General features: G+C 39.8%; 1 protein-coding gene across 1 annotated transcript; it reads right to left on the reverse strand.

Moving 5' to 3' along the window:
- Positions 1–10,980: 10,980 nt before the first annotated feature.
- LOC134220432 (tuberin) lies at positions 10,981–114,536 on the reverse strand. The gene is given in 8 exon segments (XM_062699490.1): positions 10,981–11,422; positions 77,974–78,141; positions 79,312–81,242; positions 81,245–81,612; positions 95,322–97,762; positions 113,172–114,079; positions 114,142–114,277; positions 114,485–114,536. Coding segments are annotated over 7 exon segments (6,138 nt in total). The 5' UTR covers positions 114,218–114,277; positions 114,485–114,536; the 3' UTR covers positions 10,981–11,176.
- Between the last annotated feature and the right edge of the window lie 8,261 nt (positions 114,537–122,797).

A 122,797-nucleotide genomic window follows, 5' to 3' on the forward strand; every position in this document is an offset into this window, starting at 1 on the left:
TCGACTAGCGGTTTGAAAACAAAATGGTGATTATGCTCAAATGTGCAATGGATAAAATGAAACCCGTGACACATTCATGGGTTGGTGTCTTAATGAGGTAGATTCCTGTTCGCTTTTAGACATCCTTCCATGCGGGTAACATAGTTATCCGGAAATATACTCTCGACTACAACAATTTCTTTTTTTTCTGTTTAACGAGATCTTACCCAACAGAGGGTGTTCGTCTCAATCGACTGCTGGATTCACTGAGTAGAAGTTTTTTTTTCAAAACTAGGAACGAGGCGCCAGTTTTATTTTGTTGTGCCTCACTTCGAATAGCAATAATAAAAAACACCACACATTATAATGATGGTATATGAACAATCTTATGACGGCTTCATTCTCGATAATTTTTACTAATAGATAGGGAATAAGCGTGATGAAACTTCACTTTGCCACCGAAAGGTGAATCCTATAGCTGACCTTGATTAGAACTTAATAGATAATCACCGTAATTAAACAACGATAAAGCTACTTGTTAGAACAGTTTAAAGTTATAGGCAACCTTGACAAAAAATGATAATAAACTAAATTCTTTAACAGTTTCCACTTTTACATAATATATCTAACATTGAGTTTGTTACTTAGGTAAGTAAAGTGATTTAACGAACGCATACCATACATCCAGAACAAACAAAATAAATTAATTTTCGATGTGGTCACTTAAAGCTAACAGACTAAATAACTTATAATTATACTTATGACTATATGACTTTTCCAACCATCAAAATAGCTGCTTCCAAGGCAAAAGAAGAAGACATTGCATTTTAAACATTGCTTTTGAAAATAGACCTGTGCGCCGCCGCGCCACGCCGCCGCCGCCGGTGGTTTTACTCGCGCCGCCGCCGCCGACGATTTTGGGTCGGCGCGCCGCCGATTCTAATTTTGCCACGCCGATGACTAATCGCAATAAAAAAAAATCAACTTAAGTCGAGTCGAGCCAACACGAGACACTGAAAACGGCCTAATAATTGAGGTCAGAATACGTATCTGTGAAGAAATACAGCGTGTTGGAGTTAATTGGAATAGTACTAAACTAGTCTTATGACAGTTCATAAATGTTGTTAAGATGGCTCTCGTCATAATTCAATGTCAAATCTTAAATTAATAGCTTGGTTGATTAGTTTGAGAGTTTGAATGAGGCTTTATCTAGTATAGCTAATAAGTAATTGTAATAATATATAAATTGTTAAATTGATCTTTGGAATGCGTTAAGCCAAGGCCTCATTCAGTCGGGCACCTAAACTTGCAGGTGACTCGCAAAATGGGTTTGATGTGATTCATAAGCTTTTGTGGGGCATGGATACATGCCCAAAGCGTTCCCATTCTTAAAGGATCTGGCATTGGTGCAGGTAAATTATTGCAGTTTAGAAATTTTAAGTTAAGTTGCACATTAGTAATTTTGACAATATTTATTTTTTTATTAATTTAACGCAACTTATTAAATAAGTTTTCTTTGTTTTTAGATTTGTGCTATAAGGATAGTTGGCTTATAAGGCAAACTGATTTAGCAAAATATTTAAATCTCAACTGTAAATGTTTTACCGAAATTATTTAATACTGTTTTGTAAAAGCCTTATTCCTGAAATTTCTGAGAATATCGTTTAAACATTCATTTATGAATTCCTTCGAAAAATACTCCAGAAATTAGTTCGGAATTAAATCAAGAAATTTATTTGATAATTCCTCCGAAAAGCTTCTTTTAAAAACCTTATAAGATTATTTAGAAATCAGGAATTTGGGTATTCCTTTGGAGATTCCTTACAAAATTTCTCCGAAAATTCCATTACGAATTTTCATTACGGATTTCTTCAGAAAATCCTTTACGCATTTCTTTCGGAAATTGCTCAAGGAATGCTTTCGAATTTTGTTCCACGAATTCTTATATCAAGACAAAATTTTCAAAACGACTTATCTGCTTTTGTATAAATATATTATAAATAATATTTTGAGGGGGCAGCAAAATAAAATTCGGACAATTTTGAGGATTTTCAAAACATTCTTTAACAAATCCGAGGAGTTTTTTGATTTTTTTCATTTTAATATTTATTTTTTTTATCCACCTCTTGACCTTTCGGAGACCAGTAGGACAAAATGTCAATTCAATATTTGTAACGGTCTTATTTCATGAATCGCTAGAAAAAATTCTTCAAAATATACATAAGGTATTCATTCAAAATTTGTCTACGAAATTTCTTCAGAACTTCTTCCAGCAATTCCTTTAAAACATTCTCCGGGAGTTCTTCCGAAACTTCCTGCAGGAATTTCTTCGAAAATGCCTTCATCTTTCCGAAAGTCTTTTAGTGTTGTTTATTTTTAGATTTTTTTTCGAAAATTCAAAAAAGTAACATCGCAAACAACTTCATTTTAAATAAATTTCAAAGCTTTTCCTGGGAGTTCTACCGAAAAAAAAGTCTGGAGAAATCTCCGAAAGAAATTTCGGAGGTTTTTCGAATAATATTTTGAAGAATTCTTTAGTCCCTGGAGGAATTTCCGAATGATATATTCCGGTATTTTTTTTGATTATTTTAGAAATAAAATTCTGGAGGAGTTCCCAAATAAATTTTTGTAGGCGTTTTTGAAGAAATTTGTTTTGGGTTTAGTGCAGGAATTTCCAAATAAATTGTTAAAGGCATTCCTAAAAGAGAACCTGAATGGATTTTCAAAAATAAATCCTAAAGGAACTTAAAATAGTTTTTGAAGGTAAAATATTTCCCTAAAGTATTCCTAAAGGAATTTCCAGATAAATCCATAAAAGTATTTTTGAAGGATTTTTCGATGGAATTTCCGAAAGAATTGTTAAAAGAAATTACGAAGAAATTCCCAATAGAATATCAGAGAAAATGCCTGGTATTTCTGATGTAATTCCTAGATTTCTTCAAGAATTCCTTTGGAATTTTTCCCAGTCATTTATTCGCAATTTCCCCCAGAGATTTCTTTGAAGATTCGTCCAGGAATTGCCTCAAAAATATCTACAAAAACTCATTCGGAAACGAATTCCAGAAAGTTCTTCGGAAATTCTTTTGGATATTCCTTAAAATTTACCTCAGGAATTACGTCAGAATTTCCTAAACGTATTCCTTTGTTTAAGAAAACCAAAGGAAATTTGTTAAGTTTCGTTCTTTTGGAAATTCCTTTAAAAATGTCGTAGGAAATTGCTTTAGGAATTTCTTCATAAAATCCTTTAGGAATTCTTTCGTAACTCCCTTAGAAATTCTTCCAAATGTACCTTCCGAAAATCATTCGCAAATTGCTTTTGAAATATCGACGGAAAATATTTTAAAATTTCTCTAAAAATTCCTTCAGAAATTCATTTACAAATTTCTTCAGAAATATGTTTAGTCTTTGAAAGTTTGCTTAGGAATTTCTTCGGAAATTAATATGGATTTAAAAAAAAAAAAAACGTTGGAAATTTTTAAGAAATTCCTCTATGGGTTCCTTACCTGGTTCCTTAGCAAGTTATTTGGCATCTTTTCCTGAAATTCCCATAGGAATTCTTTCAGAACTACCTTAAGTAATTCCTTGGGAATTTCTACGGGTAATCCTTTGAAAATTCTTCGGTAACTTAAGGAAGGTTCTTGGTCATTTCCCACAGTAATTTTGTCTCAAACCTAGTAACATTTTGTTTTTATGCAGGTTTTATAACACTCTTGAAGAGTAAATTAAGGTCTTCAAAAGCATTATAAAACTTAAAATGTTACTTGGGACATTCTCCATTTCTTTTGATTTTTTCGTGAATCTCTTCAGAAGTTCATTCAAAGAAATTTCTTCAAAAATTGCTTTTGGGAACCATTCGGAAATTCTTCTAGGAATTCCCTAGAACATTTTTTCGAAATTTACTGAAAAGATTCTTTATTATTTTTCTGCGGGAATCCCTTCGGTTCCCTAATGTAAACTATTTTTGAAGTCGGTGCTTCCGGGCAAAATTATAAAACACCTATACATATAATAAGCAAGGCCTGCGTGCCCACACCTTTGTTCCTTATGACGAATAAACGAGTCTATTTTTAGCAAGGAAACAAGCTAGTTCGGTTTTGTATTTCCTTGGTGTGATTTGTGGGAAGTCCGTCGTGGGATAAATAGTGAAGTTGGCCAAGTTCGGACGAAGTATTTTACACTAAGTTCTTTCGAAAATTCATTCAAAAATTTTGCCAGAAATGTCTTTATAAACTCTTTTCGCTATTCCTCGAGAGTCCTTTTGAACCCTTCGAAGGTTTTTTCAGCAATTTCTTCGGAAATTGTTTTAGGAATTCTTCCAGAAACTATTTCATTCCTTAATAAATTTCCGAATGAAATCCTGAAAGAAAATTCTACGGTTTTACCTGTGGTTTTACTAAAGGAATTTCCCAACGAGAGCCTTAATGGTTTTTGAAAAAAATGCCTATAGGGTCTGTTCAAATATTACGTAACGCAATAGGGGGTGGGGGGTTGTTTGATTTTTGTTACGATTTGTTACACAAAATATGGGGGGTGGGTGTCCTTCGAAATATTGTTACGTAACAAATTAATTGCATAGAGAAAAAAAAATAAAAATGTTAAAAAATGTATATTTTCTTTAAAGTAGAATAAAATATACAATACATATAATAATTTATTGTAACGTGTTTAAAATCCTACCAAAAATCTTTTTTTTTCAAAATTTATTTGTTACGCGTTACGCATAGGGGTGGGGGTAGTCCTGAAAATTGATACAGATTGTTACGAGGGGGTGGGGGGTTCTCAAAAACCGACGTTTTTTGCGTTACGTAATATTTGAACAGACCCATATGAGTTTCCGCAGAATTTCTTATAGGGTTTTACAAAGGAATTTCCAATGAAACGTCAAAAAAAATCGTAGTTTCCTCCGGAAATCTCTTCAGGAACCCACCAAGAACTTTTTTTTTTGTGTCATATTTAACCAACTTTTAAGGAAAATATTCAATTTGGTAGGTCATCGTGCCCCAGTCTTACTCAGCGAGAGCTCATTTTAGTTATGTTGATCATCTATTGAGATTTGTGCATACAAGAACGCGAGGTGTGGAGTAAACTGTCCATTGTGGTTGTCATTAGTGGATTCCATCGTGAATGTCCTTCCAGGATTCAAGGGTCACAGCAGGTGAACGAACTGCAAATTCTCTTAATATACTAGATATGCAGCCGCTCAGACGTTGCCCAATTATATATGTAACTCAAAGAATAGTAGTTAGAATTTTTCTGAAATTTAGATATATTGAGAAGTAAATCGACTGGACTTTATCAAAATCCTAAATTAGGAAAGCTTTTGGAAAAAATATTAACAAATTAGTCCTATGACACTGAAGTCTAATTCTCAATATTGCTCAAGTGTTACGAATAGTGAAGCAGAATTCGTTGTTAAATTTTGATTCATCAAAATCAAAGAATAATAAAATAGTTTCATTCTAAATAACATGTTGAGGTACTTATAAGTGTCGCTGGTAATTTACTATGGAATGTACTGTTTGATGATCGATCGAATATTACAATTTTAATCCACTGAAGTCGATTTTTATACGAGCGATTCGTACCGTGTGAATCAAAACTGCGTGAATTCAAAAATCCGCGTTAAAATCGATTTTTTAGGCATTGATTTTTCATCCACGCCGGTTCACGCCGCCGCCGCCGCCGCCGATAAAAGCAAACGGCGCGCCGCCGCCGCCGGGGCAAAAGTGACCACCACGCCGCCGCCGCCGATTATATGACCGGCGCACAGGTCTATTTGAAAACTAGAAAAACGTTTTACTAGAATTTTTGAAATTAACATTTTAACCTTTGATCATTGACTATAGTTTGCATTCAATTACATTTTGCATTAGTGTCGAGTCGATTCCAAATCCGAACCTTACTTCACACCATCCTTATCCTACCCCATGGCGTTCAAGTGGTCTGCAAGGATTCTTCTGACATTAGCCTCTCAATTATCGGCCTTGGATTGACTTGCTACATCCAGTGCTGAGTGACTCCCACTACTCCAGGCTGCTAATTACAACTACAGTGATCGTTCGCAAATGAATTATTGCCAGTGGCTGATTTTCTACCCGCCGCTGTCACATCCAGGCGCTATAGTATATGCACAAAATAGCCAGCAAGAGTTAACTGCCACACATTTGTATGGCGAAAGTCATCTAACGCGGGTTTTCTCAAAACAAGAAATTTTTCATGAAAAACTATTTGGTACCGATTATGTAGGAAGGTGTCCGCTACCATGCCTACCAAATATTTTTTTGATGAAAGTGCTTAATTTTGAGAAATCGAACCTTAGATGCCTTTCACCATACTGATTTCAGAAAGTTAACTCCTAGTGTGCCGCTGTAAGCACGCTCAAAGCAGGCGATTCATTCGCGTTGACGGAGCCGCGCTGCTGCCATCTGGTGGAAATGGACGTGTGCGTGAAATCACTGGTGAAGATAGGAAATATTTTTTAAAATGTGTTAATAGCGTTATGCTGAGAACTCTTAAATACGTAGGGTTAGATTTTTTGAAAATTACATGTTTGGCTACTGGGGGCAGCAGGGACTATGTCCAAGGGCTTGACGATCCCTCCCCAGGCCATCTGTGAGTTGTGGTGCCTGCCTAGGACGTGGTGGGGTTTGACAGTGGGTCTGTGTCAGGTGAGACGCTAAACAGCCCTGACACGACGGCCCTCCGACGAGACAGGAGGTTTGCGCAGGCCCAATAAGCCGCCTCTAAAAACAACCATTACGAACGACATAGAAGATAATACGACTCGATACAATCGGCAACGACCTAGGCGACGAATAAATGATCACGATTGGAAGCTTGGAACATGGAACTGCAAGCCGCTAGGCTTCGCAGGTTGCGACAGGATAATCTACGATGCATCCCCGCAACTTCGACGTCGTAGCGCTGCAGGAAACCTGCTGGACAGGACAGAAAGTGGGGAAAAGCGGGCATCGAGCGGCTCCCTTCTACCAAAGCTGTGGCACCACCAACGAGGTGGAAACCGGCTTCATAGTACTTGGAAAGATGCGCCAACGCGTGATTGGGTGGCAGTCAATCAGTGCAAGCTGAGGATAAAAGGCCGATTCTCCAACTGTAGCATCATCAACGTGCACAGCTCACACGAAAGGAGGCCCGACGAAGAGAAAGAATCGTTCTATGCACAGCTGCAGCAGACATACGATGGATGCCTACTGCGGGGCGTCAAAATCGTCATCGGTGACATGAACGCTTAAGTAGGAAGGGAGGAAATGTATAGACCGGTCATCGGACCGGATAGTCTGCACACCGTATCGATCGACAACGGCCGACGATGCATAAACATTGCAGTTTCCCACGGAATGGTAGTCCGAAGCACTTTCTTCCCCCGCAAGAATATCCACAAGGCCACATGGAAATCACCTAATCAAGTAATGGAAAACCAAATAGACCACGTTCTAATCGACGGTAAAATCTTCTCCGACATCACGAACGTACGCAGTTACCGCAGTGTGAATATTGAATCTGACCACTACCTCGTTGCAGTATGTCTGCGCTCAAAACTCTCGACGGTGTAAGTGGCTGGAAGTGGCTCTGCCAACAGAAAAGCAGCTAGGCGCAGCGTCTCTTGAAGATGGCTGGAGAGATATTCGATCCGTCATTGGAAGCACCGCAACCGCCGCACTAGACACGGTGGCCCCGGATCAGAGAAGCGACTGGTATGACGGCGAATGTGAGTTGAGGGGAAAAATGCAGCATGGGCGAGATTGCTGCAACACCGCACGAGAGCGAACGAGGCACGAACGGGCGCGTAACAGACAAAACTCGATTTTTCAGAGCAAAAAGCATCAGCAGGAAGATCGAGACCGTGAAGAGACGGAGCAACTGTACCGCGCTAATAACACACGACAGTTCTATGAGAAGTTAAACCGTTTACATATGTAAGTGTCATGTGCCACAGCCCGATATGTGTAAGGACATAAACGGAAACCTTCTTACAAACGAGCGTGAGGTGATCCAAAGGTGGCGACAGCACTACGAAGAGCACATGAATGGCGATGTGGCAGACAACGGTGGCGGTATGGTAATGAACCTAGGAGCACACGCCCAGGACATGCGACTTCCGGCTCCGAATCTCCAGGAAATCCAGGGGGAGATCGTGCAACTGCAGCCGACGTCCATACGTCTGTGTAGTGGACGTCCACACGTCCCAAACTAGCTCTCCAAGCTTAAGATGCTCAGGGTTCGCCATCTACCTGCTTAATGGAGATAACGATATTCAAGCTGAAGAAAGGTGGACTTTACAACACTATAATCGACCCAATTGCATGCATGTAGGGATAGCGTAATGTAACATAAAAACATTTACTAATATTTTATATTGGTTTTCATTTTAGGGAGTTCAGTTAGTAGGGAGATAGGGAATTAGTGCTGCCGTTGTTGAAGTTGGGGCCTATTGTAGGCATGCGCATGTAGGGGGACATACCTGTGGTACCCTACGGTACCGGCAACGGGGTTCGAAGAGACTCATTCCCGGCTCTGTCGATGATAAGTTGATGGGCTGAGCTCGTTGTTGGTATATCCATTTATATCCGAATCCGGTGTCGATCGGGGGTATAGCCGAAGTGAGTGTTGGCCACGGAGACGCTCGTTCGGGAACCCGTTGCTGTTTGATCCCGACTCCATCGAGGTTCGATCCCGGCACTGCTGGTGGATAGCCGGGTAGGCTGACCGCATTGTTGGACACATGGGCGTTGGTCTGAATCGGTGCGGCTTTCGATAACCGGGGAACATGACCGAGGGGGGGGGGGTTGGTTGGCCACGGAGACGGTCTTTCTAAGAAAACTGGAGAGACTTGATCCCGGTTCCTTAGGAGCTCGATTCCGAATTCGTCAGGCTTGATCCCGGCGCCGGTTAGACTGGTAACGTAGCCGACGTGGCTTTATCCCGGATTCCCTGAATGGGTAGCCGGCGTGGCTCCAGCGTTGGACACTTTAACAAGGTCTTGAATGACGAAGAACGGTGACCGAACACTGTCCACTTATCGTTATTTTTTTGTATTTCCTCGGTGGTTAACGCCGTTCCGCATGGTAACTTTCACAGCCCATTTCTTCTTCGGTGTTACGTGCACGGCTGTCTAACAACGACTCCCTTCTCCATCGATAATTTCGTCTTCGTCTCCCCAAATTCGTTGCTTCGGCTGCGGATATTACGTTGTTGTTTCGTTCGTTTCGCTCCATGGGCGAAAATCAGGAAAGGGGATAGGACGCTGAGTACACTCTTTTAAAAAACCGGCAAAATGCCTTAATATTGTTTCCTATGAACTATATGCAAGTGTGTCGATTCCTACGTTGTTACCACATACGGTAACAATCGGTCGGCTGAAAAACAATAAAGCCCCTGGAGTTGACCAACTACCAGGAGAGCTGGTGGTGAGGTACTGGCTAGACCGCTGCACTGGGTGATTAGTTATTAGTATATATCCGTCTAGTTATTTGGTTTCGCCGACGACATTGATATCATGACACGTAACTTTGAGAGGATGGAGGAAGCCTACATCAGACTGAAAAGCGAAGTTAAACGGATTGGACTAGTCATCAACACGTCGAAGACGAAGTACATGATAGGAAGAGGCTCAAGAGAGGTCAATGTAAGCCACCCATCACGAGTTTCTATCGGTGGTGACGAAATCGAGGTGGTTGAGGAATTCGTGTACTTGGGCTCACTGGTGACTGCCGACAACGATACCAGCAGAGAAGTTCGAAGACGCATCATGGCAGGAAATCGTACGTACTTTGGACTCCGCAAGACGCTCCGGTCGAATAGAGTTCGCCGCCGTATCAAACTGACAATCTACAAAACGCTCATTAGACCGGTAGTCCTCTACGGATACGAGACCTGGACGATGCTCGTGGAGGACCAACGCGTACTTGGAGTTTTCTAAAGGAAAGTGCTGCGTATCATTTATGGTGGGGTGCAGATGGCGGACGGTACGTGGCTGCTGGGAGAACCACTAAAAACGCGAAAATCGGACGACTGCGGTGGGCCGGGCACGTAGCCAGAATGTCGGACAGTAACCCGGTGAGAATGGTTCTCGACAACGATCCGACGGGCACAAGAAGGCGAGGTGCGCAGCGGGCATCGTCGATCGATTAGGTGGAAGAGGACTTGCGGACCCTCCGTAGACTGCGTGGTTGGCGACGTGTAGCCATGGACCGAGCCGAATGGAGAAGACTCTTATATACCACACAGGCCACTTCGGCATTAGTCTGAATAAATCATAATAATAAATACTGAGGGTGGCTGGGTTCGATTCCCGGTGCCGGTCTAGGCAATTTTCGGTTTGGAAATCGTCTCGACTCCCTTGGGCATAAAAGTATCATCGTGTTAGCTTTATGATATACGAATGCAAAAATGGTAACTTGGCTAAGAAATGGGATGGGATGTAATGCCAATAAGAAAAAGAAGAAGATGATCTTATAGGATTCTAGTAGCCAGGATGTCCTGAGCCGGGGTATAATTTTTTTCATACTGCGTTTCAATGATGACAGCGGGCTATGTCTATTGATGATGATGACACCACGCTTGTCACAGGCTCGAATGCAATAGAAAGTCCAGAGGTGCCAACTGTGAGAAACACAGATTGTTTCAGCAGTTGACGTCATAATTTGACGTCCACCTTCGTTTTAGATGGGCTACAGACCAACTAACGGGCGCCCAACTAAATCGTAGACAATCTAATGATAGTCTAAGGATTGAAAGTTGACTGCATTGATATTTCGCGTATTGTATTTCAGACCGCGCGGAAATGGCGCGAAAATATTTCCAAAACCCCCGCAATAATACTGGGTATCCATTAAAACATTACATTTGTATGGCGTTCTAAAACGGCCCTTACCTACCTTATCCTGTGGCCCAATTTGCTTCGTCATACCCTATGTGTTTGATAATTAGAAAATTACGTTTCTGAATAGTAAGCTTTCGGATAAATTGTTCCTAATGCACTTATTCCAATAATTTATTAACTTATGTTTATTAGGTAGAAGCATTCCTTGAACAATCTCTAATGAAAACACTTTCAAGCTGTTCAACATCAAAAGCGCCAATTTTCAGTTTTCGTAGCGTTTCGGCGATACCGATAGTTGTAGCTACTATACGAATAATGCCATACAGAGTTCAACATAATTAGTATTGACATACTCTACTGAGTATAACGTGTGAAATCATCGCCTCGGGTAGTTGAGGCCGAGCTGAGATCATGGGCTGACCCTATACTTCCTCCAGCGCTTCGTGTTCCTCCGCCACTACCGGAGTGTTCCTGCGATGGGTCTGAGTGATTCGTCACCTTAGCTCGGATGTTCTTGATTTTACGCAATCTCTCCAACCAGTTAGAAGCATATGGATTTTGGTTCTTAATTTTCAGCGATTGGTACACAAGTGATGCTAGCTGAAAGAGAAAATGTTATTTTATGATTTGTGTGGTATATGCTTAGCTTATGTTATACAACATGGCACTGAATAAAATGCGACGCAAGACAATAATACATAACACCTCTTCACACACGCAGCATGAGTTGTCCAAAAAGCTCTAAACCAGTCAACATAAAAAAGACTATTTTGTTGTATGCGGAGTAGGGAGCCAATGTATGGGGAAAACATTGTTATCGAATTTCAAAAAACTACATTGCTCACAAATTTCATTACCCCAAAATATGACCCCATACAAAATTTGAGCTCTATTGGACATGATTTAGGGGTGCCTAAAATTCATCAAAATTTTAAAATTTGTACTCATGAAAGGAAAAGTCGAAAATCGAATTTTTGTTTTTGATGCCAAATGACTTTTTTATACAATCGTTTATTTATAAGGCTCATTGGTTTAATTAAAAACTCCACGGAGCCGCAAGTCTTTTAAAATATTATTACACACAATATTCAATTGAAATCAGAAATTTAATTTTCGGCGAATTTTCCTCCTAGGACGGGAACTCGAATTGCCCCCAGAAGACGCAAACAGGGCTCTTCGTTGATTCGCTTGTGGGTTCTTCATCGTGTGGGCATCTGTCACATCGTCATATATATGCGGTGGTTGGTTCGAAATCAACACTTGTCAGCAATGTAATGGTGAAGTACTGGAATAATAGGGTATGATGGGGCAAGATGGGTCGCCTAAGGCGAACCCTGAATGTCTCAAAACAGAAACATTTTAATTCAACTTTTCAACGTGGATCTATAAAAATAGCTCATAATCTGTATGCTGGATATGAAATAACAAAAATTCCACTTTTTATTTCTTTTTGAGTCATTAAAGTAGAAGTCTATTTTTCTGTCAATCAAAAAATACCGGGGTAAGATGGGTCAAACAGCGGGGCAAGATGGGTCACCATCAAATTCTGCAATTATTATTGTTTTTATTCACAATATTAAATTACACACAGATAGATAGGTTTATTGTCAATGATTTTATTGAATAAAAAAAGATATTAAAGCTTAGGATGAAGAAATGGCTCTACATTTAAAAATGTCTGCAATTTCTTTTGAAAACAAGCCATCTATGTAACGCTTTCTTAAAGACAAAGTTTATACATTTTCAATTAACAAATTAACATCATTATGCTCAAAAGTAACCTTAAAATAATTAAATCATCAATGGAAAATGTGTTTTGAATACGAACTATGCCCTTCAGTATGTGCTGACCCATCTTGCCCCATTTGTTTTGTTTCAACGAAGTACAACATCGCCTACATTACTTATGATACTTTCACTATATTATACTAATGACACACTGGTGGTACAAGTACCATGGTACAAGAATCTTGAAATGAATACCATCAGGGTGTCGACTCAAATTTGAGAATAAAATTCCCTGACTTTCCCTGACTTTCCAGTCATTTCTCGAAAAATCCCAGGTATGATTTTTTTCAATTCCTAAGCATATGAAAATTCATGCATGCTTAAATCCTTGAAGTCCATACGAGTTCCTGAGTTATTGGAAGCCTAATCACTTGTAGAAGCAGAACATTAAGGTTTTGTAATAAATGATAGATAATTCTGGTCTTCCACAAAGATTCTAGGAAATGGGCACAGCTCCTGGCAGGTTATTATAATTCAGCATTACACACATCTCTTCAAAATTGGCTCCAAATAATGTTATAAACTTTCTGGTGCCCTCATCAACCTTCGGGAATTCTCACGGACTCCCTGGAATCGCAGTAGACCTCCACTGTTACTTTTTCAAATCGTTGAAGTTTCCATATTCTTTCTGGAAATTTATGTGAAATCTTGTACCTATCTTTTGACAAGACTTTGGAACTCTTTACAAACAATCGTGGGAACTTCTAGAAATCCTTTAAATTCCGTTAAATAATGCTTACGGACTTGCGGGTATTATCGTGAACGTCAAAAAACCTTCTCTGAAGTATAGTTACGGAATAAGAATTCTTATTCACTTTCTGTGGGGTGTATGAATTTCTGATAATCGTCTCTGTCTGCTTGCAATCTTACGGACATTCAAGAATTCAATTCCTACAAGCTCACATAAATCCATTCAGCACTTACAGTAAGTTCAGGAAAACATTATAACCACTGCGATACCTTAAATATTTTGGTTTGAATATGCTCAGGTCCTTTGGATAAGAAGTGGCATAACTAGTCTCAAATGCTAGGGGGAGCTCTATCTATTCCATTTATTTGATAGAGTTTTAGTTATTTGCCAAACTTCCAAAGTGGATCAATCGTTTTGGTATTCCATCATTGTTTTTTTACAGAAAGTTTAACTACTATTAACTCGATGTCAGACTTTTCCAACAACTACAACAAGTGATGAAACTTCATAAGAAATATATAATGGAATTTTTTGAAGAGCTCGTGGAAAAGTGTTTGAAGATTCCTTGGCATATTTTTTGTATGAATCCCTCCACAAATACAACAAATACATTTCAATTATTTTTTGAGTAAATACCATATAAGTTTTTTGAAGTAGAGTTTTTGAAAAAAAAACTACTGAATATTTTTTGTTTTTCAGGGAGAATTTTATGTACCTACCTAATTTGGAAAATTTTGAGGAAGAAATAATTATAGATATTCCAAAAGAATCTCACTGAAGTTATTTCTGGACAAAACTCTCAAGCATCAACCAGAATGTTTCCTGAGAAAATTGTTTTGTAAACATCAAAAGTAACGTTTAGTGATGAACTTATTTTATACTCTATACATACAAAATCACTCTAATAAAGCAGCGAATGTAATACTGAAACATTGTCGGTTTTTAATAATGTTTTTGGTTAAAAAAATATAAGTAGGCAATGTGTAGAGACAAACATAGCCACGGAGGTGAGCCAGCCAAGGGCTGAAAGCCTCCTTAATAAAGATATATAAAAAAAACATAGCCATCTGAAAACATGACTATAGTTTTGCTTGTAGAGTAAATATGCAAATAGTCGCAGTTTGAAAAGTTCACAACAAAAATGTCATTGTTGTAGATATAATTGACTTCTTTGTGTTCTGTTTTGAAGAATTATTTTGAAACCGTCAGATTGGTGTAACCTGCTTGATTCTGGCAATTTATTCAAAATACTTTAAATTTTTTAGGAGAGCGTCTATGATTGTGGAGTATGGAGTAACGTTTTACCATCGCCACCTACTTACATGAGGTAGACCACATTTGCTTTTATCCACTATCATTCTCTCAATATGATCAATAATTTGACCACCAAGGTACCAATGTCTTTATAAGCCCACCATCAAATGGAAGTTCATGAAATGGTTTTTGAATATTATCAACATAATCTTGTTTGGGGCAGTATTCGGCGTTTTCTAGAAATAAGGCTTAAAATATCGAGTTGTTGGTTGTAGGTTGAAATTTTTTGATGATTGTTTGTTGAACGGTTATAAACTATGGTCCATTTAGGCCTTTCGATTCAGCTTCGACTGCTTTCACTAGTTAATGTTCATACATTTGGGCGATAAATTTACATCAAAAGATAATGGGAGTCGATTAGTTGCAATATAGTCAGCAATTTAAATCCATTGTGATATATCGCATTTCCTATAATTACATTACGACTAACTCTCGCGATTCATGATTAAATATTGACTTGCACGCTACTAATGAAGAAACTGCAAAAAAAAAATTAAAGTTCTCTCCGACACAAAACCACTAAATACTATGTATTTTTTTTCCTTTATTCGGGTGATTTTTAAAATTTTAATAATAAATTATAAGGGGGAAATTTTCATACATAAAAACTAATTGTATCAGGCCTGAACAGTGACCATTTGAGTAACCTCTGTTATTGATCTAAAATTGATTAATAGAGGCAAATTATATTACCATGAGGAGCATAGAATAGGCCAACGGGTCAAACGAAAAAAATAAAATATGCTTCATTGCCTGATTTTTTTTAAATCAATATGAATTTTTATTATTGGGGTTTTGTGATTTTTTCCCTGACCACAATCAAAATTCCCTGACTTTCCCTGACATTCCAGGTCCAAATTGAAATTCCCTGACTTTCCAGGTTTTTTCAGGTAGTCGACTGCCGTCATACGCATAATTGTCCCATGTTTGCTGGGTTTCCTATGTACATGGGACAATTATGCGTATAACGGCAGTCGACACCCTGCCAATTATTGTCTTTATTAAAGATAGTCTTGGAATAATTTTCTTGTTCTCTTGTACCATGGTACAAGTACCACAGGTGTGTCCTTAGTATTACTGAAAATAATCTCCACACAATCTCCCATCTAGGCCCGTCTAACCCTACATATCGCAATATGTAATTCATCTGAATGATGCTCCCCTAGTTATAATAACGCATAAAATGTCGTAGATATCAAACATGAATGTTTCAATACCTATACGATATTGTCTAATGGTCTATATATCCAATGTGATGCTTACGTTTTATTTTTAGCCTAGTCACGGTATTAGGCACTACTGGCGAAGAAGATGGCCTAATACCGCGACAATTGTTTTGATCAATAAAAGTGTAAAAACAAGAATTTTAAATACCATTTCAGTCAGGCATTGCAACTTATCCCATCATTCGATCTTCTGAGCAAAGATACTGATGATATGCTGGGATATCTTAGTTATCTATCTGCTCAGTAAACAAAGTGCAACGTTCGCCATGGAGAAACTTTTTTTCACTTCCTTTGTTGTAGCAACGCCCTCGCAACGTGAACACACCCCGAATCGCGCTGGCTATCAGGATCATCAACAAATGCTCAAATGATAATATCTTCCCTGAGTGCTCTTTGATTAGGGATAATATCTTTGCACAGGCAAAGATAATATCCTGTGCTCAGATGATATTGCAATGCCTAATTTCAGTACCCAGCTCATATTTTATAGCTGTAAAATGGGCCCCAGGCCATCTGCGAGTTGTGGAGCTTGCCTAGGATGTGGTGGGGTTTGACAGTGGGCCCTGTTAAATTCCTATAAAAAGCTGCATGTATCCGCAAGTAGGTCCCACCAAAGCGACCGTGTGCCGCTCAAAGCGCACAAGCCCAAGTCCTGGTGTTAGGTGGAACGCTAAACAGCCCTGACTCTCAGACCGCATCGTGCTTTCGTGCTGTGCGGTTCTTTCTCTCTTTGCGGAAGGAAGTTTTTAATACTACCCGAAGCTATTTTAATTTCAACAGTTCTTCTCAGCGCAATTTGTACCCACTGATCCCGTTACGATCTTTGCAAGGACCCGTGCCTTCGTTTTACGTTGGACCCGTTTGCGGAAGTAAAATTCCGACAAGCGGTGGTAATCCTGCAGGGACACCGTTCTGGGAAAAAACCTCTTAGAAGGTCACGTCTCCACGCTCAGCAATGAGTATTAATAAAACAAGAGGAAGGGAGTCTTTGAATTCTCCACTTCCTTCTAAGAAACAAGGTTTCAAGACCGTCCTGCCAAAGCGCGGAAAAAATAGAAGGAAGCTGGAGAATTCAGATATTCCTTCAAACTCTAATGTCGGAAATAATTTTTCTCCTATCGAACTGAGCAATCAGTTCGATTTGATTAATGATGATATTGAGCAAATCGAATCTAGCCCAGGTGATTCGATTCATGCGAAAAGCAAAGGATTCCGCCGATTGTGGTATCTGTTGCCGAGTTTTCTGGCTTTAAAAATGAGATTTTGAGTAACCTTCAGGGATCATTTCAGGTTTCATTTCAGATTGCTAGGAAGGGTGACTGCCGCGTTTTGCCGGGATCCTTTGACGATCGCAAACGTCTTCTTCACTATTTAACTGAGAAGCGCCATAAATTCTTCACATACGACGACAAAACTGAGCGATGGTTCAAAGTCGTCTTGAAAGGTCTCCCCAGTGAGGACAAATCACTGGATGAGATTAAAATTGAAATTTCTCAATTACTTGGATTTTCACCAGTCCAAGTAATTAAGATGAAAAAAGAAATCCCATTCTGGTACTTCCCAGAGGGCATTTCTCAAGAATTTTATTTAGTTCATTTTAACAAAAGTGAACTAAATAATATGAAAAGTTTGGAAAAGGCTCTGTATTATGTCCCATGTCCGTGTTACATGGGAACATTTACGCAGGCCTGTGGGGAATTTCCAAACCCCCACCCAGTACCGTAAGTGCCAAAAGTGGGGACATGGAACCAAACATAGTTACATGGATGCTAAATGCATGTTATGTGGTGGAACCTCTCACGCCAAGGACGCATGTCCTGCGAGAGAAGATTCCAATAAATTTAAATGTGCTAATTGTGGGGGCAATCATAAATCCAATTTCTGGGAATGCCCTTCACGCAAAAAAATTTGAATTCCCGTGCAAAATTGATGATTCGACGGGTAGAAATTTTTCAAACGCTCAAATCTCGAAACCGGTTATCGGTCGAACAATTCATACCCACCACAATTCACAAACAAATTTTGCCGCTCGTCAACGGGTAGCAAGCACTTCAGTAAATTCCAATTTTTCCAATGTACCTACGTATGCAAACATCGCTGCTGGTAGACAAAATTTCTTCTCAAAATGAGGTTTATACCCATGTCCCAACGGAAAATAATGGTCATATTGCCGATTCAGGTAGCATGACTGCTTCCTGATTTTGATTTTTAACTGAACAATTGCATCACATGATTGATGCAATGTTCAAAGCAAATACCATTCCTGAAGCTGTTCAGGTTGGTATAAAGTACACACAAAAATTGTTATCGGACTCCGTTTCAATGGATCCAAATAATTGTGTGAAAGTTCTAAATTGGAATGCCTGCTCTCTAAAGGGTAAGGAAGATGAATTATTCAACTTCCTTTCAGTTCATAATGTGCATATTGCCATTATAACTGAAACGTATTTAAAACCAGGACTCTCCATTAAAAGAAATCCAAACTATTTTATCTACAGAAATGATCGTCTTGACAGCGCCTGTGGTGGGGTCGCCATTGTCATTAATAGACGTATCAAACATAAATTATTTTCTTCGTTTGAAACCAAAGTTTTTGAAACCTTGGGAGTTTCTGTTGAAACAAATTTTGGACAATTTTCCTTCATTGCAGCCTACTTGCCTTCTCAATGCAATGGGCAGCAAAAGAATTTGTTGAAAGCTGATCTTCAAATTCTGACTCGCAACAAATCAAAATTCTTCGTAATTGGTGACTTCAATGCCAAACACCGTTCATGGAATAATGCTCAAAGCAATTCCAATGGTAAAATTTTATTTGAAGATTGTTCTGCGGGATATTATACTATTCAACATCCCAATGGACCTACTTGTTTCCCTTCCATCCAGTCGAAATCCTTCTACATTTGTCTTAGTTTGAACGGATTCAAGTCAGCTGTGTGGCCAATTGGTAACTCATGCTGACTTTGACTTCTGATCATCTTCCTGTGACATTTGAAATCTCACAAGAAGTTATTTATAATCCAATCAGCTCTACTTTTAATTATCATAGAGCTGATTGGGATTTATATAAAACATATATCGATAGGAATTTTGATGTTAATATTGCTTTTGGATACCAAAGTGATATTGACAATGCGCTCGTATCTTTGACAAATTTAATTGTCGAAGCCAGAGGCATTGCAATTCCTAAATGTGAAATTAAATTCAACTCCATTATTATTGACGACGATCTTCAGCTACTGATCCGTCTTAAAATGTGAGAAGAAGGCAATACTAAAGAACTTCGCGATCCCGCGTTGAAAGTTATTTGGCGAGATTTGCAAATGAAATTAAAAAACGTTTCGCTATTCTGAGAAATACCAACTTTGAGAATAATGTCTCGAAGTTGGATCCCAGTTCGAAACCCTTTTGGAAATTAACAAAATTCTTAAAAACCTCAAAAGCCAATTCCAGCGCTTAAAGAGGGAAATAAAATTTATTAACAAATGGCGTAAAGGCTCAAAACTTGCTCAGCAGTTCGAGAGTGCTCATAATTTTAGTCTAGGTCTCACTTAGTCCAATTGAGGATCAGGTTACATCGAGCTTCAAAGACATTCTCAATCAAGAGAATGTTTTTTGACCTTTCGTTGGAAAACTAATTTGGATGAAGTGAGATCTATTACTAGAAATTTTAAAAATATGAAAGCCCTTAGGGATGATGGTATTTTCTACATACTTATCAATAAACTTCCTAGGAGCTCTTTATCCTTTTTTGGTTAATTTATTTAACAAATGTTTTCAATTGGCATATTTTTCAGATAAATGGAAAATCGCCAAAGTTGTTCCAATTTTGAAGCCGGACAAAATCCAGCTGAGGCTTCTAGTTATCGCTCAATCAGTTTGCTTTCTTCAATAAGCAAACTGTTTGAAAAGATTATTTTAAATAGAATGATGGTTCATATTAATGACAATTCTATTTTTGCTGATGAGCAATTTGGTTTTCGCCATGGGCATTCAACCACCCATCAGTTATTAAGAGTTACGAACTTATTCGGCCTCAACAAATCTGAAGGATATTCGACTGAGTTGCTCTTCTTGATATAGAGAAAGCATTTGACAGTGTTTGGTATGAAGGTTTGATTTGTAAAATTGGTGAATTTTAATTCTTCCTCTGTACATTATTAAACTGATCCAAAATTATTTATCAGATCGCTCACTGCAGGTTAACTAACATAATTCTAAATCTGATAGATTACCTGTAAGGGCTGGTATCCCTAAGGCAGCACATACTGGGGCCCATTTTGTATAACATTTTTACTTCTGACTTACCTGATTTACCACCAGGGTGTCAGAAATCTTTGTTTGCAGATGACACAGGTCTCTCAGCTTGAAGGGCGTAGCCTTCGTGTCATTTGTAGTAGATTGCAAAAAGTTTGGATATTTTCTCCACTTACTTGCAAAATGGAAAATTTCCCCGAATGCTTCCAAAACTCAGCTTATAATTTTTCCACATAAGTTGAGAGCTTCTTATTTGAAACCTTCTAGCAGACATATTGTCACTATGAATGGGGTTCCACTAATTGGTCTAGCGAAGCTAAATATTTAGGACTTCTGCTAGATCAAAAATTAACTTTAAAAATCACATTGAAGGCCTTCAAGCCAAATGTAACAAAATATATTAAGTGTCTATATCCATTTATTAACAGAAAATCAATTTGTCTTAAGAACAAACTTTTGATTTACAAACAAATTTTTAGACCTACCATGTTGTATGCTGTGCCAATATGGACTAGTTGCTGCAATACCAGACAGAAGGCACTCCAGAGGATTCAAATAAAATTTTGAAATGATTCTGCAGGCAGTTGCCTCTGTGGTATAGAAAATCACCAATGAACTTCAAAGAATTTCTAATATTGAGACATTGCGACAAATGTCCAACAAAATAATTTCCAATTTTAGACAAAAATCGTTGCAATCTTCTATTGCAACGATTAACTCCTTGTATCCTTAGTATAAAATAGGTTAAGTTTAGTTTAAGTTGAAAACATTGTAATTCCTACATGGTTCAATTCAACCAGAGGAAAAATTCTAACTGCCAGAGGCAATTGAAATGTGTTAAAAATAACTAAAAAGTAACATAGCAAATAAGGATGATAGTGTTAAGAAAACACGGAACACCTAGTCTAAGAGATGAATGCATGTATTAGATAATTAGCAAATAAAATTAGTTAAAAAAAACAGCCCTGACACGACGGCCCTCCGACGAGACAGGGGAGGTTTGGTGCAGGCCCAATAAGCCGCCTGGAAAACCAATAATTACGAACAATCAAGGAATGTAAAATAACAACATTGCCAATGACAACGACATTATCCTCTTTTGTAAATGTTGAGACAAACTCAACTCGCAATAAGCGTTTGTCCCAAACTGCAACAGAATAGGACAATTATCGCCTGCCACGCATTTTGAGAAGTAGTCGGTTTCGCATGATGTTTTTGGTTAAATTAGTATCAGTTATCATAGATTAGACATAAACTTAACCATCTGTTGACATGGATTTGCGTTTTACTTCTAAAATAAACAAGTTATCGCAGTTTGAAAAGTTCACAACAATTACCTCTCCATGTTTGTTGCAAATAAAATGGAACGCAACAATGTCTTTATCCTCTGCAGATGGGGACAAAGAGTTATCACTATTCTCTTTGTCGCTTGTTTTTTGCATTTTCAGCGACAATTACATTCCTTGCGAACAATATAAGAGATAATGTGACTCGATATAATCGGCAAAGAGCTAGGCGAGGAATAAATGATCACGATTGGAAGCTTGGAACATGGAACTGCAAGTCGCTAGGTTTCGTAGGTTGCGACAAGATGATTTACGATGAATTACATCCCCGCAACTTCGACTTTGTGGCGCTGCAGGAGATTTACTGGACAGGACAGAAAGTGTGGAAAAGCGGACATCGAGCGGCTACCTTCTACCAAAGCTGTGGCACTACCAACGAGCTGGGAACCGGCTTCATAGTGCTGGGTAAGATGCGCCAACGCGTGATTCGGTGGCAGCCAATCAGCGCAAGGATGTGCAAGCTGAGGATTAAAGGCCGTTTCTTCAACTATAGCATCATCGACGTGCACAGCCCACACAAAGGGAGACCCGACGACGAGAAAGAAGCGTTCTACGCACAGCTGGAGCAGACATACGATGGATGCCCACTGCGGGACGTCAAAATCGTCATCGGTGACATGAACGCTCAGGTAGGGAAGGAGGAATTTGGCAGACCGGCTATCATCGGACCGGATAGTCTGCACACCGTATCGAATGACAACGGCCAACGATGCATAAACTTCGCAGCCTCCCGCGGAATGGTAGTCCGAAGCACCTTCTTTCCCCGCAAAATATCCACAAGGCCACATTGAGATCACATAACCAAGAAACGGAGAATCAAATCGACCACGTTCTAATCGACGGTAAATTCTTCTCCGACAACACGAACGTCCGCACTTACTGCAGTGCGAATATTGAACTGACCACTACCCTCGTTGCAGTATGCCTGCGCTCAAAACGGTGTACAACACGCGTCGAAGTCGGACGCCGCAGCTTTAAGACGGTAGATTCAGCCCAAGAAAACGCGCAGCAGCTGAAAGTGGCACTCCTAACGGAAGAGCAGCTAGGCGCAGCGTCTCTTGAAGATGGCTGGAGAGATATTCGATCCGCCATTGGTAGCACCGCAACCGCTGCACTTGGCACGGTGCCCCCGGATCAGAGAGAAACGACTGGTATGACGGCGAATGTGAGCAGTTAGTAGAAGAGAAGAATGCAGCATGGGCGAGATTGCTGCAACACCGCTCGAGGGGCGAACGAGGCACGATATAAACAGGCGCGGAACAGACAAACCTCGATTTGCTGATCGAGACCATGGAAGAGACGGAGCAACTGTACCGCGCTAATAACACACGAGAAAGTTCTATGGAGAAGTTAAACCGTTCACGTAAGGGCCACGTGCCACAGCCTGATATGTATAAGGACATAAACGGGAACGTACTTACGAATGATGTGCGTAGTTCGAGTTTCAGGGGCATTCTCGAGTCCCTTCTGAAACCCACAGAGGTTTACGGCAAGGTGATGGTCTTCGTGTCTGCTATTCAACATCGCTTTGGAAGGGATAATACGAAGAGCAGGGATTAACACGAGTGGTACAATTTTCAATAAGTCCGTTCAGCTATTTAGCTTCGCCGACGACATAGATATTATGGCACGTAACTTTGAGAAGATGGAGGACGCCTACATCAGACTGAAGAGGGAAGCTAAGCGGATCGGATTAGTCATCAACACGTCGAAGACGAAGTACATGATAGGGAAGAGGTTCAAGAGAAGACATTGTGGAGCTACCCACCGCGAGTTTGCATCGGTGGTGACGAAATCGAGGTGGTAGAAGAATTTGTGTTCTTGGGCTTACTGCGACTGCCGAAAATGATACCAGCAGAGAAATTCGGAGACGCATAGTGGCTGGAAGTCGAATAGAGTTCGCCGCCGTACCAAACTGACACCCTACAAAACGCCTATTAGAACGCGTTAGTCCTCTACGGACACGAGACCTGGACGATGCTCGTGGAGGACCAACGCGCACTTGGAGGTTTAGAAAGGAAAAGTACTTCGTATCGATCATTTAGTAATTCACGTTCGATCATTTAGTAGTTTGTCAATAACTCATTCCAGAAGCTGAATTTCAAAATGAGTTGTGTGGTGGACTCTAATGCGAAGGTTTTTCTGTAACTGTGCTCTTTATGATCTGTTGTTTGTATTCCACTAGTAATCCAACAATCGAACGATCGCTAATATTTTAATTATCGACCGCACTACACAACTAAATTTTCACTCTCTGATCAATTTATTCACCTGCACAATGCAGAACAAAATTTCGGTGACCAGCCGAACGTTTTGCCACAGACAAACAGACGTAACAGCTTGAACATTTTTCTGAAAAATCCTTCGCTCAACTCATCTACCACCATCTTGCGAGCATGTTACACGAAACGATGTTTCGTATGACATCGTAACCAGATGGCGCTGGAGTGAAATGTCAAACCCAACCCTGTGGCAAGACATGCTTTTCAGCGTAGCGAACATCTTCATGAATATGTCCAGCATACATTTTGAAAAAGTACTTCTCCTGAATCGTGCGTTTACAAGCAACTACATTTTATCCAAACTATTGTTGGCTACATATTTTCAAATTATTCAAAAATAATACCAGCTATTATGGGCATGTAAATATAATCCTAAAACATCTTTTCTGCACACCATTTATTTCATTTCAATTTCTATTATTGAATGTTGTCTGAATCTGCATCCCCGGACCATTTCAACTGTGATGCTCATCACAGCATAAACAATAATAATATCTTTTGTTTGATTCGGAGCGGGAGAACAAGTTACGAAATATGATTTCGTGTAGCGTTTGATTTCACCTATCGATTCACTCCAATTCGTTAGTTTATTATATTTTATCATCAAATAAATATAATTCCCATGGTCAAAGATGGAAATCTTGCAAATTATTTCGAAAACAAATTTCAGATTTAACCAAAACAAATAGTAAACAAAACACATAATGTTTATTTTCAGTTAATAACAACGGATTTGCAATGAGCTACCGTCCGTGGACATGGTGGCTATTGTCAAACCCCTTGTGGTAGTATAGGACGCCAGGGGGGTGGTCAAACCCGAAGGATTACGACACTAACGCCTCTAGTTGTGAATTGCGTAATCAATCAAATTCAAATTGATCGTTGAAGTCATTGTCGATGGTATTTTCTCTAGTGTTACGTCTGTTTGTCTGTGGTTTTGCTTTCCGCACAAAGCAAAACTAAATTTCAACGACCGGCAGATGCTCTGCTTGCTGGAGAAACACGACTGGACAAGAAACAAATTTTTACTTTCTCTCAAATGAAAATGTCAAAGAAAAGAAAACATTATATATCATCCAGGTTTTTTTAAGCGGTTGAATTCATTAATTTATGGGCAACCTGAAGTTTCACAACTTTCAAAATACTACGCGAATTTTCTTTGATTGTTTGTGATTTTTTTCGTGGAGTTAACTCATTGCTTCATTGATGCTAAAGGTCTTAAACGACTAAAACCAAACCGTGTAAAAAAAACCTGGGTGTATGACATGACAAGCCATCATGACAAGCTTCGTAACCGATTTTTTTTAACATATCAAACAATCCGTTGAAATCGTTTAGAAGAGACTCGCTGAACTAAATAAAAAATGACCCAGTTTAAAAAATACTATGATAAAGTTGTTCTAATACATGTTATGATTGAATTCGAAAAAGTGTTGCAAGTCACCCCGCAGAAGGGGTTACTTGCAAAGCCCATCATTTTGATATTATTTTTGTTTACGGTTGTACATCTGATTATACGTCTAATTTCTAGTATGAGGACACATTATAAGTATCGTATACTAGTAGAATGAATAAATTTATAAAGATATATTACATTTTAGGATTCTGATGAGCGAAACCTGAAAAGTGTTGCAAGGCACCCCCACCCCCAGGTATATTGTCTCACGTTACGTTTTACAAGTGAACACATCTCGCTTAACTTTTGAAAAGGTCCGAAGTAACATTTTCATCATGAATTAATTTGAAGAGCGCAATCAACAGAACAATATAAAAGCTTTTGATTGCTGTACCCATTTTTTTCCCTTTATTTATTTAGGCACTCTGTGTTACTTAACCGCTACTGTGCTGAGATCTACTGAGGTATTCTGCTGTGGATATCTATTTTTAGATTTCCATTACCATTATTGTTGTCGTTGCCAGTTCATCTCATCGTCAGTCCATTGTGTCCGTTTGTACATGTCGTGCATCCAATGATCGTTGCATTGTTCGGTTGCCAGTTTATCCGGGTACGTTGGAGGAATGCCTGAGAAGAACAAGTTGTCAGTCGTCATCAGGCAGCCATGACGATAAGGCGCGTCTCCCAATACGCTACCGCATGGACTACGCATCCGGCAACTGACGAGGGTTTGGTGGAGGGGCTAGGAATCGAACCCATGACCATTCGCTTATAAGCCAAACGTGTAGCCAACTACGCTACGGGACCCCCCAGTACCCAAATTAATTCTTGAAAAAATGTTATATAGGTCCTTTTGAAAAGTTAAGCGAGAAATGTACCTATAGTTTGAAATATGGAAGAAATACTTACATTAGCATGTAGGGCCATCTGGCGTGCCAAGAGTGGCGCGCTGGAATCGGAGACGATTTTAGGTTTGCTGCACACATGGTCGGCTATTTCGTCTCGGGCGAGCACGAATATGCGGTTACTCTCCAGCTCCATAGGTTCGATGACTACACAAGCGTATGTGAATTGGGCCTGGAATTGGATGACAAATAAATAAATTTTGAATTGGGATTTACAATCATAGAAGGGCGCTAGCATTTAATAAAATTGCGTATTTAAGGGTTAAGACATATTACTTTAAAATTTGGTACTTTTCTAGTAGGGGTGATCGGGGCAATATGGGCCACCTAAGGAAATCGTTCCGAAAAGCGCTGAAAAGCTCAACAAATTTTCATTCAAATGTAGTTTACTTTAGGGAATGTTACCTTTCACATTACGTCGATGAATGACGAAAAATGCGTTTGGAAATTGTTAGAATGCACTTTTGAAAATGTATTGATTTCAATGTGCCACTTTGCCAATTTGCCACTCTTCACCGTTTGAACACCCTACATTTCTATTGATCAATGGTCATTTTTTTCTTTTCCGATCGCAGCAATGCGATGATAATATTATTGTATTTGGCAACTGAAATTTAAAACTTGTTTGCAAATTAAGGCCTGATATCTTGCTCAATTTCCAAAATGAAAATCTTGCTCCAGTGTACAGGTATGCCCATATTGCCCCATAGAGACTGGTTTTGGAAAAAAAAATTTATGATAAATTCAGATTTGTATCAGTACAAACATGTGTGCACAATATCACAATATCTTTTGATTGTGATGCATTTTTGACCTGTATCTTAATCAGTTTTGTGTCAAAACCTTATTTACAAACAACAAATCTTAAAATAATTTTGTTTATGCAGCGAAAAATTTACATTTTCAAGTGTATTTTCATGTTTGAATTGAATTTTAATACGGTTTTCACGTTGATACATAAGGAGCATTCTCTCTTGAAGATCATATAACTTTTACATGATACAACTTGTCAATAAGCTCAAAATGAGGGTGGCTCATATTGCCCCGTATGTTCATATTGCCCCTACATTGTAGAAAACGTAAAAAATAAGTATAAAAAGCCACCAATGTATCCCATTATTAACATTTGATTATAGCCATTTCAAGCATCCCCATCAAATGCAAATTATTGCGAGCAAATTGAGTGAGTATAAGTGTCAAAACGTGATATTTGCCATAACCAAATTTCCATATTCATTGTTCGATCCGGCAAACAATAGAAAACAAAGGTTGCTTGTATCAATTGAAAGGAACATAACTCGTAATATTCGAACGATTTAGATCAAATGGGAGGGGAAAATATTGCAAAATTGCTCACCTTAATGGTCTTCAAATCGTAATCTTCGCCGCTTTCGTTGTAAACAATGGTTACGAAGTCGTTTCCGATGTGCTTCTTCTTCTCGTTACAATTGGGATCCTGGTTTGTTATTTGGCATCATGTGTCGCCACGTGGAACGTAACCTGTACTAATGTCATCTTGCCAAATATAGGTAAAGTTTCCGTCTTTACCGTTGGATTCCAAATCTATGAAGGAAGTTGCTCTTTCTCCTCTCTTCGCCTCCCTTTTTTATGGCAACTAATTCAGTTCCCAACTCTACGCAGAAATTTGGCATATCGCAAACTACCGGAAGCGGTTCCTTTGAGGAATGTCCGTTTCACAACCAGCTTGTCCTGGCCCAACGTAAAGTACGCCAATCTTGTGTTTCTCGAAGGGTGCTATCAAGCTCTAGCAGATGGATTCGCTTTTTTGCTTGCTTCCTTGTCCATTATTAGAATCGGTCTCTCTCTGATGTACCGAACCCGGTCCATTATGGATAGAGCTGTAGAAAAACGAAGCTTGGGCTGATGACAGATCGAGACGCTACACCCACACCTGATTGTTCACTTCTCAATCTTGCATTTGTATGCTTATTGAGGCTGAACTTAAGGTTGTCCCTTACTTTGTAGTGTTCTCGGACGACAGAAATAGTCTTTGACCGTCCCTCTGGGTATGGGTCATTTTCTATTGGAATGCATTCCCGTGGCTGGAAGTCCGCTGCCCGTTATTGCTGGAAGGAAGGAGATGCGGTGCCAGAATTGGACAATTTACAACATTGATAGGGTTGCGAGCAAGTAGCTCGTGGAGATAGGGGAGCTGGTGATTGTGGAGGTTTGGTCGTGACCTTTCTCCATCGGAAGCTTTAAATTTAACGACGAAGTATGATAAGGTTTGAAGACAGGTATTGGTGGCATTACAGCAGAAGCGGCTATGGTTTCAGTTGATGAGTTCGTAGCGTCAGATTTTGCAGAAAAGCTTCACATCTGCCGAATGTTGTTTGCGAGGTACAACGCTGCTCGGATGTTTCTGGTCCTGTAGATTCCGGAAGTGACGCAGATGGATGTAATAGGCCCCAGTAAGCATGAAAAATCGCCTTTGTTGTTTGACGTTTCCTGATGCACGCACAGTAACGTTATCGTTTATTTCTGTGTGATTCGTGCTTCTGGGTACACTTTGGTGGAGTCGATCCTGCAATTTCTTTCTGAATCGCTTCACAGCCGATACACCTCACTTACCATAATTCTTTTCTCTTTTGCTGATTATCACTTTCGAGCAAATTGTCATGACTGGGTCAGATGATGGCATGTACCTAAAGGCCCTTCTTTGCTTATTTTTGTGGTTAAAACTGACTCTTCCCAGTTGGAACTCATATTTCAGGACTAGAATTGACTTCTGCGCACTGGGTTCCTTTGAGCGCCCCAGTCGGGGTCATCAAAAGCCACATCCGGATTATCGTCGTCGTCTCTCTAAGCTTTCAACCATAAAATGATTCGGGTCTTCGTTGTCTTCCCCTGATTTTTAGCTTTTTGCTTGCCGCGGTTAATATCGAACACCGGGCCCAGATGATGAAGCGCCCTCCTTACCGACATCAAAACCTCTTCGTCACCATCTTCGTCTCCAGCATCGCTACTTTCGCTTCCCTTTTGGATTTCAAAAAACCTCATATCAGATATGGATACTTTCGCTTGGGGAAACCACAGCAGATGGAGGAGACAGTTCTGGGATAATTCAAAGCTTTTCCTGGGAGTTCTACCGAAAAAGTCGAGAAATCTCGAAAGAAATTTCGAGGTTTTCGAATAATATTTTGAAGAATTCTTTAGTCCCTGGAGGAATTTCGAATGATATATTCCGGTATTTTTTGATTATTTTAGAAATAAAATTTGGAGGAGTTCCCAAATAAATTTTTTGAGGCGTTTTTGAAGAAATTTGTTTTGGGTTTAGTGCAGGAATTTCCAAATAAATTGTTAGGCATTCCTAAAAGAGAACCTGAATGGATTTTCAAAATAAATCCTAAAAGACTTAAAATAGTTTTGAAGGTAAAATATTTCCTAAAGTATTCCTAAAGGAATTTCAGATAAATCCATAAAGGTATTTTGAAGGATTTTCGATAATTTCGAAAGAATTGTTAAAAGAAATTACGAAGAAATTCCCAATAGAATATCAGAGAAAATGCCTACTGGTATTTCTGATGTAATTCCTAGATTTCTTCAAGAATTCCTTTGAATTTTCCGTCATTTATTCGCAATTTCCTCCAGAGATTTCTTTGAAGATTCGTCCGAGAATTCCCTAGGAAATTGCCTCAAAAATATCTACAAAAACTCCTTCGAAACGAATTCAGAAAGTTCTTCGGAAATTCTTTCGATATTCCTTAAAATTTACCTCAGGAATTACGTCAGAATTTCCTACACGTATTCCTTTTGTTTAAGAAAACAAAGGAAATTTGTTAAGTTTCGTTCTTTAGAAATTCCTTTAAAATGTCGTAGGAAGTTGCTTTAGGAATTTCTTTTTCCTTTAGAATTTCTTCCGGATACCTTCCGAAAATCATTCTAATAACTGCTTTTGAAATATCGACGGAAAATATTTTAAATTTTCTCTAAAATTCCTTCAGAAATTCATTTACAAATTTCTTCAGAAATATGTTTAGTCTTTGAAAGTTTGCTTAGGAATTTCTTGAAATTAATATGGATTTAAAAAAAAAACGTTGGAAATTTTAGAAATTCCTCTATGGGTTCTCTTACCTGGTTCCTTAGAGTTATTTGGCATCTTTTCCTGAAATTCTCTAGAATTCTTTCAGAACTACCTTAAGTAATTCCTTGGAAATTTCTACAGGTAATCCTTTGAAAATTCGGTAACTTAAAGAAGGTTCTTGGTCATTCCCTCAGTAATTTTGTCTCAAACCTAGTAACATTTTGTTTTATAGGTTTATAACACTCTTGAAGAGTAAATTAAGGTCTTCAAAAGCATTATAAAACTTAAAATGTTACTGGGACATTCTCCATTTCTTTTGATTTTTCGTGAATCTCTTCAGAAGTTCATTCAAAGAAATTTCTTCAAAATTGCTTTTGGGAACCATTCGGAAATTCTTCTAGAATTCCCTAGAACATTTTTCAAATTTACTGAAAAGATTCTTTATTATTTTCTGCGGAATCCTCTGGTTCCCTAATTTAAACTATTTTGAAGTCAGTGCTTCCGGGCAAAATTATAAAACACCTATACATATAATAAGCAAGGCCTGCGTGCCCACACCTTTGTTCCTTATGACGAATAAACGAGTCTATTTTAGCGAGAACAAGCTAGTTCGTTTATTTTCCTTGGTGTGATTTGTGAAGATCCGTCGTGGATAAATAGTGAAGTTGAAGTTCGGACGAAATTTTTTACATAAGTTCTTTCGAAAATTACTTAAAAATTTTGCCAGAAATGTCTTTATAAACTCTTTTCGCTATTCCCTCGGAGTCCTTTTGAACCCTTCGAAGATTTTTCAGCAATTTCTTCGGAAATTGTTTTAGGAATTCTTCCGGAAACTATTTCATTCCTTAATAAATTTCCGAATGAAATCCTGAAAGAAAATTCTACGTTTTACCTGTGGTTTTACTAAAGGAATTTCCCAACGAGAGCCTTAATGGTTTTTGAAAAATGCCTATGGGTCTGTTCAAATATTACGTAACGCAATAGGGGTGGGGGTTGTTTGATTTTTGTTACGATTTGTTACACAAAATATGGGGGGTGGGTGTCCTTCGAATATTGTTACGTAACAATAATTGCATAGAGAAAAAAATGTTAAAAATGATATTTTCTTTAAGTAGAATAAAATATCAATACATATAATAATTATTATAGCGTGTTTAAAATCCTACCAAAATCTTTTTTTCAAAATTTATTTGTTAGCGTTACGCATAGGGGTGGGAGTAGTGCAAGAAATTGATACAGATTGTTACGAGGGTGGGGTTCTCAAAAACCGACGTTTTTGCGTTACGTAATATTTGAACAGACCCATATAGTTTCCCAGAATTTCTTATAGGTTTTACAAAGAATTTCCAATGAAACGTCAAAAAATCGTAGTTTCCTCGGAAATCTCTTCGAACCCACCAAGAACTTTTTTTTTTGTGTCATATTTAACCAACTTTTAAGGAAAATATTCAATTTGGTAGGTCATCGTACTGATCTTACTCAGCGAGACTCATTTTGTTATGTTGATCATCTATTGAGATGTGCATACAAGACGCGAGGTGTAGTAAACTGTCCATTGTGGTTTCATTATGGATTCCATCGTGAATGTCCTTCCAGGATTCAAGGGTCACAAGGTGAACAACTGCAAATTCTCCTTATATACTAGATATGCACCACTCAGACTTTGCCCAATTATATATGTAACTCAAAGAATAGTAGTTAGAATTTTCTGAAATTTAGATATATTGAGAGTCAATCGACTGGACTTTATCAAAATCCTAAATTAGGAAAGCTTTTGAAAAAAATATTAACAAATTAGTCCTATGACACCGAAGTCTAATTCTCAATATTGCTCAAGGGTTACGAATAGTGAAGCAGAATTCGTTGTTAAATTTTGATTCATCAAAATCAAAGAATAATAAAATAGTTTCAATTATAAATAACATGTTGAGACTTATAAGTGTCGCTTTAATTTACTATGGAATGTCTGTTTGATGATCGATCGAATATTACAATTTTAATCCACTGAAGTCGATTTTTTATACGAGCGTGAATCAAAACCGCGTGAATTAAAAATCCGCGTTAAAATTGATTTTTTTAGCCAGTGATTTTTCATCCACGCCGTTCACGCCGCCGCCGCCGCCGCCGATAAAGCCAACGGCCGCCGCCGCCGGGCAAAAGTGACCACGCCGCCGCCGCCGTTATATATGACCGGCGCACAGGTCTATTGAAAACTAGAAAAACGTTGTACTAGAATTTTTAAATTAACATTTTAACCTTTGATCATTGACTATAGTTTGCATTCAATTACATTTTGCATTAGTGTCGAGTCGATTCCAAATCCGAACCTTACTTCACACCATTATCCTACCCCTGGCGTTCAAGTGGTCTGCAAGTTCTTCGCTTAGCCTCTCAATTATCGGCCTTGGTTGACTTGCTACATCCGTGCTGAGTGATTCCCTACCAGGCTGCTAATTACACTACGGTGATCGTTCGCAAATGAATTGCCAGTGGCTGATTTTCTACCGCCGCTTGTCACATCCAGGCGCTATAGTATATACAAAAAATAGCCAGCAAGAGTTAACTGCACACATTTGTATGGCGAAAGTCATCTAACGCGGGTTTTCAAACAAGAAATTTTTGAAAACTATTTGGTCCGATTATGTGGGAAGGTGTCCGCTACCATGCCTACCAAATATTTTTTAATGAGTGCTTAATTTTGAGAAATCGAACAGATGCCTTTCACCATACTGATTTCAAAGATTAACTCCCTGGCGTCCATGGCACGCTCAAACGCGATTCATTCGCGTTGACGCCGCGCTGCTGCCATCTGGTGGAAATGGATGCGTGAAATCACTGGTGAAGATAGGAAATATTTTTAAATGTGTTAATGGCTTTATGCGAGAACTCTTAAATACGTAGGGTTAGATTTTTGAAAATTACATGTTTGGCTACTGGGGCGCAGGGGACTATGTCCAAGGGACGATCCCTCCCCAGGCCATCTGTGAGTTGTGGTGCCTGCATGGACGTGGTGGGGTTTGACAGTGACTGTGTCAGGTGAGACGTAAACAGCCCTGACACGACGGCCTCCGAGAGACAGGAGGTTTGCGCAGGCCCAATAAGCCGCCTCTAAAAACAACCATTACGAACGACATAGAAGATAATACGACTCGATACAATCGGCAACGACCTGGCGACGAATAAATGATCACGATTGGAAGCTTGGCCATGGAACTGCAAGCCGCTAGGCTTCGCAGGTTGCGACAGGATAATCTACGATGCATCCCCGCAACTTCGACGTCGTAGCGCTGCAGGAAACCTGCTGGACAGGACAGAAAGTGGGGAAAAGCGGCATCGGCGGTCCCTTCTACCAAAGCTGTGGCACCACCAACGAGGGGAACCGGCTCATATACTTGGAAAGATGCGCCAACGCGTGATTGGGTGGCAGTCAATCAGTGCAAGCTGAGGATAAAAGGCCGATTCTCTGTAGCATCATCAACGTGCGCTCACGAAAGGAGGCCCGACGAAGAGAAAGAATCGTTCTATGCACAGCTGCAGCAGCATACGATGGATGCCTACTGCGGGCTCAAATCGTCATCGATGACGCTAGCAAGGAAGGAAAGTATAGACCGGTCATCGGACCGGATAGTCTGCACACCGTATCGATCGACAACGGCCGACGATGCATAAACATTGCAGTTTCCACGGAATGGTAGTCCGAACACTTTCTAAGAATATCCACAAGGCCACATGGAAATCACCTAATCAGTAATGGAAACCAAATGACCACGTTCTAATCGACGGTAAAATCTTCCACATCACGAACAGCGCAGTTACCGCAGTTAATATTGAATCACCACTACCTCGTTAGGTATGTCTGCGCTCAAAACTCGACGGTGTAAGTGGCTGAAGTGGCTCTGCCAACAGAAAGCAGCTAGGCGCAGCGTCTCTTGAAGATGGCTGGAGAGATATTCGATCCGTCATTAGCCCGACAACCGCCGCACTAAGGTGGCCCCGGATCGAGAAGCGACTGGTATGACGGCGAATGTGAGTTGAGGGAAAAATGCAGCATGGGCGAGATTGCTGCAACCACCACGAGAGCGAACGAGGCACGAACAGGGCGCGTAACAGACAAAACTCGATTTTCAGAGCAAAAGCATCAAGGAAGATCGAGACCGTGAAGAGACGACAACTGTACGCGCTAATAACCGACAGTTCTGAGAAGTTAAACCGTTTACATATTGAAGTGTCATTGCCACAGCCCGATATGTGTAGGACATAAACGGAAACCTTCTTACAAACGAGCGTGAGGTGATCCAAAGGTGGCGAAGCTCGAAGCACATGAATGGCGATGTAGCAACAGGTGGCGGTATGGTAATGAACCTGGAGCACACGCCAGGACATGCGACTTCGGCCCGAATCTCCAGGAAATCAGGGGAGATCGTGCACTGCACCGACGTCCAGCCGTCTGTGTGGACACTCCACATTAAGCTCTCAAGCTTAAGATGCTCGGGTTCGCCATCTACCTGCTTAATGGAGATAACGATATTCAAGCTGAAGAAAGGTGGACTTTACAACACTATAATCGACCAATTGCATGCATGTAGAGATGGCAATGTAACATAAACATTTACTAATATTTTATATTGGTTTTCATTTAGGGAGTTCAGTTAGTAGGAGATAGGGAATTAGTGCTGCCGTTGTAAAGTTGGCCTAGGCATGCGCATGTAGGACATACCTGTGGTACCCTACGGTACCGGCAACGGGTTCGAAGAGACTCATTCCGCTCTGTCGATGATAAGTTGATGGGCTGAGCTCGTTGTTGGTATATCCATTTATATCGAATCCGGTGTCGATCGGGTATAGCCGAAGTGAGTGTTGCACGGAGACGCTCGTTCGGGAACCCGTTGCTGTTTGATCACGACTCCATCGAGGTTTGATCCGCTCTGGTGGATAGCGGTAGGCTGACCGCATTGTTGAGCCACATGGGCGTTGGTCAGATCGGTGCGGCTTTCGATAACCGGGGAACATGACCGAGGGGGGTCGTTGCCACGGAGACGGTCTTTCTAAGAAAACTGGAGACTTGATCCGGTTCCTTAGGAGCTCGATTCCGAATTCGTCGGAGCTTGATCCCGGCGCCGTTAGACTGGTAGCCGACGTAGGCGGCTTTATCCCGGATTCTGAATGGGTAGCCGGCGAGGCTCCGCGTTGGACACTTTAACGAGTCTTGAATGACGAAGAACGGTGACCGACCTGCCCACTTATCGTTATTTTTTTGTATTTCCCGTGGTTAACGCCGTTCCAGTAACATTTCACAGCCCATTTCTTCTTCGGTGTTGTGCGGCTGTCTAACAACGACTCCTTCTCCATCGATAATCTCGTCTTCTCTCCCATATTCGTTGCTTCGGATGCGATATTACGTTGCGTTTCGTTCGTTTTCCATGGGAAAATCAGGAAAGGGGATAGGACGCTGAGTACACTCTTTAAAAACCGGCAAAATGCCTTAATATTGTTTCCTATGAACTATATGCAAGTCGCAAGTGTGTCGATTCACGTTGTTTTCCATACGGTAACAATCGGTCGGCTGAAAAACAATAAGCCCTGGAGTTGACCAACTACAGAGAGAGCTGGTGTGTGGTACTCGTGACCGCTGCACTGGGTGATTAGTTATTAGTATATATCCGTCTAGTTATTGGTTTCGCGACATTGATATCATAGACATAAACTTTGAGAGGATGGAGGAAGCCTACATCAGACTGAAAAGCGAAGTTAAACGGATTGGACTAGTCATCAACACGTCGAAGACGAGAGTACATGATAGGAAGGCAAGAGGTCAATGTAAGCCACCCATCACGAGTTTCTATCGGTGGTAGAAGTCGAGGTGATTGAGGAATTCGTGTACTTGGCTCACTGGTGACTGCCGAAACGATACCAGCAGAGAAGTTCGAAGACGCTCATGGCGGAAATCGTACGTACTTTAACGCAAGATCGAATAGAGTTCGCCGCCGTATCAAACTGACAATCTACAAAACGCTCATTAGACCGGTAGTCCTCTACGGATACGAGACCTGGACGATGCTCGTGGAGGATCAACGCGCACTTGAGTTTTCTAAGGAAAGTGCTGCGTATCATTTATTGTGGGGTGCATGGCGGACGGTGCGTGGCTGCTGGAGAACCACTAAAAACGCGAAAATCGGACGACTGCGTGGGCCGGCACGTAGCCAGAATGTCGGACAGTAACCCGGTGAGAATGGTTCTCGACAACGATCAGCGGCACAAGAAGGCGAGTGCGCAGCGGCATCGTCGATGGATTGGAAGAGGACTTGCGGACCCTCCGTAGACTGCGTGGTTGGCGACGTGTGGCCGATGGACTCAGGCACTCGGCATTATCAGCATTCGTGCTCGATCTCGCCTTTGGGCATAAAAAGTATCATCGTGTTAGCTTTATTGACGAAAAAATGGTAACTTGGCTAAGAAATGGGATGTAATGCCAATAAGAAAAGAAGAAGATGATCTTATAGATTCTAGTAGCCAGGATGTCCTGAGCCGGGGTATAATTTTTTTCATCTGCGTTTCAATGATGACAGCGGGCTATGTCTGATGATGATGACACCACGCTTGTCCAGGCTCGAATGCAATAGAAAGTCCAGAGGTGCCAACTGTGAAGCACAGATTGTTTCGGCAGTTGACGTCATATTGACGTCCACCTTCGTTTTAGATGGATACAGACCAACTACAGGGCGCCTATCTCGTAGACAATCTAATGATGAAGATGAAGAAAGTTGACTGCATTGATATTTCGCGTATTGTATTTCGACCGCGCGAAATGGCGCGAAAATATTTAAAACCCCACAATATCTTATCATTATTGTATGGCGTTCTAAAACGGCCCTTACCTACCTTATCCTGTATTGTATTTGCTTCATGTACCCTATGTGTTTGATAATTAGAAAATTACGTTTCTGAATAGTAAGCTTTCGGATAAATTGTTCCTAATGCTCTTATTCCAATAATTTATTAACTTATGTTTATTAGGTAGAAGCATTCCTTGAAAATCTCTAATGAAAACACTTTCAAGCTGTTCAACATCAAAAGCGCCAATTTTCAGTTTTCGTAGCGTTTCATACCGATAGTTGTACTACTATACATAATGCCATACAGAGTTCAACATAATAGGTATTGACTACTCTACTGAGATAACGTGTGAAATCATCGCCTCGGGTAGTTGAGGCCGAGCTGAGATCATGGGCTGACCCTATACTTCCTCCAGCGCTTCGTGTTCCTCCGCCACTACCGGAGTGTTCCTGCGATGGGTCTGAGTGATTCGTCACCTTAGCTCGGATGTTCTTGATTTTACGCAATCTCCCAACCAGTTAGAAGCATATGGATTTTGGTTCTTAATTTTCAGCGATTGGTACAAAGTGATGCTAGCTGAAAGAGAAATGTTATTTATGATTTGTGTGGTATATGCTTAGCTTATATTATACAACATGGCACTGAATAAAATGCGACGCAAGACAATAATACATAACACCTCTTCACACACGCAGCATGAGTTGTCCAAAAGCTCTAAACCAGTCAACATAAAAAGACTATTTTTTGTATGCAGTAGGGAGCCAATGTATGGGGAAAACATTGTTATCGAATTTCAAAAAACGACATTGCTTACAAGTTTCATTACCCCAAAATATGACCCCATACAAAATTTGAGCTCTATTGGACATGATTTAGGGGTGCCTAAAATTCATCAAAATTTTAAAATTTGTACTCATGAAAGGAAAAGTCGAAAATCGAATTTTTGTTTTTGATGCCAAATGACTTTTTTATACAATCGTTTATTTATAAGGCTCATTGGTTTAATTAAAAACTCCACGGAGCCGCAAGTCTTTTAAAATATTACCACAATATTCAATTGAAATCAGAAATTTAATTTTCGGCGAATTTTCCTCCTAGAGAGGAACTCAATTGCCCCCAGAAGACGCAAACAGGGCTCTTCGTTGATTCGCTTTGGGTTCTTCATCGTTTGAAGGTGGGCATCTGCACATCGTCATATGCGGTGGTTGGTTCAAATCAACACTTGTCAGCAAATGTAATGGTGAAGTACTGGAATAATAGGGTATGATGGGGCAAGATGTTCGCCTAAGGCGAACCCTGAATGTCTCAAAGAAACATTTTAATTCAACTTTTCAACGTGGATCTATAAAAATAGCTCATAATCTGTATGCTGGATATGAAATAACAAAATTCCACTTTTATTTCTTTTTGAGTCATTAAAGTAGAAGTCTATTTTCTGTCAATCAAAAATACCGGGGTAAGATGGGTCAAACAGCGTGGCAAGATGGGTCACCATCAAATTCTGCAATTATTAGTTTTTATTCACAATATTAAATTACACACAGATAGATAGGTTTGTTGTCAATGATTTTATTGAATAAAAAAGATAATAAAGCTTAGGATGAAAATGTTCTACATTTAAAAATGTCTGCAATTTCTTTTGAAACAACCATCTATGTAACGCTTTCTTAAAGACAAAGTTCATTTTCAATTAACAAATTAACATCATTATGCTCAAAAGTAACTTATATAATTTCATCAATGGAAATTGTTTTGAATACGAACTATGCCCTTCAGTATGTGCTGCTGCTTGCCCCATTTGTTGTTTCAACGAAGTACAACATCGCCTACATTACTTATGATACTTTCACTTATTATACTAATGACACACTGGTGGTACAAGTCCATGGTACAAGAATCTTAAATGAATACCATCAGGGTGTCGATTCAAATTTGAGAATAAAATTCCTGACTTTCCCTGACTTTCCAGTCATTTCTCGAAAAATCCAGGATTTTTTCAATTCCTAAGCATATGAAATCATGTATGCTTAAATCTTGAAGTCCATACGCGTTCCTGAGTTATTGAAGCTAATCACTTGTAGAAGCAGAACATTAAGGTTTTGTAATAAATGATAGATAATTCTGGTCTTCCACAAAGATTCTAGGAATGGGCACAGCTCCTGGCAGGTTATTATAATTCAGCTACACACATCTCTTCAAAATTGGCTCAAATAATGTTATAACTTTCTGGTGCCCTCATCAATCTTCGGAATTCTCACGGACTCCTGGAATCGCAGTAGACCTCCACTGTTACTTTTTCAAATCGTTGAAGTTTCATATCTTTCTGGAAATTTTGTGAAATCTTACCTATCTTTGACAAGACTTTGGAACTCTTCACAAACAATCGTGGAAACTTCTAGAAATCTTTAAATTCCGTTAAATAATGCTTACGGACCGGTATTATCGTGAACGTTAAAAAACCTTCTCTGAAGTATAGTTAGGAATAAGAATTCTTATTCACTTTCTTGTTATGAATTTCTGATAATCGTCTCTGTCTGCTTGCAATCTTACGGACATTCAAGAATTCAATTCCTAAGCTCATAAACCCATTCAGCACTTACAGTAAGTTCAGGAAAACATATCCACTGCGATACTTTAAATATTTTGGTTTGAATATGCTCAGTCCTTTGGAGAAGAATTGGCATAACTAGTCTCAAATGTAGGGAGCTCTATCTATTCCATTTATTTGATAGAGTTTTAGTTTTGCCAAACTTCAAATGATCAATCTTTTGTATTCCATCATTGTTTTTTACAGAAAGTTTAACTACTAACTCGATGCAGACTTTTCCAACAACTACAACAAGTGATGAAACTTCATAAGAAATATATAATGGAATTTTTGAAGAGCTCGTGGAAAAGTGTTTGAAGATTCCTTGGCATATTTTTTGTATGAATCCTCCACAAATACAACAAATACATTTCAATTATTTTTGAGTAAATACATATAAGTTTTTGAAGTAGAGTTTTGAAAAAAAAACTACTGAATATTTTTTTTTTTTCAGGAGAATTTTTGTACCTACCTAATTTGGAAAATTTTGAGGAAGAAATAATTATAGATATTCCAAAGAATCTCACTGAAGTTATTTCTGACAAAATTCTCAAGCATCAACCAGAATATTTCCTGAGAAAATTGTTTTGTAAACATCAAAAGTAACGTTTAGTGATGAACTTATTTTATACTTTATACATACAAAATCACTCTAATAAAGCAGCGAATGTAATACTGAAACATTGTCGGTTTTTAATAATGTTTTTGGTTTAAAAAATATAAGTAGGCAATGTGTAGAGACAAACATAGCCACGGAGGTAAGCCAGCCAAGGGCTGAAAGCCTCCTTAATAAAGATATATATAAAAAACAAACAAACAAACATAGCCATCTGTAAACATGACTACAGTAAATATGCAAATAGTCGCAGTTTGAAAAGTTCACAACAAATATGTCATTGTTGTAGATATAATTGACTTCTCTTTTGTTCTGTAGATAAACAAACATTGTTGAGAAGTTTTGAAGAATTATTTTGAAACCGTCAGATTGGTGTGATCTGCTTGATTCTGGCAATTTATTCAAAATACTTTAAATTTTCTAGGAGAGCGTCTATGATTGTGGAGTATGGAGTAACGTTTTACCATCGTCACCTACTTACATGGGTAGACCACATTTGCTTTTGTCCACTATCATTCTCTCAATATGATCAATAATTTGACCACCAAGGTACCAATGTCTTTATAAGCCCACCACCATGGAAGTTCATGAAATGGTTTTGAATTTATCAACATAATCTTGTTTGGGGTGTATTCGGCGTTTTCTAGAAATAAGGCTTAAAATATCGAGTTGTTGTTGTAGGTTGAAATTTTTGATGATTGTTTGTTGAACGTTATAAACTATGGCCCATTTGGCTTTTCGATTCAGCTTCGACTGCTTTCACTATTAATGTTTATACATTTGGGCGATAAATTTACATCAAAAGATAATGGGAGTCGATTAGTTGCAATATAGTCAGCAATTTAAATCCATTGTGATATATCGCATTTCCTATAATTACATTACGACTAACTCTCGCGATTCATGATTAAATATTGACTTGCACGCTACTAATGAAGAAACTGCAAAAAAATTAAAGTTCTCTCCGACACAACCACTAAATATGTATTTTTTTTTTTTTCCTTTATTCGGGTGATTTTTAAAATTTTAATAATAAATTATAAGGGGAACTTTACATACAAAACTAATTGTATCAGGCCTGAACAGTGACCATTTGAGTAACCTCTGTTATTGATCTAAAATTGATTAATAGAGGCAAATTATATTACCATGAGGAGCATGAAGAGGCCAACGGTCAAACGAAAAAATAAAATACTTATAGCCTGATTTTTTTAAATCAATATGAATTTTATTATTGGGGTTTTGTGATTTTTCCCTGACCACAACCAAAATTCCTGACTTTCCCTGACATTCCGGGTCCAAATTGAAATTCCCTGACTTTCCAGGTTTTTAGGTAGTCATTGCATCATCGCATAATTGTCCCATGTTTGCTGGGTTTCTATGTACATGGGTTACATATAACGCAGTCGACACCTATTGTCTTTATTAAAGATATCTTGAATAATTTTCTTGTTCTCTTGTCACATGGTACAAGTACCACAGGTGTGTCTAGTATTACTGAAAATAATCTCCACATCTAGGTCATCTAACCCTACATTCGCAATATGTAATTCATCTGAATGATGCTCCCTAGTTATAATAACGCATAAAATGTCGTAGATATCAAACATGAATGTTTCAATACCTATACGATATTGTCTAATGGTCTATATATCCAATGTGATGCTTACGTTTTATTTTTAGCCTAGTCACGGTATTAGGCACTGGCGAAGATGGCTAATACCGCGACAATTTTTTGATCAATAAAAGTGTAAAAACAAAATTTTAATACCATTTCAGTCAGGCATTGCAACTTATCCCATCATTCGATCTTCTGAGCAAAGATACTGATGATATGCTGGATATCTTAGTTATCCTGCTACTAAACAAAGTGCAACGTTCGCCATGGAGAAACTTTTTTCACTTCCTTTGTTGTAGCAACGCCCTCGCAACTGAACACACCCCGAATCGCGCTGGCTATCAGGATCATCAAATGCTCAAATGATAATATCTTCCTGAGTGCTCTTTGATTAGGGATAATATCTTTGCACAGGCAAAGATAATATCCTGTGCTCAGATGATATGCAATGCCTAATTTCAGTACCCAGCTCATATTTTATAGCTGTAAAATGGGCTCCCAGGCCATCTGCGAGTTGTGGAGCTTGCCTAGGATGTGGGGGTTTGACAGTGGGCCCTGTTAAATTCCTTAAAAGCTGCATGTATCCGCAAGTAGGTCCCACCAAAGCGACCGTGTGCCGCTCAAGCCTCACAAGCCCAGATCCTGGTGTTAGGTGGAACGCTAAACAGCCTGACTCTCAGACCGCATCGTGCTTTCGTGCTGTGCGGTTCTTTCTCTCTTTGCGGAAGGAAGTTTTAATACTACCCGAAGCTATTTTAATTTCCGTTCTTCTCAGCGCAATTTGTACCACTGATCCCGTTACGATCTTTGCAAGGACCGTGCCTTCGTTTTACGTTGGACCCGTTTGCGGAAGTAAAATTCCGACAAGCGGTGGTAATCCTCGAGGGACACCGTTCTGGAAAAACCTCTTAGAAGGTCACGTCTCCACGCTCCAAGAGTATTAATAAAAACAAGAGGAAGGGAGTCTTTGAATTCTCCACTTCCTTCTAAGAAACAAGGTTTCAAGACCGTCCTGCCAAAGCGGAAAAATAGAAGAGCTGGAGAATTCAGATATTCCTCAAACTCTAATGTCGGAAATAATTTTCTCCTATCGAACTGACAATCAGTTCGATTTGATTGATGATATTGAGCAAATCGAATCTAGCCAGGTGATTCGATTCATGCGAAAACAAGGATTCCGCCGATTGTGGTATCTGTTGCCGAGTTTTCTGGCTTTAGGAATGAGATTTTGAGTAACCTTCAGGGGATCATTTCAGGTTTCATTTCAGATTGCTAGGAAGGGTGACTGCCGCGTTTTGCCGGGATCCTTTGACGATCGCAAACGTCTTCTTCACTATTTAACTGAGAAGCGCCATAAATTCTTCCGACGACAAAGAGCGATGGTTCAAAGTCGTCTTGAAAGGTCTCCCAGTGATGACAAATCACTGGATGAGATTAAATTAAATTTCTCATCTTGGATTTTCACCAGTCCAAGTAATTAAGATGAAAAAGAAATCCCATTCTGGTACTTCCAGAGGGCATTTCTCAAAATTTTATTTAGTTCATTTTAACAGTGAACTAAATAATATGAAAATTTGGAAAAGGCCTGTATTATGTCCCATGTCCGTGTTACATGGGAACATTTACAGGCCTGGGGAAATTCAAACCCACCCAGTGCCGTAAGTGCCAAAGTGGGGTCTGGAACCAAACATTGTCACATGGATGCTAAATGCATGATTTGTGTGGAACCTCACGCCAAGGACGCATGTCCGAGAGAAGATTCAATAAATTTAAATGTGCTAATTTTGGGGCAATCATAAATCCAATTTCTGGGTCCTTCACGCAAAAAGTTTTGAATTCCGTGCAAAATTGATGACGGGAAATTCAATCGGATCCCAGATTCGACGGGTAGAAATTTTCAAACGCTCAAATTTCAAACCAGGTTATCAGATGAAACGTTTTCGCAGCCTGATTTATGATTTTTTTCAAACATAGACCAGTTATAATATTGATTTTCGAACGTTACATCTTGAATGCATTCTGTTCGAAATTGATTTATGACATTGTCAGTGATTGACAATTGTTAAGTTCTAAATTGGATATGTCTCAAAGGGTAAGAAGATGAAGTTGTTAACTGCCAGTTATAATCGCATTTCTGTATTTAAAACCAGGACTCTCAAGAAAGTTCAAATTTTTATCACAGAATGATCGTCTTGACAGCGCCTGTGGTGGGGTCGCCATTGTCATTAATGAACGTATCAATTATTTTCTTCGTTTGAAACCAAAGTTTTTGAAACCTTGGGTTTCTGTTGAAACAAATTTTGGAAATTTTCCTTCATTGCAGCCTACTTTTCTCTCAATGCAATGGGCGCAAAAGAATTTGTTGAAAGCTGATCTTCAAATTCTGACTCGCAACAAATCAAAATTCTTCTGTATGGTGACTTCAATGCAAACACCGTTCATGGAATAATGCTCAAAGCAATTCCAATGGTAAAATTTTATTTGAAGATTGTTCTGCGGGATATTATACTTTCAATATCCCAATGGACCAACTTGTTTTTCTTCCAGTCGAAATCCTTCTACAATTGATTTAGTTTTAACGGATTCAATCAGCTGTGGCCAATTGGTAACTCATGCTGACTTTGACTCTGATCATCTTCCTGTAGCATTTGAAATCTCAAGAAGATTTATAATCCAATCAGCTCTACTTTTTATCATAGAGCTGATTGGGATTTAAAACATATATCGATAGGAATTTTGATGTTAATACTTTGGATACAAAAGTGATTCAATGCGCTCGTATCTTTGACAAATTTTGTCGAAGCCAGAGGCATTACAATTCCTAAATGTGAATAAATTCAACTCCATTAATGACGACGATCTTAGCTACTGATCCGTCTTAAAAATGTGAGAAGAAGGCAATACCAAAGAACTCGCGATCCCGCGTTGAAAGTTATTTGAGATTTAAATGAAATTAAAAACGTTTCGCTATTCTGAGAAATACCAACTTTGAGAATAATGTCTCGAAGTTGGATCCCAGTTCGAAACCCTTTGAAATTAACAAAATTCTTAAAAACCTCAAAAGCCAATTCCAGCGCTTAAAGAGAATAAAATTTTATTAACAAATGGCGTAAATCAAAAACTTGCTCAGCAGTTCGAGAGTGCTCATAATTTTGGTCTGTCTCACTAGTCCAATTGAGGATCAGGTTACGAGCTTCGAAGACATTCTCAATCAAGAGAATGTTTTGACCTTTCGTTGGAACTAATTTGAGTGAAGTGAGATCTATTACTAGAAATTTTAAAAATAAAGCCCGAGGTGATGATGGTATTTTCTACATACTTATCAAAAACTTCCTAGAGCTCTTTATCCTTTTGGTTAATTTATTTAACAAATGTTTTCAATTGGCATATTTTTCAGATAAATGGAAAATCGCCAAAGTTGTTCCAATTTTGAAGCCGGACAAAAATCCAGCTAGGCTTCTGTTATCGCCCAATCAGTTTGCTTTCTTCAATAAGAAAACTGTTTGAAAAGATTATTTAAATAGAATGATGGTTCATATTAATGACAATTCTATTTTTTGCTGATGACAATTTGGTTTTCGCCATGGGCATTCACACCATCAGTTAAGAGTTACGAACTTATTCATCCACAAATCTGAAGGATATTCGACTGGGTTGCTCTTCTTGATATAGAGAAGCATTTGACGGTACATGAAGGTTTGATTGTAAAATTGGTGAATTTTAATTTTCCTCTGTACATTATTAAATGATCCAAATTATTTATCAGATCGCTCACTGCGGTTAACTATCAGAATTCTAAATCTGATGATTACCTGTAAGCTGGTATCCCCAAGGCAGCATACTGAGGGCCCATTTTGTATAACATTTTCTTCACTTACCTGATTTACCACCAGGGTGTCAGAAATCTTTGTTGCAGATGACACAGGTCTCTCAGCCAAAGGGCGTAGCCTTCGTGTCATTTTAGTAGATTACAAAAAAGTTTGGATATTTTCTCCACTTACTTGCAAAATGGAAAATTTCCCGAATGCTTCCAAAACTCGCTTATAATTTTTCCATAAGCTGAGAGCTTCTTATTTGAAACCTTCTAGCAGACATATTGTCACTATGAATGGGGTTCCAATTAATTGGTCTAGCAAGCTAAATATTTAGACTTCATAGATCAAAAATTAACTTTTAAAAATCACATTAAGGCCTTCAAGCCAAATGTAACAAATATATTAAGTGTCTATATCCACTTATAACAGAAAATCAAAACTTTGTCTTAAGAACAAACTTTTGATTTACAAACAAATTTTAGACCTACCATGTTGTATGCTGTCAATATGGACTAGTTGCTGCATCAGACAGAAGGCACTCAGAGGATTCAAAATAAAATTTTGAAAATGATTCTGCAGTTGCCTCCGTGGTATAGTACCAATGAACTTCAAAGAATTTCTAATATTGAGACATTGACAAATGTCCAACAAAATAATTTCAATTTTAGATAAAATCGTTGCAATCTTCTATTGCAACGATAACCTCTGTATCCTTAGTATAAAATGGTTAAGTTTAGTTTAAGTTGAAAACATTGTAATTCCTACATGGTTCAATTCAACCAGAGGAAAAATTCTAACTGCCAGAGGCAATTGAAATGTGTTAAAATAACTAAAAGTAACATAGCAAATAAGGATGATAGTGTTAAGAAAACACGGAACACCTAGTCTAGAGATGAATGCATGTATTAGATAATTAGCATAAAATTAGTTAAAAAAAAAAACAGCCCTGACACGACGGCCCTCCGACGAGACAGGAGGTTTGCGAGCCCAATAAGCCGCCTGAAAACCAATAATTACGAACAATCAAGGAATGTAAAATAACAACTACCAATGAAAACGATATATCCTCTTTTGTAAATGTTGGAACAAACTCAACTCAATAAGCGTTTGTCCCAAACTGCAAAGAATGGGACAATTATCGCCTGCCACGATTTTGAGAAGTAGTCGGTTTCATGATGTTTTGGTTAAATTAGTATCGTTATCATAGATTAGACATAAACTTAACCATCTGTTGACATGATTTGCGTTTTACTTCTAAAATAAACAAGTTTCGCAGTTTGAAAAGTTCACAACAATTACCTCTCCATGTTTGTTGCAATAAAATGGAACGCAACAATGTCTTTATCCTCTGCAGATGGGGACAAAGAGTTATCATATTCTCTTTGTCGCTTTGTTTTTCATTTTCAGCGACAATTACATTCCTTGCGAACAATATAAGAGATAATGTGACTCGATATAATCGGCAAGAGCTAGGCGAGGAATAAGAGTCACGATTGGAAGCTTGGAACATGGAACTGCAAGTCGCTAGGTTTCGTAGGTTGCGACAAGATGATTTACGATGAATTACATCCCGCAACTTCGACTTTGTGGCGCTGCAGATTTACTGGACAGGACAGAAAGTGTGGAAAAGCGGACATCGAGCGGCTACCTTCTCAAAGCTGTGCTCCAACGAGCTGGGAACCGGCCATAGTGCTGGTAAGATGCGCCAACGCGTGATTGGTGCAGCCAATCAGCGCAAGGATGTGCAACTGAGGATTAAAGGCCGTTTCTTCAACTATAGCATCATCAACGTGCACAGTCCACACAAAGGGAGACCCGACGACGAGAAAGAAGCGTTCTACGCACAGCTGGAACATACGATGGATGCCCTGCGGGACGTCAAATCGTCATCGGTGACATGAACGCTCAGGTAGGAAGGGAAATCAGACCGGTCATCGGACCGGATGTCTCACACCGTATCGAATGACAACGGCCAACGATGCATAAACTTCGCAGCCTCCCGGAATGGTAGTCCGAAGCACCTTCTTTCCCGCAAAAATATCCACAAGGCCACATTGAGATCACATAACCAAGAAACGGAGAATCAAATCGACCAGTTCTAATCGACGGTAAATTCTTCTCCGACAACACGCGTCCGCACTTACCAGTGCGAATATTGAATCCGACCACTACCTCGTTGCAGTATGCCTGCGCTCAAAACGGTGTACAACAGCGTCGAAGTCGACGCAGACTTTAAGACGGTAGACTAGCCCAAGAAAACGCAGCAGCTGAAAGTGGCACTCCCAACGGAAGAGCAGCTAGGCGCAGCGTCTCGAAGATGGCTGGAGAGATATTCGATCCGCCATTGGTAGCACCGCAACCGCTGCACTTGGCACGGTGCCCCGGATCAGAGAGAACGACTGGTATGACGGCGAATGTGAGCGGTAGAAGAAGAATGCAGCATGGGCGAGATTGCTGCAACACCGCTCGAGGGCGAACGAGGCACGATATAAACAGGCGCGGAACAGACAAAACTCGTTGCCGATCGAGACCATGAAGAGACGAACTGTACCGCGCCTAATAACACGAAAGTTCTATGAGAAGTTAAACCGTTCACGTAAGGGCCACGTGCACAGCCTGATATGTATAAGGACATAAACGGGAACGTACTTACGAATGATGTGCGTAGTTCGAGTTTCAGGGGCATTCTCAGTCCTCGAAACCCACAGAGGTTTACGCAAGGTGATGGTCTTTCGTGTCTGCTATTCACATCGCTTTGGAAGGGATAATACGAAGAGCAGGGATTAACACGAGTGAAATTTTCAATAAGTCCGTTCAGCTTTAGCTTCGCCGACATAGATATTATGGCACTAACTTTGAGAAGATGGAGACGCCACTACATCAGACTGAAGAGGGAAGCTAAGCGGATCGGATTAGTCATCAACACGTCGAAGACGAAGTACATGATAGGAAGAGGTTCAAGAGAAGACAATGTGAGCTACCCACCGCAGTTTGCATCGGTGGTGACGAAATCGAGGTGGTAGAAGAATTTTGTTCTTGGGCTTACTGGTGACTGCCGAAAATGATACCAGCAGAGAAATTCGGAACGCATAGTGGCTGGAAGTCGAATAGAGTTCGCCGCCGTACCAAACTGACTTCCCTACAAACGCTCATTAGAACGTTAGTCCTCTACGGACACGAGACCTGGACGATGCTCGTGGAGGACCAACGCGCACTGGAGGTTTAGAAAGGAAAGTACTTCGTATCGATCATTTAGTAATTCACGTTCGATCATTTAGTAGTTTGTCAATAACTCATTCCGAAGCTGAATTTCAAAATGAGTTGTGTGGTGGACTTCTAATGCGAAGGTTTTCTGTAACTGTGCCTTATGATTCGTTGTTTGTATTCACGTAATCCAACAATCGAACGATCGCTAATATTTTAATTATCGACCTAAATTTTCACTCTCTGATCAATTTATTCACCTGCACAATGCAGAACAAAATTTCGGTGAACAGCCGAACGTTTTGCCACAGACAAACAGACGTAACGCTGAACATTTTCTGAAAATCATCGCTCAACTCATCTACCATCATCTTCGAGCATGTTACACGAAACGATGTTTCATATGACATCGTAACCAGAAGGCGCTGGAGTGAAATGTCAACCAACCCCGTGGCAAGCATGCTTTTCAGCGTAGCGAACATCTTCATGAATATGTCCAGCACATTTTGAAAAGTCTCTTCTCCCGAATCTGCGTTTACAAGCAACTCATTTTATCCAAACTATTTTGGCTACATATTTTCAAATTATTCAAAAATAATACCAGCTATTATGGGCATAAATATAATCCTAAACATCTTTCTGCACACCATTTATTTCATTTCAATTTCATTATTGAATGTTGTTCGAATTGCATCCCGACATTTCAACTGTGATGCTCATCACAGTATAAACAATAATAATATCTTTGTTTGATTCGGGCAGGAGAACAGTTACGAAATATGATTTCGTGGCGTTTGATTTCACCTATCGATTCACTCCAATTCGTTAGTTTATTATATTTTATCATCAAATAACATAATTCCCATGTCAAAGATGGAAATCTTGCAAATTATTTCGAAAACAAATTTCAGATTTAACAAACAAATAGTAAACAAAACACATAATGTTTATTTTCGTACAATACAACCGGACGTAATGAGCTACCGTCCGTGGACATGGTGGTATTGTCAAACCCTTGTGGTAGTATAGGACGAGGGGTGGTCAAACCCGAAGGATTACGACACTAACGCCTCTAGTTGTGTGCGTAATCAATCAAATTCAAATTGATCGTTGAAGTCATTGTCGATGGTATTTTCTCTAGTGTTACGTCTTTGTCTGTGGTTTTGCTTTCCGCACAAAGCAAAAATAAATTTCAACGACCGGCAGATGCTCTGCTTGCTGGAGAAACACGACTGGACAAGAAACAAATTTTACTTTCTCTCAAATGAAAATGTCAAAGAAAAGAAACATTATATATCATCCAGGTTTTTTAAGCGGTTGGAATTCATTAATTTATCGGATTGCAATTTTCACAGCTTTTAAATACCACCTGAATTTTCTTTGATTGTTTGTGATTTTTCTAGTTAACTCATTGCTTCATTGATGCTAAAGGTCTTAAACGACTGCCCAAACCAAACCGTGTAAAAAACCTGGGTGTATGTATGACAAGCCATCATGACAAGCTTCGTAACGATTTTTTTTGAAAATATCAAACAATCCGTTAAAATCGTTTAGAAGAACTTCCTGAACTAATTAAAAAAGCAGTTTAAAAATACTATGATAAAGTTGTTCTAATACATGTTATGATTGAATTCGAAAAGTGTTGCAAGTCACCCCGCAGAAGGGTTACTTGCAAAGCCCATCATTTTGATATTATTTTGTTTACGTTTGTACATCTGATTATACGTCTAATTCTAGTATGAGGACACATTATAAGTATCATACTAGTAGAATGAATAAATTTATAAAGATATATTACATTTTAGAATTCTGGTGAGAGAAACCTGAAAAGTGTTGGCACCCCTCTTTGACGTATATTGTCTCACGTTACGTTTACAAGTGAACACATCTCGCTTAACTTTTGAAAAGGTCCAAGTAACATTTCTCATGAATTAATTTGAGAGAACAATCAGAACAATATAAAGCTTTTGATTGCTGTCATTTTTCCCTTTATTTATTTAGGCACTCTGTGTTACTAACCGCTACTGCTGAGAATCTGAGGGTATTCTGCTGTGGATCTTATTTTAGATTTCCATTACCATTATTTTGTCGTTGCCAGTTCATCATCGTCAGTCCATTGTGTCCTTTGTACATGTCGCATCCAATGATCGTTGCATTGTTCGGTTGCCGTTTATCCGGGTGCACGTGGAGGAATGCCTCGAGAAGAACAAGTTGTCAGTCGTCATCAGGCAGCATGACGATAAGGCGCGTCTCCAATACGCTACCGCATGGCTACGCATCCGAACTGACGAGGGTTTGGTGGAGGGGCTAGGAATCGAACCCATGACCATTCGCTTATAAGCCAAACGTGTAGCCAACTACGCTGGGACCCCCAATAATTCTTGAAAAATGTTATATAGGTCCTTTTGAAAGTTAAGCGAGAAATGTACCTGGTTTGAAATATGGAAGAAATACTTACATTAGCATGTAGGGCCATCTGGCGTGCCAAAGTGGCGCGCTGGAATCAGAGACGATTTTAGGTTTGCTGCACATGGTCGCTATTTCGTCTCAGGCGAGCACGAATTACGGTTACTCTCAGCTCCATAGGTTCGATGACTACACAAGCGTATGAATTGGGCCTGGAATTGGATGACAAATAAATAAATTTTGAATTGGATTTACAATCATAGAAGGGCGCTAGCATTTAATAAAATTGCGTATTTAAGGTTAAGACATATTACTTTAAAATTTGGTACTTTTCTAGTAGGGGTGATCAGGGCAATATGGCACCTAAAATCGTTCCGAAAAGCTGAAAAGCTCAACAAATTTTCTTTCAAATGTAGTTTACTTTAGGGAATGTTACCTTTCACATTACGTCGATGAATGACGAAAATGCGTTTGGAAATTGTTAGAATGCACTTTTGAAAATGTATTGATTTCAATGCTACTTTATGATGCCACTCTTCACCGTTTGAACACACATTTCTATTGATCAATGGTCATTTTTCTTTTCCGATCGCACAATGCGATGATAATTTGTGTTGTAGCTGAAATTTAAACAAAAACAAAATGGTGATTATGCTCAAATGTGCAATGGATAAAATGAAGCCGGCAACACATTCATGGGTTGGTGTCTTAATAAAGGCGGTTATATTCGCTTTTAGACATCCTTCCATGCGGGTAACATAGTTATCCGGAAATATACTCTCGACTACAACAATTTCTTTTTTTCTGTTTAGCGAGATCTTTTAACAGAGGGTGTTCAAATCTCAATCGACTGCTGAATTCACTGAGTTGATTTTTTTCGAAACTAGGAACGAGGCACCAGTTTTATTTTTGTTGTGCCTCACTTCGAATAGCAATAATAAAAACACCACACATTATAATGATGGTATATGAACAATCTTATGACGGCTTCATTCTCGATAATTTTTACTAATAGAATGAGAATAAGCGTGATGAAACTTCACTTTGCCACCGAAAGGTGAATCCTATAACTGACCCAACGATTAGAACTTAATAGATAATCACCATGTTAAACAACGATAAAGCTACTTGTTAGAACAGTTTAAAGTTATAGGCAACGCGACAAAAGCTGATAATAAACTAAATTCTTTAACAGTTTCCACTTTTACATAATATATCTGTGACTGAGGTTGTTACTTGGGTAAGTAAAGTGATTTAACAGAACGCATACCATACATCCAGAACAAACGAATAAATTAATTTTCGATGTGGTCACTTAAAGCTAACAGACTAAATAACTTATAATTATACTTATGACTATATGACTTTTCCAACCATCAAAATGGCACAGCACAAGGCAAAAAGAAGAAGACATTGCATTTTAAACATTGCTTTTGAAAATAGACCACTGTGCGCCGCCACTTTTGCACCGCCGCCGCCGGTGGTTTTTACTCGCGCCGCCGCCGCCGACGATTTTTTGGGTCAGCGCGCCGCCACGATCATAATTTTTGCCACGCCGATGACTAATCGCAATAAAAAAATCAATTAACCCAAAGTCGAGTCGAGCCAACACGAGACACTGAAAACAGCTCATCTAATAATAATTGAGGTCGGAATACACGTATCTGTGAAGAAAATATAGCGTGTTGGGTTAATTGGAATAGTACTAAACTAGTCTTATGACGGTTCATAAATGTTGTTAAAGATGGCTCTCGTCATAATTCAATGTCAAATCTTAAATTAATAGCTTGGTTGATTAGTTTGAGAGTTTGAATGAGAGCTTTATCTAAATGTATAGCTAATAAGTAAGAAAATTTAGTAATAATATATAAATTGTTAAATTGAAGTCTTTGGAATTACGTTAATGCCAAAGGCCTCATTCAGTCAGGCACCTAAACTTTGCAGGTGACTCGCATAAATGGGTTTGATGTGATTCATAAGCTTTTTTGTGGGGCATGGATACATGCCCAAAGCGTTCCCCATTCTTAAGGATCTGGCATTGGTGCAGGTAAGAAATTATTGCAGTTTAGAAATTTTTAAAGTTAAGTTGCACATTAGTAATTTTGACAATATTTATTTTTTATTGAATTTAACATAACTTATTAAATAAGTTTTCTTTGTTTTTAGATTTGTGCTATAAGGATGAGTTGTGCTTATAAAGGCAAAACTGATTTAGCAAAAATCATTTAAATCTCAACTTTGTAAATGTTTTTACCGAAATTATTTAATACTGTTTTGTAAAAGCACTTATTCCTGAAAATTTCTGAGAATATCGTTTAAACATTCATTTTATGAATTCCTTCGAAAATACTCCCGAGAATTAGTTCAGGAATTAAATCAAGAAATTTATTTGATAATTCCTCCGAAAAGCTTCTTTTAAAAAACCTTATAAGATTATTATTTAGAAATCAGGGAATTTGGGTATTCCTTTTGGAGATTCCTTACAAAATTTCTCCGAAAATTCCATTACGAATTTTCATTACCGGATTTCTTCAGAAAATCCTTTACGCATTTCTTTCGCGAAATTGCTCAAGGAATGCTTTTCGAATTTTGTTCTGAATTCTTATATCAAGACAAAATTTTCAAAACGACTTATCTGCTTTTGTATAAATATATTATAAATAATATTTTTGAGGGGCAGCAAAATAAGAAATTCGGCGGACAATTTTGAGGATTTTCAAAACATTCTTTACTTTCATTAATCCGAGGAGTTTTTTTGATTTTTTTCCATTTTTTTAATATTTATTTTTTATTATCCACCTCTTGACCTTTCCGGAACCAGTAGGACAAAATGTCAATTTCAATATTTGTAACGGTCTTATTTCATAGATATCGCTAGAAAAAATTCTTCAAAAAATAATACATAAAGGTATTCATTCAAAATTTGTCTGCGAAATTTCTTTGAACTTCTTCCAGCAATTCCTTTAAAACATTCTCCGGGAGTTCTTCGGAAACTTCCTGCAAGGAATTTTCTTCGAAAATGCGCTTCATCTTTCCGAAAGTCTTTTGAGTGTTGTTTATTTTTTAGATTTTTTTCGAAGAAGAATTCAAAAAAGTAACATCATAAACAACTTCATTTTAAATAAATTTCAAAGCTTTTCCTGGGAGTTCTACCGAAAAAAAGTCTGGAGAAATCTCCGAAAAAAGAAATTTCGGAGTTTTCGAATAATATTTACGAAGAATTCTTTTAGTCCCTGGAGAATTTCGAATGATATATTCCGGTATTTTTTTGAAGATTATTTTAGAAATAAGAATTCTGGAAGGAGTTCCCAAATAAATTTTTTGTAGGCGTTTTTGAAGAAATTTGTTTTTGGAGGTTTGAGTGCAGGAATTTCCAAATAAAATTCGTTAAAGGCATTCCTAAAAGAGAACCTGAAGGGATTTTCAAAAAAATAAATCCTAAAAGGAACTTAAAAATAGTTTTTTTTGAAGGTAAAATATTTCCCTAAAGAGTATTCCTAAAAGGAATTTCCAGATAAATCCATAAAGAAGTATTATTTTTGAAGAGATTTTTTCGATGGAATTTCAGAAAAGATTATTAAAAGAAATTACGAAGAAATTCCCAATAGAATATCAGAGAAAATGCCTACTGGTATTTTCTGATGTAATTCCTACTCTGAGATTTCTTCAAGAATTCGCTTTGGAATTTTCCCCAGTCATTTATTCGCAATTTCCTCCAGAAATTACTTAGAACATTCGTCCAGTAATTACCTCGAAAATTGCCTCAAAAATATCTACAAAAAACTCCTTCGGAAACAGATTCCAGAAAGTTCTTCGGAAATTCTTTTCAGGATATTCATAAAATTTACCTCAGGAATTACATTAGAATTTCTACTACGGCATATTCCTTTGTTTAGAAAACCAAAAGGAAATTTGTTAAGATTTCGTTTCTTTTAAAAATTCAACTTTAAAAAATGTCGTAGGAAGTTGCTTTAGGAATTTCTTCCTTGAAAATCACCTTTAGGAATTCTTTCGTAACTCCTTAGAAATTTCTTCCGGATGTACCTTCCCGAAAATTCATTCGTAAACTGCTTTTTGAAATATCGACGGAAAATATTTTGAAATTTCTACAAAAATTCCTTCAGAAATTCATTTTACAAATTTCTTTCAAATATGTTTAGTCTTTGAAAGTTTGCTTAGGAATTTTCTGTCGGAAATTAATATGGATTTAAAAAAAAAAAACGTTGGAAATTTTAGAGAAATTTCCTCTATGGGTTTTCATACCTGGTTCCTTAGCAGGATTATTTGGCATCTTTTCCTGAAATTCCCATAGGAATTTCTTTCAGAACTTCCTGTAAGTAATTTCCTTGGAAATTTCTACAGGTAATCCTTTGAAAATTCTTCGGTAACTTAAAGAAGGTTCTTGAGTCATTTCCCTCAGTAATTTTGTCTCAAACCTAAGTAACATTTTGTTTTATGCAAGGTTTTATAACACTCTTGAAAGAGAGAGTAAATTAAAGGTCTTCAAAAGCATTATAAAACTTAAAATGTCTGCTTAGGACGATCTCCATTTCTTTTGATTTTTTCGTGAAGATCTCTTCAGAAGTTCATTCAAAGAAATTTCTTCAAAAAAAGAAATTGCTTTTTGGGAACACATTCGGAAATTCTTCTAGGAATTCCCTAGAACATTTTTTCAGAAATTTACTGAAAAAGATTCTTTATTGATATTTCTGCAGGAGGAATCACTTCGGTTCCCTAATGTAAACTATTTTTTTGAAGTCGGTGCTTCCAGGCAAAATTATAAAACACCTATACATACTAATAAAGCAAGGCCTGCAAATGCCCACTTTTTACCTTTTGTTCCTTATGACAGAATAAACGAGTCTATTTTTAGCAAAAGAAACAAAGCTAGTTCGGTTTTGTATTTCCTTGGTGTGAGGATTTGTAGGAAGTCCGTCGTGGGATAAATAGTGAAGTTGGCCAAGTTCGGACAGAAGTATTTTTTACACTAAAATTCTTTCGAAAATTACTTCAAAAATTTTTGCCAGAAATGTCTTTATAAACTCTTTTCACTTTATTCCCTCGGAGAGTCGCCTTTTTGAACCCCTTCGAAGATTTTTTCAGCAATTTCTTCGGAAATTGTTTTAGGAATTCTTCCGGAAACTATTTCATTCCTTAATAAATTTCCGAATGAAATCCTGAAAGAAAATTCTACAGGTTTTACCTGTGGTTTTTACTAAAGGAATTTTCCCAACGAGAGCCATAATGGTTTTGAAAAAATGCCTATGGGGTCTGTTCAAATCATTACGTAACACGCAATAGGGGGGTGGGGGTTGTTTGATTTTTTTTATTTACGATTTGTTACACACAAAATATGGAAGGTGAGGTGTCCTTCGAAATATTGTTACATGCTAACAAATTAATTGCATAGAGAAAAAAAAAAATGTTAAAAAATGTATATTTTTCTTTAAAAAGTAGAATAAAATATACAATACATATAATAATTTATTATGTAACGATAATGTTTAAAATCCATACCAAAAATCTTTTTTCAAAATTTATTTTGTTACGCGTTACGCATAGGGGTGGGGAATTTAGTCCTGAAAATTGATACAGATTGTTACGAGGGGTGGGGGTTCTCAAAAACCGACGTTTTTTGCGTTACGTAATATTTGAACAGACGCATATGAGTTTCCGCAGAAGAATTTCTTATAAAGGGTTTTACAAAGGAATTTCAATGAAACGTCAAAAAAATCGTGAGTTTCCTCCGGAAATCTCTTCAGGAACCCACCAAGAACTTTTTTTTGTGTCATATTTAACCAACTTTTAAGGAAAATATTCAATTTGGTAGGTCATCGTGCCTGATCTTACTCAGCGAGAGCTCATTTTAGTTATGTTGATCATCTATTGAGATTTGTGCATACAAGAACGCGAGGTGTGGATAAACTGTCCATTGTGGTTGTCATTAGTGGATTCCATCGTGAATGTCCTTCCAGGATTCAAGGGTCACAACAGGTGAACGAACTGCAAATTCTCATATATACTAGATATGCAGCCACTCAGACGTTGCCCAATTATATATGTAACTCAAAGAATAGTAGTTAGAATTTTTCTGAAATTTAGATATATTGAGAAGTCAATCGACTGGACTTTATCAAAATCCTAAATTAGGAAAGCTTTTGGAAAAAATATTAACAAATTAGTCCTATGACACCGAAGTCTAATTCTCAATATTGCTCAAGGGTTGAATAGTGAAGCAGAATTCGTTGTTAAATTTTGATTCATCAAAATCAAAGAATAATAAAATAGTTTCAATGTAAATAACATGTTGAGGTACTTATAAGTGTCGCTGGTAATTTACTATGGAATGTGCTGTTTGATGATCGATCGAATATTACAATTTTAATCCACTGAAGTCGATTTTTATACGAGCGTGTGAATCAAAACCGCGTGAATTAAAAAATCCGCGTTAAAATTGATTTTTTTTAGCCAGTGATTTTTTCATCCACGCCGGTTCACGCCGCCGCCGCCGCCGCCGGGGCAAAAGTGACCACCACGCCGCCGCCGCCGATTATATGACCGGCGCACAGGTCTATTTGAAAACTAGAAAAACGTTGTACTAGAATTTTGAAATTAACATTTTAACCTTTGATCATTGACTATAGTTTGCATTCAATTACATTTTGCATTAGTGTCGAGTCGATTCCAAATCGAACCTTACTTCACACCATCCTTATCCTACCCCATGGCGTTCAAGTGGTCTGCAAGGATTCTTCTGACATTAGCCTCTCAATTATCGGCCTTGGATTGACTTGCTACATCAGTGCTGAGTGACTCCCACTACTCCAGGCTGCTAATTACAACTACAGTGATCGTTCGCAAATGAATTATTGCCAGTGGCTGATTTTCTACCCGCCGCTGTCACATCCAGGCGCTATAGTATATACACAAAATAGCCAGCAAGAGTTAACTGCCACACATTTGTATGGCGAAAGTCATCTAACGCGGGTTTTCTCAAAACAAGAAATTTTTCATGAAAAACTATTTGGTACCGATTATGTAGGAAGGTGTCCGCTACCATGCCTACCAAATATTTTTTTGATGAGTGCTTAATTTTGAGAAATCAGAACCATAGATGCCTTTCACCATACTGATTTCAGAAAGTTAACTCCTGGCGTACCGCTGTAAGCACGCTCAAAGCAGGCGATTCATTCGCGTTGACGGAGCCGCGCTGCTGCCATCTGGTGGAAATGGACGTGTGCGTGAAATCACTGGTGAAGATAGGAAATATTTTTAAAATGTGTTAATAGCGTTATGCTGAGAACTCTTAAATACGTAGGGTTAGATTTTTTGAAAATTACATGTTTGGCTACTGGGGCAGCAGGGACTATGTCCAAGGCTTGACGATCCCTCCCCAGGCCATCTGTGAGGTTGTGGTGCCTGCATAGGACGTGGTGGGGTTTGACAGTGAGTCTGTGTCCAGGTGAGACGCTTCAAACAGCCCTGACACGACGGCCCTCCGACGAGACAGGAGGTTTGCGCAGGCCCAATAAGCCGCCTCTAAAACAACCATTACGAACGACATAGAAGATAATACGACTCGATACAATCGGCAGCAACGACCTGGGCGACGAATAAATGATCACGATTGGAAGCTTGGAACATAGAACTGCAAGCCGCTGGGCTTCGCAGGTTGCGACAGGATAATCTACGATGCATCCCGCAACTTCGACGTCGTAGCGCTGCAGGAAACCTGCTGGACAGGACAGAAAGTGGGGAAAAGCGGGCATCGAGCGGCTCCCTTCTACCAAAGCTGTGGCATCATCAACGAGGTGGATACCGGATTCATAGTACTTGGAAAGATGCGCCAACGCGTGATTGGGTGGCGATCAATCAGTGCAAGCTGAGGATAAAGGCCGATTCTCCAACTGTAGCATCATCAACGTGCACAGCTCACACGAAAGGAGGCCGACGAAGAGAAAGAATCGTTCTATGCACAGCTGCAGCAGACATACGATGGATGCCTACTGCGGGGCGCCAAAATAGTCATCGGCGACATGAACGCTCAAGTAGGAAGGGGGGAAATGTATAGACCGGTCATCGGACCGGATAGTCTGCACACCGTATCGATCGACAACGGCCGACGATGCATAAACATTGCAGTTTCCACGGAATGGTAGTCCGAAGCACTTTCTTCCCCGCAAGAATATCCACAAAGGCCACATGGAAATCACCTAATCAAGTAATGGAAACCAAATAGACCACGTTCTAATCGACGGTAAAATCTTCTCCGACATCACGAACGTACGCAGTTACCGCAGTGTGAATATTGAATCTGACCACTACCTCGTTGCAGTATGTCTGCGCTCAAAACTCTCGACAGTGTAAGTGGCTGGAAGTGGCTCTGCCAACAGAAAAGCAGCTAGGCGCAGCGTCTCTTGAAGATGGCTGGAGATATTCGATCCGTCATTGGAAGCACCGCAACCGCCGCACTAGACACGGTGGCCCCGGATCAGAGAAGCGACTGGTATGACGGCGAATGTGAGTTGAGGGAAAAATGCAGCATGGGCGAGATTGCTGCAACACCGCACGAGCGAACGAGGCACGAACGGGCGCGTAACAGACAAAACTCGATTTTTCAGAGCAAAAGCATCAGCAGGAAGATCCGAGACCGTGAAGAGACGGAGCAACTGTACCGCGCTAATAACACACGACAGTTCTATGAGAAGTTAAACCATTTACATATGTAAAAGTGTCATGTGCCACAGCCCGATATGTGTAAGGACATAAGCGGAAACCTTCTTACAAACAGGCGTGAGGTGATCCAAGGTGGCGACAGCACTACGAAGAGCACATGAATGGCGATGTGGCAGACAACGGTGGCGGTATGGTAATGAACCTAAGGAGCACACGCCCAGGACATGCGACTTCCAGCTCCGAATCTCCAGGAAATCCAGGGGAGATCGTGCAACTGCAGCCGACGTCCATACGTCTGTGTAGTGGACGTCCACACGTCCCAAACTAGCTCTCCAAGCTTAAGATGCTCAGGGTTCGCCATCTACCTGCTTAATGGAATAACGATATTCAAGCTGAAGAAAGGTGGACTTTACAACACTATAATCGACCCAATTGCATGCATGTAAGGGATAGCGTAATGTAACATAAAACATTTACCTAATATTTTATATTGGTTTTCATTTTAGGGAGTTCAGTTAGTAGGGAGATAGGGAATTAGTGCTGCCGTTGTTGAAGTTGGGGCCTATTAGCAGGCATGCGCATGTGGGGGGACATACCTGTGGTACCCTACGGTACCGGCAACGGGTTCGAAGAGACTCATTCCCAGCTCTGTCGATGATAGGTTGATGGGCTGGGCTCGTTGTTGGTATATCCATTTATATCCGAATCCCGGTGTCGATCGGGGTATAGCCGAAGTGAGTGTTGGCCACGGAGACGCTCGTTCAGGAACCCGTTGCTGTTTGATCACGACTCCATCGAGGTTTGATCCCAGCACTGCTGGTGGATAGCCAGGTAGGCTGACCGCATTGTGTGGACACATGGGCGTTGGTCTGAATCGGTGCGGCTTTCGATAACCGGGGAACATGACCGAGGGGGGTCGTTGGCCACGGAGACGGTCTTTCTAAGAAAACTGGAGAGACTTGATCCCGGTTCCTTAGGAGCTCGATTCCGAATTCGTCAGGCTTGATCCCAGCGCCAGTTAGACTGGTAACGTAGCCGACGTGGCTTTATCCCGGATTCCTTGAATGGGTAGCCGGCGAGGCTCCAGCGTTGGACACTTTAACAAGGTCTTGAATGACGAAGAACGGTGACCGAACACTGTCCACTTATCGTTATTTTTTTGTATTTCCCCGGTGGTTAACGCCGTTCCGCATGGTAACTTTCACAGCCCATTTCTTCTTCGGTGTTACGTGCACGGCTGTCTAACAACGACTCCCTTCTCCATCGATAATCTCGTCTTCGTCTCCCCATATTCGTTGCTTCGGATGCGCATATTACGTTGCCTTTTCGTTCGTTTCGCTCCATGGGCGAAAATCAGGAAAGGGGATAGGACGCTGAGTACACTCTTTTAAAAAACCGGCAAAATGCCTTAATATTGTTTCCTATGAACTATATGCAAGTCGCAAGTGTGTCGATTCCTACGTTGTTACCACATACGGTAACAATCGGTCGGCCTGAAAAACAATAAAGCCCTGGGTTGACCAACTACCAGGAGAGCTGAGTGGTGAGGTACTAGCTAGACCGCTGCACTGGGTGATTAGTTATTAGTATATATCCGTCTAGTTATTTGGTTTCGCCGACGACATTGATATCATGACACGTAACTTTGAGAGGATGGAGGAAGCCTACCATCAGACTGAAAAGCGAAGTTAAACGGATTGGACTAGTCATCAACACGTCGAAGACAGAAGTACATGATAAGGAAGAGGCTCAAGAGAGGTCAATGTAAGCCACCCATCACGGTTTTCTATCGGTGGTGACGAAGTCGAGGTGATTGAGGAATTCGTGTACTTGGGCTCACTGGTGACTGCCGACAACGATACCAGCAGAGAAGTTCGAAGACGCATCATGGCAGGAAATCGTACGTACTTTGGACTCCGCAAGATCGAATAGAGTTCGCCGCCGTATCAAACTGACAATCTACAAAACGCTCATTAGACCGGTAGTCCTCTACGGATACGAGACCTGGACGATGCTCGTGGAGGATCAACGCGCACTTGGAGTTTTCTAAAGGAAAGTGCTGCGTATCATTTATTGTGGGGTGCAGATGGCGGACGGTGCGTGGCTGCTGGGAGAACCACTAAAAACGCGAAAATCGGACGACTGCGGTGGGCCGGGCACGTAGCCAGAATGTCGGACAGTAACTCGGTGAGAATGGTTCTCGACAACGATCCGACGGGCACAAGAAGGCGAGGTGCGCAGCGGGCATCGTCGATCGATTAGGTGGAAGAGGACTTGCGGACCCTCCGTAGACTGCGTGGTTGGCGACGTGTAGCCATGGACCGAGCCGAATGGAGAAGACTCTTATATACCACACAGGCCACTTCGGCATTAGTCTGAATAAATCATAATAATAAATACTGAGGGTGGCTGGGTTCGATTCCCGGTGCCGGTCTAGGCCATTTTCGGTTTGGAAATTGTCTCGACTTCCTTGGGCATAAAAGTATCATCGTGTTTATGATATACGAATGCAAAAATGGTAACTTGGCTAAGAAATGGGATGGGATGTAATGCCAATAAGAAAAAGAAGAAGATGATCTTATAGGACTCTAGTAGCCAGGATGTCCTGAGCCGGGGTATATTTTTTTTCATACGGCGTTTCAATGATGACAGCGGGTTATGTCTATTGATGATGATGACACCACGCTTGTCACAGGCTCGAATGCAATAGAAAGTCCAGAGGTGCCAACTGTGAGAAACACAGATTGTTTCAGCAGTTGACGTCAAAATTTGACGTCCACCTTCGTTTTAGATGGGCAATAGCCCAACTAACGGGTGCCCAACTAAATCGTAGAACAATCTAATGATAGTCTAAGGATTGAAAGTTGACTGCATTGATATTTCGCGTATTGTATTTCCAGACCGCGCGCGGAAATGGCGCGAAAATATTTCCAAAACCCCGCAATAATACTGGGTATCTATTAAAACATTAAATTTGTATGGCGTTCTAAAACGGCCCTTACCTATCTTACCTGTGGCCCAATTTGCTTCGTTATATCTTTATGTGTTTGATAATTAGAAAATTACGTTTCTGAATAGTAAGCTTTCGGATAAATTGTTCCTAATGCTCTCTTATTCCAATAATTTATTAACTTATGTTTATTAGGTAGAAGCATTCCTTGAACAATCTCTAATGAAAACACTTTCAAGCTGTTCAACATCAAAAGCGCCAATTTTTTCAGTTTTCGTAGCGTTTCAGCGATACCGATAGTTGTAACGCTACTATACGAATAATGCCGCCATACAGAGTTCAACATAATTAGTATTGACATACTCTACTGAGTATAACGTGTGAAATCATCGCCTCAGGTAGTTGAGGCCGAGCTGAGATCATGGGCTGACCCTATACTTCCTCCAGCGCTTCGTGTTCCTCCGCCACTACCGGGTGTTCCTGCGATGGGTCTGGTGATTCGTCACCTTAGCTCGGATGTTCTTGATTTTACGCAATCTCTCCAACCAGTTAGAAGCATATGGATTTTTGGTTCTTAATTTTCCAGCGATTGGTACACAAGTGATGCTAGCTGAAAGAAAATGTTATTTTATGATTTGTGTGGTATATGCTTAGCTTATGTTATACAACATGGCACTGAATAAAATGCGACGCAAGACAATAATACATAACACCTCTTCACACACGCAGCATGGAGTTGTCAAAAGCTCTAAACCAGTCAACATAAAAAAGACTATTTTGTTGTATGCGGAGTAGGGAGCCAATGTATGGGGAAAACATTGTTATCAATTTCAAAAACTACATTGCTCACAAATTTCATTACCCCAAAATATGACCCCATACAAAATTTGAGCTCTATTGGACATGATTTGGGGTGCCTAAAATTCATCAAAATTTTAAAATTTGTGCTCATGAAAGGAAAAGTCGAAAATCAATTTTGTTTTTGATGCCAAATGACTTTTTATACAATCGTTTATTTATAAAGGCTCATTGGTTTAATTAAAAACTCCACGGAGCCGCAAGTCTTTTAAAATATTATTACATACAATATTCAATTGAAATCAGAAATTTAATTTTCGGCGAATTTTCCTCCTAGGACGGGAACTCGAATTGCCCCCAGAAGACGCAAACAGGGCTCTTCGTTGATTCGCTTGTGGGTTCTTCATCGTTTGAAGGTGGGCATCTGCCACATCGTCATATGCGGTGGTTGGTTCGAAATCAACACTTGTCAGCAATGTAATGGTGAAGTACTGGAATAATAGGGTAGGATGGGGCAAGATGGGTCGCCTAAGGCGAACCACGAATGCCACAAAACAGAAATATTTTAATTCAACATTTCAACGTGGATCTATAAAAATAGCTTATATTCTGTAGGCCAGGGGTATGAAATAACAAAAAATCCACTTTTATTTCTTTTTGAGTCATTAAAGTAGAAGTTTATTTTTCTGTCAATCAAAAAAATGTCGGGGTAAGATGGGTCAAACAGCGGGGCAAGATGGGTCACCTGTAAATTCTGCAATTAATGTTAGTTTTATTCACAATATTAAATTTTACAAAGATACATAGGTTTATTGCCAATGATTTTGTAAAATAAAAAAAATTAAGCTTTGGATGAAAACATTTAAAAATGTCTGCAATTTCTTATAATAATAAGCCGTCCGAGTATTGGTTTCTTAAAGACAAAAGTTATACATTTTCAATTAACAAATTAACATCATTATGCTCAAAAGTAACCTTAAAATGATTAAATCATCAATGGAAAATGTGTTTTGAATACGAACTATGCCCTTCAGTATGTGCTGACCCATCTTGCCCCATTTGTTTGTTTCAACGAAGTACAACATCGCCTACATTACTTATGATACTTTCACTATATTATACTAATGACACACTGGTGGTACAAGTACCATGGTACAAGAATCTTGAAATGAATACCATCAGGGTGTCGACTCAAATTTGAGAATAAAATTCCCTGACTTTCCCTGACTTTCCAGTCATCTCTCGAAAAAATCCAGGTATGATTTTTCAATTCCTAAGCATATGAAAATTCATGTATGCTTAAATCCTTGAAGTCCATACGCGTTCCTGAGTTATTGGAAGCCTAATTACTTGTAGAAGCAGAACATTAAGGTTTTGTAATAAATGGTAGATAATTCTGGTCTTCCACAAGATTCTAGGAAATGGGCACAGCTCCTGGCAGGTTATTATAATTCAGCATTACACATCTCTTCAAAATTGGCTCCAAATAATGTTATAAACTTTCTGGTGCCCTCATCAATCTTCAGGAATTCTCACGGACTCCCTGGAATCGCAGTAGACCTCCACTGTTACTTTTCAAATCGTTGAAGTTTCCATATTCTTTCTGGAAATTTTGTGAAATCTTGTACCTATCTTTTGACAAGACTTTGGAACTCTTTACAAACAATCGTGGGAACTTCTAGAAATCCTTTAAATTCCGTTAAATAATGCTTACGGACTTGCGGGTATTATCGTGAACGTCAAAAAACCTTCTCTGAAGTATAGTTACGGAATAAGAATTCTTATTCACTTTCTGTGGGGTGTATGGATTTCTGATAATCGTCACTGACTGCTTGCAATCTTACGGACATTCAAGAATTCAATTCCTACAAGCTCCATAAACCCATTCAGCACTTACAGTAAGTTCAGGAAAACATTATAACCACTGCGATACTTTAAATATTTTGGTTTGAATATGCTCAGGTCCTTTGGAGAAGAATTGGCATAACTAGTCTCAAATGCTAGGGGAGCTCTATCTATTCCATTTATTTGATAGAGTTTTAGTTATTTGCCAAAACTTCTAAAGTAGATCAATCGTTTTGGTATTCCATCATTGTTTTTTTACAGAAAGTTTAACTACTATTAACTCGATGTCAGACTTTTCCAACAACTACAACAAGTGATGAAACTTCATAAGAAATATATAATGGAATTTTTTGAAGAGCTCGTGGAAAAGTGTTTGAAGATTCCTTGGCATATTTTTTGTATGAATCCCTCCACAAATACAACAAATACATTTCAATTATTTTTTGAGTAAATACCATATAAGTTTTTTGAAGTAGAGTTTTTGAAAAAAAAAACTACTGAATATTTTTTTGTTTTTCAGGGAGAATTTTTATGTACCTACCTAATTTGGAAAATTTTGAGGAAGAAATAATTATAGATATTCCAAAGAATCTCACTGAAGTTATTTCTGGACAAAATTCTCAAGCATCAACCAGAATATTTCCTGAGAAAATTGTTTTGTAAACATCAAAAGTAACGTTTAGTGATGAACTTATTTTATACTTTATACATACAAAATCACTCTAATAAAGCAGCGAATGTAATACTGAAACATTGTCGGTTTTAATAATGTTTTAGTTTAAAAAATATAAGTAGGCAATGTGTAGAGACAAACATAGCCACGGAGGTAAGCCAGCCAAGGGCTGAAAGCCTCCTTAATAAAGATATACATAAAAAAAACAAACAAACAAACATAGCCATCTGTAAACATAACTACAGTTTTGCTTGTAGAGTAAATATGCAAATAGTTGCAGCTTGAAAAGTTCACAACAAATATGTCATTGTTGTAGATATAATTGACTTCTCTTTTTGTTCTGTAGATAAAGCAAACATTGTTGAGAAGTTTTGAAGAATTATTTTGAAACCGTCAGATTGGTGTGATCTGCTTGATTCTGGCAATTTATTCAAAATACTTTAAATTTTCTAGGAGAGCGTCTATGATTGTGGAGTATGGAGTAACGTTTTACCATCGCCACCTACTTACATGAGGTAGACCACATTTGCTTTTGTCCACTATCATTCTCTCAATATGATCAATAATTTGACCACCAAGGTACCAATGTCTTTATAAGCCCACCATCAAATGGAAGTTCATGAAATGGTTTTGAATATTATCAACATAATAATCTTGTTTGCAGGGGCAGTATTCGGCGTTTTCTAGAAATAAGGCTTAAAATATCGAGTTGTTGGTTGTAGGTTGAAATTTTTGATGATTGTTTGTTGAACGGTTATAAACTATGGCCCATTTAGGCTTTTCGATTCAGCTTCGACTGCTTTCACTAGTTAATGTTTATACATTTGGGCGATAAATTTACATCAAAAGATAATGAGGAGTCGATTAGTTGCAATATAGTCAGCAATTTAAATCCATTGTGATATATCGCATTTCCTATAATTACATTACGACTAACTCTCGCGATTGATGATTAAATATTGACTTGCACGCTACTAATGAAGAAACTGCAAAAAAAAAATTAAAGTTCTCTCCGACACAAAACCACTAAATACTATGTATTTTTTTTCCTTTATTCGGGTGATTTTTAAAATTTTAATAATAAATTATAAGGGGGAAATTTTCATACATAAAAACTAATTGTATCAGGCCTGAACAGTGACCATTTGAGTAACCTCTGTTATTGATCTAAAATTGATTAATAGAGGCAAATTATATTACCATGAGGAACATAGAATAGGCCAACGGGTCAAACGAAAAAAATAAAATATGCTTTATAGCCTGATTTTTTAAATCAATATGAATTTTTATTATTGGGGTTTTGTGATTTTTCCCTGACCACAACCAAAAATTCCCTGACTTTCCCTGACATTCCGGGTCCAAATTGAAATTCCCTGACTTTCCAGGTTTTTCAGGTAGTCGACTGCCGTCATACGCATAATTGTCCCATGTTTGCCGGGTTTCCTATGTACATGGGACAATTATGCAATACTAACTGATCGACACTCTCAGTATTGTGTTGATTAAAGAAAGTCTTGGAATAATTTTGGTGTTCGCTTGTAGCATGGTACAAGTACCACAGAGTGTGTCCTTAGTATTACTGAAAATAATCTCCACAATCTCCCATCTAGGCCCGTCTAACCCTACATATCGCAATATGTAATTCATCTGAATGATGCTCCCTAGTTATAATAACGCATAAAATGTCGTAGATATCAAACATGAATGTTTCAATACCTATACGATATTGTCTAATGGTCTATATATCAATGTGATGCTTACGTTTTATTTTAGCCTAGTCACGGTATTAGGCACTACTGGCGAAGAAGATGGCCCTAATACCGCGACAATTGTTTTGATCAATAAAAGTGTAAAAACAAGAATTTTAAATACCATTTCAGTCAGGCATTGCAACTTATCCCATCATTCGATCTTCTGAGCAAAGATACTGATGATATGCTGGGATATCTTAGTTATCTATCTGCTCAGTAAACAAAGTGCAACGTTCGCCATGGAGAAACTTTTTTTCACTTCCTTTGTTGTAGCAACGCCCTCGCAACGTGAACACACCCCGAATCGCGCTGGCTATCAGGATCATCAACAAATGCTCAAATGATAATATCTTCCCTGAGTGCTCTTTGATTAGGGATAATATCTTTGCACAGGCAAAGATAATATCCTGTGCTCAGATGATATTGCAATGCCTAATTTCAGTACCCAGCTCATATTTTATAGCTGTAAAAATGGGCTCCCCAGGCCATCTGCGAGTTGTGGAGCTTGCCTAGGATGTGGTGGGGTTTGACAGTGGGCCCTGTTAAATTCCTATAAAAAGCTGCATGTATCCGCAAGTAGGTCCCACCAAAGCGACCGTGTGCCGCTCAAAGCGCACAAGCCCAAGTCCTGGTGTTAGGTGGAACGCTAAACAGCCCTGACTCTCAGACCGCATCGTGCTTTCGTGCTGTGCGGTTCTTTCTCTCTTTGCGGAAGGAAGTTTTTAATACTACCCGAAGCTATTTTAATTTCAACAGTTCTTCTCAGCGCAATTTGTACCCACTGATCCCGTTACGATCTTTGCAAGGACCCGTGCCTTCGTTTACGTTGGACCCGTTTGCGGAAGTAAAATTCCGACAAGCGGTGGTAATCCTGCAGGGACACCGTTCTGGGAAAAAACCTCTTAGAAGGTCACGTCTCCACGCTCAGCAATGAGCATTAATAAACACAAGAGGAAGGGAGTCTTTGAATTCTCCACTTCCTTCTGAAACAAGGTTTCAAGACCGTCCTGCCAAAGCGCGGAAAAATAGAAGGAAGCTGGAGAATTCAGATATTCCTTCAAACTCTAATGTCGGAAATAATTTTTCTCCTATCGAACTGAGCAATCAGTTCGATTTGATTAATGATGATATTGAGCAAATCGAATCTAGCCCAGGTGATTCGATTCATGCGAAGAAACAAAGGATTCCGCCGATTGTGTTATCTGTTGCCGAGTTTTCTGGCTTTAGGAATGAGATTTTGAGTAACCTTCAGGGGATCATTTCAGGTTTCATTTCAGATTGCTAGGAAGGGTGACTGCCGCGTTTTGCCGGGATCGCTGACGATCGCAAACGTCTTCTTCACTATTTAACTGAGAAGCGCCATAAATTCTTCACATACGACGACAAAACTGAGCGATGGTTCAGAGGAGTCGTCTTGAAAGGTCTCCCCAGTGATGACAAATCACTGGATGAGATTAAAATTGAAATTTCTCAATTACTTGGATTTTCACCAGTCCAAGTAATTAAGATGAAAAAAGAAATCCCATTCTGGTACTTCCCAGAGGGCATTTCTCAAGAATTTTATTTAGTTCATTTTAACAAAAAGTGAACTAAATAATATGAAAAGTTGGAAAAGGCCTGTATTATGTCCCATGTCCGTGTTACATGGGAACATTTACCAGCCTGGGGGAAATTCAAAACCCCACCCAGTGCCGTAAGTGCCAAAAGTGGGGTCATGGAACCAAACATTGTCACATGGATGCTAAATGCATGATTTGTGGTGGAACCTCTCACGCCAAGGACGCATGTCCTGTGAGAGAAGATTCCAATAAATTTAAATGTACTTGCTAATTGTGGGGCAATCATAAATCCAATTTCTGGGAATGCCCTTCACGCAAAAAGTTTTGAATTCCCGTGCAAAATTGATGACAGGAAATTCAATCGGATCCCAGATTCGACGGGTAGAAATTTTCAAACGCTCAAATTTCGAAACCGGTTATCAGTCGAGCAATTCATACCCACCACAATTCACAAACAAATTTTGCCGCTCGTCAACGGGTAGCAAGCACTTCAGTAAATTCAATTTTTCCAATGTACCTACGTATGCAAACATCGCTGCTGGTAGACAAAATTTCTCTTCTCAAAATGGGGTTTATACCCATGTCCCAACGGAAAATAATGGTCATATTGCCGATTCAGGTAGCATGACTGCTTCCGATTTTGATTTTTAACTGAACAATTGCATCACATGATTGATGCAATGTTCAAAGCAAATCTCATTCCTGAAGCTGTTCAGGTTGGTATAAAGTACACACAAAATGTTATCGGACTCCGTTTTAATGGAACAAATAATTGTGTGAAAGTTCTAAATTGGAATGCCCGCTCTCTAAAGGGTAAGGAAGATGAATTATTCAACTTCCTTTCAGTTCATAATGTGCATATTGCCATTATAACTGAAACGTATTTAAAACCAGGACTCTCCATTAAAAGAAATCCAAACTATTTTATCTACAGAAATGATCGTCTTGACAGCGCCTGTGGTGGGGTCGCCATTGTCATTAATAGACGTATCAAACATAAATTATTTTCTTCGTTTGAAACCAAAGTTTTTGAAACCTTGGGAGTTTCTGTTGAAACAAATTTTGGACAATTTTCCTTCATTGCAGCCTACTTGCCTTCTCAATGCAATGGGCAGCAAAAGAATTTGTTGAAAGCTGATCTTCAAATTCTGACTCGCAACAAATCAAAATTCTTCGTAATTGGTGACTTCAATGCCAAACACCGTTCATGGAATAATGCTCAAAGCAATTCCAATGGTAAAATTTTATTTGAAGATTGTTCTGCGGGATATTATACTATTCAATATCCCAATGGACCAACTTGTTTTTCTTCAGTCGAAATCCTTCTACAATTGATTTAGTTTTAACGGATTCAAGTCAGCTGTGTGGCCAATTGGTAACTCATGCTGACTTTGACTCTGATCATCTTCCTGTGACATTTGAAATCTCACAAGAAGCCATTTATAATCCAATCAGCTCTACTTTTAATTATCATAGAGCTGATTGGGATTCTCTCAAAACATATATCGATAGGAATTTTGATGTTAATATTCCTTTGGATACCAAAAGTGATATTGACAATGCGCTCATATCTTTGACAAATTTAATTGTCGAAGCCAGAGCATTACAATTCCTAAATGTGAAATTAAATTCAACTCCATTATTATTGACGACGATCTTCAGCTACTGATCCGTCTTAAAAATGTGAGAAGAAGGCAATACCAAAGAACTTGCGATCCCGCGCTGAAAGTTATTTGGCGAGATTTGCAAAATGAAATTAAAAACGTTTCGCTATTCTGAGAAATACCAACTTTGAGAATAATGTCTCGAAGTTGGATCCCAGATCGAAACCCTTTTGGAAATTAACAAAATTCTTAAAAACCTCAAAAGCCAATTCCAGCGCTTAAAGAGGAAATAAAATTTTATTAACAAATGGCGTAAAGGCTCAAAAACTTGCTCAGCAGTTCGAGGTGCTCATAATTTTAGTCTAGGTCTCACTAGTCCAATTGAGGATCAGGTTACACGGGCTTCGAAGACATTCTCAATCAAGAGAATGTTTTGACCTTTCGTTGGGAACTAATTTGGATGAAGTGAGATCTATTACTAGAAATTTTAAAAATATGAAAGCCCAGGTGATGATGGTATTTTCTACATACTTATCAAAAAACTTCCTGAGAGCTCTTTATCCTTTTGGTTAATTTATTTAACAAATGTTTTCAATTGGCATATTTTTCAGATAAATGGAAAATCGCCAAAGTTGTTCAATTTTGAAGCCGGACAAAAATCCAGCTGAGGCTTCTAGTTATCCTTAATCAGTTTGCTTTCTTCAATAAGCAAACTGTTTGAAAAGATATTTTAAATAGAATGATGGTTCATATTAATGACAATTCTATTTTTGCTGATGAAGCAATTTGGTTTTCGCCATGGGCATTCAACCACCCATCAGTTATTAAGAGTTACGAACTTATTCCGGCTCAACAAATCTGAAGGATATTCGGCTGGAGTTGCTTTTCTTGATATAGAAAGCATTTGACAGTGTTTGGCATGAAGGTTTGATTTGTAAAATTGGTGAATTTTAATTTTCCTCTGTACATTATTAAACTGATCCAAAATTATTTATCAGATCGCTCACTGCAGGTTAACTAACATAATTCTAAATCTGATAGATTACCTGTAAGGCTAGTATCCCCAAAGGCAGCATACTGGGGCCCATTTTGTATAACATTTTACTTCTGACTTACCTGATTTACCACCAGGGTGTCAGAAATCTTTGTTTGCAGATGACACAGGTCTCTCAGCCAAAGGGCGTAGCCTTCGTGTCATTTGTAGTAGATTGCAAAAAAGTTTGGATATTTTCTCCACTTACTTGCAAAAATGGAAAATTTCCCCGAATGCTTCCAAAACTCAGCTTATAATTTTTCCACATAAGCCGAGAGCTTCTTATTTGAAACCTTCTAGCAGACATATTGTCACTATGAATGGGGTTCCAATTAATTGGTCTAGCAAAGCTAAATATTTAGGACTTCTGCTAGATCAAAAATTAACTTTTAAAAATCACATTGAAGGCCTTCAAGCCAAATGTAACAAATATATTAAGTGTCTATATCCACTTATAAACAGAAAATCAAAACTTTGTCTTAGAACAAACTTTTGATTTACAAACAAATTTTAGACCTACCATGTTGTATGCTGTGCCAATATGGACTAGTTGCTGCAATACCAGACAGAAGGCACTCCAGAGGATTCAAAATAAAATTTTGAAAATGATTCTGCAGTTGCCTCCGTGGTATAGTACCAATGAACTTCAAAGAATTTCTAATATTGAGACATTGCGACAAATGTCCAACAAAATAATTTCCAATTTTAGACAAAAATCGTTGCAATCTTCTATTGCAACGATAAACTCCTTGTATCCTTAGTATAAAATAGGTTAAGTTTAGTTTAAGTTGAAAACATTGTAATTCCTACATGGTTCAATTCAACCAGAGGAAAAATTCTAACTGCCAGAGGCAATTGAAATGTGTTAAAAATAACTAAAAAGTAACATAGCAAATAAGGATGATAGTGTTAAGAAAACACGGAACACCTAGTCTAAGAGATGAATGCATGTATTAGATAATTAGCAAATAAAATTAGTTAAAAAAAAAAAAAAAAACAGCCCTGACACGACGGCCCTCCGACGAGACAGGAGGTTTGCGCAGGCCCAATAAGCCGCCTGGAAAACCAATAATTACGAACAATCAAGGAATGTAAAATAACAACATTGCCAATGACAACGACATTATCCTCTTTTGTAAATGTTGAGACAAACTCAACTCGCAATAAGCGTTTGTCCCAAACTGCAACAGAATAGGACAATTATCGCCTGCCACGCATTTTGAGAAGTAGTCGGTTTCCGATGATGTTTTTGGTTAAATTAGTATCAGTTATCATAGATTAGACATAAACTTAACCATCTGTTGACATGATTTGCGTTTTACTTCTAAAATAAACAAGTTATCGCAGTTTGAAAAGTTCACAACAATTACCTCTCCATGTTTGTTGCAAATAAAATGGAACGCAACAATGTCTTTATCCTCTGCAGATGGGGACAAAGAGTTATCACTATTCTCTTTTGTCGCTTGTTTTTTGCATTTTTCAGCGACAATTACATTCCTTGCGAACAATATAAGAGATAATGTGACTCGATATAATCGGCAAAGAGCTAGGCGAGGAATAAATGATCACGATTGGAAGCTTGGAACATGGAACTGCAAGTCGCTAGGTTTCGTAGGTTGCGACAAGATGATTTACGATGAATTACATCCCCGCAACTTCGACTTTGTGGCGCTGCAGGAGATTTACTGGACAGGACAGAAAGTGTGGAAAAGCGGACATCGAGCGGCTACCTTCTACCAAAGCTGTGGCACTACCAACGAGCTGGGAACCGGCTTCATAGTGCTGGGTAAGATGCGCCAACGCGTGATTGGGTGGCAGCCAATCAGCGCAAGGATGTGCAAGCTGAGGATTAAAGGCCGTTTCTTCAACTATAGCATCATCAACGTGCACAGTCCACACAAAGGGAGACCCGACGACGAGAAAGAAGCGTTCTACGCACAGCTGGAGCAGACATACGATGGATGCCCACTGCGGGACGTCAAAATCGTCATCGGTGACATGAACGCTCAGGTAGGAAGGGAGGAAATCTATAGACCGGTCATCGGACCGGATAGTCTGCACACCGTATCGAATGACAACGGCCAACGATGCATAAACTTCGCAGCCTCCCGCGGAATGGTAGTCCGAAGCACCTTCTTTCCCCGCAAAAATATCCACAAGGCCACATTGAGATCACATAACCAAGAAACGGAGAACCAAATCGACCACGTTCTAATCGACGGTAAATTCTTCTCCGACAACACGAACGTCCGCACTTACCGCAATGCGAATATTGAATTCGACCACTACCTCGTTGCAGTATGCCTGCGCTCAAAACGGTGTACAACACGCGTCGAAGTCGGACGCCGCAGCTTTAAGACGGTAGACTAGCCCAAGAAAACGCGCAGCAGCTGAAAGTGGCACTCCCAACGGAAGAGCAGCTAGGCGCAGCGTCTCTTGAAGATGGCTGGAGAGATATTCGATCCGCCATTGGTAGCACCGCAACCGCTGCACTTGGCACGGTGCCCCCGGATCAGAGAAACGACTGGTATGACGGCGAATGTGAGCAGTTAGTAGAAGAGAAGAATGCAGCATGGGCGAGATTGCTGCAACACCGCTCGAGGGCGAACGAGGCACGATATAAACAGGCGCGGAACAGACAAAACTCGATTTGCCGATCGAGACCATGAAGAGACGGAGCAACTGTACCGCGCTAATAACACACGAAAGTTCTATGAGAAGTTAAACCGTTCACGTAAGGGCCACGTGCCACAGCCTGATATGTATAAGGACATAAACGGGAACGTACTTACGAATGATGTGCGTAGTTCGAGTTTCAGGGGCATTCTCGAGTCCCTTCGAAACCCACAGAGGTTTACGGCAAGGTGATGGTCTTTCGTGTCTGCTATTCAACATCGCTTTGGAAGGGATAATACGAAGAGCAGGGATTAACACGAGTGGTACAATTTTCAATAAGTCCGTTCAGCTATTTAGCTTCGCCGACGACATAGATATTATGGCACGTAACTTTGAGAAGATGGAGGACGCCTACATCAGACTGAAGAGGGAAGCTAAGCGGATCGGATTAGTCATCAACACGTCGAAGACGAAGTACATGATAGGAAGAGGTTCAAGAGAAGACAATGTGAGCTACCCACCGCGAGTTTGCATCGGTGGTGACGAAATCGAGGTGGTAGAAGAATTTGTGTTCTTGGGCTTACTGGTGACTGCCGAAAATGATACCAGCAGAGAAATTCGGAGACGCATAGTGGCTGGAAGTCGAATAGAGTTCGCCGCCGTACCAAACTGACACCCTACAAAACGCTCATTAGAACGTTAGTCCTCTACGGACACGAGACCTGGACGATGCTCGTGGAGGACCAACGCGCACTTGGAGGTTTAGAAAGGAAAGTACTTCGTATCGATCATTTAGTAATTCACGTTCGATCATTTAGTAGTTTGTCAATAACTCATTCCAGAAGCTGAATTTCAAAATGAGTTGTGTGGTGGACTTCTAATGCGAAGGTTTTTCTGTAACTGTGCCTTATGATTCGTTGTTTGTATTCCACTAGTAATCCAACAATCGAACGATCGCTAATATTTTAATTATCGACCTAAATTTTCACTCTCTGATCAATTTATTCACCTGCACAATGCAGAACAAAATTTCGGTGAACAGCCGAACGTTTTGCCACAGACAAACAGACGTAACAGCTTGAACATTTTTCTGAAAAATCATCGCTCAACTCATCTACCATCATCTTGCGAGCATGTTACACGAAACGATGTTTCGTATGACATCGTAACCAGAAGGCGCTGGAGTGAAATGTCAAACCCAACCCCGTGGCAAGACATGCTTTTCAGCGTAGCGAACATCTTCATGAATATGTCCAGCATACATTTTGAAAAGTACTTCTCCCGAATCGTGCGTTTACAAGCAACTACATTTTATCCAAACTATTGTTGGCTACATATTTTCAAATTATTCAAAAATAATACCAGCTATTATGGGCATGTAAATATAATCCTAAAACATCTTTCTGCACACCATTTATTTCATTTCAATTTCATTATTGAATGTTGTTCAGTGCATCCCGGACCATTTCAACTGTGATGCTCATCACAGTATAAACAATAATAATATCTTTTGTTTGATTCGGGCAGGAGAACAAGTTACGAAATATGATTTCGATGTAGCGTTTGATTTCACCTATCGATTCACTCCAATTCGTTAGTTTATTATATTTTATCATCAAATAACATAATTCCCATGGTCAAAGATGGAAGTCTTGCAGATTATTTCGAAAAGAAATTTCAGATTTAACCAACACAAATAGTAAACAAAACACATAATGTTTATTTTCGTACAATAACAACGGACGGTAATGAGCTACCGTCCGTGGACATCAATAGCTATTGTCAAACCCCTTGTGGTAGTATAGGACGCCAGAGGTGGTCAAACCCGAAGGATTACGACACTAACGCCTCTAGTTGAGAATTGCGTAATCAATCAAATTCAAATTGATCGTTGAAGTTATTGTCGCTGGTATTTTCTCTAGTGTTACGTCTGTTTGTCTGTGGTTTTGCTTTCCGCACACAGCAAAACTAAATTTCAACGACCGGCAGATGCTCTGCTTGCTGGAGAAACACGACTGGACAAGAAACAAATTTTTACTTTCTCTCAAATGAAAATGTCAAAGAAAAGAAAACATTATATATCATCCAGGTTTTTTTTAAGCGGTTGGAATTCATTAATTTATCGGTTAACCCGAATTTTCACAGCTTTTTAAATACCACCTGAATTTTCTTTGATTGTTTGTGATTTTTTTCGTGGAGTTAACTCATTGCTTCATTGATGCTAAAGGTCTTAAACGACTAAAACCAAACCGTGTAAAAAAAACCTGGGTGTATGATATGACAAGCCATCATGACAAGCTTCGTAACCGATTTTTTTTTTGAAAATATCAAACAATCCGTTAAAATCGTTTAGAAGAGACTTCCTGAACTAATTAAAAAATGACCCAGTTTACAAAATACTATGATAAAGTTGTTCTAATACATGTTATGATTGAATTCGAAAAAGTGTTGCAAGTCACCCCGCAGAAGGGGTTACTTGCAAAGCCCATCATTTTGATATTATTTTTGTTTACGGTTGTACATCTGATTATACGTCTAATTTCTAGTATGAGGACACATTATAAGTATCGTATACTAGTAGAATGAATAAATTTATAAAGATATATTACATTTTAGAATTCTGGTGAGAGAAACCTGAAAAGTGTTGCAAGGCACCCCCTCTTTGACGGTATATTGTCTCACGTTACGTTTTACAAGTGAACACATCTCGCTTAACTTTTGAAAAGGTCCGAAGTAACATTTTCATCATGAATTAATTTGAAGAGCGCAATCAACAGAACAATATAAAAGCTTTTGATTGCTGTACCCATTTTTTTCCCTTTATTTATTTAGGCACTCTGTGTTACTTAACCGCTACTGTGCTGAGATCTACTGAGGTATTCTGCTGTGGATATCTATTTTTAGATTTCCATTACCATTATTGTTGTCGTTGCCAGTTCATCTCATCGTCAGTCCATTGTGTCCGTTTGTCCATGTCGTGCATCCAATGATCGTTGCATTGTTCGGTTGCCAGTTTATCCGGGTACGTTGGAGGAATGCCTCCGAGAAGAACAAGTTGTCAGTCGTCATCAGGCAGCCATGACGATAAGGCGCGTCTCCCAATACGCTACCGCATGGGCTACGCATCCGGCAACTGACGAGGGTTTGGTGGAGGGGCTAGGAATCGAACCCATGACCATTCGCTTATAAGCCGAACGTGCAGCCAACTACGCTACGCCCCCAGTACCCAAATTAATTTATGAAAAAATGTTATATAGGTCCTTTTGAAAAGTTAAGCGAGAAATGTACCTATAGTTTGAAATATGGAAAAACTACTTACATTAGCATGTAGGGCCATCTGGCGTGCCAAGAGTGGTGCGCTGGAATCGGAAACGATTTTAGGTTTGCTGCACACATGGTCGGCTATTTCGTCTCGGGCGAGCACGAATATGCGATTGCTCTCCAGCTCCATAGGTTCGATGACTACACAAGCGTATGTGAATTGGGCCTGGAATTGGACGACAAATAATTTTAAATTGGGAGTTACAATCATAGAATGACGCTAGCATTTAATAAAATTGCGTATTTAAGGGTTAAGACATATTACTTTAAAATTTGGTACTTTTCTAGTAGGGGTGATCGGGGCAATATGGGCCACCTAAGGAAATCGTTCCGAAAAGCGCTGAAAAGCTCAACAAATTTTCTTTCAAATGTAGTTTACTTTAGGGAATGTTACCTTTCACATTACGTCGATGAATGACGAAAAATGCGTTTGGAAATTGTTAGAATGCACTTTTGAAAATGTATTGATTTCAATGTGCCACTTTGCCAATTTGCCACTCTTCACCGTTTGAACACCCACATTTCTATTGATCAATGGTCATTTTTTCTTTTCCGATCGCAGCAATGCGATGATAATATTATTGTATTTGGCAACTGAAATTTAAACTTGTTTGCAAATTAAGGCCTGATATCTTGCTCAATTTCCAAAATGAAAATCTTGCTCCGTACAGGTATGCCCATATTGCCCCATAGAGACTGGTTTTGGAAAAAAAAATTTATGATAAATTCAGATTTGTATCAGTACAAACATGTGTGCACAATATCACAATATCTTTTGATTGTGATGCATTTTTGACCTGTATCTTAATCAGTTTTGTGTCAAAACCTTATTTACAAACAACAAATCTTAAAATAATTTTGCCTATGCAGCGAAAATTTACATTTTCAAGTGTATTTTCATATTTGAATTGAATTTTAATACGGTTTTCACGTTGATACATAAGGAGCATTCTCTTGAAGATCATATAACTTTTACATGATACAACTTGTCAATAAGCTCAAAATGAGGGTGGCTCATATTGCCCCGTATGTTCATATTGCCCCTACATTAGAAAACGTAAAAAATAAGTATAAAAAAGCCACCAATGTATCCCATTATTAACATTTGATTATAGCCATTTCAAGCATCCCCATCAAATGCAAATTATTGCGAGCAAATTGAGTGAGTATAAGTGTCAAAACGTGATATTTGCCATAACCAAATTTCCATATTCATTGTTCGATCCGGCAAACAATAGAAAACAAAGGTTGCTTGTATCAATTGAAAGGAACATAACTCGTAATATTCGAACGATTTAGATCAAATGGGAGGGGAAAATATTGCAAAATTGCTCACCTTAATGGTCTTCAAATCGTAATCTTCGCCGCTTTCGTTGTAAACAATGGTTACGAAGTCGTTTCCGATGTGCTTCTTCTTCTCGTTACAATTGGGATCCTGTTTGTTATTTGGCATCAGTGTCGCCACGTGGAACGTAACCTGTACAATGTCATCTTGCCAAATATAGGTAAAGTTTCCGTCTTTACCGTTGGATTCCAAATCTATGAAGAAGTTGCTCTTCTCCTTCGCCTCCTTTATGGCAACTAAAGTTCCCAACTTACGCAGAAATTTGGCATATCGCAAACTACCGAAGCGGTTCTTGAGAATGTCCGTTTCACAACCAGCTTGTCCTGGCCCAACGTAAAGTACGCCAATCTTGTGTTTCTCGAAGGGTGCTATCAAGTCTAGCAGATGGATTGCTTTTTTGCTTGCTTCCTTGTCCATTAGAATCGGTCTCTCTGATGTACCGAACTGTCCATTATGATAGAGCTGTAGAAAAACGAAGCTTGGGCTGATGACAGATCGAGACGCTACACCCACACCTGATTGTTCACTTCTCAATCTTGCATTTGTATGCTTATTGAGGCTGAACTTAAGGTTGTCCCTACTGTAGTGTTCTCGGACGACAGAAATAGTCTTTGACCGTCCTCTGGGTATGTCATTTTCATTGGAATGCATTCCGTGGCTGAGTCCGCCGCCCGTTATTGCTGGGAAGGAAGGAGATGCGGTGCCAGAATTGGACAATTTACCATTGATAGGGTTGCGAGCAAGTAGTCGTGGAGATAGGGGAGCCGGTGATTGTGGAGGTTTGGTCGTGACCTTCTCCATCGGAAGCTTTAAATTTAACGACGAAGATGATAAGGTTTGGGTTATTGGTGGCATTACAGCAGAAGCGGCTATGGTTTCAGTTGATGAGTTCGTAGCGTCAGATTTTGCAGAAAAAGCTTCATCTGCCGAATGTTGTTTGCGAGGTACAACGCTGCTCGATGTTTCTGGTCCTGTAGATTCCGGAAGTGACGCAGATGGATGTAATGTGGCCCCCAGTGCATGAAAATCGCCTTGTTGTTTGACGTTTCCTGATGCACGCACAGTAACGTTATCGTTTATTTCTGTGTGATTCGTGCTTCTGGGTACACTTGGTGGAGTCGATCCTGCAATTTCTTCTGGAATCGCTTCACAGCTGACACCCTTACCATAATTCTTTTTCTTTTGCTGATTATCACTTTCGAGCAAATTGTCATGACCGTCAGATGATGGCACGCCTAAAGGCCCTTCTTTGCTTATTTTGCTTAAAAACTGACTCTTCCAGTTGGAACTCATTTCAGGACTAGAATTGACTCTGCGCACTGGGTTCCTTGAGCGCCCCTCGGGGTCATCAAAAGCCACATCCGGATTATCGTCGTCGTCTCTCAAGTCAACCAAATGATTCGGGTCTTCGTTGTCTTCCCCTGATTTTAGCTTTTTTGCTTGCCGCGGTATATCAATGGGCCCAGATGATGAAGCGCCCTCCCTACCGGACATCAAAACCTCTTCGTCACCATCTTCGTCTCCAGCATCGCTACTTTCGCTCTCTTTTTGGATTTCAAAAACCTCATCAGATATGGATACTTTCGCTTTGGGAACCACAGCAGATGGAGGAGCAGTCTGGGATAATTGCGGCAAAGGAACCGTATCTGGGTTGTCATGGATAGAGGTCGCTTTTGGAACTGCAGTTGGTATAGTCATACTGGTATTAGAAGCACTTTGATGAGGATTGCGATTGAGTAAATCGGTCCCAACAATACCTCCTCCGAGGCTAGGAGCAAATAGTGCGGTTAAATCTTGCAATGGAAATTCTCCCGATGTCGCATCATAGTTAATTTGATTTTGAACTCGCATCATCCAAGATAGCACTCCGGTTGGACGCCGAATACATATTTCTGCCCAACCAGTGCAAGAGCACGCACAAGCTGAATCGGTTTCTCCAGTGTGTTACCACTCACAACCGCGCTGTGACTGGAACTGTTGGAAGATTGATGCTGAGGCAAAATCAGTTTGTTACCGAGGGTCGTCATCAAGCCTGGTTCAGTTCGACCATCACTTTGCCTTAGTGTTTGCTGTTCATTGCCAACAGCAACAGTGGTTCCGTTTTCTACCGAGTCTGGATTGCTGCCTCGCCGGGACAGAGCTTCCAGTGATCCTGAAGAATAGCCTTCCTGCGATCCTTGGCGAAAGAAGCGATTGTTGCTAGTTGCGGTTGCACTAAGCGGGAATGGCGTTGCAGCGGTCGAAGACGAAGTCGAACTCGTGGTAAGGTCAGTACTGTCCGATTCATTGGCGCTGAGAGAGAATAATGGATTAGCTTGGGTGACAACTCCAATTTCAATATGTATTATTAATTTAATATTTGTAAGGGACCATCCTGAAACCATGTGGTTGAAAATTTTAGGATTTATATGAAACAAAATTGTGAAACAACGCTTCCTTTGAAATAAACGCCCGATCTCAGGATGGCCGTGAATATATAACTTCTAACAAATTGTTATGAAAAAGTTAAAATTGCATGCACTGTTTGAAGTTGGTAGATTAATATTGGGATATTTAGACAACTATGTCATTGAGCAGGAGATCTAAAAAATTAGTAATCTATATAATTAACGAGTGGCAAAAAAAAAATTGGAATGACTTTAATACTTTTCTCTAAGAATAATAATGCTTCCATAGATTTTATGTGAATGAATCTTTAGAATGAATCCTCAGAATTGTCGCACACACACTTTCACTCCAACATTGCTTACAATGCCGTGAAAACAGAAAATACCGCAGTAAGCTTTGTAAATTTTTCAAGCAAACAAAGTACACGGTCAAACATTTTAGGCGTGAATATGTTCCGGAAACTGTCTTAGTTTTATTTGGTCTACTCGGTCTACTCAGCTCCATTGTGTACAAAGTTGATTGTAAGGCCAAAGACACGAAGCAACTCATAAGCAGGGTCAGAAGCAGCATTCCGAAAATCGATGTGGTAGAACCGTACAGCGGTCATGTTATACCAACAAGACTAAGCTGCACCGCACGGCGAACCACACACTATATGTCAATATTCATTAGTCTAAGTTTGAAGACTAAGGACAACACTTTGTATATCATATATCAGATTGAACTGTATTTCTTTGTATTTTTTAAACCGAGCCATTCTTTTCATTCCAATTGTTTAGTTGCCATTCGTTATTTATAAAAATGTATAAGTCGCACGTAAATTTGCGTGCATGTGTGTATTCTCGATGAAGTTAAGAGATTTACAGTTTTACTCTACGTACCAAGCTTCCAATATCTACTTGGTCACTATGGTCTTGATTTTTTTATTTGTGTGATATCATATCATTAAGCAGACTAAAATGTGGCTCTTAACCCTTAAATGCGCAATGTTGTTTTAAAACAACAAACCGAAAATACGTTTAATGTTAATGATTCCAATAGTTATTTACGTTAAAAATATTTCCGACGATTTCTAAAAAATTCGCTTTGCGCCTTTAAGGGTTAATTAATACTAATGACTTATACACATATTGTCAAGAAAATATAATATACACAGGAGTCGGTTTTTACGCGGGGGATACGTTCCGCGTACATCAAAACCGCGTAAATCCCAAAAACCGCGTAAAAAACGACTTCACTAAAACATTTTTTTTTGTGGTTCTCACGTGTTTCCAAACCTTTTTTAAAAACCGCGTAAAAAAACTTATGAAAAGTAAATCCAGTAAAAAACTTATCCGCGTAAATCCCGGAAATCGCGTAAAAAAACCGCGTGAATCCCAAAAACCGCGTAAAAAAACGACTTTTAATAAAAAAATGGTTTTTCGCTATTTTCACGCGTAACCAAAGGTCTATCGACCTGTTTCAAATATGGTGCATGCTCCTTGTGCTACATAGAAAAGAATGTGTATGAAGAATAACTTCCGATTTCAACATCCCTCGCTCCATTAACTAGGGTAGGCTAGCTGCGTGCCAATTAGACGACCTTTGTACCGCACTGCTCTCTGACGGCAGAAACGACGTCGTCCGCGTTCGTAACCTCGTCCAGTTGCTTGCACTGGAAGGTCACTTCCGTCCCCAACGACCTCACCTCGGCGCCGTCACCCAAGATCTTTTCCCGAGCAGTACAAATCAGACAAAAATGGTTGCAGCAACTTGATTGTGACTAAATCTGGTCACATATGAGTTGCAACAATCTATGTGAAGCATGTTTCTAGGGTTGGGCCAGTCGTCCCGCTGGCTCCTCGTTTCAGCACCAAAATCATTTCACCAGTCTTGGTGCGTCTGACGCTTCGTGCGTCCTGTTCCAGCACCGAATGCTTTTCGGTCGCCTGCATCGACGTCGGCGTACTTATGCTTATCGGTTCTGAGCAGCAAGGCCTCTACTCTGTCATTAATTTTCTTTGCGGATCGAGATGCGCTCGACTTCCGCTTTGAGCTACTGACCAGCTGCCAGAGATTTTCGGTCCCTTGTGCCGATGGCACTGGCCGGCAGGGACTCTCTTGCGGCCCGGCGACTTGCGTTTAGTTAGTGCCTTTCGCTTCTTTTGGCTGAGAAGTCGTCTTCTCGGGTCAACGCCCTTTGGGCATCACTACATCCCGATCTGCTTCGTCAGGACGACGTTTGGCCTACTGTCACCTACTGCTTGGCTTTGCCGTTTTTGGTTAGGCGCAATATTTTCCTCGTTGGCCGTCAGGGCGAAATCACTAGCCTCTTCTGCCATAGTCGATGTTCCAAGGAAGGAGAAGGCCTCAGTTCATTAATGATGTTCTGCCTTTCACTTGCGAACTCAATAATATTATCGAGTTACTCGACGACCACCTACATCCCGGGTAGTGGTCAAACTATTGTACCCAAATCGGAAAGTCTAGATTATAGACACTGTAGGTTCTATAGGCGAAGACGAGGGTAGCCAAAGGAACTCTCAACTAGTGTAGCTAAATGAGCATGACGCCACGATTGCAATCCAAGCAATGAACCGTGTGACGTCAAATTCGCGTGGTACGCTTCTCCCTTCTCACTTCTCGCATCTCCAATCTTTATTACATTTTTCACATTTTACATCTCACTTTTCATTTCTCGCCTCTCACTTCTCACTTCTCAACTTTTTGCTTCTTACCTCTCACATCACACATCACACACCTCACTTCTCCCTTCTCACTTCTCACATTTTACAAATTGCTTTTTATTTCTCACTCTTCACTTCTCATAACTCACTTCTCACAACTCACTTCTCTCCATTCGCTTCTCGGCTTCCACTTATCACTTCTCGTTTCTCACATCTTACATCTCACTTCTCGTATCAAATGTCTCACTTCTCACTTCTCAGTTGTAGCATCTCATTTCTCGGCTCTCACTTATAACTTCTCATTTCTCACATATCACATCTTTATCTCATTTCTCACTTCTCACTATTCACTTCCCACCTCTCACTTTGCACTTCTCGCTCCTCAATTCTCACTTCTTACTTACCACTCCCCACTTCTATCTTCTAACTTCACCGTTCTTGGCTTCCCTTCTCACATCTTACTACTTTTCATTTCTTGCTCCTCACTTCTCCCATCTCACTTCTCACAACCCAGTACTCTCCATTCAATTCTGGCTTCTTACTTCTCACTTCTCACATCTTACTTCTCTTATTGAATTTCTCTCTTCTCATTTGTCGCCTCCAACCTATTTCTCGGCTCTCACTTCTCACATCTTACATCTCACTTCTCGTATCGAATTTCTCACTTTTCAATTTCACTTCTCATTTGTCGCTTCCAACCCATTTCTCGGCTCTCACTTATCACTTCTAGTTTCTCACTTCTCGCTTCTCACATCTTACACCTCACTTCTCACTTATAGCTTCTCATTTCTCGGCTCTCACTTATCACTTCTCGTTTCTCACTTCTCATTTTTCAAATCTCACATATTTATCTCATTTCTCACTTCACACTATCCATTTCTCGCCTCTCATTTTTCACTCCTCGCTCCCCACTTCTTACTTCTCATTTCTCGCTTCTTACTTATCACTACTAATTTCTCATTTCTGCCTTCCTACTTCTCCCTTCTTGTTTTTCACTTCTTACATATTACATATTACTTCTCACTTCTCCTTTCTCATTTCTGATTTGCCACTTTTACTTCACACTTTTCACTTTTTAAAAATCACTTTCCACTGCTCACCTATTACTTCTCACTACTCGCATATCATTATTACTTTACACTTTCCAAATCTCACATTTCAGTTCTCGCTACCGTTTTCTTACTTATCATTTCTCTCTTCTCACTTCGCTCATCTCACTTCTTATCTACTTTTTACTTCTTCCTTCTCGCTTCTCATTTTTTGCTTCTCGGGTCACACCACTCGTTTCTTACTTCTTAGTTCTTACTTCTCACTATTCACTTCTTACTCCTCACTTTTCACTTTACACTACTTACTTTACACTTCTCATTTTTCACTACGTACTTCCTAATTCTTTCTTCTCGCTTCTAACTTTTTCAATCTTAAATCTCACTTATCGTATCTAATCTCTCATTTGTCACTTCTCACTGTCCGCTTTTTACCTACCGCTTCTCGCTTCTCAGTTTTCCCTCTTCTCACATCTCACATATTTATCTCATTACTCACTTCTCGGCTCTCACTTTTCACTATTCACTTCTCGGCTCTCACTTGTCACTTCTCATTTCTTCCTTCTCATTTATCACTTCTCGCTCTCTTACTTCACTCTCCTCACTTCACCCTTCTTGCTTCTCACTTCTCACAAATTATCTCACATCTAACACATTATTTCTCATTTCTCACATATCACTTCTCAATTCTCACTTGTCACCTCTCACATCTCACTTCTTACTATTCACTTCTCGCTTCTCACTTATTACTTCTCACTTCTCACTTCCTCACTTCTCGCTTCTCGCTTCACACTTCTCGCTTCTTACTTCTTATTTCTCCCTTCTTGCTACTCACTTCTCACATCTCACATATTACACCTTTTTTCTCATTTCTCACTTCTCACGGCTCGACTCGCCAAATCGACGTTTTAATCTTTGTTTACAGAAACAGATGAGTCGTTTTGAAAAATTGGTATTAAAGTCCTTCTATCAGGGGTACGCCATTTGGCATAATAGTCGTTTGGCGTAATGATCGTTTGGCATAACTGATTAAAACTAATATATACTCAAAAAATTACAATTCTTTCAGAATAGTTATTATAGGCATTTAATATAAATTATAATTTGAATATGATTTTTTCCTTCATTTGCCCATAGGCTGTTCTTTCAGTTTAGAAGGCTACACTTTAATAATTGATATTCTTATCAACAATTTAGGTTTTTTTTTTCAATTTCCCAGAAAACCGTCTGTTGTATACCGTATACCATTTGAATCTTTTTCCCATAATATATTTACTGAATTCGAAGAGACCATTCCTCAGGACGTATTATTCCCCAAAAAGTGAAAGTAACAGTAATTAAATTTTATTGAATTTTCGTTCGTATCACTTTTTTAAATCAAACGGTTGCTAGAGACAGCGCGAAACGCGTGATGTGGCCATTCTTTTAAAGCACGCGTTTGCTCGGTGCAATGCGAAAAGGAAGACTGTTCTTTTTTTCAAATTCTTTTGAAAAAAATCTAATTGTGCAATCGATCGGGATAATACAAGAGAGTTGATGATGCCTTCTTTTAAAGCAAGCGTTTGTTCGGAGCAATGCAATAGGGGAGATCATTCCTTCTTTTAAATTACGCGATTGCTCAGGATAATGCAAAAGAGTTGATGCTGAATTCTTTTAAGCACGCATTTGTTCGGTGCAATGCAAAAAGGGAGTAGATCATTCCTTCTTTGAATATACGCGATTGGTCTGGATAATGCAAAAGAGTTGATGATGCCTTCTTTGAAAGCATGCATCTTGCCTTCTTCATTGTAAATATAAAGAAGTCTATGTTGAAGTCCAGCTTTAAGTTACGTAAAAAATATGATTATTGAAAATAAGATCATTTTCATTGCGTTATGGATTCATGCCAAACGGCTTTATGCCAAACGGGGTAGCCCCTTTCCATCTATTGAAATCTCATCTCACAACTAAAATTTAAAAGAAAAGTTCAACCCCGTACTGACCTTACCGTTTTTAATTAAATTGTTTTTAGAATTTTTAAGAAGAATTTAAAAAACTTCTTTGTATGCTTTCCCGTGGAGATTTTATCGATTATCATGTTTCTGCTTCTTCTTCTTCTGCAACATCAATGCGCCAATAAATCGACAGAACAAACCTCACTCATTTTGGGTCGGATCTGGTGCGGTTCGCAATATAACCTGAACGAATAACCGAACGGTTCGACCCAGCAATAATCGAAAACGACTTAAGTGTATTTTAGTTTCATGACAGCAATGTGCATTTTTGTTGTAATACAGTTAGGTTAGTTAGTAATAATGCCTATATTAGTTTTAGAATCATCATAAGGATTATAAACAATCTGTTAATGTACACCATAAATAAACAATAAACAACAACAGAAAAATGTGTAGAAACAGATACTCCTAGTTGTGGAAAAAGCACTTTTTCAGCAACACGTTTAGAACAAAATTTTCAAATGGGAAAAATAAAAAAACATTAGAATGTTGAATGTTAATCACTGCCAACGAACGTGTAGTTTTTGGAATAAATTTTATATAAAATCGATGGAAAGCCAAGAATTCAGCTTTACAAATTGCTAACTAGACCAATTATATGTTATGAAAAAAATATTAATCTACCATCTTTACCATCCAGTTTTAATTCTTATCATAATATTGCATTGCTTTGTTTGAACAATAATTCACGAAGGATCGTTTCACTAATTATGTTTAATTTAAGGATGTTGATATACTTTGTGAAATCCCTTTGGCAGAACTTCCTATGCTTTCAACATATATTAGTTAATACTATAGATAGTAGAATCTGTAGATGTGCGAAAGCATGGCTGAGTCGCTTTTTTGACCGTGCACACGCGCATATGACGTCACAGCCCTTAACATTTCCATTGAAATCGTGACGTCATCCTCGTTTGGAGACACGTTTAACACTTCGTTTGGAGACAGAGGATTTATCTTCGCTCATCTATATATTCCACTATCTATAGTTACAGTGACGGGAAATGTCTTATCGATGTCATGGGACTAATTTGCTAATAACTTTTTTACAAGTCATTTAAAATAATGTTTTCCACGTTAACTACAGGGCTACATCTCAAAGGACCCGAAAACTTTTTCTAACAGGTAATTTCTCTAAATATGATATTGGCTGCGTGCGAGCCGAATTAGTGTCAAATGACATTAATGTCATGACCAGCGATGGAAATCGGACGAACATGATCCGATTCGACGTTTATCCTAAACTGTACAGATCGCGATCTGTACAATTTACGAACAACATCGAATTCCCATTTTTCACGATTGAGTGTTATTACCTTGGACACTCGCACATAACAAAATATTGCAAGATTGAGTCTTGCTCTGAGAAATGAGTTACTCTAGCCGTTCTACCTACGAACGAATCGTGACAACGTGACAACTATTTGCCCCTAGAGCGTGAGTGTCTTTCTGTTTTCTTTGCATGACTACACGCGGGACGTTGAGCGCGCTTGCTTAATTATGTGCACTGTACATTGAAGCCCCTCAACTAATTATTTAACATTATGTGTACTTTGTTCCCATTTTATTTCTTATTGCAGCGAAATTTCCTGTAGTTTCGAAAACTTCGATAGTTAGATACTTTTTAAAATCTTCAAACTATTGACGTGGGAAGAAGCAATGTCTTTAAAATTTGAAAGCAAAATTCTTCCTGAGTAGCTTTCAATTTAAGTGCAAACTAGGTGCGATGCTAATTGGGATTTGGGATTTTTTTTAGCTAACAGCATGAAAAAGCAAAAAGGACACAAATGATGCCGAAATTGTTCTTTTGCGAATGCCATTATTAATATACGAGCATGTTATTGGAAAAAATATCCTATAAGTCCGTAATATACTTCTGTTTCCAGCAAGTATTACCAGTAAGCCGTCGTTGTTCGGCTCTCATGAAACCCTGTCTAGTATTCGCAGACGATGGACTTTTCAAGCGGTCTCAATTTGTTGAACAGAATTCTGGACATAATTTTGTACGCCGAATTAAGAAGGGTTATTCCTCGGTAATTGGCGCACATCAGTCTGTGCCCTGTCTTAAAGAGAGATTGTATAGCAACCTTCAAAATCAGTAAAAACGTTAACAACGTAAAATCTGTGACCTTAATTTCTAAAACAATGTGAAATAATTTAATTCTTTCACTTAAAGCAACAAGTTCGTTGATTTATTTCGGACGATACAAAAATTATTTTTAACTTTTGTACCTCTCTTTCGATTTTTTTACTCGAATTATCCGAGAATTGTTTTCTGATAGATATGTTCTAGCAGATTTTTTTTCTCGTGTTTTTCAAATATTTTTACAATTTTTTTAAGGAAAAATAATGGTTTTGGCAGGTTTGGACCTGTTATTATTAAAAATGGGTTATTAAGATCAAAAGGATAAGAGAGTTTTATAGCGTAATGAGCTCGAGCGGAATGGGCACTTCGTGTTCTTAATTTACAATGCTTTGAAACTCAGATGTGAAAATGTACATTATGTGGAAGATTTTGATTTGGAAAATGTATATACACTTAACCAGCGTTTCAATGTTCGGTATTTTGTATGCCGAGTTTCAACTGGAAAATTTCTTTTTTACTAAAATTCCAGTTTGTCAGTAGACTAACAACGTTTGTCAGTAATAAATTCCCGAGTCTCGGTAACAAATTCTGTTGATTATTTTGACTTTTATTTATTTTTGCTGAATGAATCATGAAATCCATAAAATGCTGAACGGCACAAAAAGTCGGTAGAAATTTATACAGCGCCACCGGCAAAAAATTAAAATTTGCCGACCAGCCTTTTGAAAATACTAAACGCGGTTGTAGAGCTTTGCGCTCTTGTTTTGTTGCTTATGTCTTACTCCTTGAGCTAAAAAAAAATTTGTAAATTGTTTCCGTCGTGCTGGTTGGACCTGCGTTTCCAAAAGTGAACTTTTTTGTGTTTTGCAAAACTCAGCCACAGATCGCATAGCTGTGTAAAACAAGTTGAAATGCATCGATGCCCTCTGCGTTTGCAAATTTTCAAAAGAAATTATCATGGAGTATAGCCAAAGCTTCCTGAGTTACCGTACTAAACATCTTTCATGTTATGCTGCATATCGTAAGTGATGATGAAATAAGTGAGAGATTTTCTTTTCATTCAATCGCTATCAATCAAAAACTGTCAAAGTTTGTATTACTCTATACTTTCATTTTATGCAAATGAACATTGATTGAATATACCGTCCAGTCAGTAAAATAGGTTTCCAAAAAACAATTCCTCATTTATAAACTAACTCAGTTTTGTTCATATTTATTGGACTTTTTTGTTTATGCCGAACTCTCGGTAATGACAATTTTGCTTTTGAAATTACTGGGTGATCCGTAGTCCAAAAACTCAATAAAATTAATACTGGTGCTGAAAATAATCATCTTTTTGCACATAGAGGCGGCGGCGGCGCACAGGTCTAATTTATGGAGGAACATCAATTTTCTAATTTCAGGAAAAAATGTGGTGCAATCTCGATTTTTAGATTTTGAAAAAAAGATGGATACATTATCAATTGAAATGTCTGTCGCCTCTGCTTCAATCCTGGCAAAGAAATTGGTAATATATTCCTCATAAGACTTGTTAAATCGATTAAACAATTGCAACAAATTCAAATTTTTAAAGGGGAAGACCTCGTAATAACTTTGAATGAAAACTGGAAATTGAATTATTTGACATTGCTGCACGCTGGTGTTGCGATTTGTGACATATAGTGTGATACGTTTAAAGCACAATGCAAACTATTGTTCAGTAATACGTCACGAAAACAAATTTGCACCAAACTCACGAACATTCCAAATTGTTTTCAGTAACGAATTTTTGCTATTAAAAAGATCCCTTATCAGGATTCAGTTTTGCTTTTTATTACAAAAAAATCCCGTCATTTCCCGGAACAAGCAGTATTTTTAACCTGAATTTAGGCTTATTTGGGAAGTATTTTGCTTCGCAGTGTTGGAGGAAATTGAAAACTATGTTTTTAATCTTTTCCCGGGATAAAAAAAGTATCGGGAAATAGACTCTCTGTTTCACTATTTTAGCATTTTTATAACCGTCATTTAGTTAATGCAACTAAGAGAAGAATGTTTGAATTTTCTAAATGTCAGTTTAAGCTGTTGAAGACTATATGCAGGAGTCACACGGACGCGCACCCTGAATTCCACCGGCGAGCATGTTCCGCATGTGAACGGGCAGCCCCTAGCGAAAACACATGTCCGATTTGAAAGGAAGAATCACGATCATTGCAGCAATGATCGTGATTCGATTCCATTCGATCGTAAGTTGTACATGTTCCGATTAACTTGATGGCTACAACTGTACACATTGAGAGTAACGGCTTTTTGCGTGCTCTCGCAATAAACGTTGAATCGCGTGAGTTACAAGCTGTGAGTGTAGACGACACCGATTTACGTGTATTTTGCTCTCTAGAGATCATGGTAACTCACTACCCGAAACGCTCCGCGCGAATAAGGGTGGAGAGCGCAAAAGCATCGCTTACTGACGATGATGCTAATAGATCTCACATAAGCTGTTACATGTTCGTTGGTCGCTAGAAGCAATTTTCTAACATCGCTGGTCATGACATTCCGTGACATTTTTTAAATCTCGCTATCATGGCTCCCACATTGTATTTAGAACAATGATCTGTTCGAAGATGAAGAAGAAGAATCCTAAACATATGGGGAATTCGAAGAATGCTTCAATTTGTACAAAGCTTTTTGACCAACCGCGCATTTCGTGTAGCGGTTGGAAACACGTTCTCATCAAAACGAGCTCAACAAAACGGAGGCCCTCAAGATTCGTCACTATGTGTCATCCTGTTCCTCGGACTTATGGAGACGATTTTCGACAGCATACCACAAGGAATCGAAATTTTCGTGCACTCAAACGGTCTATCATTGTGGCTTCGGGTCGTACCTACTCCAAAAGGACTACAGAAAGCTGCTAATGCTATAGACAAGTGCTATAGCCAAACTGGCCAAACGAGTAATACGAACTGGAGGGTAGATGATGACTACATTCACAGCGACCACCTGGCGGTTCGCTGCAGTATCGACTGTACGACCAGCATTCAGCGGACGGAAGGAGGGGCGAGGCCTAGCCATCGTATGTGGAAGATATCGTACTTCGACGACGAGGTGTTTAAGGAAGCGTTCCGCCGAGAGCACAATACTCTCGGTCTGAGCGGCGAGCAGCTGGTAACAGTACTCTCGCGTGCATGCGATGCCACCATGTCTAGGAAAGTCCAACATAGGAATGGGAAGCAACCAGCTTACTGGTGGACTCAAGCAATTGCGAACCTGCGCCGCGCCTGCCTACGGGCACGAAGGCGGATGCAGCGTGCACGCACAGAAGAAAAGGAGCGTGTTGAAACACGGGTGGCGTTCGTGGCTACTAGAGCCGCTCTGAAGGCTGAGATTAGATCAAGAAAAAAAGCCTGCTTCGAGAGCCTGTGTCGAAGTGTTAACGCGAATCCATAGGGTGACGCCTATAGGGTCGTAATGGCTAATACACGTGGGGCGATGGCCTCTACAGAGCGGTCTCCAGAGATGCTGGAGAGGATCATCGCGGGGCTCTTCTCACGTCATGACCCAAGTCCATGGCCTTACTTTGTGGAGCTGCCAGGGGCCAGGGTGGCCGACGAGGGAAGAGTAACTGTGGCGGAACTTGCGGGGATTGCACAATCCCTTAGTGTAGGTAAGGCGCCAGGACCGGATGGTATTCCGAACGTGGCCATCAAAGCGGCCATTGCTGAGCCTCCCGAGATGTTCAGATCTGTCATGCAGAGATACCTGGACGAGGGAGTCTTCCCTGAAGCATGGAAAAGACAGAGCTTGGTCCTATTGCCAAAGGCGGGAAAACCACCGGGGGATCCGTCGGCGTATAGACCAATATGCCTGCTTGATACGGCGGGGATACTGGGTCCGGTGTTATGGAACGACGATGTCTTGAGGTTGAAGTTCCCGGTGGGCGTGGTAATCGTCGGCTTCACTGACGATATTACGCTGGAGGTCTACGGCGAATCGATCGAAGAGATGGAGTTGACTGCAGCCCACTCGTTCGCAATTGTGGAGGAGTGGATGAGTTCCAAGAAGTTAGAACTGGCTCACCACAAGACTGAAGTGGTTGTTGATAACAACTTGCCGGAGCAACTGCGCGGTCACCTCTGAACGCTCCATAAAACTTTTGGGGATGATGATCGACGATAAGCTCACCTTTGGTAGCCACGTCAATTACGCCTGGAAGCGTGCCTCCACAGCTATAGTGGCATTGTCCCGAATGATGTCAAATAGCTCTGCGGTTTATGCCAGCAAGCGCAAGCTTCTGGCTAGCGTCGTACTGTCCATACTGAGGTATGGGGAGCCAGCTTGGGGCACGGCCCTGCGTATTAACGGCTACAGAACGAAGTTAGGAAGTACGTATAGGCTCATGTGCCTAAGAGTTGCAAATGCGAAACGTACCGTGTCGCACGATGCACTTTGCGCCATCACCGGCATGATGCATGATGGTGAAGACATGGAGTGCTTCGAAATGCGCGGCACGAGAAGCATCCGTAGGACTGTCAGGTTGGCCTCAATGGTCAAATGGCAGCGTGCGTGGGACAGTTCCACTAAGGATAGATGGACATATAGGTTGATACCGAAGATAGGTACGTGGGTCAAGAGGCGCCATGGGGAAATCACTTTCATCCTGGCCCAGATCCTTAAAGGCCATGTTTGGTTCAGACAGTATCTACAGCGGTTCGGAAACTCGGCCTCGCCCGCGTAGAACAACATGGTATCGTCGCTTTCGCAACGTCGGTCAACCGGGTGGGTTCCGAGCCCGAGGACGGAAAGGGGTCCTCATCAAGGCTGGGGCAGGCGTAGGCACGGCGTCGGCAAGTCCCTCTGTGTGTTGGCGAATAGGCCCTATCGCAGAGAGCTTGATTTGGGGTGCGTGCGGCATCATCATTCATGATACAGAGGGAAGCAGGCGCGAAGTCGACCCTTCCCACCTTCTGAGGACAGAAATACGAAATAAGTGCCAGACTACAATAAACTTCATGAAGGCAGTTGGAAATCGTCTTTGCGTCTTTCTAGTCGCCGTGTACGCCTGTGTATGCATCAAAGCAGTACTTCGGACGACAAATCTTATACACGTACATATTGAATGTACTCCCCCGCATGTGACATGAATACCGCTGCAGTTTTTCTATTCGCATAATGAAAAAATAAATCATCGGAATTGAAGGTCAACGCATACAACAACTATCGCACTTGTATACAAGTTAGAAAAAACTGATACGAATAGGCGGCCCCCACCGATGGGGTTTGATAAAACCCTTTTAGCTCGCTCAGTTCATGTTGGGGTTCATATTTTTTTCGCACAACTGTGTAAAACAAGTTAAAATGCATCATTAGAACCGGTGCCTCCGCTATTGGGGCTTATTGAAAATGTATCATGGGTTGTAGCCCCCCGAATCAGTTCATTATCGTAACAGCTACTGAAAAACGTCTCTCACTGTAAGCTACCTATCGAGAGTGTATACATAAATGATAAGTGAGAGATTTTCTCGTTCTACTTTATATTCAAACCCTGGGTGGAGGACGATTTGCGGACTCTCCGCAGACTGCGTGGTTGTCGACGTGCAGCCAAGGGCTGAGAGCTGAATGGAGAAGACTTTTATCACTACAAAGGCCACTCCGACCTTAGTATGATAATAAACAAATAGGTTTCCGGAACTAAGTTAGTTAACCCAAACTATCCCAGCGCCCTATAAATAGGACAGCTCTTGTAATCGTCTGCAAGCGTTAGTTCAAAACGATCTCGAACTAGAAGTTAAAACTGGATGGTCTACAATCTATTCATTGAAAAAAATCAAGATTCAACGCTTACCTACTATGTTGCAAACTTGCTTTGGTATACCTTTTGTTGGGGCCAGCTTGCCCATCGGCAGCTATTGCACTTCCACTACTTCCCGGTACAACGATACCAGAATCCTTGTTCGAGGTGGCACTGGTTGACTCGTTGGGAGACAACGGTATACCGGTAGTGCTGGTGCTGGGATCTGTTCTACTGGCATTGGCATTTTCTCTGCATGTAGTAAAACATCGATCGCAGAGACCGTTTCGGAACGGAACTGCCGAGCATCCGCTGGTGGTAATAGTGATGAGATTGTGTCCCATTAACCAAGTGTTAGATTGACCTCCTCTGAGGAGGAACTCAGCTGCTGGATTCCGTTTCGCTAAGCCCGAGCACGGCGAAAAAGTGTGATTGGCCATGAAATCTATACAAGTTTCGGCTAGCTCTGAATGGAAATTGTACAAATCACTATTGAAGGCCGGCTTAGACGGACGTTGTTGGGATTGTTGCTGCTGCTGTTGTTGCATTGTGTTGCGATCCTTCCGCTTGGAACCTTGCTCAGTAAGACTAGAACTGCGCTTTCGATTTGAAGAGTCTTCATTGGCCGTCGAGTAATCAGTGCGCTGCTTGGAGCCGTCTTGAAATGGGGTATGAACGTAGGACTCAAGACCTTTCACGATGTAGTAAACCAGATTTCTTCGCATGGGAAGACGACATTTAAGGAACCATCCAGCTATTACGTGGTGTGCCAAAGAGACAGTGTAATGGTCATAGCGATAGGGATTCGTATAAGGAAACGACATGGCCATTACATACATGTACTCGACTACTCGAAAATTTGCAATGCGATCGTTCGGTAGATGGCTCAATGTGGATAGAAACTCTAGAACTGGAACTGCTACTATAGCCGTGTTGGCCAACTTGCTCAGCTCAAATAATAAATCTGTTAGCTTGGGAACCAATGGATCAGGCATTTCCAGTAATAAGACGGTAAGCGTTTGAATGCACACCTGCGGCCGTCTGGATATCAAGCCTTGTTTGAGAGCGTCGATAATGTTTTTCTTAGTGCTTGCTTCCAAATGCTGATGATAAGAAGCCAAACTGGCCAATGCCGGTAATACCAAATCATGAATATCCGACAACGTTGGTTTAACCTGGTATCCCATAAGTTTCTCTACCATCAATTTATCATTGAACATCCAGTATAATGTTTTCGCCAACGAATCAATATCATTGCCCTGAATCAAAGCCTTGTTCTTCATTATGTTTGGTAGTTCGGACAGCACAAGCTGAACTACGTGCCAATCTCTTTCCTCTTTCAGGCAATCTACAATGATTTGACACCCCCGTTTAATAGAAATTGTTGTTAAACTTGTCGAAGGCATGACATCAGCGGATTTTATGTTTTCTTGCTGCGCAAGGTTCAGTTGGCTCGATGATTGGACTTGCTGCGATGAGCTCATCTGTTGTTGTACCTGCATACTTTGGTGCTGATAAGGGCCCTCGATGCCGAGGTAATGACTGAATCGCACTTTGTTGCCATTCTCTGCATCTGGATATCCGATGTGGAACGACGCATTCGCTCGAGCTTGTAACATCCAACTAAAGATTTTATGTCTGATAACATTTACATGTTGGAAAACAACGGGTTTGTCATAATGTGATTCCAGAAGGAGCATCAACAGATGGTACACTTTAATGGCATGAGTTGAGGGAACGCGGTATAATTTTACAGTAAATACACGGATCAATCCATCCACTAGTATGATTATGTCCTCTGCCTCTTTAGCCGAACGAATCACAGTCTTATCATGGGCGTAACAATCATATGGACGATGGAGCATTTTCCCAACAATTTCCAACAGCTCGAAACATCGCTTCGTATCGCAGTGCAAAATAAACTCAATCAACGCACTGGCCACGGCTTTTCTAACTTCAGCATCTGTTTCGTGTACCACTCCTCCCAAGTGTACAATCACAATCCGCTCCAGAATCTCCTCTTCATAAATAGCCCGATTGATGGCCATAATTCTGACTAATGCCTGCACAGCGTGGACTCTAATCATGGTGTTTTTCATTTTGTAAAACCTATCCATGAAAGAGCATAGTTCGAGCAACCACTGTGGACGTGTAGCGGAAATCTTCATCGTCATGTACTCAATCAATCCCTTCACTGAAGCCTCCGGACGTTCGGTCGAGACTTTCTCAATCAGCCCATATATTCTCTCCGGATCAGCGTTGATGTCATTCTTCTGTAGTAACTCTTCAATGAGATCGATCGTCTCATGGAAATGCTTCACGACATTGTTTTCATTGGGCAGCTTGTATTTGGCCAAGTTGGACGAAATTTCGTTCATGATGTCGCATATGACGTCCCACGTTGGTTCATTGAGCTCTGTGCCACTTTTCTGTATTAATCGGTGGATGCTGAGGATGACTTCGTAAGTGACGACGACGTGCTCACTTTTTAGAGCCTGAAAAAAAAGAACAAACGAATATAGATACTTCTATTATTATGCATTATAATCCTGTAGTCACATATCTATCCCATATGAATAGGACACCCAGGACAGATATGCGATGTGACAGATAGTAAATGTGAACTGTTGTCATGAATGAGATATCCTAATTTTTTGCTCTTCAGTTCTATCGAAGTTGAAAAACATCCATTGAACAAAAATTTAGTGAAGCCTTCTTTGAAACATTTTTGTTCCGAAAACTCAGATGTGAATATGTACATTATGTGGAAGATTATGATTTGAAAAATGTATTGGAGGTAGCTACTTTCCTTCGATGGGACTCGTTTTCAGAACATTGTAAATTAATGTGAAAATCGAATGGTCTAATACCCGGAAAATAGGCAATTAACTTTGATTGAACCCCCTTGTGTTTCACGTTTAAATGTAACGTTGTTATGTCTATTAGTTTTAAGCTTTCATCATTGAGGCCAAAATACCCAACTAACATTTAATGTCAATGTAAATGTTATTTCAACTCATCTATACGGCTTCAAGCTGATTATGTGTGCTATACATATGATCAACAACTTCTATTCAATGCTTTTACCAGCAAATCTGGCGAATCTATTCAGCTGTTTTTGACGTGACTGCACAACTACTTTACAGCTTGTTACACATTTTTTTCTCAATCCTTACTAAACCATTTAGTAATATAATTCGCTTCAATGGCGCTTATTCAAATTTTTTGAATCTGTTAAATAAGTTTTATACAGCCACTGAATTCAATTTTATTAAATATTATTTGAAAGGAGAGTGAATTTCGGAGTTCATTTAATGTTTTTTTGTGAAAACTCAAATATCAATTTTGTTGCTACCTAGATTCGAACTCCTGATCTCCTGATTCAATGGCCGCTGCTCTGTCATCACCGTCACTTTAACATATGTGAATAACAAAGGAAATTATGGATGTGCTTCTTCGCATACCCTATAGGTTGTTTTACTAACGCTATTTTCAGATTCATGCTGTATAAACGTTAGAAAGAGGCCTACATGCTGCTTTCAGCACATAAGCTTAAAAATTATGCTTTCAGCATTATTTCAACCATTATTCAAACATCTATCAGCATGTTCTGTTGGCTAACTTTTATGCATCATCAATCACTGAAATTGTTTTTAGGCAACATTTTCTCGATCTGTATAGATGTTACTCTACTGCTAATCGTTTAACAGTAGCCGTCAAAAGAAATATCGCTTCTAAGTGGCTTGTTTTCTTACACTATCTGCTAGCATTAATGACAGCGCTTTGTCAGTTGCTATAAGAGCAGGTGAATACCTTTGTAGCTGCATTACAGAAATCAATAGCTCATACACAGCTCCGGCAACAAAACTCAAATGTAAACATTGCGGTTTTGACGTTCCATACTGATAAGCTATTAAAAGAAGCAGTATAAGGTTTATTTAAACGTTGTGTAATCTTCAAAGATACAGAAGTTGCCTAAATGCTTCGTTAGTTCATTTCTAGCGCCATTACGCTATATTGTTAGTGCTATAACAACAGCGAAAACGTTTTCATTGTGAATGCTACTCACCGTAATATGGGAAGTTGCTAACAAGCAACTCAGTTACATACATGAGCTCTTAACCGATAAGCTTTGTTGCTAATTCAGACAGAGCTGTTTTATGACTATATGAAAGCTGCATAATCGATAAAAGATGAAATATATTCGGCACAAACTGACTAGCTGATAGATATTTGTGTAAAAGTCGAGTTGAAGTTTAGGGAATTATTTGCGGAGGCTTTTCTTTTATTCAGCATTGGCTGCTTTTATTCAAATATTATACAGCCAAAGGCTAGAAGCTGAAGCTTTTAGAACCAAAATTGTTAGTTGGGTAAGGCCTGTTGTTAGTTTTTTAATGGTTTAGTTACCTTATCTCAAGTGAACGTTTTTGAAAACCAACAGAAACGAATTTTTGTACCTATTATTGTAGGAAACCATTTTTTTTCACATATTTATCTATCTATCTTCTTTCTTCTATATAATAAAAAGAAATGGTCTGTGTTCGTATCCGCATAACTCGAAAACGGCTGGATGAATTTTCTTCATTACTTCAGCAGATATTTTCATTGTCGTTTCCGACGGGTTTATATGATATTTCCTCATGTGAAAATTATAAATAAGGTTGAGTAAATCGTGAAATACTAAAATTAAGATTCGTATGGAAATTTCGCATGGACACTTACGCCTACTATGCAGGGCAACGTCTGCCGGGTCGACTAGTTTTTTTAAATAGATATAGACAATAGAAGTAGGCTGGCCAAATTTTGCTAAACTTTGGTAAATACAAAAAAATGGTGAAGACTGGTGTAGTCCAAAAAAGTTATCATAAAATAAGGGGTGTTCCTATGAATGTGGGACAGAGTGTATATTACTTTCCTATTATAATCATTTCGGGTTTATAAAGACTTTAATTAATTGACTATGCCTTTCTAGCATTTAGCCTAGATACAATCTTTTGCTGACATCTTCATAACTTTGAAAAAAATAATTATCCTGTTAACAAAGTAACCGTTGGGCTACTGTCAAGACGTGACTTCCACATAAGGCTGAAAACTCCTAAGGTTGAAAAGGTAAAAATCTTACATAAGGCTGAAATAACAAAAGGCTAAAACATGAAAGGCCGGAAATTCTTGAGAAACCGAATTTAGTGGAAGAATTCTCATTTAACGTTAATAGGGGCACAAACTAAAATGACTCTTTCGAAATTAATTTATTGGCTTTTTTCGGTGATAATTATACTACTCAAAGCGAAAGGGAGTAGATGCAAGTAATGAAGATACAGATTCGACCAAGACAGGCTGTCTTGGTACAGTGATCACCACGTCACTATCCAAGCCGTTCCTGGGTGGACGTTAGGCAGAATAACAGCGATTTCAACAATGTTTGTTCTCTCATATGGCCCTCTGCTAATCTTCAGTTTCTATTCATTTCACACTTGCCGCTCGCTTGCGGTGTCAATCGAATCTGTATCTTCATTACTTTCATCTACTCCCTTTCGCTTTGAGTAGTATAATTATCACCGAAAAAAGCCAATAAATTAATTTCGATAAAGTCACGCGGTGATCAAAGCTTTCCTAATTATAAAATGACTCTTGTTGTCTTTCAATTTTTATATGGAATTCTATATTTTTAGTCTGAATAGCTAAAAAAATTGGCGGTGACATAGAAAGGAACAAGACTTTATTGTTCTTGGTTCTTGTGTTTTGTTTTTGATCCTTACCAAGATTACTTTCTTATTTTTTATTCTTTATTATTCTCTCTTCTTCCTTCTTTCTTTCTACTTCATTTTCCCTTTTTGCTTCTTCCTTCTTTTTCCTTCTTTAACCCTTCCAAGTTCTTTCTTCCTGTTTGTTTCTTTCTTCTTCGTTCTACCTTCTTTCTTCTTAGTTCCTCCATAGTTGTTCCTTCTTAATTCCTCTTTTCTTGTCCCTATTTCCTTCTTTCTTCTTCTGCCTTCTTTGTTCCTTCTTTCTTCTTCTTCTTTTTTCTGTTTTTTTTCTTCCTTTAGTTTTTTTTTGTTCTTCTCTCTTAATTTTTTCCTTTTTGTTTTCATATTTCTTCCTTCTTACTTTTCCTTGTTTTTTTCTTCATTTTCTTCTTTCTTCCTTTCTTTGCCTTGTTTTTTCTCTCTTCTACCTTCTTCCTATCTGTCTTCTTTTTTACCTTCTTCCCTTTTCTCTATTCTTCCTTCTTCGTTCTTTTTCCATTCTTCCGTCATATTTCTCATTTTTTCATCTTCTCTCTTTTTTTTCCGTCTTCGCCATTCTCCTTTATTCTTTTTTAATTTTTCCTTTTGTCTTCCTTTTCCTTGTTTTATCATTATTCCTTCTTTTATCTTTATCTTACTTTTTCCTTCTTTCTTCTTCTATGTTCTTTCTTCAATATTTCATCTATTTTCCTTCTCTCTATTTCCGTCTTCTTGCTTCTTTTTTCTTCCTTCCTTCTTCTCTGTGCATTTTTTATTCTCTATTCTTAATTCCTTATTCTTTATTTTCATTCTTTATTCTCAATTCTTCATTCTCAATTCTTCATTCTCAATTCTTCATTCTCAATTCTTTATTCTTTATTCATTATTCATTTTTCTTTATTCTTTATGCTCAATTATATATTCTTTTCTTTATTTTATTGGCTCATCTTTTTTTATTTATTCTTTATTCTTTATTCATTCTTTCAAGACATTTTTTAAATTAATTCTACATTAGATCTGTTCACCATTTTCAAAAGTATTCCAGATTTAAAGTGCCACCCCTCTATTTCAATGAGTATCTTAAATGGAGTCTCCTGACCAATTTTCAGCCAAATCCATGGAGATTAAGAGGTGCATCAAACGAGATTTGTAATTTTTTAGACTTTTTCATAGAAATGTCGTCTGAATGCATCAATTTAACTCCACATATTAGAAGCATTAGTCGTGAATAGCTTCTTTAGACTATTATCTACCACTTTGTCATTGATACTAGGATGTTTAGAGGGCTTATTCTATTACTTTTTAGTAGATTTTGCTGAAAAAAATGCCTAAAAACCAGAAAAATAATTTTAGGTGCTTCTGGAGGTAGAATAAATATTTAATATGTGCCCAATTCAATTATTCCGTTTATTTCCTTCGAGTGTTGTGGAAGTTTCGTCCATACATCACTTTATTCTGAAAAATAATCTTCGGGATGTAATGATGCAGTTTTCATGAAATACTCAACATTTGAATAGGGTAGTCAAGCAAGACCATTCCCCCCATGCTAAAACAAAGTTGACCATGATTTATGAGCAATGTCATTCAGTATGCTCGATCCACTGGTATGGATCTAGAGTGGGCTATGTGGTAGTGTCAGGGCCTGCAGATCAAGAGGTCCACGGTTCGAAGCGCCTAGCAGTTCAAGATAATATCTTATTTTATTTATCAAACCAGGTGGTTAATTTCATGTTGTCGATAACCTGTCGCGGTTTGTTTAAATAAAGTATAAAAAACTTCTTGATTTATTGGTTATCCTCTCCTTAGTTATTGTATCACACTCATGGTACAAACAGAACCGGATCGATCCTTCCCATTAACAAAACATTACTTCACAATTGGTGACAGCAATGATGGACATGAACTTATTATAATCTCAATAATTGAAGGTTGTTTGAAATTAGTCTGTGGCATGAGTGATACAATAACCAAGAGGAGGGTATAGAATCAATCACATTCAAGTGTAGTTTACAACCCCGAAAGATCATTGAAAACATAGCATTTTCCATAAAACTTGACAAAAAAATCTTTATCTACTCGGCGCCTCGAACCGTGGACTTCTTGATCTGCAGGTCCTGACACTACCACATAGCCCACTCTAGATCCATACCAGTGAATCGAGCATACTGAATGACATTGCTCATAAATCATGGTCAACTTTGTTTTAGCATGGGGGGAATGGTCTTGCTTGACTACCCTATTCAAATGTTGAGTATTTCATGAAAACTGCATCATTACATCCCGAAGATTATTTTTCAGAATAAAGTGATGTATGGACGAAACTTCCGCAACACTCGAAGGAAATAAAAGAAATAATTGAATTGGGCACACATTAAATATTTATTCTACCTCCAGAAGCACCTAAAATTATTTTTCTAGTTTTTAGGCATTTTTTTCAGCAAAATCTACTAAAAAGTAATAGAATAAGCCCTCTAAACATCCTAGTATCAATGACAAAGTGGTAGATAATAGTCTAAAGAAGCTATTCACGACTAATGCTTCAAATATGTGGAGTTAAATTGATGCATTCAGACGACATTTCTATGAAAAAGTCTAAAAAATCACAAATCTCGTTTGATGCACCTCTTAATCTCCATGGATTTGGCTGAAAATTGGTCAGGAGACTCCATTTAAGATACTCATTGAAATAGAGGGGTGGCACTTTAAATCTGAAATACTTTTGAAAATGGTGAACAGATCTATTTTACATCCAACCACTGTAGAGAACAGACACGTTATAGCTATAGCTAATAAACCTTTGTTCGTTATTAATATTAGACTCGTACTGTTCGTTTCGCTCAGTCTCGTTCGCACCGTATTCCTTCAGGTTATGGGCTCGTCTACGAAGGAAAGTTGTAACCACCAACGCTGGGGCTGGACGAGGTTAAGAAGGCTCTAAACGAGCTGAAAAACAGTAAAGCTGCTGGGAAGCACGAGATGTTTAGCCTGTGATGATCCTTGATAAATTCCGGGAGTACAACTTGCAGACTCACCATCTGTTCATTGATTTCAAAGCAGCGTACGATTCAGTGAAGAGAAATGAGCTGTGGCAGATAATGTCCGAACATGGTTTTCCGGCGAAACTGATTAGACTGATACGTGCAACGCTGGATGGCTCGAAATCAAGTACGAAGTGTCAACCTCGTTTGTGACCTTAGACGGATTGAAACAGGGTGATGCACATTCAAATTTATTGCTCAACATTGCACTCGAAGGCGCTATTAGGAGATCTGGCGTGCAGAGGAACGACACTATCATCACACGGTTGCATATGCTCCTGGGTTTTGCGGGCGACATCGACCTTATTGGAATCGATCGCAGAGCAGTAGTGGACGCTTTTGTCCCACTGAAGAGGGAGACGGCGAGAATAGGCTTAATCATTAACTCTACCAAGACAAGGTACATGGTGGCAGGTAGAGATAGGGGAAGACCTAGTGGTGTTGGTGCAGAGGTAGTGCTTGATGGGGATGTGTTTGAAGTTGTTGATGAATTTGTTTACCTTGGAACGCTTGTGACATGTGACGTTACCCGTGAAGTGAAAAGACGTATTGCTGCTGCGAATAGGGCCTTTTGCGGATTACGTTACCAGCTTAGGTCCGCAACATGCAGACGGAAACGAAATTTGCTCTATACAAAACTATGATTACTCGGTAGTCAACAGGAGGACGGTATCTGGTGGCGTCGCATGAATCACGAGTTGCACTTACTTGATAATTGATGGGCTACAGCTCTTCGATGAACCTACGCCGAATGGAGTATCCTTCTCCACTGGACTCGATCCTGGGCCAATCGCTTCCACTCGCCCTGAACGTTGAGCGCCCTCAGGTCCTCTCCAACTGCAGAAAGCCATCGTGTTAGCGGCCTTCCACAAAGCCTGCGGCCCCTTCCGGGTTCTCTACAAAATATTATCTTCGCTTGACGTTCTTCCGGCATACGAACAACGTGACCAGCCCACCGTAGTCTGCCGTGTTGTATAAGCTTAATAATATCCAGCCCTTTATACACCTGGTACAACTCGTGATTCATGCAACGCCGCAAGATACCGTTCTCCTGTTAACCGCCGAGTATTGTACGCAGCACCTTACGCTCAAACACTCCGAAAGCTCTCCGATTAGCCTCCTTTAACGTCCATGTCTCATGGCCGTATAAAACCACCGGAAGAATCAGAGTAGTATACAGCGCGAGTTTTGTTCTCGTATGCAGACTACGGGACTTAAGCTGGTTACGAAGTCCGTCATAAGCCTTATTTGCAGCTGCAATACGCCTTTTCACCTCGCGGCTAACATCATTATCGCACGTCACTAATGTTCCAAGATACACAAGTTCTTCTACCACTTCAAATTTGTCACCATCTAGCACCATTTCCCTACCACCACCACTAATGAACCCACGTTGATTGCCAGCGACCATGTATTTCGTTTTGTTGGTATTGATCATGAGTCCAATCCAAAAAGGCACAAAAGCCTCTTCCACGGCACGGCGATCAATCCCGATAATATCGTTATCGTCCGCAAATCCCAGGAGGATATGCGATCTTGTTATAGTGGTACTGCTTCTTTACACACCAGCTCTCCTAATCGCTCCCCCGAGCGCTATATTGAACAGTAGATTCGAGAGTGCATCACCCTGCTTTAATCCATCTAAGGTAACAAATGACGTCGATATTTCATCTCTTACACTTGATTTCGATCCGTCCAACGTTATGTGAATCAGCCGTATCAGTTTCGCCGGAAAACCATGTTCTAGCACAATTTGCCATAATTCATTCCGTTGCACTGAATCGTACGCTGCCATAAAATCAATAAACAGATGATGTGTCTGCAAGTTGTACTCCCGGAATTTATCAAGGATTTGTCTCAGGATGAACATCTGATCCATCGTTGATCGGCCCTCACGAAAACCTGCTTGGCATTCGCCGACGAAGGACTCTTCAAGCGGTCTCAATCTGTTGAACAGAATACGGGACATAATTTTGTACGCCGAATTAAGGAGGGTTATTCCTCGGTAATTGGCGCACTCCACTCGGTGCCCCTTCTTAAAGAGAGGGCAAATGAGCCGTTTAACCAGCTAGCAGGCATTTCCTCGTCTTCCCATATTTTCGACATTATATGGTGCAGAACTTCATGAAGCTGCTCACTGCCATGTTTGAGAAGTTCAGCCGGGAGCTGGTACTTCCCCGCAGCCTTATTGTTTTTCAGCTCTTTAACAGATTTTTTTAACCTCATCTAGTGTTGGCGACTCCACAGCTTGTCCATCGTCGCTAATATTTATTCTATTTACCGAAGCACCGTCACTTCCACTATTCAACAAAGTCTCGAGGTGTTGCTTCCACCTGGCAGCCACTTCGGTTTTATCTGTCAGCAAATTACCTTGTTGGTCGTTCCACATGACGGGAGATGGCGCTGTCTTTCTCCGCACGCTATTGTCGGACTCATAAAACCTCCGCATATCGTTCTGCTCCATTTTTCCTGCGCCTCACTAATAACTTGTTCTTCATATTCTTCTGCGGTGGGTTCCTGCGGTGGGTTCGTTTTTCGGCTGCTTTTGCTTCCTTGTACCGATCTCTATTCGATCGGGTACCCGACACCAACATCCGGCTTCTGGCAACGTTCTTCTCGTCTGTCACTCTCTGACACTCCACATCGAACCAACCCTTCCTGGGTCGCCTCTGTGCAGTCCCTACCACTTCTCGTGCTGTTGTGCTCACCGCTCCATGGATCGATTCCCATAGATCGTTGATGTTGTCGCTAACGTTGATTGCACTTATCCGTTCGTCGAGCTTTTGGCGGTACTCGGCCGATACTCCTTCAGCCGACAATCGCTGGATATTGTAACGCATCGTTCGCTGTGCGTGATCTTTCGTTCGATACAGTTGACAACCGTGATCGAATTTTACTGACAACGAGGTAGTGATAAGAGTCAATGTTCGGACCTTTGAATGTCCGCACATCGATAACATCCGAGAAATGGCGCCCATCCACCAGAACATGGTCTATCTGGTTGCAAGTTTCACCATTTGGGTGTCTCCAGGTGTGCTTTCGGATATTCTTTCGTCCAAAGTAGGTGCTACTGATGGCCATCCCTCTGGCAGCAGCGAAATTTACTAGCCGTAGGCCGTTGTCATTGGTAGCGGAGTGAAGGCTTTTCCTACCAATTATGGGACGGAAAAAGTCCTCTCTACCGACCTGAGCGTTAGCGTCTCCGATAACAATTTTCACGTCATGCTTTGGACACTCTCCATAGGCTTTATCAAGACATTCATAAAACGTGTCCTTCACGTCGTCGGATTTATCGTTTGTCGGTGCGTAAATGTTGATTAGCCTGTAATTGAATAATTTGCCCCGTATCCTCAACACACAGATTCGTTCGCTAATGGGTTTCCACCGCATCACTCGTTACATCTGCTTACCCATCACTACGAAACTCCAAGCTCTGCTTTTCCGCCACCGCTGTGATAGATGTTATACTTGAATGTAGTGTTGGTCGTGGGGTCCACGGGTCGGAATTCACGTTCTCCGGATCAGGGCCATCGGACTTCTTGAATAGCGGCCACGTTCACTCCAACCTTCTGCAGTTCACGAGCTAGAAGGCTCACTCGTCCAGGTTCATTTAGGGTCCTGACATTCCAGGTACCGAGTTTCCAATCATAGTCCTTCTTTCGTTGCCGGGTCGGTTGCCAAAAATAACGTTCTCTTTTTCTTCTATCTCAATTTTTCGTGGTATTTACGGGGCTTCAGTAAGCTACCTTACCGAGGTTGCGTTACCTACATCGCGCTGGTGGGGCTGCCACCTTAGGTATAGCTGACACCGCTGGGTACCGCACCTCCTGGTGAACAGACGCTCGAGGCGTACCTTCTCACTCTAGCTGACGTCAGAAGGACAACATTGCCTAGGCTGCACTACCAGCTAAGTACGCAACCCTTGGCGACGGTCTTTTGTTATCGGACGACCCGTGGAAGCGTGAGGTAGGAACTTGTGGGGACCAGAGCTCTGTTGGGCACTCCTTCCTTGATGTCAACCCACAATTTTACAGCCCATCACGAGTTGTACCAGGTGTATAAAGGGCAGAATATTGTTAAGCTTATACAACACGGCAGATTACGGTGGGCTGGGCACGTTGTTCGTATGCCGGAAGAACATCAAGCAAAGATAATATTTAGTAGAGAACCCGGCCGCATACACGACGACTTTTTGCAGTTGAAGAGGACCTGAGGGCGCTCAATGTTCAGGGCAACTGGAAGCGATTGGCCTAGGATCGAGTCCAGTGGAGAAGGACATTCCATTCGGCGTTGGTTCATCGAAGAGCTAGTATCAAGCAAGTAAGTATCAAGTAAGTATACCCCCAATAGAACCGGGTCTACTACGAAAAGCCGAATCACGAATGGCCGAATTACAAGAGGCTTCTTCTTCTTCTTATTGGCATTACATCCCACACTGGGACAGAGCCGCCTCGCAGCTTAGTGTTCATTAAGCACTTCCACAGTTGCTGCGAGGTTTCAAAGCCAAGTTACCATTTTTGCATTCGTATATCACGATGATACTTTCATGCCCAGGGAAGTAGAGACAATTTCCAATCCGAAAATTGTCTAGACCGGCACCGGGAATCAAACCCAGCCACCCTCAGCATAGTTTTGCTTTGTAGCCGCGCGTCTTACCGCACGGCTAAGAATGGCCCTAATTACAAAAGGCCGAAAGCAAAAAAGGCCGAATGCACAAAAGGCCGAAACCACAAAAGGCCGAAATCACATAAGGCCGAAACCACAAAGGCCGAATCACAAAAGGCCGAATAAAATCGGCAGACCAAAAAAGTGAACCGGAGAACCGGTCCACTTTGTTGGTCTGCCGATTTCATTCAGACTTTTTTTTTTATTCAAATACTTAATATAATTTAGAATATTCGGATTATTTTGTGATTTCTCAGTGAAGTCTTGTGAAGTTTCTCTTAAATTGGGAGAAAATGAAATACATTTAAGAACACCGCGTTACCGTAAGTTAAACAGCTTTTAGTTAAAAGCATAATAATTGTTAAGAAAATTATTTTGAGCTTTTTAGTGGAATGTCTTCACTGGTGTCAGGCCATTAGGCCGAATGGTCATTAGGCCGAATGGCCATTAGGCCGAAATAGCAAAAAGGAGCAAAAATTTAAAAATGAGAAGTGCTTTCTTCACCTTACCCCTTCTTCCTTCTTTCTTCTTGCTTCTTCCTTCTTTTATCTCTCTTCTTCTTCCTTTTTTTCTTTTTCGCTCTTCCTTCTTGCTCCTTTCTATTTCCTTCTTCTGTGCTATTTTTGTCTTCTTCCTTCTTTCTTCTTATTTCTGCATTCCTTTTCCTTCTTTCTTCCTTCATTCTTTTTCTTCCTTCTTTTTCCTTCTTTTCCCCACCCTTCTTCTTTAGGCTTTCTTTTTCTTGTTTCCTTCTTCTTTCTACTTTCTTCTTTCTTCCTTCTTCCTTCTTTTTTCTTCCTTCCTTCTTCTTTCCTTTTTCTTCCTTCTTCCTGCTTGCTTCTTCCTTATACCTTCTCCCATTTTTCTTCCTTCTTTTTTCTTTCTTCTTCCTTATTCTTCATTCCTTCTTCCTTCATTCTTCTTATTTCTTCTTTTATCCTTCTTTCTTCCTTCTTCCTTCTTTCTACCTTCTTCCTTCTTTCTTCTTCCTTTTTCCTTCTTCCGTCTTCCTTCTTCGTTCTTCGTTCTTCCTTCTTCCTGCTTCCTTCTTTTTTCTCCCTTCTTCTTCCTTCCTCTTTCTTTCTTTTTCCTGCTTGCTTCTTCCTTAGTCCTTCTTCCTTCTACCTTCTTCCATTTTTCTTCTTCCTTCTTCCTTTTTTCTTACTTCTTTTTCTACCTTATTTTTTCTTCCCTCTTCTTTGTTCCTTCTTCTTTCTTCGTTCTTCGTTTTTCCTTCTTCCCAAGCAGCACAAGTTAAACACAAATGGTTGCCGCAACTTGAATGTGATTTAATCTGGACACAAAATAGTTGAAGTAACTTATGTGAAACATGTGTGCTGCTAGGGTTCCTTCTTCCTTCTTCCTTCTTCTTTCTTCCTTCTTCTTTCTTCCTTCTTCTTTCTTCCTTCTTCTTTCTTCCTTCTTCTTTCTTCTTTTTTCCGTTTTCTTCTTTCTTTCTCCCGTCTTCTTTCTTTCTTATTCTTTCTTTCTTCTTCCATCTTCCTTTTTCCTTCTTCTCTCTTGCTTCTTCCCTTTTCCTTCTTCTTCCTTCTTCTTTCTTCCGTTTTCTTCCTTCTTTCCCCGTCTTCTTTCTTTCTTATTCTTTTTTTCTTCTTTCTTCCTTCTTTCCTTATTCCTCACTTCGTACAACTCATTTCTCACTCCCCAGTTCTCATTCGGCCTAATGGCCATTTGGCCTAATGACCGTTCGGCCTAATGACCATTCGGCCTAATGACAATTCGGCCTAATGACCCAGCATCGTCTTCACTTGTCATAAGACGAGTTTGCACAATCCCATTTAATTCCACCACTTAATTGAGGTCGAAATACGTATCTGTCAAAGTACAATTAAGTGGTGGCATAATAATTGGAAATGTCGATTTTGTTTAGTTTCTGATGTCGCAATTAGATCATGAGTAGTGCGCTCATTCGCACATCCATGTGTCATGAAGCGCACAACTCCTACATTGATGCAAATCGGCAATTCGATTCTGTGAGCCATGAATCCGGTGGAATTGAACTCGGGCTCTTGTATTAGATTTAGGAATTTAACTTTTCCCAATACTTACAATGATTACTACATCACCAAAGGAAGGAAAAAGAGAGCTCTTGGATTACTCCGTTACTTTAAAGTGCTAATGTTTATACGTATACAATGTTCAGTTATGTTCATACTTTCATTACTGCAATGAAGATTGATCTATTATGGATTATATAAGGATTCAAATTAACTCTGTAAACACCGTCATACAACTTTTTTCAATTGAAAGATTGAGCTTCGACGTTGAACTGACGTTAAATACCTCAACTGAATAAAATTGATTAGATCGCTGCTAGTAGTTGCAAAACACGTGGACAAGTTTTTCTTAATGGTGCAGCATAATAAAAGAAAACGTAAATTTGTGAGTATTCTAAGTTCTCTTGGTTGAAAGATTGAAACTTGTGTAATGATTCGGCCTTTTGTGTTATTCGGCCTTTCGTGGTTCGGCCTTTTGGGTTTTCGGCCTTTTGTGGTATGCTAGAACATTTTTGGCCTTTTGTGTTTCAGCCTTCTGTGGTTTGGCCTTTTGCACTGATCCCATAGAACCATATATGGCACGGCAAATGCTGGGTAAAACGTACCATAGGTACTTCGCGTTCCTGAAGGAATAAAATAGACCCCATTTCGCGGTATTTAGCCTCTTACCCAGCAACTCCTATTCCTACCTCCTCGCGGCGCTGGCCTGGATACGATCAACCTTAGGGAAGATCAGGTAACCAACCCCGGAGACAACTATGGTCGTATGCTGACAGGGAAGAAGGGATTGAGGTGTAAATCTGATCGAGCGTCTGTTCTCCATGTTAGGGGCGGCTCACAATAGCGTCTGTTCCCCATGTTAGGGGCGATCGTGTCAGCCAAAGATTCTACAGTTACCAAGAAAGGCAAAAGTAGAGCAAACGGATTGATTCAACGGCAACAGACCCATCAACGAATAAAGGACAACGATTGGAAAGTCGGATCTGGGAACGTGAGGACTCCTGGCTCATCAACGAGATTGAATACGGCACCGCGGCGGCAAAGAGAAGATTGTCAACTGGAACAAACGAAACTAATGAAACGGAGCCCATAGAACAAGAATGTAAAAGAACTTGTGAAGATCAGAGCTGCCCAGACAACGACGGACACTTTTCCAAATCAGAGTGGAAAGTCTACAATACTAGATCTAAGAAAAAATAATTTGAATTGTATTGTTTTTGAATGTAATACAATAATAATAATCTTTCAGAGACGAGCCAGCCAAGGGCTGCAAATCTCTCTAATAAAGATAAAAAATGAATCGTGAGCTGCAGAAGGTCGGTGTGTATCTGGTAGCAATCCAGGAAATACGGTGGCTCAGAACTGGCGAACGTGATTCCGGGCGGTGGATCCCATAGCGAACACTTCATTCAAGTACCACATCTACTATAGCGGGGGTGACAGAGCAGGACGAGGAGTAGGCTTCATGGTGATCGGGAAGCAGATGAAGCGTGTTATCCGGTGGAAGTCAATAAGCGACCGCATTTGCGTGTTGAGAATGGAGGGCAAGTTCTTCAATTATAGCCTGATCAGCATCTATGCCCCAACGAACGATAAGCCTGATGACGTGAAGGATAAGTTCTATGAGAGCCTTGATAACGCCTATGGAGAGTGCCTAACACACGGGGTTATCGGGGATGCAAATGCGCAGATCGGAAGAGAAAGTTTCGTTCGCCCTGTCATGCTGCTAGGTGTCGATTGCTAGTGGCTCGTACCGGGGAACACAGCAGCTCAATCAACAATCGACATGTCGCGGGTGTTAATACAGAGGAAATTGCGGACCATGTGCGATTGTTGCTGCTGATGTGCTCAATGCTCATCTCCTACGTGAGACACTGATAGAGACTGTTAGGTTACTGTCATGGCTTGCGATCGACGACTGGTGAGGTTACCACCCATGAAGTTACCACGATGTGTCTTTAAGCCTTGTGCATTAGCATGTGAGCGTTCTCAGAAGTCTCCCCCTGATGTATTGCTTAATTGCGGGCCGAGGGGTAAGGACTGACGAAAGGATTTAGGTTTTGGTGGGTCGGATCAGCTTCTACATAACACCCATCCCCACACTATCTGAGCTAACCTGCTTAGGTGTCTGTTCGCCGATTTTCGTTTACCCTTGCTCAAAAAAACACTTAGGGCCGATTTCTTCACCTCCGCTTAGGCCTTAAACCAGGTTTAAACTTATGGGTAAGCACCGCTTAAGAGTTAAGCGAAGGTGAAGAAATTGGCCCTTACAGATATAACTTCAATTTGTCGACGTGTATCGATGAATATTCAGATCAGTCAATTTACAATTAAATTATCTCAAAATTTAGGAGAATTGTGAATTAGTGAAAAAGTCAAAATTTGAATCACTCTATTGTCCCATTCTATATCAACTGCTAACACATAGGTGTTAAATTGTGAAAATGTTCAACTTACGTTCAGGAAGCTGGTCAGCACAATCGAAGGAGAACAGTTAAGTATCGGCACAACGCAGCCGCTAACTCCCCATAGTCCCACGTTGGTGTGGAAGATAGCTCCACGGAGGAGAGCTTCATCGCGATAGAAGGTTTTGTCATTCAAAATATTACACATGGTGAGCAGCGTTGCATGGCCCAACGCCGTGCCGAAAAGATTCTTCATGATCTTCCATGACGTTTGGCAGAAGGCTTCTCTGTTCACCGTACGGCAGAGGATAACAATAAACAAAGTTAATGTTTCGTTTGGAATGATTGCGTAGCAGATGAAACAATCCAAAACCGATAGGCAAAGCAGTACAGTTTGAGTGTCTTCAACCTTGCATGTTATATCAAAAATGTAGTTCACAATCCCGACTAGAAAATTTTTCTCCAAGCTGGCGGCATTGTACTTGACGAGGTTTATAATCAAATCCAACAACTGTATTATGTAGCCGACTTGTTCTATCTGGGGGATCCATTGTACTAGAAAGGATCCGATTTCCTTTTCAAAATATTGAATGTTTTTGCCATTTTCAGTAAGGCTTTTCAGCATTTCCAATCTGTATTCAATATCCTCCGGTTCTTCGTGGGAAACAATCACTCGAAAGAACTGTGCTCTCATCATCTTGAGATTATCGTACTGGCCTTGAATAAGTTTGCAATAGAAGTTTAGAGCAACATGGCGTTGTTCGGTGGATTTGTTCCCAACGATCAAGTCTTTCGTCCATTGCCACAAGAGCTGCACGGCGTCCGGCTCCAGGCGATACTTTAGCACATTGTCACTGAAATCTTTCAGAGCCTTACAACGCTGCCCAACAGGTGTTTCAGGCTGTAACTCCCGTTCCAACTCTGCCGATAACGGGAAGTAGTTCCGATCATGATGAGATGCTACAACAAACAAACAAATCAATAAACAGAAAAAAGGAAAAACTGTTCAAACTATTACTTACCATCCAAATTTTTGTTTGTTCGCATAAAAAATTGTTTCACTTTATTCAAAACTTTATCCTTATCCTTGCCACTCATCTTGGAGTCCTATTATTGTACTGACTCAAACAAAAGATGTTCACTTTTAGTTGATCCGAACTGAAGAAAAAATATGGAAGCAGTCAAATATCAGGAAAACTTCGGCTGTTTTCTTTACTACTAATCCACCGCATTTAAATTAACAAGAACTAATGAAAATATCAACAAAAGTTTCAGAAACTTTTATACAATAGTTTAATTGGACAACATTAGCGGAAAATATCGTATTTATGTGTGATTTGCGATTTCAATTCACGAAATTATTACTTTCTGGGCGGCCAAAATCTCTTTTGTGATGTTCTTGAAAATATCAGCTGAGAAAAATAGAATTGACAGCAAAACGATATGACATGTTATCGGCAAACGCAATGATCAATGATTGACATATCAAGGTGATGGAGAACACCATCTGCAAGTGTATATTTAGTGGGTGGTGAACAAAAAGATTAGTGTTCTGCAAGGTTGGGTGCTGCGGATAGACCGCTTTTCTGCTCTCATTGCTAATATGGACCGAAAATATTGAAATGCCCATTTTGGGGCCGGTTCCCAAAGGGACACTTCAAAGAATCCTGTTGTTGGCCATTTTTGGAACAGGTGTCACCATGATTCTTGGTTCTAAAGTTTTCCGCGAGCGGTAATGGCCGCCAGCTTACCTGCGGGTTAGTCTCTGATTTGACGATTCTGAAGGTCAACTGCACCCACCATTCGAGCATTTTCATCAATGTGGTATATTTATAAGAAGGCTTGAATTCACTGAAAGTTTTCCCATGGGAAAACTGTCAAAACGCACGCAAACGTATGCATTGTGTTTGGCCCATAAGGCCGAAGTGGCCTGTGCGGTATATAAGAATCTTCTCCATTCGGCTCGGTCCATGGCTGCACGTCGCCAACCACGCAGCCTTCGGAGGGTCCACAAGTCATCTTCCACCTGATCGATCCACCTTGCCCGCTGCGCACTTCGCCTTATTGTGCCCGTCGGATCGTTGTCGAGAACCATTTTCACCGGATTACTGTCCGACATTCTGACTACGTGCCCGGCCCACTGCAGTCGTCAGATTTTCGCGGTGTATAAACGATGGATGGTTCCCCCAGCAGCTCATGCAACTCGTGGTTCATTCGCCTCCTCCACGTACCGTCCGCCATCTGCACCCCACCATAGATGGTACGCAACACTTTCCTTTCGAAAACTCCAAGTGCGCGTTGGTCCTCCACGAGCATCGTCCAGGTCTCGTCTTGCGGAGTCCAAAGTACGTACGATTTCCATCCACTATGCGTCTCCGAATTTCTCTGCTGATATCATTTTCGGCAGTCACCAATGAGCCCAAGTACACAAATTCTTCTACCACCTCGATTTCGTCACCACCGATGTGAACTCGCGATGGGTAGCTTACTCTTGAACCTCTTCCTATCATGTACTTCGTCTGCGGCGTGTTGATGACTAGTCCGATCCGCTTGGCTTCCCTCTTCAGTCTGATGTAGGCTTCCTTCATCCAAGGATGTTATCGATCATTTAGTAATTTGCCTTCGATCATTTAGTAGTTTTTCAATAACTCATTCCAGAGGCTAAATTTTAAAATGTGTTGTATGGTGGACTTCTAGTGCAAAGGTTAATCTACAACTCTGGCTAATAGTTCGTTGTTTGAATTTCACTAATAACGGAGCTATAGCGCTAGTAACAGTAACTTAGACTAAATGATTGCATATTTTGTTATCATTTAGTATAAGTATAGCAACTAGCACCGTAACTCCTTTAGCAGTGGAATTCGAACATCGACCTGTTCAGGAGAGTTGTAGAAAAACCTTCGCACTAAAAGTTCACCATACAACACATTTTAAAATTTAGCTTCTGGAATGAGTTATTGTCAAACTACTAAATGATCGAATGCAGATTACTAAATGATCGATAACATCCTTGCCTCCATCCTCTCAAAGTTACGTGCCATAATATCTATGTCGTCGGCGAAGCCAAATAGCTGGACGGAACTTATTGAAAATTGTACCACTCGTGTTAATCCCTGCTCTTCGTATTACCCCTTCCAAAGCGATGTTGAATAGCAGACACGAAAGACCTTCATCTTGCCGTAACCCTCTGCGTGTTTCAAAGGGACTCGAGAATGCCCCTGAAACTCTAACTACGCACATCACCCGATCCATCATCGCTTTGATCAACCGTGTCAGCTTATCCGGAAATCCGTGTTTGTGCATTAGCTGCCATAGCTGGTCCCGATCGATTGTATCCAATGCGGCTTTGAAGTCGATGAATACATGATGTGTGGGCACGTTGTATTCGCTGCATTTCTGCAGTACTTGGCGAATGGCGAACACCTGGTCCGTGGTGGAGCGTTCGTCCATAAAATCCGCCTGGTACTGCCCCACGAGCTCCCTTGCAATTGGTGCTAGTCGACGGCATAAAATTTGGGAGAATACCTTGAAGGCGGCGTTCAGCAATGTGATTGCGCGGTAGTTGCTACAATCCAGCTTATCGCCGTTTTTGTACATGGGACACACGACACCTTCCACTTCTGCGGCAAAACTTCCTCCTCCCAAATCTAGGTAATGACCCAGTGCAGCGCTCTAGCCAGTGCCTCACCACCATGTTTAAATAGCTCTCCTGGTAGTTCGTTAACCCCAGGGGCTTTGTTGTTCTTCAGCCGGCCAATCTCCTCCTGGATTTCCTGGACTACTACGACGAAAAACATTTACAAAACTACGGCGAAGCGCATCTCTTGTCAAGTGGTAGTCAAATACTGATGCCACCCTATTAAAAACTCTCTGTAGCCCGTTCAGTGCGTTGCCCAAACCATAGTTGGTGCGGCGAAGGGGAAGTCTCAACATTATGCTATTCCGCAATGGCCGATGTTGCACGTTAATGTTAATTTGTTGCAGAATGTCTGGACAATCGATCCTTCCTTGTATAATATCAGCGACGGTCAGTGCTCTGCTTAAGTCCCTACGGATACGCAACGGAAGAAGATCGATCAGCTGGCAGTGGTCCTCGTAACTAGGGAGGCGAGATGGATCTCTCCATTGAGGAGTCGGGGGCTTCCATAATGCTTTCCACAATGCGTCCCGGTTGCGAAGATAACGAGGGATTGACAGTAGTCTCACATGTAAAAAAATGTTCTGGTCGGAGCTGCATCACTACCGGATCTGCCGCTTGAAGGTACAGTGGAATTGAAAATTGCGCTGCACAGAAAAAAAAATATGAAAAATAAACAGCGCGTAAAACTTGATATGCGGAAATTTACGCTACTCTACTCTGAAATGATCATCTTCCTAACAATATTGCTTACAACTTGTATGCAATATCGACGATTCACGTCAAATATTGTATATATTTAGGTTATATCACGTGTGCGGAATTACGCTAATAATGGCGTTCCATTTATGTGCATGATTTTTAGCGTAAATTTTAGTGGATTTTTCTATCTGTGTGGAACACGGAAGACTATGAACCATTGCATCATGACGTCACATGGCAATTTTTTTACCCGTGTTCAAATGGCGAGTGAAGTCTCATGAGGGCAATGTTTACATTTTTTTTATATGGAGTTTTTGGCTCGTGCAATCGTCTATCCGGTCCGATGACCGGTCTATACATTTCCTCCCTTCCTGCGTTCATGTCACCGATGACGATTTTGACGTCCCGCAGTGAGCATCCATCGTATGTCTGCTCCAGCTGTGCGTAGAACGCTTCTTTCTCGTCGTCGGGTCTCCCTTCGTGTGGGCAGTGCACGTTGATGATGTTATAGTTGAAGAAACGGCCTTTAATCCTCAGCTTGCACATCCTTGCGTTGATTGGCTGCCACCCAATCACACGATGGCGCATGTTACCCAGCACTATGAAGCCGGTTCCCAGCTCGTTGGTGGTGCCACAGCTTTGGTAGAAGGTAGCCGCTCGATGCCCGCTTTTCCACACTTTCTGTCCTGTCCAGCTAGTCTCCTGCAGCGCCACGACGTCGAAGTTGCGGGGATGTAATTCATCGTAGATCATCCTGTCGCAACCTACGAAACCTAGCGACTTGCAGTTCCATGTTCCAAGTTTCCAATCGTGATCCTTTATTCGTCGCCTAGGTCTTTGCCGATTATATTGAGTCGCATTATCTTTTATATTGTTCGTAATTATTGGTTTTCCAGGCGGCTTATTGGGCCTGCGCAAACCTCCTGTCTCGCCGGAGGGCCGTCGTGTCAGGGCTGTTTAGCGTCCCACCTAACACCAGGACTTGGGCTTGTGCGCTTTGAGCGGCACACGGTCGCTTTGGCGGAACCTACTTGCGGATACTTCTTCTTCTTCTTATTGGCATTACATCCCCACACTGGGACAGAGCCGCCTCGCAGCTTAGTGTTCATTAACAGGGTGACCACTCTATTCGACAAAATAAATTCCCGGGTTTTTCTCGGTTTTCCCGGTAGGCTTTTCAAAATTTTCCCGGAAATTTTCAATAGTTCGTGAGAGGCTTTGATTATGTAAAAAAGTGTATAAAATGTACAACATTATGTTTAAGTATCAATTCAGTTATTTAATAATAAGCATTGAATTCTAATGTTCTTATAGGCTCTTGACTTGATGTAAAAGACTTCAAGTTCCAACTGCTGTTTTGTCCGAAAAACTTTTGAGATATTGATTGCACTCTAGAAACTATGTGGCAAGAAAATAATAAAAAGCGCACACAACGGTTTCGTGCAATACTGCCACAACTCAAAATACTTATTATTTGACATTTTGATTGTAAAGCACAGAAAACAGTATAAAGTTTCACCTGACAAAGACCCAGGTCGCAATTCAAGGCCAGTATCCACTTAAAAAGTAGAGAGGTTACGGAATTTTGTGCAATATTACCAAGCGGAATTTTGACAACTGATCTGCAAGGAGCAAAATGTCACTTTTACTTGCGGAATAATCGAGCAGACTATTTTTCTGAAAGTAAAGTGACAGCTCCCATTAGTTTGCGTGGGAACCTTACAAATTCCCTTTTTGATTTTTGTTCTTTTCAGGTGGATACTGTTGAAGAAATTTCTTTTCAACTTTTTACTTTTCCGATTCAGTAAACGGAATTTAACATGGTATTGGGATAGAAAAAGGAATTTCTTTTGAACACGATACCAAAAGTTGCTTATTTTAAAATTTGTCGATTTGCCAAAAAAATGTACCTATACCTCAAACGTATTGCCTTTTTCAAGTCTTTCTTATTGAAACACATAAAAGTAATCCCAATGTATCAACACATGCAAAAATATCCATGGAATTCGAAATATTTAAAAAACACACTTAAAAAAATTGACCGAACTCGGTTCAATTTTAACCGAGTTTTTATCTGCTGAACGCTCGGTTGTCTGTTCGGTTCAACAGTTAACAACCGAGCAGTCGTTAAACTTTCTAGCAATTCCTTTCTGTCAAAACTACCGAAAAAACTCGGTTCATGAAACATATTCTACATGGATAAACGAAGTTCGGTTGTTTTAATGTTACCGAATGCTGTCAAACAAACCGACCGTTCGGTAACAATAACGGAATTCGGTTCTCCAGTATCACGCACAAATAATGCAAAATAATTATTCAGAAGTTCATAATTAGAAAAAAATAGACTCGTTTCAGTCAATCATCAATATTTTTATTCATTCCAATGTTAAGGAAAATCGTATATTACAATCCAAATTATTTTCAGAAATTCACGGAATTACTTCCAATTTTACACGTTCAACATTTTCACCAATTACATAAACAATAGAAAACTGATAGAGAAAATTCCAAGGAAAATTCCCTTGGCACGCACTTTTAAAAAATGGCTGACGGTTCCTCGACACTGCTTCGCTGATGTGTCAACCGAGTAATCGGTTTCGATAATTGTCAAAACGGCTTTAAACCGAGTTTTCTCGGTTTTAGTGAACCGAACTCGTACATACATTCGGTTAACCGGAGTTTTCGGTTCATCTGGCATACCAAACTGTCAAATTACTTCTAGTTGTACCGAAACTCGGTACACGTATGTTACTAGTTTTGATTTTGAACGATTGTTCGGTTCCTTATTGCTGAACCGATCTAGTACGGTAAAAAATACAATCGAAGTCGGTCAAAATTTCTAAGTGTGTAACATTAAAGTTTTTTTTATTGAAAATTTTTAACGTTATTTCTGAAAATTCTCAGATTTCAAGTTGTGCCTGTATTGCACGAAACCGTTGACATCTGGAAAACATATTAAAACAATTACAAAATGGTTCATTGATGAGCAAATAAAAAAAAATACCTAAAGAAGGTTCATATGTTTAATGTTTTCTCTGCTTTCTCGCATTGAAAGTCTAACCACGTCTAACAGCACCAACAGCCTGTTCGATCTAACAGTCTTTTGCTGTAAAAGGCAAGCTAAGACTTTATTGGTACCTGGAAATCTGAGTAAGAGCAGGAGGCTCCCAAGGAATTTCAAAAATTCGAATAGACTTCATAAAATCTCCTAAAAATATGAAATCAGTCTGGAATTTTCGCAATTTTATCAGAATATTTATTGTAAAAGCAGTAAGGTTTGCTGATAAAATAAAGAAAATTATTTAAAGCTCGTAAGACTTTTTTGAACAAACACTTGAAAATAAGCAGGAATTTGAAAAAAAAGCAATTAAACTTTTTATAGCGATTGAAGACCTAGCATTCAGGTATCAGAACATTACCGTAAGTCATTACCAAATTCCAAAGAGGCTAAATGTTGGTGAAAACTTATAAGAAAGTACCGCCATCGGGGGTGACATTGGTTCTGGGGGGTTAGAATGGGTCATCGCTCTCACCGGCAGCCTGGAGGTCGTAGAGCAAAATCGTTCAAAAAGGTTTCTTACATTTTAATCTTCTTGCTCTCAGATACATTTAATCCATACTACGAGCATTCTAAGTAGTTGAAACAGTCACCCCCGTTTGACAATACATAATTAAAGGGATTCTAATGAAATTATACTACTAAGCATTTAATCAAATCAATATTTACTTAATCAAAGCATTGTTTCGGGACTGATTTGCGATTCGATTCTATAGAATGCAAACGTTTTCTCTACATATCGTTAATTTCTCAGAAAATGCTCGCTTTAGAGTGAAAATACTCCAGCGCTCCTGCGGCTCTGGCGTGGTTCTATTTGACAGATTGGTATGACCTTGAATATTAAAATTCAAATATCCCTCTATTCTTCTTCTTCTCCCTCTATTAGTTGCACTGAATGAATTAAGAATATATAATCGTTTAGATGGTGTAAAATCAAAGAGCAGAACTTTTTGCACAAAATGTAGGACAACATTGTTTGCCTTCCAAGGTTTGTTTACAAAATAAGTTACGCCCAAATCGCAAATCTGTCCTGGTTTGTAGATGTTTTTTTTCTCATAATTCATTTCAAATATACAGCCTCGAATTCAAGAATTCAAGTGTTTTAAAGTTATGATCAGATCAGCTATATTATAAAATTAACATATAGGTACTTTTGGATTATAAATTTTAAAAATTTGAAAAAAAAATGCCTGCGACTTCATCAAATTCCCGGGGTTTTCCCGGTTTTTCCCTGTGATTTCAAATTCCCGGGTTTTTCCCGGTTTCCCGGGTGAGTGGCCACCCTGCATTAAGCACTTCCACAGTTATTAACTGCGAGGTTTCTAAGCCAGGTTACCATTTTTGCATTCGTATATCATGAGGCTAGCACGATGATACTTTTATGCCCAGGGAAGTCGAGACAATTTCCAATCCGAAAATTGCCTAGACCGGCTCCGGGAATCGAACCCAGCCACCCTCAGCATGGTTTTGCTTTGTAGCCGCGCGTCTTACCGCACGGCTAAGGAGGGCCCTTGCGGATACATGCATTACTTGCGGATACATGCAGCTTTTTATAGAGGTTTAACAGGGCCCACTGTCAAACCCCACCACATCCTAGGCAGGCGCCACAACTCGTAGATGGCCTGGGGAGGGATCGTCAAGCCCTTGGACATAGTCCCTGCTGCCCGCGAGGGCCTTGTAACATGTTATTCGGCTATCTTGATGAGCTTTCTTTTGTCAATAATTTGAACAACATGTTATTCAGGTCGTAGTGCGAACATAGTATAAGCACGTGGGCACGACTACATTTGATGCTGGGTATCTTGCGTGCACGCACCTTGATGAAACGCAACGTGGGCAACGGCCCGTAAAAGTCACTTTCGCGGAAAAGCCATCAGAATCCGAGTACCAAATGTACCATACCACGGAAACGTAGCATTGAAATAACCTCGGATATAACGCACGTGTGCATCGGCACTGCGTTACCGCTTTTTCCTTGACGAAGCCACGCTGCAGCCATCTGGTGGAGATGGACGTGTGATTTGTAAAATCAAACTATTCCTGGCCAAAACGTGTTTTAACGTTTTAATTTTTCTTTTTATTAGCATTACATTCCCTACTGGGACATTGCCGCCTCGCTGCTTAGTACTCATTCAGCACTTCCACAGTTATTAACCGCGAGGTTTCTAAGCCAAGTTACCATTTTTGCTTTCGTATATCATGAGCCTAACACGATAATACTTTAATGCCCAGAGAAGTCGAGACAATTTCCAAGCTCGAAAATTTCCTAGACCGGCACCGG

This window comes from Armigeres subalbatus, chromosome 3 (assembly GCF_024139115.2).
Source record: "Armigeres subalbatus isolate Guangzhou_Male chromosome 3, GZ_Asu_2, whole genome shotgun sequence".
Classification (NCBI taxonomy): Eukaryota; Metazoa; Arthropoda; class Insecta; order Diptera; family Culicidae; genus Armigeres; species Armigeres subalbatus.